This window comes from Pelobates fuscus, chromosome 5 (genome assembly GCF_036172605.1).
Source record: "Pelobates fuscus isolate aPelFus1 chromosome 5, aPelFus1.pri, whole genome shotgun sequence".
NCBI classification, from domain to species: Eukaryota; Metazoa; Chordata; class Amphibia; order Anura; family Pelobatidae; genus Pelobates; species Pelobates fuscus.
In genome coordinates, this window is record NC_086321.1 from 76753439 (window position 1) to 76897617 (window position 144179).

Here is a 144179-nt window from a genome sequence, read left to right on the forward strand (position 1 = left end):
TTTTGGTCAGTGCCCTGTCGTGGTTTCCCTTAGATGGTTATCCGAGAGTGTGTTCCTGATCGTGTTTTTCTGTTTTTTTACTTTGGCTTCGTTTTTACTTCCCTGATTTCTGGTACCCTTGACTTTTGGCTTTTCCTTATCACTGTGTCTCGTTCTGAGTCCCTCACCTCGGCTAGTTTTCTGACTATTCTCAGGTACGTTAAGTCATGTCATTCTAAGGTCTGGTAAGACGTTGCCCTTAGTTATAGGGTGTGCTGGATCAATATAATCCTGACAACTGCCCCTTTAAGAGACCTGGCTGGGTTTGAACTGACAGCTCCAGCTCTGATTCGTCTGCTACCTATTTCCTTTGCATGTATTCCCTGCCACTCTGCAGCGGCGCGCAGATGTTTCCTCGCAAACCTCTCCTGTCCGCCGGTGTGTTTCTCCACTAAGGGACGGATCAGGTGATATGTGTACCATTGATACCGGAGAAACTTACGGAAGCCAAGCACAGAGAGATGGACACAGGTTTCTTCAGGAAGGAAGAGATTCTTTATTCGATTCACCGACCGGGACTCAGAGGGACTAATGTCACCAAAATACAACAAGATCTGAGCCCCGAACAATAGTGTAGGCTCCTTATATAGGCATGTAACTCCTCCCATAATAAGCTCCACCCACACATACTCTTACCCAATCAATGGAACAAGAACTAACTTCCTGTTTGACCACATGGCTTGCCCAGCACAATGGAGGAGGGGAATACTACATCCTGTATTCTCGCACATGCTCCGTACACTACTGATTGTATCTTTGCCTCGTGCAACCAACCGACCGATACACCAGTATATGCACGTACACATGCCACGTGGTAATCTCGGCCTACTAAATTTATTTTTACCGAGATTCCACAACATTCCCCCCTTTGATGCTTCTGATATTTTCACAATTCCAGAGGCATCACTTAACCATAGTTTGCATATACCTCAGGTTGCCATGAACCAGACCAGACTTTGCGACTCCCTAAAGACATGAATCCCTCAACATTCCTCTTCCTGTACTGGTTCTCCCTGATTTAAAGCCTCATATCTATATATAGCCATTATCTGTGCAGCAGCCTTTCTCTCTGCTATATTTTCTATAATGCTCTGCACAGACCTAACTACCAAAGGAATAAGACATGGCAGGAGAAGACGCAGCATTAAGATTAGCATGACTCCACCTACCAATGTCTTAAGTCCTCCAAACTGCTCATACCAGTTACCAAACCAACTACTTGGATTATACCCTTTCCATACCTTAATTATGCACATGCGCTAGTTTAACCATATGGCTAGTAAGCTCAGCTATTGCTTGCCCTTCATCATCTACTTGAAGACAGCAATTGCTTAGGTTAAACTTCCCACATACACCTCCCTCTACTGCCAATAGGTAATCCAAAGCTAATCTATTTTGGTAAACGGCTGTCCTCATCCTAGTATTATGCTTCGCTAGGAGATTGAGCGCTTGCGATGTCTCGTTGGTAATTATCTCAACCACTGCCTGTAACCTTATAATACGATTGAGCATATATATTGGGGTTCTATATCCAAAAGTACCATCCTCTGCCCATGTAGCTGGCCCATAATAATCTATACTACGCTGGGGAGGCCACTCATTATCTTCCCAGGTACCTATCTCTAGGAGTCCTCTTTTCTTCCTATGATTCACATCATATACCTTAACTCCCAAAGTCTCTCCTGTTTCAATAGGCAACAAGAAGAAGGATGGTTTGAGCATACCTAACACACATGCCCCTTCCCAGTCCTGTGGTAACTCCGAATAGGCTTTCTTACCACAGATCCAGTACAAATTTGCTGGGGCTTTCCAACTAAATGTAATAGATCAAACCACACGTCCTTTAAATTGGTATAACTTGCAAACGGGTTAGGTGGTTCTGAGACATTTGAAGCCGACCACCAAGTTGTATTCTTTGTATTATCATCATAAGCTTTTTGCCCTAGACAAGTCAATTCTCCTACAGATGTATTAAACATTATTCCTTTCCTTGCTATGCAAACATAACCTATAATGGAGGTCTTTAATCGCCACTCAGATTTACCTCTAACACTCATTTGATAATCGGCTTGAGAAGATATTATTTGTTCAATTGTCTCAGAACCAGAATACATTACCTCCTTTGCTTCCCAAGGCCATTGGTCTCCCATATTAGTACCTCCATACACATAGCAGTTGGTCACATTAAGACTACCAGCAATACTCTCAGCTAGATCAATAAACAGGTTCTTAGCATTATGGGGGATCTTATTTTCTACACTCATCTCTTCATAAAAAGAATGGAAAACCTGATGAGTTTGGGATGCTACGGTATCGGTCTCTATCCCTATAAATAATATTGTCCCAGGATCCAAACCCGTCCCATATATCTGGAACCCAAATAAGTTTCCAAACCTATCTATAAATTGTTCAGGATTATTAATAAGTATATGGACTGGGTTACACTCCATAGACTTACAATATGGTTTGGTAGGCAACTTAGTAACAATCATATCCTTATCTACTGTCTGTCCCCAAGTTGCCCACCCTACACAAGACCAATATGGACAATAATTATAATCCTTATTTGGGCATTTTGGATTTATGTATTTATTCTTACTACTGGGGCAAATATACTTATCATTAGACCCATACGTTCTTTCCCATTTAAGATCCCCGCATAAATTCCACGGTTTTCTACCACTTGATATCGCCTTACATGCATCAAATAGCAGAACACCCGAAGAATGTACGGTTTCTAATACTGTCTTATTTATTAGGGTCCCCTGTGAGTCTCCATTCCTGAGGGTCAACCAAATTGTATGGGGTTGATACTCCGGATTGAAGCACTTAGGTTCTCCTACTCCTAAATGGCATACACTATAATCTATACCTAAGTATCTACACCTAGATACATATCCTTTACACTCATATTGTGAATGCCAAATAAGGGTCTGGGAAATATGATTACCTGTTTTAGTAGTCTTAATGCAAACCTCACAGCCAGGTGTGTCGGTACCTCTACCTTCCTGAATAATTAAAAACACAAATATATACATTATCAAGTGCATTTCTCTTGACGTCTTCATCCTCATTCTTTGTCCGTGCGATGGCACCTCAGCTTCCAGGATGTAAGGGCTGCAAGGAATGGAGTTCTTCAAGTCCTCTCTTCCCTTCACAGAGGTCCCTTCAAGACACTCTGGCTATGTCACGTGGGTAAGTGGTCAGGCTTTTTTATGGCCGTCAAAACACTTACTTGCTGATCTCTTTAATTACACTTGAAACCCCAATATCTCCTCGTCACTCCGACTGAGTTGTGCGCTTTAACCGGATCTTGCAGGGATTCTCTGGATCTGGTGTAGTTTGCCAAGAATATACTGATGCTTGTTTAACCCTGGAATGATGAATCCACGGAGTCACTTCAGCCACCTTTATAGCTGTAGAGGTAGACAAAAGAACAACATAAGGACCCCTCCACTTAGGCCCCAACGGTACACTGTTCCACTCTTTTATCCATACTTGATCTCCTGGATGATAACTATGAACAGGGGGATAAATATTCACAGGTAATCTATCTTGTACCCATTTCTGTACCTCCTCCATAGTTTTACCCAACTCTACAACCTGCTGCCGGGTAATTCCTTCTCCCAACTGACTCAAATCCCCCCTTAAGTTACCAAGTATAGGAGGTGGACGCCCATACATGATTTCAAAAGGTGAGAGACCCATCCTTCTGGTAGGTGTACTACGAATACGCAACAGAGCTATGGGCAAAAGAACATTCCACTTAAGCTGAGTCTCTTGACACATATTTGCCAATTGGTTCTTAATAGTTCTATTCATCCTTTCTACTTTCCCAGAGCTCTGAGGTCTATATGCCGTATGAAGCTTCCACTTAATACCAAGCATATGAGTCAGTTGTTGTAGGTACTGGTGAACAAAGGCTGGACCATTATCCGATCCTATAGAGCATGGTAGTCCATATCGGAGTATTATTTCTCACAACAGGAATCGCACAACTTCTCCTGCTTTCTCCGTATGAGTAGGACATGCTTCTACCCAACCTGAGTAGGTACACACAACTACTAGTAGGTAGCGATGTCCGCCAGATTTAGCCATCACCGTATAGTCTATTTGAAGATCGGACATAGGGAGTCCCCCCATATACTGGACTCCCGGTGGTTTCACTGGTCCTTGCCTTGCGTTATTCTTGGCACATATTACACATCTTCGTACAATGGCTTGAGTCAAGTTGGACAATCTTGGTATGTAGAAATGTTTCCTGAGAGATTCTTCCATACTATCTCTTCCAGAATGTGTCCCGTTATGATAATTCTGGACAATTTCTACAGCTAGTGATGCTGGAATGACTATTCTTCCATCTTCTAACTGATACCAATTGTTCTCCAGGTACTTCCCAGCTTCAGTCTTTAACCACTCTTCTTCTTGAGCTGTATAAACTGGAGTCCATTGAGACAGTGGGGTCGGTATAAGAGCAGCTATATGTTCCACATACTCCTGTTTTCCTGATTCAGCGACACGCTTAGCTGCATTATCTGCCATCCGATTTCCTTTGGTTACATCACCATCACCTTTCAGATGCGCCCGACAATGTATGATACCAACTTCTTTCGGTTCCCACACGGCTTCCAGTAGTTGCAATATCTCAGCTGCGTACTTCATTTCTTTACCCTCTGAATTCAGTAGTCCTCTTTCTTTATACAAAGCTCCGTGGGCATGAGTGGTTAAAAACGCATACTTGGAGTCCGTGTAGATGTTCACTCTTAAACCTTCAGCCAATTGTAACGCTCGTGTGAGTGCAATTAATTCTGCCTTCTGTGCCGATGTTACTTTTGACAATGGCCGAGCTTCTATCACCTTGTCTATGGTTGTTACTGCATATCCTGCATAGCGAATCCCTTCTTTCACATAACTACTGCCATCCGTATAATACTGGACATCAGGGTTCTGGATGGGGAAATCACGAAGGTCCGGTCTACTTGAGAACACTTCATCCATCACCTCCAGGCAAACATGTTGGCTCTCAGTAGGTTGTGGCAAAAGGGTAGCTGGATTCAAGGTATTAACAGTCTCTAGATGCACTCTTGGGTTTTCACACAACATAGCTTGATACTTAGTCATGCGGCTGTTACTAAACCAATGATTGCCTTTATAGTCTAGCAACGTTTGTACTGCGTGCGGGACTCGCACATAGAGTTCCTGACCCAGAGTGAGTTTATCAGCTTCAGCTACCAGCAGGGCGGCGGCAGCTACGGCTCTTAGACAAGGTGGAAGACCACTGGCCACTGCATCCAGTTGTTTGGACATATATGCAACAGGTTGTTGCCATGATCCCAAGTACTGTGTCAATACTCCCACAGCCATTCTTCTTTGCTCGTGTACATATAAGTAGAATGGGCATGTATGATCAGGTAGACCTAATACTGGGGCACTCATCAAAGCCTTCTTCACATCTTCAAATGCCTTTTGCTGTTCAGGGGTCCACAGGAAGGGATCGTGTTCTGTACCTTTTATAGCTGCATAAAGAGGTTTCGCCAATATCGTGTAACTGGGAATCCATATCCTACAGAAGCCTGCTGCCCCCAAGAATTCCCGCACTTGTCTTCTATTCTTGGGTATTGGTATTTGGCATACAGCTTCTTTTCTCTCTGGCCCCATTATCCTTTGACCTTCAGAGATATGGAATCCCAGATACTTGACAGTTGGCTGACACAACTGAGCTTTCTTCCTGGACACCTTGTATCCTGCCTTCCAAAGAATGTGTAGTAAATCATGTGTTGCTTGCTGACATATTTCTCTTGTAACTGCCGCTATCAACAAATCATCTACGTATTGTAATAGTACACACTCTCCTGGGATGGACTTGAAATCCAGTAAGTCTTGACTTAAAGCTGATCCAAATAGGGTAGGTGAATTTTTAAACCCTTGGGGCAGTCTTGTCCAAGTCATCTGGCGTTTGAGCCCGTTACAGCATTTTCCCATTGGAATGCAAAGATACACTGCTGCTTTCCGCAGCAACTCGAAGGCAAAAGAAGGCATCTTTGAGATCTTGGACAGTAAAATAGGTAGCACCGCCCGGAATTAAAGCAAGCAGGTTATATGGATTGGGCACAACTGGGTGTATACTTACGACCGCATCATTGACTGCTCTCAAGTCCTGCACAGGGCGATACTCATCTGTACCGGGCTTTTGAACAGGCAACAATGGGGTGTTCCAGGGGGAAGTACAGAATTTTAGGATACCATACCTTATGAACTTATCCAAATAGGATTGTATATTTTTCTTGTCCTTTTGTGGGATGTGATATTGTCTTAAGCTCACTGGATAGACCCCAAGTTTTAATTTGATTCGAATTGGTGGAATATTGCGAGCAAGTCCTGGTGGGTTGTTCTCTGCCCACACTCCTTGTATACTGAACAATGAATCATCACTCTTTGGGTTTTGACTAGTCAACGCTGTATAAAGTCGCCACTCTTCTTCCTTTGGTACAGTTATTGTCATTATACCTGAAGGTCCATTGAACTTTAAAGATGTTGTTCCATTAGGTAGAAACGTTATCTGTGCTTGTAATTTTGACAACAAATCACGTCCTAGCAGTTGGACTGGACATTCAGGCATATAAAGGAATTGATGTTTCACCACGTGGCCTCCCAATGTACAGAGTCGACTTTTAAGAACCGGTTTAGCAGCACTCCTTCCAGTTGCTCCTATTACGGTGATAGTTCTTCCAGATGGAGGAGCAACTAGGTTAGTCACCACCGAATGTTCAGCACCAGTGTCTATCATGAAGGCACTCCTTTTTCCCCCTATTGCTACATCGACCATAGGCTCCGCTCGGCCAAGGGGGATGGAGCCTGGTCGGTATCAATAGTCCTCCATGACTGTGTCAGCCAAACACACAAAGTCCCTATCTTCTCTATCGCGGGGTCTCTGCGCTGCTGGATAATACCTATCTCCACTAACACTTCCTCTATTATTCCCACTATTTCCTCCAGGACCTCCTCTGCCTCTATAATTAATATATCCTGCCCTAGGTCTGTCTCTCTCATACTGTTCCCTTTGTGGACACTCACTTCTCCAATGCCCTTCTTCCCTACAGTACGCGCATTGGTTCCTACTCAAAGGTTCCCTATTCCATTTACTCTCGCTTTTATCCGTTCCCCTATAGACTTCCTTTTCCCTTCTATCTACGCCTGCGATATCTACCGCTAGCATATCTGCTTTCCTACGCATCTTACGCTCTTCCTCCTTCTTTGTCTCTGTCTCTCTATTCATGTATACTTTATTGGCTATCTCCATGAGTTGGGTTATAGACATCCCTACGAACCCCTCTAACTTCTGCAGCTTGCGCTTTATATCTCCGTAGGCTTGGCTGACAAAGGCAGAGTTAACCATCCGGGAATTCTCAGGAGCCTCTGGATTAAAGGGGGTATACAACAAACGGTATGCCTCCAATAATCGGTCATAAAAGACACTGGGCGATTCATCACATTTCTGTAATACCTCAGCCGTCTTAGACATATTAATCGCCTTCTTCCCTCCGGCTTTCATGCCAGCAATAATAGCATCCCTGTAAGCTTTTAAATGGACCATGTCTGCGCCATTAACATTCCAATTCGGATCAGTGTTTGGATAATGGGCTGCGGCCCATGCTGCTGGGTTGGCCTGATTTTGTGTACGGGCCACTTCTTTCAGCGCTTTAATTGCCGCTTGATTTATCCTTGTCCTTTCCTCGTTATTAAACAATGTCATCAATAGTTGCTGGCAATCAGCCCAAGTGGGATTATGTGTCTGGACTATGGAGGTAAACTAATCCGTCATGGCTTGAGGCTTTTCGGTGTAAGAGGAGTTATGGGTCTTCCAATTAAATAGATCAGTGGTTGTAAAAGGGACATAGACGAAGACTGGATCAGCATACTGTATCTGGCCATCACCGTTAATGTGTGTCGGGCCAGGAGTCAGTCGAAGAGGCATTTGATAATGTTGGGGTTGTAGGGTACCAGTCATTTGTCGGGTTAGTATGGGGCTTCGTTTAGATACGTCAGTTAGGGGTTCTGGTCGAGGGGTAGTAAGACAAGTGGATGGGGACGCTTTACTAAGGGGGAGGTCGGTGAGTAAAATATTCCGGGCCGGGCTAGGAGGAGCCTGACCGGAAACTAGATATGGCGCCTAATCTGGGTATGTGGAATTAACAGAGGTAGGTATCAGAAGGGGAGGGTTCAGAACAAGAGGACTAAACTATGAACTAGAGGAGCGGGTAGGTGGGGACAACGGGGCAAGAGGAGGAGCGTTTCCAACAGCACCTCCTCTTCCGGTGGAGGAGGAGTAAGGGGACGGCATGGGGATCTCAGACTCAAGAGGCGTGTCCAGAATGGGCGTGATTACGGCCTTAGTGGACAGGCGAGTTCTGGCCACCATGAGGCGACATTGTTCCTCGTGGCATATCCGGATCCATTTTGGCGAGTCATTTACGGCCTGCTTCCAACAATCAATATATGGAAACTGGCCGTAAAGTTCAGGCCTACCTGATACAGCCACGTGTACACGCTGTACCAGATTAGGATCCAAACTGCCACGTGGTGGCCATGCAAAGTAGGCCATTCCCTACTACATAAAGTAGTCAGGCGTGTTGGAGACATCTTTACCCCAAAATCATATACAGTATATCCCTTTTTAAAGTTTTTCAACATACATCCTAAGGGATCTAAAACCGTTGAATCTGACGCACCCATACCAACAATGAAGCGTTGTTTCCAACAGAAACTAAACAAACACTCTTCCAACGGTCACACCCGTTCCCTCGGCAACAGCACCAGTTACTAAGCGAAACGCACACAACAAAACATACAGGGAATTCCCGTACACACACAGCTGTTACACCAGTCACTAAATAACTAATACTGTGCCCTTTGGCGAAACTATACAGTCACCCACGCTATAATTCCCTATATCTGAATTAACATCGTCTTTACAAACAGTAGTTATAGTACGGTTAGCATTGGTTAGAGTACAATTAAAAGTCGCAGTTCAATTAGTAGTGGTTATGGTGTTAAACATACAACATAGACGAGTTATTAGTACTTATTTACAGTATCAGTAATTATACATGGTTATGGTACCGTGCGCTATAATACAGTTACACACTATTCACACTCTCGCTAGACGGCAGAGCTCACGCTATCTAGCAAGATATACACGCTACTACAACAATGTTTAACACATTTACAATTCCCAACTAATCTATTGGCCAGTACCTTGATGGACTACCTAAAACTATCTACATCCGTTTTGGTTAGCCACACTGCCCAAGCACCACATATAGCGAACTAGAGGGCGGAATTTACAACAGAACCCTCTTAGTCTATATACTCTATCAAAAATCTAGTGGGTTCCAAATTTACACGCCTTCCCACTTAGCCAAGATAGGTTGAGATCTAGCAAACCGAATTTACACAGGCGCCGCTTAGTCTCCCGGTCCCTCCGACCTAGCGAACGTAATATACACCCTAGAACGCTAGTCTAGACAAGACACCGGTGTCCGGCTTGGGTTATTTACACCAGAACCCCGCCTGACTCCAAACCAAAATTAAACGGGCTGACTATAGGGCGTTTTAATTGAGCGTTGAGCCTTCGCTCCTTCCCTCCACTGGAGGGGGCAGATTCCAAATAACCCCTTATGGGCCTACCGCACAATCGGTATCCAATACCCCTAGTTGGTCCACCGTCTAAAACAGCGGTCGTCTTACCTCCTCGTTCCTGAACCTGAGTTCACACTCATCGACGGGGACACCCCAGCACTTACTACGTAGAGGCCGATGATCTCCTGGACAACAGACCAGTGGCGCCGAGATGAAGGGAGGTCCACGCAGAAGTTCAGGTGTGCAGCCGTAGAGAGCGTGGGCAAAGATAGACCGTCTCACGCCTCTGCTTCTCAGCTACCGTTGAACGATGAGCTTCCCGGCCAATGCACCAAATGATACCGGAGAAACTGATGGAAGCCAAGCACAGAGAGATGGACACAGGTTTCTTCAGGAAGGAAGAGATTCTTTATTCGATTCACCGACCGGGACTCAGAGGGACTAATGTCACCAAAATACAACAAGATCTGAGCCCCGAACAATAGTGTAGGCTCCTTATATAGGCATGTAACTCCTCCCATAATAAGCTCCACCCACACATACTCTTACCCAATCAATCGAACAAGAACTAACTTCCTGTTTGACCACATGGCTTGCCCAGCACAATGGAGGAGGGGAATACTACATCCTGTATTCTCGCACATGCTCCGTACACTACTGATTGTATCTTTGCCTCGTGCAACCAACCGACCGATACACCAGTATATGCACGTACACATGCCACGTGGTAATCTCGGCCTACTAAATTTATTTTTACTGAGATTCCACCACACCATGACCCCCATGCTGCTCCAAGATTCTATTTAACCTTGCTTCTGTGCTCAGTTGTTTTGTTCATCCCTAGGAGTAAAGAGCCATCTCCTAAGGCATATTGCCTACCTTTGTTTATGGAAAACCCTTGCTGTGTATCCTGTGTTCCTGTTTCCTACTGATTCCTCTTTAACCCCTTAAGGACCAAACCTCTGGAATAAAAGGGAATCATGACATGTCACACATGTCATGTGTCCTTAAGGGGTTAAAAAAACTTTTGCATATTTGACTTTGCATTGGATTAACCCTTGCAACGCTGATTCCACTTTAAAGGATTTTTGCATATTTTTTTTTAATTCTTTATTTTTGAGTGCATAAAGAAAAAGCAGTTACATATGCATTTGACATGCCCCAACAGCATGTACACACGATATAATAATGAACATTGATTTAGTAAGGCATGGCGTGGGAACACAATGCACATTTTTTATATATACTAACATAAAGATTAGTTTTAAACATAAGTAGTTATGAAGTGAGAAATGAAGATGCAAGAAACAACATAATATGATAGTTGGATTTTGGCATATTTGACCTCGCATTGGATTAACCCTTGCTACACTGATTCTCCTTTGGACTGCCTTACCCAGTGAAGTAACTCTGGTAACGGATTCTATTTTCTTTAAATACATTTATTTGCACATTGAAATACTTACTTTACTGTTCCTTTATTTTCTGCATATGATACCTGCATTTAAGTTACAAATAAAAGACCTGTTAATTTGGTGACTGTGCTCGCCTCCATCTCTGCAGCCTGAGCCCATTCACCCAAACCTGTGACACTGGGGGATTTACTGTTAGGCTAGTTAGGGAAAAGGGAAAAAATACTTAGTACAGTACACTTGGCACAGGTTAGTGAAAAAATAATCCCGGGCTAAGGTTCAAAACACCCTGGGGTGTCTTCTTTAAGAAATGGTATGCCTTTGTGGGGTAGTTGGAATAAGCAAGCTGCAAAAAAAACCCCTCTAAAGTGGGACATGGACCCAGCGTAAAAATTCTAAGTTTGAAAAAAAAAATGGAATGGCTGTGTCTCAGGCTAAGGTTACAAATATTCCTTTTGAAATACCCTAGGGTTGCCTATTTAAGTAATGGTATGACTTTGTGGGGTATTTGGAAGAAGCAGCCTGATCAAATAGTCCAAAATAGAACACAGACCCATCAAAACTATGTATGAAAATTCACACTTGAAAATCTGAAATTGTCACGTTTCTTTTACAGCACTATAACTTCACAAAATAGTGTCTGTCATACATTGGGCATATTGTTTTATTCAGAAGATGTAACTGAGCATAATTTGGGGGTTTATATCAGTGGCACATATGTTCGAAATACCTAGCAAAAAAGCAACATGTGTATATAAATTTTTTTTTATTTTAGGCCTTGTATTTTGTGACCTGTAACATTCAAAATAAACTAAAATCCTTAAATGTATGTCCAGGTTCGGAAGCTGTGTCCTTAAGGCATTAAATGTATTCAAAGCTGTTAGGAAATATATATATATATATATATATATATATATATATATATATATATATATATATATATTGTTTGACTTTGCAACAGAACTAACCAAACACGTTTTGGAATCAGACTGGAAACATCCGAGGACACATTACAAAGGATATCTGGTGAAGGGAACATTCTCCACTTAGTACTGAAAGGTATAATTTCTATGTATAATATCCTCAAGTATTTATTTTAGAATGTTCATTTAAAACATGTTCTAGATTATTGGATAGAAGCACTTTGTATGGATTACTTTCAAAGGTCTCTTCAATATCTTGTAGTGAGCTAAAAATACTTAGATTTAGACATACTGGCAATCTGGTTAACACAAATCATTGTTCACTTAAGAGGCCTCCCAAATTAAACAGGCTGTTAAGGAATATGAATAGCAGTATTTATATATCACTACCTCATGACAAGGGTTGGACAGTTGGACACACAAAAAAAAAAAAAGTATTTAGAAGTTAAAGGGCCTACTTTCCATCCATTGCAGGAACATTGTTAACAGTGAGCACACACACAGCATTAGCAATGCTGTATGTGTCTGCACTCCAAGAATCTCTCTGCTAGTGGTCTTCAAGGGGAGGCCTGGAGCTTAGCACAAAGTGACACTTCATTGAAGTGGTCTGGGTGCAGTGTCCAGTTCCCACTTAGCCTTGCAATGTAAACCATTGCAGTTTCTGAGAAACTGAAATAATTAAATTTCAGGACTAAGACCGCCTCTAAGTGACTTTTAATCGCCAAACTGTCGCTGGGCATCCTCACATTTTGCGTGAGGACATCCAGCCTCAGTAAAACCATTATAGAAAAGCATTAAAGAGGGGCTTTCACTCACTGTAAAAATATAGAATATGTAATACTCTACACTCACAGTCCAGAGGCTTTAAAATTAGTTAAAGGGACACTATAGTTACCTGAACAACTTCAGCTTAATGAGGTTGTTCAGGTGAGAACTATAGCTCCCTGCAGCCTTTCTCATGTAAACACTGTATTTCTAAGAAAATACAGTGTTTACATTGAAAGCTAGGAACACCTCCAGTTGCAGTCACTCAGAGTGAACCAGAGGGACCTTTGAGTTGATGGAGGCATAATATGCCTCCATCCACTCAGATCTGCTGTGCACGAGCATCCTGTGATTCAGTATCTCCTCCCACTGCATGCAGACACTGAACTTTCCTCGTAGAGATTCATTGATTCAATTCATCTCTATGAGGAGATGCTGATTGGCCAGGGCTGTGTTTGAATCATGCTGGCTCTGCCCCTGATCTGCCTGCTTGTCAGTCTTAGCCAATCCTATGGGGAAGCACTGTGATTGGATCCGGCTATCACATGTCAGCAGACTGCTTGTTTTTCCTGAGTCTAACAGCATGCAGATTTACAGCTTCTGGCTTGAATACAGTAAGGTTTTTACTATATTTATGGAGGCATGGGGTTCCGGGGGCTAGATGGTCGTGTTAACACTATAAGGTCAGGAATACATGTAGTTGCACTGGTGACTATAGTGTCCCTTTAAACCTGAAATCATTAAGCTATGTATTGTCCAAGGGGGAAATCCATGTCTCTGTTTCATTTACTGCAATTGTAGTGGGAAAAGACTTAAAGATTTAGTATCTATAACTATTGCTTGTAATACCCCAACAACCCCCCTGTTCAAATGTTGTAACCACTGTATTATATAAAGATGATGGGGACCTAAATCTGTCTATCACGTCCAGTGATTATGATAAATGGATTGGTGTGGATGTAGGTATAGTCACTGTCTCAACCCTTAAAAATGTAGCCCTCATATTATTGTATTTTCAAATGGCGGCCTGTTCATCTGGCCCAGCACTATGAGTTCACATTTTAAAATGGTCAGATCGGACGTTTGGCCCTATAATTTTAAAAACCAACTGTCAGAGGTAAGCATTAAGTATATTTCCAGGGATGTTGCTCAGTTCTAAATTCTAATTCATTGAGGGCTTTAACGCATATCAAAATATGGTAACACCTCTTTCAAGGCTGCATTCATGGCCAATGCCATATTTTAACCTCTACATTCCTCACCTCTAATCGCATTCTTTTATCTCCCTTATCCCTGTTTTGACTCTCCACCTCCAATTAAACCCATGTATACTTCTCCCCAACAACCTAAATCGCCTTTTGTTTCTCATTATATCTACGTAAGCCTTACTAGAAATTGTAGTTGTGTAACTTGCTGGAATGTGATATAGCTGTATTGATTAGCTGTCCCCTAGTATAAAATGATAAAAGCACTAGAACCCTGACACTTTAAGAAATCCAGGGACGTAAACTTCATAAATGGTGCACTGGTGAGAGGTACCTTGAAAGCATATGAAAAGGTATGGGAGCTCTGGAAGGCCAGTGACAGAGATAGCTGAGGGAGGAACAGAACAAGGGGCACCACCAACACCCTAACCCCCCCCAACCAAAGCCGAACGCAATCCACATGAAACTCCGATCTTCGTCGGGAGGGGCACCTCCCCTCTCCTCTTTATTCTTCTCTATCCTTAATCCTTTCTCTTACACGCTATTGCAAGAAATAGAGACCACGACTTGATGCCTCCCGCTGCGAGTGGAAGTCATCCAAAATAGAGGAAATACTCTACAATGGTTTCTAACCCTCTAACATGTTAACTGTTTATTCGTTCCAAAAAAGAGTCGACAACAAACAAGTACACTCGATTTTGAGATGATGAACATAATCCTGCAAGAATTGCAATACGTCATATATTTGTACCAAAAGTTATCAATGTACGTACTATGTAATGCTTACCTGACTGCCAAAGTGCAATGTAACGACACGCCAAAAATAAAGAATAAAAAAAAAAAAAACCTCCATAAATGGTACTTCAGGCCCTAAAGCCACTCCTTAACAATGCTTATAAATATTCCTATACAGGGAGGATCCAGATAAACACATTTGTAGAATGTACTGGTGTATAAAGCATCATGTTTCTGTAAGCCGTAGCAAAAATATAATTTTATGTCTGTATAATTGGCAGATCCAAGGGGACACCAGAGCAAGAGCTTCCCTTCAGGGGACTGGTACACTTAATGCATCTAGAGATGCTATAGGGGTTATATAATATTGTGGGCAATCCCATGGCATTGTGCTTAGACACACTGTATTTTAGTGGATATTTGGTGCCTCAAGACTTCATCCGATACTTGTACACATTGCACACTGATAACAGGCCAGCACAGACCAGCTATCTCTAGATATAGAGTAAAAGGCTACCTACTGGGAGGGAAATGCAGTTTTAAGTTCTCCCACGCCTTCAATAGGCTTCCTTACACATTACATCAGTCTGGTTTGTGCAGGTGGGTAAACTGTGTGCAGTGCAGCTCTAAATCTACAGCAGAGTGTGTACATACATTTATAATTTATATAGTGCCAACGTATTCTGCAGCGCTGTGCAAAGGAAACAAGACAAACATTTATTCTAACAAACATGTATGGCATACAGGAAATGTAGGTGAAGAAGAGCCTGCCCAAACAAATACATTTCAAATCCTCAAATCCTTCTTAATAGTACACATAACATGCTTTCGGGCTTTTTGGGTACAATTCTTCAACAAGACGTTTTTAGTTACAATGTATAAGGTATTATAGGTACATATACAGACTGTACTCTGTGTGTCACGATAGGATTAAGTGTCTGGAGAGCATATTTCCGCACCAGTCGTTTGCCTGCACGGGGCGGGTATGAGCGGTAGGTCAGATTTGGCAACTTTTATTTGTCCCCTCTCATATTAGTTATATGCTACACTCGAGTCCTCCCAGTGCGTTATCTCAGTCTGTGGTAGTCAGTAGTGATGTACCGAACTGTCCGCCGGCGAACAGTTCCCGGCGAAATTAGCGTGTTCGCGTTCGCCACGGCGGGCGGACACATGCGCAGTTCGATCCGCCCCCTATTCGTCATCATTGGGCAAACTTTGACCCTGTGCCTCTCGGTCAGCAGACACATTCCAGCCAATCAGCAGCACTCCCTCCCTTCCACACCCTCCAACCTCCCTCCCAGCATCCATTTTCGATTCATTCGGAAGATGCATGCTTAGTGAGAGGAGGGAAAGTTTAGCTGCTGCTGATTAGATAGGGAAATTGATAGCTAGGCTAGGGTATTCAGTGTCCACTACAATCCTGAAGGACTCATCTGATCTCTGCTGTAAGGACAGCACCCCAAAAAGCCCTTTTTAGGGCTATAACATCAGGCTGCTTTTTTTTTTTTTTTTCCTGTGTAATGTAATTGCAGGTGCCTGCCTGCCAGCTTCTGTGTGAGGTTCACATTGGATACTGTGCCTACTTGCCCAGTGCCACCACTCATATCTGTTTTAACAATAGGTTAAGCTTTACATTTAAAATAAATATTTTTTTTCACTGTAATAGAAGAGCAGTTGCCTGCCTGCCAGCTTCTGTGTGAGGTTCACATTGGATACTGTGCCTACTTGCCCAGTGCCACCACTCATATCTGTTTTAACAATTGGTTAAGCTTTACATTTAAAATAAATAATTTGTTTTCACTGTAATAGAAGAGCAGTTGCCTGCCTGCCAGCTTCTGTGTCAGGTTGGATGCCTTGCCCATTTGCACAGTCAGTGCCACCACTCATATCTGTTTTAACAATAGCTTAAGCTTTAGATTTTAAAGAAATCATTTTTTTTCACTGTAATAGAAGATCAGTTAGTTGTCTGCAAGCGTCTGGGTGTCAGGCCTACTTCAGCGTGTGCTCTGTAGACCTGTTCCAGCGTGCTTTGACAGTTGCCAATCATATTTGGTGTCTCTATAGCGTGCTTTTAAAACCAAAATTTGTTTTTCACTGTTATAGATTGAATAGCAGTTACTTGTCTTCAAGTGGGTGTCTCAGGCCTACAGTGTGTGCTCTGCAGAACTGTTCCAGTGCACATTGCCAATCATATCTGGTGTCTCTATAGCGTGCTTTTAAAACCAAAATTTGTTTTTCACTGTTATAGATTGAATAGCAGTTACTTGTCTTCAAGTGGCTCTGTCAGTCCTTCCTTCAGCGTGTGCTCTGCAGAACTGTTCCAGTGCACATTGCCAATCATATCTGGTGTCTCTATAGCGTGCTTTTAAAACCAAAATTTATTTTTCACTGTTATAGATTGAATAGCAGTTACTTGTCTTCAAGCGGGTGTCTCAGGCCTACAGTGTGTGCTCTGCAGAACTGTTACAGTTCACATTGCCAATCATATCTGGTCTCACAGTAGCTTGCACGCATAGTACCACTAATCCCCCAAAAAATGACAGGCAGAGGCAGGCCACCCCGCAGGGGCCGTCGTGGTCGTGGTGCTGTGATTCCCTTTTGCCCTAGAATAATGCCCAGTTTTCAGAAGCCACGTACCCTGAACTTGAAAAGTTCTGAGGACTTAGTTGACTGGCTAACACAGGACACCCAATCTTGTACAGCCTCCGCTCGGAACCTTGACGCACCATCCTCCTCCAGCTTAGCTTCAGGCACCTCTCAAGATAGCACTCACCCGCCTGCCGCCACCACCAAAACTAGCACCACAGCCGCTTTACTTGGTATGTCAGAGGAGTTATTCACACACCCGTTTGAAGAAATGAGTGATGCGCAACCATTATTGCTAGAGGATGTAGATAACAGGGATATGTCTCAGGCAGGCAGCATTAAACACATGGAGGTACGGTGTGATGATGATGATGTTGTACCCGCTGCTGCTTCCTTTTCTGAGTTGTCAGATACAAGCGAAGCGGTTGATGATGACGATGCGTCCATGGATGTCACGTGGGTGCCCGCTCGGCAAGAAGAAGAACAGGGCGAAAGTTCAGATGGGGAGACAGAGAGGAGGAGGAGACGAGTTGGAAGCAGGGGGGGGTCGTCGCAAGGAGCTAGTGGCACAGTCAGACAGCATGCATCGGCACCCGGGGTCAGCCCGACAGCACGCCAATCAACGCATGCTGTGTCCACCACCAGAATGCCGTCATTGCAGAGCTCAGCAGTGTGGCATTTTTTTTGTGTGTCTGCCTCTGACACCAGCGATGCCATTTGCAACCTGTGCCAAAGGAAACTGAGTCGTGGGAGGTCCAACACCCACCTAGGTACAACTGCTTTGCGTAGGCACATGATCTCACATCACAAACGCCTATGGGATCAACACATGAGTACAAGCAGCACGCCTACTCTAAGCCGCCATCCTCCTCCTGGTCCAGCATCTTCAGCCACGTCAACCACTGCTGTCCTTCTTGCCCCCTCTCAACCATCCGCCACTCCGTCTCCCGCCTTGAGCAGTTCCCGCTCATCTGCCCACAGTCATGTGTCTGTCAAGGACATGTTTGAGCGTAAGAAGCCAATGTCACCAAGTCACCCCCTTGCCCAGCGTCTGACAGCTGGCTTGTCCGAACTATTAGCCCGCCAGCTTTTAACATACAATCTGGTTGAGTCTGAGGCGTTCAAAAAATTTGTAGCTATTGGGACACCGCAATGGAAGGTACCCGGCCGGAATTTCTTTTCACAAAAGGCAATCCCCAACTTGTACTCGATTGTTCAAAAGGAAGTCATGGCATGTCTGGCACACAGTGTTGGGGCAAGGGTCCATCTGACCACTGATACCTGGTCTGCAAAGCATGGTCAGGGCAGGTATATCACCTACACTGCGCATTGGGTAAACCAGCTGACGGCTGACAAGCAAGGAATGCGTGGCATTGCAGAGGAGTTGGTGACACCGCCACGAATTGCAGGCAGTCCTGCTGCCACCTCCTCTACTCCTCCTACTCCATCCTCTTCCATAACCTCCTCGGCTGAGTCCTCTTGTGCCGCTGCTTCTTGCTCCACATCAACGGCACCCCCCCAGCTCCCCAGGTACTATTCCACATCCCGGATACGGCAGTGTCACGCCGTCTTGGGTTTGACTTGCTTGAAAGCAGAGAGTCACACCGGACAAGCACTCCTGTCCGCCCTGAACGCACAGGTGGAAAAGTGGCTGACTCCGCAGCAACTGGATATCGGCAAAGTGGTGTGTGACAACGGAAAAAATTTGATAGCGGCATTGAAGTTGGGCAAGTTGACACATGTGCCGTGCATGGCACATGTGTGTAATCTGATCGTACAACGCTTTGTGCATAAGTACACAGGCTTACAGGACGTCCTGAAGCAGGCCAGGAAGGTGTGTGGCCATTTCAGGCGTTCCTACACGGCCATGGCTCACTTTGCCGATATCCAGCGGCGAAACAACATGCCAGTGAGGCGCTTGATTTGCGACAGCCCTACACGTTGGAATTCAACACTCCTAATGTTCGACCGCCTGCTCCAACAAGAAAAAGCTGTTAATGAATATTTGTATGACCGGGGTGCTAGGACAGCCTCTGGGGAGCTGGGAATTTTTTTGCCACGTTACTGGACTAAAAATGGTCCACACGCTGCTGTATTTTAGCTCTGAATGACGTTTGACTTGCGTGACTTATCCGCCACCAACTAGGGTTCAAGCCGCCATGTTTTAGGGCACTTTCTGCCTGTGAAACAAACATCAATTTTTCTGGCCGCTGCTACAGCAGCGGCTGCAACAATACCAAATTTTTCAGGCATGTGTACATGCCTAATTTTTAGGCCCACTGGTGCAGCACTGTGGCTTCAAAAACCAAACCAAAAATTAAAATCCTCCAAGATGGCACCAATATACCAGTGGTCTAAGCATCTTCCCACCTTGGCCTAAAAAGGGGAGGTGATTCAACAATTAAAAATCTCTGCCATTTACACGTCCACTGATAGGAGACGCGGAAGGTATTAAACTGATATGAACAATACTCCACTCCTATCAGTAGGTCCGTCCCATTGTGATTTATGCCCCCCACCCACCGCGCAGGGATGGGGGCCGGGGGGGAGGAAAGTAGGCCCCCCCATTGTGATTTATGCCCCCCACCCACCGCGCAGGGGTGGGGGCCGAGGGGGGGAGGACAGTAGGTCACCCCATTGTGATTTATGGCCCCCACCCACCGCGCAGGGGTTGGGGAGGACAGTAGCTCCCCCCAGTGTGTATCATGGGCTTTGAGGACAGGTGTCAATCCATACCTGCCAAGTGACCCTATGTAGGGGGAGCAGTCTCTATTCTGCTCTGTGTCAGTGTGTATCATAGTCTCTGTGGACGGGGAACAGTCTCTATTCTGCTCTGTGTCAGTGTGTATCATGGTCTCTGTGGACAGGGAACAGTCCCTATTCTGCTCTGTGTCAGTGTGTATCATGGTCTCTGTGGACGGGGAACAGTCTCTATTCTGCTCTGTGTCAGTGTGTATCATGGACTCTGTGGACAGGGAACAGTCCCTATTCTGCTCTCTGTCAGTGTGTATCAGGGGTTTTGAGGACAGGTGTCAATCCATATCTGCCAAGTGACCCTATGTAGGGGGAACAGTCCCTATTCTGCTCTGTGTCAGTGTGTATCAGGGGTTTTGAGGACAGGTGTCAATCCATATCTGCCAAGTGACCCTATGTAGGGGTAACAGTCCCTATTCTGCTCTGTATCAGTGTGTATCATGGTCTCTGTGGACAGGGAACAGTCCCTATTCTGCTCTGTGTCAGTGTGTATCAGGGGTTTTGAGGACAGGTGTCAATCCATATCTGCCAAGTGACCCTATGTAGGGGGAACAGTCTCTATTCTGCTCTGTGTCAGTGTGTATCAGGGCTGGGCTTTGAGGACAGGTGTCAATGTTAGGTGATTTGTGCCCTTTATGGATTAAAAGCAGACTCTGCATCAACTGTGCAATTTTCCATGGGAGTTTTGCCATGGATCCCCCTCTGGCATGCCACAGTCCAGGTGTTAGTCCCCTTGAAACAACTTTTCCATCACTATTGTGGCCAGAAAGAGTCCCTGTTGTTTTTAAAATTCGCCTGCCCATTGAAGTCAATGGCGGTTCGCCGGTTCGCGAACATTTGCGGAAGTTCGCGTTCGCCGTTCGCGAACCGAAAATTTCGGGTTCGCGACAACACTAGTAGTCAGCATTACCATGGATGTCTATCGCTGTCTCATTGGTAGGGATGGGTAAGGTTTTGTTCAGAGGGGTTGGGTATAAGGGGAAGGGTAAGGTAAGAGAGGGGGGGGGAAGGAATGGAAAGGTTACCCCCCTTCTGCTTCGGCACCTGCTGTGGGTGAGTATCATAAGTGTCGACTATGTGCTATTTTGCTGGTTGTTGGGGGGCGAAAGCGTTGTGGTCTTCCAAGTGTGTTTCTCATAGTCTGTGTGCATTCCATGCCGTCGTGAGCAGTCTGGTGTTAGAGGGGTGTCGCCCTTTGTGTGAGTGGGAAGCCGTGCTAAAATCCCCGGTATCGTGCCCGCTAGTCATTGCGTAGTGTGGTTGGGCAGTGCTTGCATTGTCTCTGTCCCGAAATGGGGCCTTCTGGTGTGCTATTGGCATTGCAGTGGGACATGTCCACTAAGCGCCTATTGCTGCTTAAGGTTTTCGCGGGCGATGTCTGTGGTTTTGAGTTATGTATCAGTGTGCGTGTGGTGATGGTGTTCAGTGTGGTTGCCTGACGTGCCATTTAGGCTATCGTGTGCGTGAGAGTTTGTAAGGTGTGGTGGATATGCTGTTGTCAGGTGGTAGATGTCTTTACGTGGGCTGTGTGTGATTGGGGTACATCTCGCCTGAGGATGAGCAATGGAACGAGATCAAGTTGTGATCGGTCGTGGCACCTTCTCCCGCCCCTCCACCCCCCGGAGGCGCCGGAGACATCCGCTTATTGTCTGTTCGCCTGGTACATGAACCATGGTCCCCAAGTCTCCGCGTGCCTGCTCGAACGCCCCGCGAGGGAAGCCTGGAGTGCCTCTGCCGACTGTATGTCCCCTACCTTATGGAGCCATTCCGTGCGCGTTGGGATCTCGTTTTTTTCCAGTATGCGGGTATAAGGGATTTTGCTGCGTTCAGCAAGTGGCGTAGGACAGACTTTTTGTATCTGGAGATGGAGCGTGAGGTTATATGTAGCAGGGCTAGTTCTATCGACCATTCCACATCCTCGCCAAGTATGGATTTAGTTTCGGTGTGAATTTGGACCCAGTACGGTGCAATGAATCGGCAATCCCACCACAGGTGCGTGGTAGTGCCTCTTTCCTCCTGACATCTCCAGCATAATGGAGAAACTGTAGGAAATATCCGATGTAGAGCCACTGGTGTCCTGTACCACATGGAGATCAATTTATAATTGGTAGTACGAGCTGGAGGAACTTTTATGCTGCCAGAGGAGCACTGTGTCCCATTGTGTTGTTTTTTTGTTTTTTTTTAATTCTTTATTTTTGAAGCGCTTGAAAGTTACAGGTATTCTCTCTCTGCCACAACAGCTAAAGCGGTACAGGTTTTGACAATAGACATAACATTAGTGGCATATAGTTGAAACTGCGCACATTTTTGTTTCAGTAGGTATCAAGAAAGGTACACGTATATGACTTAGGTGCGTTGTGTCATAGGGAAACAATAGATCAATTAAGAGAACATCAAGCTCTGACATTTGTTGATTAGCTTGGCAGGATTAAGCTGTGTATGTTCGCTGGTACACAGGAGGAAGTAGTTATTTATGCTTAACCTAAAGACATTACCATTAGTTTTGCCCTTATGAGTGCTTATTGATAAAGGGTAGAGTAACACATTTGGCATCATGCTGGGCGCTGTTAAAGACAGTTGTGGAACATCGAGGGTGAAGTACTGGTGTTCCACATTGAGTGCTTTGCTCGTGGGCATTTAGTATGCCTCCCTTGTATTGTGTGCATATATAACGTCATAATGGCAGTATATGTGAGTATTTTAACCATATGAGGGGAGTACGCTTTTGTTACCCAAGATTATGACCGACTGTTGTCAATTAACTTAAGGAGTAAGGTGTGATGGCTGGTTAGCAAATGAGGGGTTACTTGAGCTGTAGCTACGTGTAGGAGTAGGCAAAACTATATAGAATTTCACCGAAACAAGACATTACATATCACCCCAAGCCTGCCTGTCTCCAGTGCCTGATTAGCGAAAGGTCAGTCAATAGTCACTTGGCATAACCACCCCTGCCGAAGTGTTAATAATGATGTAAGTCACAAAACAAGTACTCAGCATGTGTTGGAGTCAGATGTGATCTTCAGGTACCATGCCAGCGACAGAGTCCCGCTCCTCCTTCATCCGATGCCATGTATGTGTAGAGCAAGATTGCCAGGTTGAGCTTTTCGTTAGGCTGGCAGGATATCTGGGTTCTCTGGGTGTTGCGGCTGATGCCCTTCTGAGTCGACCCGGACCAACCTTTTGCCCCTGCTGTAAGCCTGAGCTGCGATATAGCCGCGAGGGGACCGCATGAGGCATTTGCTGGCTGTATGAGCGTCCACGTGGGTGGTGCTTCAAGTCGGGTTGCCTGCGCCATTCGCCCGGTTTGCTCCCAGGTTTGGGAGCCGCTGCCCGGCATTGGTCTTCTAGTGTCAGTTGCTTTGTGTGCCGAGGCAGTTGAGGCCCCCAGCCTGCTTAGTACTCCGCAGTTCGGTTTCAACGTTCCTGGTCTCCGCCATCTTAGGTCTGGGCCTTGGGCCCGTGTAGTGGTGCCTCCGAGCCTCCGAGTATGGCTATGATGACAGGACCGGGATCACCCCCCCCGGTCCAAGAGGGGGGGGCTAGGACCGGACCCGCAGATGGTCCGAGTTGGTATTGGGCTCCGTCGGGCGGGATAGTGGTGCAGTGGCCGTCCACCCCACTCACTGCCAGGCGCGTCCCCGCCTGGTACAGCAGGGCCCCACCTCCGAGGGACTAAAACTTCAGGAGCAAGCCTCTCCTCAGCTCCGGCAGCCCGTGTACATCAAGGGTCGCAGTGGTTGGTAAGTTATTTTCTCCAAGATCGTGTTTTGTAAGCGTTTCGGGTCGTTTTTTGCAGGAGCTGCATTCTCCTGCGACCGCTCGGCGGTCCGGCCCCGCCCCCCATTGTGTTGTTGAAAGCGGTTTGTTCCACTGAATTTCCCATCGTCGCTTGAAGGTGTTATTGTCCTCGTTGTCTCCTACCAGTAGGTGTTGATAAAGTGTGGATACTGCGTTACCCAGTCGAGTTTATCTATGACAGAGGGTCTCGAACCACGTTAGTTCTCTGTGAAGGAGTTCCTTATGTGGGACTGAGTCATAAAAATGTACTAGTTGTAGGTATCTCATCGTTGTCATGGGCGTCCGTGTTTCGTCTCCCAGCAGGGATTCCAGGGATCTCATCCGTCCCCCCCCAGTGCCTTCCGAATCGGAATATATTCACCCTCACCTATGAATGTCCATGTCCCAGCCGGGAGGCCCCCTCCAATTTTAGGATTGTGCGTGATCGGGGTCAATGGGCTAGGACTCGGGGAGACGAATGACAGCCCCCGGAACTGCTCCCATACTTTTGAAAACACCATAAAACCTGTACATGAGGGGTACTGTTATACTCAGGAGACTTCGCTGAACACAAATATTAGTGTTTCAAAACAGTAAAATATATTACAACGACGATATCGTCAGTGACAGTGAAATTTTTTGCATTTTTCACACACAAATGGCACTTACACTGACGATATAATTGTTGTGATACGTTTTACTGTTTTGAAACACTAATATTTGTGTTCAGCGAAGTCTCCTGAATATAACAGTACCCCTCATGTACAGGTTTTATGGTGTTTTCACAAGTTACAGAGTCAAATATAAGGTTTGCGTTTCAGTTTTTTCACGTTAAAATTCGCCAGGTTGCCTTTGAGACCGTATGGTAGCCCAGGAATGAAAATTATCCCCATGATGGCATACCATTTGCAATAGTAGACAACCCAGGGTATTGCAAATAGGGTATGTTTTTGTTTTTTTTTAGTAGCCACTTAGTCACAAACACTGCCCAAAATTTGCATTCAAATTAGTTTTTTGCATTTTCAAATATTAACACTAACTTTGGCCAGTGTTTGTGACCAAGTGGCTACTAAAAAAGACTGGACATACTCCATTTGCAATACCTTGGGTTGTCTACTTTTGCAAATGGTATGCCATCATGGGGGTAATTCTTATTTCTGGGCTACCATATGGTCTCAAAGGCAACGTAACCAATCTGGCGAATTTCAATGTGAAAAAACTGAAATATGTAACATGCTATATTTGACCCTGTAACTTCCCAAAACACCATAAAACCTGTACATAGGGGGTACTGTGAGACATCGCTGAATACAAATATGTGTATTGTATTGCAGTAAAAGCAAACAGTATTATGACATTCACAGTTAGAATGTCACGTGGAACTAAAAAAATTAAAAAAAATCTTATTTTCTCCCATTTTTTAAATATTTTTTTCATATTAAATTATGTTCCATACCTAAATATTTGATGTTAAACGAAAGCCTTGTTTCCCCTGAATAAAATGATATATAATAAGTGTGGGTGCATTTAATATGAAAGAGGTGAATTACGGTTGGACAGACATGTAGCGCAAATGCCAGGTTTTGTTTACGTTTTTTTTGGATCACAACTTGTACATTTGGCTGCGGTCTTAAGGGGTTAAAATAGGCAGGTGACCTTAACCCCAATAAAAAACCACGACATGCAATAAAATAAAATTATATGGAGCGAGGGCGGGGAACAGCTGCAATCCAAATTTTACAGCTATTTTAAATTCTAATTTACTTCAGCTGTTTTGGAGCTAGCTGCTACCTAAGGGCACCATATATATTGCGGTTTCCTGCCTTACAGTACCCTCGCGGACAAGCACTCCAATCAGAGTACTGTCTGCACTATCTGTCCGCGATGGCATGGCACAGACCTTGGCGATGCCCTCGCGACCTGTCAGCAGCGCACGCGCATTACCCTCCCACTGCTAACCCCGCCGCGCACATGTGTACACGGTCGATTGACCACATACTGTCTCATACAGTACTTGACCCTAATACAAAACAAAACCCTTAATATGAAGTAATGAAATGGTTTTAGTTACTCCTTTATTTTCAGTTTGGAGCTGTCTGATACCACACTCCAGTGATGAAAGGTGGCTTTCGTTTCTGTTATTAACATGTTTAAAAGATACATGTCATTTTCCTTAGAACACTGGGTCACATGCATCGGATTTCACGTCACAGAACACGTGACCTGATTCCCACGCAGAGTTATCTTCCTGGATCCAGCGTGGAACCTTCACCTTGTAACAGGAAGAGCTGCTCAGATACAAAGTATCATTATCAGAACGCAGGGAAACACAATAAACACAGACCAGCCGGGGCTGGTGGAACTGACTGGCAGCTCTGCGATATAAATCAGCACCGCCAGCGCTGCCAAGGATACCAGCACCAGTGTCCGCCCATCTATATATACAGGGATACCAGCACCAGTGTCCGCCCTGCTATTTATACAGCACTGACAGGGATACCAGAGTAGGTGGGGTGCCAGTCCTGACTCCTGCTATTGGATCAGTATACACAGCGCTGCCAGGGATACCAGTGTGGGTGGGTGCCAGTCCTGACTCCTGCTATTGGATCAGTATACACAGCGCTGCCAGGGATACCAGAGTGGGTGGGTGCCAGTCCTGACTCCTGCTATTGGATCAGTATACACAGCGCTGCCAGGGATACCAGTGTGGGTGGGGGTGCCAGTCCTGCTATTGGATCAGTATACACAGCGCTGCCAGGAATACCAGAGTGGGTGGCTGTCTGTCCTGCTATTAGATCAGTATATCCAGCGCTGTCAAGAGTACTCCCTCCAGTGGAAGTGGCTGCCAGTCCTGCTGTTTTACTCATTGATCAACCCAGCGAATCCCTGTCAGTGCCAAGGGTACCAGATCAGGGATTGTCGCCGACAGAAGGCGCTATGGCTGAAGGGGGCACTCAGGCTCCCGGTGAATGGGCTCGCCTGGAGACAGCTATTATGAACGGTTTCAGGCAGATGAGAAGCCGGTACCTGCAGAGTGTGAGGAGTCGGGAAGACCCCCAGGACAAAGAGACACGATATGCCAGGGATAGCTCGGAGCTGGTGGATAGCCCACTGTGTGCCCTGCCGGTAAGTAAAAACAGCACTGGATTCTCATTACTCTCAGGCTATGGGGATGGGATTATATTTGCCTAGTTTCGGGGGTGCTACTTGCATGTATCCCCAGTAGTTGTCCTAGAACTACAGCTCTCTTTGATGCTTTTCTAGCCTTTAGAATGACAATGTATCATGATGTAGGTTTAGTTCTGAGGCCTGGCCCTTCTGTACGTATTCCTTAGATACATACTAGTCCACCCTCATAACAGAGCATCATGGGAATAGTAGTCCGTAACAGCTGCAGTTCCTTAGACCAGTGTTCCCCATCCCAGTCCTCATGGACCACCAACAGTACAGGTTGGACTGGATTGGGGAACACTGCCTTAGACTATCAGTGGCTGCTGACTCCAGTAGCTATATGACTAGATATTACATCAGTATGTGGTTAGGTTTATGTTTACTGAATATTAGAATTGGTCATTTATTCTTCATGTTAATTTGCATTTATCTAACTATATGGATAGTGATTAAGTGGGTAGAACGTTTTGTCTTACATCAGTCAAGGGTTTGTGACATATTACAATGCTCTTTGAGTATTTCTTTAGTATGTCATATTAATTTGTTGGTAAACCTGTTTAGTATATTGTTACTCTAAGCATAAACTCTTTTTATTCTGGTGTTTTAATATTTTGTCAATCTTTTTTTTGTGGGCTTTTCAAACAAGACGTTCAGGAGGGGTATATAAGAAGAACCCATGGTTTTGTATATTTATTAAATTAAAGGAACACTATAGTCACCTAAATTACTTTAGCTAAATAAAGCAGTTTTAGTGTATAGATCATTCCCCTGCAATTTCACTGCTCAATTCACTATCATTTAGGAGTTAAATCACTTTGTTTCTGTTTATGCAGCCCTAGCCACACCTCCCCTGGCTATGATTGACAGAGCCTGCATGAAAAAAAAACTGGTTTCACTTTCAAACAGATGTAATTCACCTTAAATAATTGTATCTCAATCTCTGAATTGAACTTTAATCACATACAGGAGGCTCTTGCAGGGTCTAGCAAGCTATTAACATAGCAGGGGATAAGAAAATCTTAATTAAACAGAACTTGCAATAAAGAAAGCCTAAAAAGGGCTCTCTTTACAGGAAGTGTTTATGGAAGGCTGTGCAAGTCACATGCAGAGAGGTGTGACTAGGGTTCATAAACAAAGGGATTTAACTCCTAAATGGCAGAGGATTGAGCAGTGAGGCTGCAGGGCATGTCCTATACACCAAAACTGCTTCATTAAGCTAAAGTTGTTCAGGTCACTATAGTGTTCCTTTTAAATAAGTGCATGTTATTGCTGAGTAAGTCTTAGAACACAGACCATAAACTAGTTTCCTGTGATATCACATAAAATAAAAAAAAAGTTGCTCCCCTAAACTTTCTCATTTAAAGATCTAAAACAATACTTTTCTGTTGCTTTAGCAATGAATCGGTATTCATCCTCTGAGCGGTCTAACCACATGTCATGATAAGCGATTAGAATTTATCCAGCCCACTTAAAACCAGTTATTTCTGTAAATCGTTTGCATCTTCAAACCTGAGAGGAGTTATATTCCTAAATTGTCCGCATTAATAAAATAATGTATACATGATGTGTGTATATGTATATATACTTTTTAACCATAGTATACATTTAATTCTGATCCTTATCTCAATCAAGTTGTGTCTTTTGACCTTTTCCCTTCCATCAAAACAATCGAGATAAGAAAGCAAGTATCTATGGTTATATATAAAGAGCAAATGTGGGCTGAGCCCCATAGAACCTTCAGATAACACTGGTATTTTACTGATTATTGCTTGACTTACAACATTGAAAGTTCAGCACTGTTGAACTTTGTAAATAAACAGTTGTGTCAAAAGCCCAGTAGGCCCAAAATATATCCCCTATTGGTAAGTAGTCATTTTCCTATTTTTGTTTTAGAAGGTGCAGCCTGAATTTTCTACATATTTACGTTCATTCATGACGTGCTGCTAATCGTATCTGTAAAGAATAAACGTTTTAGGTCAGGATTAAACGATTTTATTTATGGCAATATAAGTATGTATTCCTGTAGATATTATTTATATGGAACTGTGGGACACTTTATATTATTTAATATTCTGGGCTGCTAGAAAAGCAGGTGTCCGAGTGGGAGAAAATGGCATATTTTGGTCTCATATATTTATGCTTTCATATATGTAGATTTTTGTTCTTCTGCAATCTGATTACAATACAAAACATTAAAGGGGGAGGAAATATGCTTGGGAACTATCTCTAGATTGTTAAATTCTGCCATGTTATAATAACTCTGAATCACGCTAAGTTAAATACTTTTAGACCTGAATAGTTATGAAACATGGGGCATGTGAGGGTGTACCAGTGATGTCATTCATGTCACTTGTGTCATTGAATGGTCCATGTCATCCTGGAGCCCATACGGGTCAGGGTGACAAGCAAGCCCTGCAATCCTGTCAATTATGGCTGCCCCATTGCTCCTGAAGAGCTTGGCCAGTGATATCATGGACAAGCCTTGCACCGTGTGACTGTGTTTAGTATTGCGTTTGTCTTTCCCCTTTAGGGAGCTTCTCTAGAGAAAAAAAAAAACCCAGTAAGGTTGGACAGGGGCCCAAAATCATGACTATCCCACCAGGTTCTAGGCTGTTCTAGATAGGAAGATTTAAGCATTAATTAAAAGCATATGGCTTATTTACCAGCACTTCCCAGAATTTTATTAAACGTGTGGTTGACAAGGACATCGGCCATGAATGAAAATGTGATCTTTATATTGTACTAACTAAAAGTTAGCTAAAGGTTGTGCTAAAACAATTTTATTTCTTTATTATTTTATAATTCTTAATAATGTATGTTATAATTTACATTGTTTGGGAGCAAGGATTAACTGATACAACAAGGATAGAGCTGTATACATAAAAAGATACAACAAATACGTTATACGTTACATGTTATGTGTGATACTGTATACCAGTATAAATATTATTGTGATTTGATTGCACTCACAGAAGTGTGTGTGTAATCTACAAACCTCTCCCTGTCCCTCCCCTGGTAGGGACAAGGGCCCGGACTACTTGCGTCCTCCCTCTCTCTCTCGGGAACGGAACCAGAAAGCCAGCATGCAGGTGAAATTAAGTAATTTATTTATTATAGAATTAAGTAATTTATTAACGAATTGCAAATACAAATTAATATAACATTACAAGAAGGCCAGGTCCTACGTGTTTCATTCCAAGTAGGCGGTTCCTCAGAAATCATACAATTAAAATAAACAAAATCAAATACAAAAATGCATGCCAAAATAAAAACATCAGCCTACCCACCCCTTCAAGTTCTTCCCTTTTATATGGCTAATGCTTAATGTCCATACATGATCCAGAGGCATATCTTCCATCAGCCTATCCTTCAGAGACTCCCATTAGATCATTAGCCTCACTGATAATCTAGTAAATTTATGTTCATGGTTTATGACTTTCACCTATCTGATCCTTCCTATCTTTTTATCCCAAATGTTATCTCCTTTTAGTTTTCATCTCTAATTAATTACCTCAATAGCCCCATGTCTCCCCACCCATAATAGTGTGTTTTATTTTTTTTCTTTTTTTTTTCTTTCTAACCTCAGACCTTATATTTCAGACTGGGCCCCTTAAAACAGCATTAACACCCAGCACTCCCAAGCAACCAAGTCCTGCTGAATCTTCAGAGCAGAGGTATCATCTCTGGAAGATTGCCCACCCTACCCTCCCCACACCATCCCACCCCATGGTCGACAACTTACTTATAGATAGTGCACATCAGCTGGTTTTCTTAACACACCATTCAAATCACTAAACCTCTCCTCACCTGAATTTATTTAACAAACTGCATCCTTACATTGGTTTAATCACTCATTGATATTTGTGTGTTTGTATATATGATCTACATATCTACCGTATATACTCGAGTATAAGCCGACCCGAATATAAGCCGAGGCCCCTAATTTTTCCCCAAAAAACTGGGAAAACTTATTGACTCGAGTATAAGACTAGGGTGGGAAATGCAGCAGCTACTGGTAAATTTCTAAATAAAATTAGATCCTAAAAAAAATATATTAATTGAATATTTATTTACAGTGTGTGTATAATGAATGCAGTGTGTGCGTATGAGTGCAGCGTGTGTGCGTATGAGTGCAGCGTGTGTGCGTATGAGTGCAGCGTGTGTGCGTATGAGTGCAGCGTGTGTGCGTATGAGTGCAGCGTGTGTGTGTATGAGTGCAGCGTGTGTGTGTATGAGTGCAGCGTGTGTGTATGAGTGCAGCGTGTGTGTATGAGTGCAGCGTGTGTATGAGTGCAGCGTGTGTGTGTATGAATGCAGCGTGTGTGTGTATGAATGCAGTGTGTGTGTGTATGAGTGCAGTGTGTGTGTATGAGTGCAGTGTGTGTATGAATGCAGTGTGTGCAGGGCCGGTGCAAGGATATTTGCCCCCCCCATATGTCCTGACCTCCCCTCCTCCTCCCTCAGTGGTCCTTACCTCCCCACCCCCGTGTTCCTTCACCCCCCTCCCCCAGTGGTCCTGACTCACCCCTCCCCTAGTGGTCCTTACTTCCCCCTCCCCTCCCCTAGTGGTCCTTACTTCCCCCTCCCCTCCCCTAGTGGTCCTTATCCCCCCCTCCCTCCCCTAGTGGTCCTTATCCCCCCCCTCCCTCCCATAGTGGTCCTTATCCCCCCCTCCCTTCCTCCCATAGTGGTCCTTATCCCCCCCTCCCTCCCATAGTGTTCCTTTTCTCCCCCCCTCCCTCCCATAGTGGTCCTTATCCCACCCCCCTGCCTCCGATAGTGGTCCTTATCCCCCCCTCCCTTCCATAGTGGTATAGTGGTCCTTATCCCCCCCCCTCCCTCCCATAGTGGTCCTTATCCCCCCTTCCCTCCCATAGTGGTCCTTATCCCCCCTTCCCTCCCATAGTGGTCCTTATCCCCCCTCCCTCCCATAGTGGTCCTTATCCCCCCCTCCCTCCCATAGTGGTCCTTATCCCCCCCCCTCCCTCCCATAGTGGTCCTTATCCCCCCCCCTCCCTCCCATAGTGGTCCTTATCCCCCCCCCTCCCTCCCATAGCGGTCCTTATACCCCCCTCCCTCCCATAGTGGTCCTTATCCCACCCCGTCCCTCCAATAGTGGTCCTTATCCCCCCCTCCCTTCCATAGCGGTCCTTATACCCCCCCTCCCTCCCATAGTGGTCCTTATCCCACCCCCTCCCTCCAATAGTGGTCCTTATACCCCCCCCCCCTCCCACAGTGGTCCTTATACCCCCCTTTTTTTTATTATTTTTTTTATTATTATTATTTTTTTTTATTATTATTATTTATTTTATTTTTTTTTTCGTCCCCCCTCCCTGCTTGATACATGGCAGGGAGGGGGGCTCTCCTTCCCTGGTGGTCCAGTGGCAGTTCAGTGGGGGGAGAGGGGGGCTGGCAGAGCTGTACTTACCTGTTCTGCAGCTCCTGTCAGCTCTCTCCTCCTCTGCGCCGTCCGTGCAGCTCCTTCTATCAGCTCACACTGTAAGTCTCGCGAGAGCCGCGGCTCTCGCGAGACTTACACTGGGAGCTGACCGAGGTGCTGAACGGACGGCGCGGAGGAGGAGAGAGCTGACAGGAGCTGCAGAACAGGTAAGTACAGCTCTGCCAGCCCCCCTCTCCCCCGGTCTGTATTATGGCAATGCAAATTGCCATAATACAGACCTTGACTCGAGTATAAGCCGAGTTGGGGTTTTTCAGCCCAAAAAATGGGCTGAAAAACTCGGCTTATACTCGAGTATATACGGTATATAATACACATTTTTTCTAATGTTCTCCCTTCTATTTTTCACTTTAACACTAACTTCTCTCCTCACTAAAATATCCCTATCCTTTCACTCACCTGTTCCTAGCAACACCATAATTATTACTTCCACCTTACTCCCCTCCCCTCTCTATTCATCCCATGCACTCTACACATACCTTTCCAGCCTATCTCCACCAACTCCTCCCAAATCCTCTACATACATACCCTCCTACAAAACTTTCAAATCCTACTCCCACCTTCACTTCCTTTCTATCCTTCTGCTCCTAGCTGCTGGTGATGTCTCTCCTAACCCCGGCCCCCTCGCAACAAACTCAGCACATACTAATCTCATACCCATCTCATGTTCCTCTAAATCCTCCTTCAATACTGCCCTCTGGAACGCACGCTCTGTTTGCAATATAACTAAATCCACTGCTGTCCATGACTTCTTCATCTCTCGTTCTATAGATTTACTAGCCATAACAGAAACCTGGCTCTCCCCCTCTGACACTGCCACCCCTGCATCTTTGTCCTTCGGTGGTCTCCAACTTACCCACAACCCAAGAAACTCTGAATGTAAAGGTGGTGGTGTTGGGTTTCTCCTCTCCCCTTACTGCTCTTTTAAACCTCTTCCCACCCCCCCTTCTCTCTCTTTCCCGTCATTTGAAATACACTCAATTCGCCTTTTCAAACCCTTCTCTGCTAACATTGCTGTTATTTACCGTCCCCCTGGTTCCCCTCTTCTCTTCCTTGACCACTTTGCTGCCTGGCTACCCTATTTCCTCTCTTCTAACATTCCATCCCTAATTCTCGGGGACTTCAATATTCCTATAAACCCACCTTTGACCTCTGCAGCCACTAAACTACTTTCAATTACTTCCTCCCTCGGGCTATCGCAGTGGGCAAATTCTCCCACCCATGTAGCTGGCAATACCCTTGACCTAATCTTCACTTATGCATGTACAGTATCTAATATCTGCAACACTCCATATCCACTCTCTGATCACCACCTCTTATCATTTGCTCTCACATACCCCCTCACCCAAAAACCTCAGCCTAACCCCCCCTCAACTCAGGAGGGAGCTTAATTCTCTTGATCTCCAACAGTTGTCAGCTGACATTGATTCACAACTGCTGTCCATCCCTTCCCTCTCCTGTCCTTCACGGGCCATCTCCATATATAATTCTACTCTTACATCTGCCTTGAACACTGCAGCGCCACTCCAAACAAGCACCTCGAGGAGGACCCGCCCCCAACCATGGCATACTAATTCAACGCGCTACCTGCAAAGATGCTCCCGTTGTGCTGAACGCTCCTGGAGGAAGTCCCGCACCCAGGCAGACTTTCTCCATTATAGATTCATATTGTGTTCATACAGTGCAGCCCTTGCCCTTGCCAAACAGTCCTATTTTTCCGCTCTCATTAGTTCATGTTCCCGCAACCCCAGGCGTCTCTTTCACACCTTTAATTCTCTTCTTCGCCCTGCTGTGGCCACCCCCAAAACTAACCTTACTGCTGATAACTTTGCATGTTACTTCACTGACAAGATTGAACAGCTAAGGAAAGAATTCTCCCCTCCTTGCCTTTCTGTTTCTCAATCACACATAGATCATGCCTTTCCTACCCTTCAGACATTCTCTCCAGCTACTGACCAAGAGGTGGCTGCTCTTCTTTGCTCCTCTTGCCCCACCACTTGCCCGCTCGATCCTGTCCCATCTCACCTTATCAGATCTCTCTCCACTTGTCTCGTGCCTTCTCTAACACACATTTTCAACTGCTCGCTCTCTTCTGGCATCGTCCCTGCTGACCTTAAACATGCCACTGTAGTACCTATACTAAAAAAACCATCCCTCGACCCATCCACCCCCTCTAACTACCGTCCCATATCCCTGCTCCCTTTTTCCTCAAAGCTTCTGGAAAGACTTGTCTTTACCCGTGTGTCTCATTTCCTCAATTCCAACTCTCTCCTTGACCCCCTTCAATCTGGCTTCCGCCCTCTCCACTCTACAGAGACTGCCCTTATCAAAGTTACTAACGACCTAATCGCAGCTAAATCCAAAGGCCACTACTCCATACTAATTCTTCTTGACCTCTCAGCGGCCTTTGACACCGTTGATCATGCTCTCCTTCTTCAAACTCTTCAATCGCTTGGTCTCTGTGACTCTGTCCTCTCATGGTTTTCCTCTTATCTCTCCCAACGCTCATTCAGTGTCTCCTTTTCTAATGATACCTCCTCCCCTTGCCCCGTCTCGGTTGGAGTTCCCCAAGGCTCCGTCCTTGGTCCCCTTCTATTTTCTCTTTATACTGCCTCTCTTGGCAAACTTATTACCTCTTTTGGATTTCACTACCACCTGTACGCTGATGACACCCAGCTATATCTCTCCTCCCCGGACCTCTCCCCTGCCGTCCTGCAACGTGTCACTGCTTGCCTTTCTTCCATCTCTGACTGGATGTCATCCCGCTTTCTGAAACTCAATCTCTCAAAAACTGAGCTCCTTGTCTTTCCTCCTCCTAATACTGATCCTCCTCTTTCGCTCTCCCTTCAAGTTTGTGGTACCAACATCAGTCCATCCTTGCAAGCGCGCTGTCTTGGCGTCATACTTGACTCTGGTTTCACATTTGAGCCTCACATCCAGCATGTTGCCAAATCCTGTAGATTCCATCTTAAAAACATAGCCCGCATCCGCCCCTTTCTTGCACCAGATACTACCAAGGAGCTTGTCCATGCTCTAGTAATTTCCCGCATGGATTATTGTAACCCTCTCCTGATTGGTCTTCCCAATAGCCGTACTGCACCCTTACAGTCTGTAATGAATGCTGCTGCTAGATTGATTTTCCTCTCTAGTCGTTTCTCTCACACCTCACCCCTCTGCCAGTCCTTACATTGGCTTCCTGTATGCTATAGGAGTCAATTCAAGGTACTAACTCACACCTATAAAGCACTGAACAACTCTAGCCCCTCTTATATCTCCTCACAGATCCATAGGTATGTCCCTTCTCGGTCTCTCCGCTCTGCCCGTGACCACCTCCTGTCCGTTGTCCGCACTCGTACGGCCAACTCGCGCTTGCAGGACTTCTCACGGGTGGCTCCCTTCCTATGGAATAGCCTGCCTACCGCCATCAGACTCTCCCCTAGTCTTGCATCTTTTAAGAAGTGCCTTAAAACCCATCTCTTTAGGAAAGCTTATGGCCTCCAAGACTAACCCTTACCTCACATACCTGTCTCTCTTGCCCTCTCCTAAAGGGCAGCCCACCTTATTTGATTGTAAATTCCTGTCCTATTGTGTTTTACACCCTACCTCCTATAGAATGTAAGCTTGTTTGAGCAGGGTCCTCTTCAACCTACTGTTCCTGTAAGTTTATTTGTAATTGTCCTATTTATAGTTAAATCCCCTTTCATAATATTGTAAAGCGCTACGGAATCTGTTGGCGCTATATAAATGGCAATAATAAATAAATAAAATAAAATAGCCAGTTTGTACCTTCCTGTTGATAAATTGAGCATCTCTGCAGCTGGTTGTTGTATCAGTTTATCCTTGTATCTCTGCATGGAAAGGTGGTCTCAGGAGGCTGTATATCAAAGCTACGGTTTCAACTTTTTTTTTTTTTTTTACTCTCTTGTGCACGGGTTTGGTGTGTATAGGGTTATATATTTGTGTATTTCCAAAGAATGAAGATAAGTTAACTTACTCAGTGACATACACCGGGAACATATGTATGTAAGGAACTGGTAAAGATATGCCAAATATGCATGCATGTGGCATTTCTCTATTAGATGCCAGCGTGCACATACCCAGGAATTCACAGCGAAGCTGCATTGTTGATGAAGGGCAATGGAGGTAAGTACATTTTTTTTTTAAAGGAAAACTCAAAGCACCATACCCACTATGCTTACACATGGTTTGACAACTTACCTGGGATCTGCTGGGTCCTTACCACCTCCTCTCATAGAGCTGGAAGGTCCTGCAAAGAGCTTGTGTTAGGTTCCCTTAGCTAAGCGGGCCCCAATTAAATTATCAAACCATTCTTAGACACTTGGACGCACAGGGAACTACAGGCATCTTTGTAACTACTGCGATATGGTGCTTGGAGTGTTCTTTACTTATATCTGCTGCATTATTCACTCAAGTAAACACTTACATAACATTTAGAGGTGTGAAGGAAGGAACAAAGAACAGTCACTTTTCTGGAAGTCCCACTTTAAAGGACCACTATAGGCACCCAGACCACTTCAGCTCAATGAAGTCTGGGTGCCAGGTCCATCTAGGGTTAACCCTGCCTGCTGTAAACATAGCCGTTTCAGAGAAACTGCTATGTTTACCTATGGGTTAATCCAGCCTCTAGTGACTGTCTCATTGACAGTCGCTAGAGGCGCTTCCGCGCTTCTCAATGTGATTTTCACAGTGAGAAGACTCCAGCGTCCATAGGAAAGCATTGAGAATGCTTTCCTATGGACTGGCTGAATGCGCGCGCTGCTCTTGCCGCGCATGCGCATTCAGCCGATGACGTCTGAATGAGGAGGAGAGTCCCCAGCGCCGAGGGAGCCCGACGCTGGAGAAAGGTAAGATTTTAACCCCTTCCTCCCCCTTCAGGGTGGGGGGACCTATTAATACTATAGTGCCAGGAAAACGAGTTTTCCTGGCACTAAAGTGGTCCTTTAATGTTTTAAAAGAAAACGGCATGTTGAAAAAAGGTAACCAGAAATATAGATGACGGTTAATGTTTTATTTAGTACTATACACTGATAAGCCTTAACATCTATTATATTAACAATTATTTCATTATGTGACAGAATTTACTTTGAATCCAAGGTTCAAGATTATAGGTGTCATATAAGCTATATTAAAATTGGCTAACTTGGACTCAGGAAATGCTTAATGCTTAAAACAACACTTAAGACCTAGCCTGCTTCATTCCCCCTGACCCCCTCCCCCCAGCTGTAAATGCCTTTTAAGTAACTGTTTTATCTCTCTTCCTTAGCCCCAAGTCACCATACATCCCTGCAAGAAGGCCTTTTAATTTTTCATGGCTCTACCCACCCACCCACGTTCCTTCTAACCATAGACATAGAATACCTGAGCGGCGAGGAATGCGGGCGCCATCTTGGACCGGTCGCCGCTCTACTGAAGCTATTGAAGAACCCTTGGAAAGTCCATCTCACAAAAGGTAAGTGAAGGACTTGGGGCACTTATAGTCCTTAATTCCCCTACCCACATAGTGTTAATACCCCTACCCCTACCCACATAGTGTTAATACCCCTACCCCCAGCCTATCCCAGCACACCTAGTGTTAATACCCCTACCCCTATCCCAGCACACATAGTCCTTAATACCCCTGCCCCAGCACGCACAGTCCTTAATACTTTACCCCAGCACACATAGTGTTAATACACATACACATACACATTAAGGACTATGTGTGCTGGTGTAGGGGTATTGACACTGTAGGAGTAGGGGTATTAAGGACTATAAGTGCCCCAAGTACTTCACTTACATTTTGTGAGATGGACTTTCCAGGGGTTCTTCGATAGCTTCAGTAGAGCGGGACCGGTCCAAGATGGCGCCCACATTCCTCGCCGCTCAGCACGCAATGCGGCGTCTAGGTATTCTATTAACTCTCTCTGCTATCACATACAAATCCCTCTGTTACCTCTTGTCTCATCTCCCCAGCTTAACCTTTAGATTGTAAGCTCACGGGCAGGGTCCTCTACCTGTTGTATCGGTCTGTTATTATTCTGTTTGTCTTTTTCCCAATTGTACAGCGCTGCAGAATTTGTTGGTGCTTTATAAATGCCAGTAATAATAATAATAATATGTCTATTTCCGGGAGCAGATAGCCCCCACCTGAGCTGTCTCTCCTAAATCAGTCTGCTCCTTTTCTTTCCCGGAACTTATGTTATATGTACATGACGTTCATCCCTAGGTCTTATCTGTACTCCATTAACCCTTTCACTCCCTCCCTACTACTGTTCTATGAGTATTTGCACGTAAGCACTTGTTAATGTATAAAAACACAACTGACAAATTAAAGGTCAGAGGCTTATTTTGATAACCAACACGTGTCTGAATTCACGCTTTTCCAAGTGCACTTGAAACTATTTGGGTTACCCTGAATATAACAAAGATCAAATTGGATCTAAATCAATAACAATGGCACATGTCAAGGCATGGAATGTATTGGGCAGTATGTGAACAGTTATTTCATGAATGTCATGTGTTTGAAGCAGGAAAAATGGGCAAGCAATCTGAATGGCTTTGATAAGGGGCAAATAGTGATTGCTAGATGACTCGGTCAGAGCAGCTTCAAAATGGGAAGTCTGGTAGGGTGTTCCCAGTATGCAGTGGTACGTATATACCAAATGTGGTGCAAAGAAGGACAATCAGCATCAGGGTTAATGAGCACACAAGGATCATTGATGGATTTGGAGAGCGAAGGCTAGCCATCTGTGCTTATCGCATAAAAGTGCGACTGTAGCTTAAATTGCTGAAAAACATAATGCTGGCCATCAGTGTCAGAACACAGTGCATCGCAGTTTGCTGTGTATGGAGCTACGTAGCTGCAGACCAGTCAGAGTGCCCATGATGACCTCACTCCATTGATGAAAGCACCTTCAGTGAGGACGTGAGGGTCATAACTGGACCATGGAGCATTGAAAGAAGGATGCCTGGTCTAATGAATAACATTTTCTTTAAAATCAGGTGGATAGCCAAATGCATGTGCTTCATTTACCTGGGGAAGTGATGGCAGCAGGATGCACTGTGGGAAGAAGGCATGCCGTTTTATGCTCTGGCCAGTGATCTGCTGGGATAACCTGGGTCCTTACATTCGTGTGGATGTTATTTTGACACGTACTACCTACCTAGAGATTGTTGCAGACCACGTACACCCCTTCATGGCATTAGTGTTCCCTGATGGCAGTGGCTTCTTTCAGCAGGAGAATACACCCTGCCTCACTGCAAAGATTGAAATGGCTTGAGGAACATGACAAAGAGTTCAAGGTATAGCTTTGGCCTCATCTGTGGGATGTGCTGGAACAACAAATCTGATCCATGGAATCCCCATCCACAACTTGCAGGACTTAAAGGGTCTGCTGCTAATGTCTTGGTGCCAGATACCACAGGACACATTCAGAGGTCTTTTGGAGTCCGTGCCTTGACTCACCAGAGCTGTTTTGGCAGCACAAGTAGGTATTTGGCAGGTTATAATACTTGCTTGTTCTGCCTCTTCCATGATGCCTGCCACTGAAGATAATGTAGGATTGTGTGACGAAATGGATGTGTGTGCTACTTTACAGCCATTTGTGTGGATATTTTAAACCTCAATAGGAGGGTTACATTTAAATCCACATTGTATATCTAAAAATCAAGTAGAACTGGTTTTATTTTGTAGAATGTACGTAACAGATCTCTCCCACATGCTAAAGGAATTTCTACTACTCCTTTAAACTGTGAGTTCGCTGGTTCAGTTCAGGACCTTATCACATTAACTTATTTTCTCAAAGAATATAATATATTTAGAATTGGGATTAAAAAAACAACAACTATATATACTGTGTGACAGAACGCCATCAGTGAGTGCCATATCCCCATGCGCCTGCAGTCTATTTCTATGGGGGGAGATATGTGACGGATGGCCTGATTTGTTTGGCGCAGGCCACAAATTTGCGGTGCCATTTTTGGGATTGTTTTACATGTGCCTGTATATGCAGCTGTGGGTCAACAAAGGGTTGGGGAGTTGGGAGGGGGAGGTGAGCAGCTCTGTAAAGTATAGTTAAGTGAAATAAATTGCTTGTTTGTGCCTTTCCCCTTCTCCATCCCCCCTCCCGCCCCTCTCCTCCCCCACAATCCCCCTTCCTTTTCCTGTCACAGCAGGACACTGCCAGCCCTAATTTGAACTGGCTGCTTTATCCCTCTTCCATCACCCATCCGCTTCTTGGGATTGAAACACTTGTTGGTTTGTGTTGGAGACCCCATATAAGGGTCTGTGCATGTAAAGCCATGTTTGACAAAATAAACAGAGCCAGTCAGTGTTGTACCTCCAGAGCAGTGCTGTACCTCAAGTGCTGTGTGTTAACTTCTACCACTTCATGCAGGCTTCCGATGCTCTGCCTGTACTGAGTACCTTGAGGGGTTGAGGCACTCAGTAATAGTAAAAAAAAATAATAAAAAATAAATTTAAATTAAAAAACTAACCCTCTACCCTCCCTCCCCATTTACTTGCCGATTGCCGCCGTTCCCACGCCGGCGATCATCGTCTTCTGAGGGGGAATGTCTGGGCTGAGCCCAGACAGTGCCCCCTCTACTCTGTAGGAACTTCAGGGGACATATGACCGCAGTAGGTGTCCACAGTGCTGCAAGCAGGGGGAATGCCTGAACAGACAGGCAGTCCCCCTGCTGGTGAAAAAGTTAAAAAAAAAGTTAATAAAAGTAAAATAAATTAAATTAATCAATTAAAAAATATGTATACAATATATATCTATCAAAAAGATAAAGATAGCCAGCACTCTAGGTCTTGTGTAAAAAGAAGATTTTCTTTATTGATGATCCCACAGAAGGTCAACGTTTCAGTTCACCTAGGAACTTTCATCAGGACATATAATTAGTTCAACTGGGGGAGTGTCTCCGGGTGTCATGTAGATTAGCGATTGGTCCAAATTGGTTGCTTGCTGATCGTAGATTACGTCACCTAGTCTTTGGTGTTGGATGTGTGAGAGCATTTCTACATTCAAATAATGTCTTAATCAATAGGAATATTTTTTTTGGGTTGATGTGAGAACTTGTTCGGTATATTAAAAATACTTGGCATTTACAGTCTGATGAGAAACAACTGGAAGTGGTATGGAAACTTAAAGGGACTCTCCAGGGAGGACATTTTACTCACCTCGTTCCAGCGCCGGGAGCCTCGTGAAGCCGCGCCACCCTATCTCGTCAAAATGACGAAATAGGCGGGCGCGAGCAGGGAGCAATCAGACGCTTCCATTTGGAAGCGTCATTGCTCCCTTGTGCGCATGCGCGGCTTCGCCGCACATGCGCACATACTTCAGAGGGCGGCATTCATGCCGCCCTCTGAAGTCCTGAGCGCACTACAGCGTATGCGCGCGGCCGCGAGTTGAGCTGAGTGACAGCTCAGCTCGCGGTCTTTGCCCGCCCCCCTCCTCCGCTGACAGGCTGGAGAGAGAAGGCGCGCACACAGTGCCTTCTCTCTCCTGAACACGTCAGACGTATTTTAATACGTCTGACGTGTACAGGGCCTTTTTAGGGCCCTGCGTGATAGGAAGTCCCTCTAGTGGCCGTCTGAGTGACGGCCACTGGAGGTATTCCTATTAATCAATGTAAACACTGTATTTTCTCTGAAAATACAGTGTTTACATTAGATTGCCTGCAGGGAGCTATAGATAATACCTGAACAAATACATGAAGCTGTAGTTGTTCAGGTGACTATAGTGTCCCTTTAATTCAACTTTAGTTGTCAGATATAAATTTGAAAAGTGTACTTATGTTTAAATATCATCAATAATTACCAAATGATATAAGCATTTCACTGCATAAATACTTACCTTAAATTATTATAGACACATAGAATGTGCCGGCAGATAAGAACCATTCGGCCCATCTAGTCTGCCCAATTTTCTAAATACTTTCATTAGTCCCTGGCCTTATCTTATAGCTAGGATAGCCTTATGCCTATCCCACGCATGCTTAAACTCCCTCACTGTGTTAACCTCTACCACTTCAGCTGGAAGGCTACTCCATGCATCCACTACCCTCTCAGTAAAGTAATACTTCCTGATATTATTTTTAAACCTTTGCCCCTCTATTTCAAGACTGTCTTCTTGATGTGGTAGTCTTTATTTTTTTAAATATAGTCTCCTCCTTTACTGTCTTGATTCTCTTTATGTATTTAAATGTTTCTATCATATCCCCCCATCATTCCAGTCAGCTAAGGCGTTTCTGATTTAGTTAAATATATTTGACTTTAAAAACGTAAATATTAAATCTTGTGCAAGATAATGTAGCACGCAAAAAAGAATAGCTTCCATTGTAAGAAGTATACACTTTTTTTTTTTATAATAGACTCTGGGTGGGATGCAAAAGTGACATCCAGAGGGTTTATGTGCGTTCCAAAAATATTTGCAAACATAGGTTTATCTGAAAAAAAGACAAATGTGTGACAGGTTCACTTTTTAATGAAATTACGCCAATGAATGCACGCACAAACATGCAATTGCTAAATACAGTCTAATAAACATAAGAGATATCATCAGCAAAAACAGGGCACATGGCAGACTTTTATCTCAATAGCAGCTAATTGATCTGTACCTTTTTTTATAAAGTCACTGATTGCGGGTACAAAAACCATAAAATTTGAAGGTCACAATGAAGGAGAGGTGGTAAGACCTAGAGTCAGCATATGTGTGTGATCTGATTGGATTTAATATTGCGCAAGTCTGTTGCGTCCACGGAAAATACATCCTGTTCGCAGAAGTAATAAACCGTTTTTTATTGCATCTAGCAAACTAGGCCACACGATAGCTTTTTACTAAAAGTAATTTCTAACTGTATGGATTTTGTAAAACATACAAAGTTTTGGATTAAACTGTTTAAAAAAAAAAAAAAAAAAAAAAAAAGTTTTTTGATTTCATGTTTTTTGACGGATAATTTTTGTTGTATTTTAGGTTGATATGCAACTCTACATTTTGTCATTTCTGTCACCACAAGATCTCTGCATGCTTGGATCAACTAATCATTATTGGCACCTGCTGGTCCAGGATCGCGTGCTTTGGAAATATTTCCTATTACGAGATCTTCCATCTTGGCCTTTCATCGAATGGCACAGTCTACCGGACCAAAATATACTGCACTCGTGCTTTTCTGAATCACAGGAGGGGAAAGCTCCTAATTATATGTCTATGTAAGTTATAAAGGCTGCCGAGTTACCAAACCATACTTCCTGACATCATATCTAGAGAAAAACTGAACGTGGTTCCTTTTCGGATGCTTTTGCAAATTCCTTGGAGTTTATTGCCCTTAAAATATTCAGTTATTTCATCTTACTGTGAAATTAGCACAGTACAATTTATTATTTTCTTCACATTTGTTTAAATATGCCCAAGAGTTTAACAAAGTATGCGTGCATTCTGATACAGATCACTCTGTTTTATTACAATCTGCAGAACTTTTATTTAGATCACATTTTCCGATACTGATAATAATCACGTTAATATCATGTGTCTAGATATTTAAAATGCTGCCCTAGAAACCGAAAAACTTTGCGGCCAAGACACCCTGTTTATGGTGCAGTAAGCAACTTTCTCCAGTCGCTGGTGATGCATGGAGAGCCTCGATTTGCTATGTTTGGCCCTGGAATAGAACAGATGGATGATTCTTTGGTTGCCCGAATGATGACCTCTCCCGATCTTGTTCCAGTTATGTGCATACTTCAGAAACAAATTCATGGTGAGTTTTAAGAACGAAAAAAAATCCACTAAAACAAAATGTTAATATTAAACATAGATCTTTGTTTTGGAAGAGAAGAAATTATTTGTTAGAGGACTCTTCCACTTCTTCAGTAAAATATTCCAAACATTTCTTTATTTTATATTGTTGTAGCTTTATATAGATACTGCATTACAGGAAGCACCTCTAGTGGCTGTTTAAGTGACTGCCACTGGAGGTATTATTAGGCAGTAATGTAAACATTGCCTTTTCTATGAACACTCAATGTTTACTTTAAAATACCTACAGTGAAAGAATATAGTGTCCCTTTAAAGACAAAGTAGCTGAACCGGAAGCATGGTTGACTTGGAGAATGTTTACAGTTTGACTATATTGGCCATAACTGATAATCCCTTTGAATTCCTGCCCATTCTAACTTTATACTACTTTAGTAAGAAACCCTGCCTATGTTTACACTCTCGTTCCAGGCGGGCCAGTGACAGCAATGTGCTATATCTTACTGATATGCTGCACATACAGTCTCCGTGGCCACGTCAAATCATTGAAGTGTTTATGGTGCTTGGATTAACCTTTTACATCAAAAAGTGAAATCGTTTCACTCTCTTATTTTGTTTTCCTTCTGTCTTGAATTTAGCAATCCTACTGCTTTAACTGGTTTATTTGTCTAGTCCTAATATGTTGATGTGTAATTTTAAATCTGTGTTCATTCATGTTTGGATGATCTTATCAGAATGCACCTGTTGTGAGTGCATTAAAACCCAAGCAAGCATTAAAAAAAACAAATAAAAGCAAAAACGCAGTTTTGCCGTGGAAACAGTTCTATGTACTATGTATGTAACATCTTGACTAACCTATTTCCTATAGTGGGAAAATCGTCAACCAAAGTAACTCTGTCACCGTACACTCCATTCAAAATGATATAGACTACTTTGTCTTAGTATTTTTACTAATCTTGACAAGAGGCTGAGCTACTTTTTTGTCACGCTTATCAAGCCCTCAGTTGTCACTAGTGATGGCTGAGGGGAAAACGGCTCTGTCAATGGATGATCCTGCAAAGATCCCATAGTAGGGCAGAGCCTCTTTAAACGACTAAAACAATTCATTTATTCATTTTAACTAGAGACTTATACTACAGTACCTACCAAGGCTGGTGCAAGCAGGGCCGGTACAAGGATTTTTGCAGACCTAGACAAAAAAAATGTCGCCGCCCAAATCGCTCCACAGTGGCCATGTAGGTTTAATACCACAAGATAAAGCATTGCCTTACCTTGAAGTGTTAGTCAAGACTCTAGTGGCTGTCACGCTGAAAGCCACTAGAAATACCTCTGCTACAATGTCATGTAACTATGAGAAGCATTGGAAGTGCATAGCGATTTCCTCTTATGCGCTTCAGGCCCCTAAAACTCCTGTATGACGAACATTGGACTGGGCCAGCATTGCTCTATTAGTGACAGTGAGCGAGGTAAGAAGGCAAAGGAGTGCAGAGGGAGTCTTGATAAATGTAAGTAACCCCCACCTTTGTATATCATTTATTTTTTTATAAACCAATTTTTATTGTGTGTGGGGGACTTGAATCTATGTAGGGACAGAGACACTATAGTATTTGGAATACAGGTTTAGATTCCTAACACTGTAGTGTTCCGTTAATAGTATTGTATCTTTTTTAAATTAAAATTCAATCACCGGTAGATGCATACATACACACACACACACACACACACATTTACTTTTTCATACACATTGGTCCACACAATTACAATCATTGACCAATGCACACACACATTCACTGACTCACCCAGAGTGACACACACACACTGACTCAAGCAGACATACACTAACTAATGCAGATACAGTCCCAAGCAGACACACACACTTTACTCAAGCAGACACATACAATTTACGCAAGCAGACACCCACACTGATGCAGATACACACACTGACCCAAGCACGCACACACACATACACACTGATCCAGACACACACACACTGACCCAAGCAGACACAAAAAGAACACACTGATCTAGACACACACACTGACCCAATGAGAAAATAAATAGTTGCGGCGCACTCAGACTACAAAAAATAATATAATACAAAGAAGGCTACTAAAATGCCTATCTAAGAATAAATATGGGGATTTGGTTCCACCATATGGCCATATGTTGTAAAGCCCACCACTACTTTCAAAGTACCCCAATATTGGTGGGTCCTACGCTAAAATGTGGGGGACAAATTAAATAGTACTAATGTTAAAAATAAAAGGTGTTAAATTAAATCCTGGTAAGAGCATAGTGAGTATACAAAAATAAGTGATGAAAGCAATTAAAAACAGTGTTAAAACTAAACAATTAATGTGTTAGTGCTAAAATGAGTATACTCACTATTGCAGATGATATCTGTGCTGACTGGAGAAAATAATAAGTGACCTGACTATTGAAAAACTCCTCCTATATATACACACACCTGTGGCCACCTCTAAAGGAGCCTCTGAAGCTGGGGGGCTTGGGCGGGGTGCTTAACCCCAAAGGAATCTGGTCATCTGGTCTGGGCGCACTCAGACTACAAAAAATAATATAATACAAAGAAGGCTACTAAAATGCCTATCTAAGAATAAATATTTATTCTTAGATAGGCATTTTAGTAGCCTTCTTTGTATTATAATATTTTTGGTAGTCTGAGTGCGCCGCAACTATTTATTTTCTCATTATGAAGTTTAGTCACTGTGGCAGCACCTTTCATGCAAAATGCAGGTCTTGGGTGTGCTACCAATCCTTTCTCTGTACACACATCGACCCAAGCACATGCGCGCACACACACTGACTCAAGCAGACACGCACACTGATCCAAGCAGACACACACACTGATCCAAGCAGACACACACACACACACACACACACTGATTCAAGCATACACACACTGACTGAACCAAGCTGACACACACACACACACACACACCATGAAGTCCCTCACTTGTCTTTATTTAATATGGTCTCTCTGTGGGTCCCAGTCCAGGCCTGGCTGCCTTCATTCTCTTTAAGCACCGTCCCTGCTGTACTCCCGCCCACTTGACCCTGAGTACAGGGGAACAGGAGGAGCGATTGAAGTGCCCGTGCACTGCGGCATAGGTGGTGTGTAGGGGGACGGCTCTGTGATACTGGCTGGCTGAGGATGATGGCACCTGGCGCTAGTCTGAAGCCATGTATGTGCTCCCTAGCACCTGGTGCCATCACCTGCGGCATGCCAAACACAATTTGACCCATATAGAGGGGAGGCCAAAACCAGCAGTAAAACTGCTACTGGTGCCCCCCTTGATTAGCGCCCTAGGCGGCTGCCTAAACGGCCTGTAGGACGCGCTGGCCCTGGGTGCAAGGATGGACAACCGGTGAATTGGCATCATGGTAATGGGACCCAAGGCTCATTGATGCATGTAAGGCTAGCCTGTCTGTTCCAATCACACGGAGAAGCTACTGTAGCTCAAGTTGTGGAAAAACATAATGATGGCCAGCTAATGCCAATGCTCGGTAAGATATGTCAGCAAGATACAATTTGGGAAGAAGGCAGTCAGGTGGAGGGGATGCTATGCTCTGGGCAATTTTCTGTGGGATACCTTGGATCCTGGCATTCATACGGATGTTAGTGTGACACATACCACCTACTTAGAGATTGTTGCAGACCACAGACACCCCTTCATGGCAATGGTGTTCCCTGATGGAAGTGGATAAGGCACCCTGCAATACTGCAAAAATTGTTCAGGAATGGCTTGAGGGACTTGACAAAGAGTCCAATGTGGTCTTGTCCTTCAAATTCCCCAGATCTCAATCCGATTAACCATCTGTGGCATGTGCTGGAACAACAAATCCGATCCATGGAGGCCCCGCCTCACAACTGGCAGGACTTAAAGGGTCTGCTGCTAATGTCTTGGTACCAGATACTACAGGACACATTCAGAGGTCTCGTGGCGTCTGAGCTCTTTTGGCAACATGAGGTGAACTAACATGAAATTAGGCAGGCGGTTTTAAAATGTGGCTGATCAGTGTGTGTGTGTGTGTGTGTGTGTGTGCGCACACACATACAAACAACAGAAAGTTGATTGCATCATCTACATATCTCAAGTGCGACCTCAAGAAAAGTCTGCCTTGGGCACAACAATTCTGAGAACTCAGGTTTCCCCAGTTTTCCAGAGTTCACAGCTCCACATGAAACCGGGTGAACGAATGGGTCTGCCAGCATTTAGCAAGTGTCAATGGGGAGTTATGTTTTGTTCTAACCACACTCTTCAAGGTCAATTTAGTGTTAACCTTTACACCACATTACTACTAACACTAACCCCTACATTACCTTAACACTATCTCTAAAATTAAGAATAGAGAATGCCTAATGACAAAGCCTATATTATGGAAAATAATGCCACCTCTAGGTTCATTAAATGAAGCTGGGTAATTGCTGGACTCTTGCAAGCTGCAAAAGTATTTATTCCATCACAATTGATCGCATTTTCAAAAATAATGCTGAGTTTTTTGAAGCTGAAACGTTTAAAACACACTATAGCTATCAGAATACAAACCTGTGCTGAGTCTCTATTTAGATTCAATACCTCCTCTTTGGCAAAGTAAAAAATAGGACAAAAAAAAGCTTTTAGCTTGATGAGATTCTCTCAGTGCAGCTGCCTTCGCCACCTAAGACAGCCATTATAGATGTGTTTAACTCTGCAATGTTAAACAAAACTGCAATGTTTTACATTACCAGGTTACAACTACAGGGCCACTGCACCCAGACCACTTCATTGAGCTGAAGTGGTCTAGGTGCATTTAGTGGTTCTTTAAAACTGTACACTATTTTGATGGAATAAACACATTTATTACTTTTGCGAAAGTCCTGAGTGCCCCATCTTCATTTATTTTGAGTTGTTAGCAGTTACTTTGGAGCATCCAAGCAACTCCTCTTTCTAAAACTGTAAAACTCTAAAAAGGTTTTGCAGAGTCACTTGATTCTCAGTTACTTATCTTTGACTGCATTTTACTGACAATCATGTGATTTCTGTAACCGAGAATCACATGGAAATAATTACTTTGATGTCACAGTCAGTAATTACATTAACAAAACATCACAATTCATCTTTTACAACCTGTTGGCTGGAATATTACTTAATACAATTCATTTTAACTCCTCGATCCCCATACCTTTCAGCGATCATGTTGAACGACTCAGTGATTCAGATTACTGTTTCTCTATGTATTCCTCGATTTGATATAATTATGGTTTAAGTTTAAGTACTTTGAGCTCGTTATAGTGGGACTTTATGTTGTAATCAGTCTACAGTTTAAAATAAAAAACTGCTACTAAAAATGACTTTGCTAATATATGTAGTATTTTATTTGGGTACATTATTCTGTAGGTAGAGCTTGAGAATGGTGGTGGTGATATGAGTTTCTTTAGAGGTTTAGTATTCAGGATTTTCCCATTCCCCTCTGTTTGGAGCTATTGAGCAAGCTAGCATGTGATCTCATAAACATGTGCCTGCTCATCACCAAAATGAATTGGAGACCAGGGATTGGTTGTGAATTTACATTCAGTTGAGGGGAATATAGGATCCTATGGATTTGCTGAAAAATAGACATTTGGAGTTGACTAGTTCTTCTATATTTTTTAATGCATTGTCTACAGCAGTAGTTTCAAAGTCAACTTACCTAGAACTAATGAATAAGTTGTCTTCTCCTATGGGTGCAAAAAGTCTGTATTCACAGACACGCATGTACACGCACACGTACACTCCCAGCACCTATACCATTGCCAAGCTGTTTGTGGAGTTTCCTTTCCTGGGGTCTGCTTTGTGTACAAGTGAGTGTCATAACTGACGTTCCAGCAGACGACTGCAGAATGACTGAACTTTAGTAATGAGACTGGTCAGAGCATATAATGCAGGCAATCACTGCTACCCAGCCAGCCTCTTCTAGTTGATTATTTAAAGGCCCTGTTATAGCTTTGATATGGCTCCCTTGATAAAGGCATTTTGACGAAACGTTGGGGGTGTATTGGTTGACTCTTGTCCTTCTTCTCACTAGGTCTGGTATGTTTTCTTTATTTTTTTTGTTATTTATCATTATTTTGGGGTTATTGAATTTGGCATCTCATATAGCTGTATTGTATACTTATATATAACTTTTTATGCATTATGCAGTTTGCTTGTATGCAAACTTAAGAACTGATAGACATTGCATTGTATTCTTTATTGGACATTTATTGTCCTTTTTATGCATTGATACTGTTTATGAGAGCCTATTATTTTGACCCATTTAATAAACATTTTTTTCTATATGCTTTTGTGGTTGTGCTCCTTGTTTAAGTTATTAATGTCACTCTTTTGGCCTGTTTGGAATACGGCCTTATACGAGTGAGCACCATAGTTTAGTTGTTACGTTCTGTTCTTTATTAACTTATTTAGTGTGCCTACCTGTTCTAATTGTTACTATATAGCTTTGATATGGACCAGGCAACCAGCAATCCTGGACATAGAGAGGCATGCCAGGATTTAGACAGACTGTCCCAGTCAATGTGGGACATGTGGCTACAGGCTGCATGAAGTATTTTTAGGGGACTAAATACTAAAACACAATTGTTTCATTCAAAACCTGTAGCTGAATGAGGCTATTGTCTCACTCTGTATGCTGAAAAAGCAGATAAATATTTTTTTCCATAGTATAACACAAATAAAATGTAACAGTGAAAAAGTGCTAATACAGTGCAATAAATTACACACACACACAAATGTGTCACTCCAAGTAGACCAAAAACACAAAGTGAATAAAAAACAGTGTGTGTGTGCGTAATATACAAATAAACAAGTCCCATAGATTAGTATGTTTACCATATATAGAAAATAAATACCTGAAATCTAAAACTGATGATATAAAATGATATGCAATGGCGCACTCACATACTACAGAGTCACTAAAAGCTGACTCAGACTATGAAGGCTCTGGCTTGAGTATTCTTTAGTGGAATCTGCTTTTCGATCTTAATATGAAGAAACTGGAACTGCTCTTCCTAAATGAAAAGATCTTTATTCCACAAACCAGTAAAAACAACTAAAGAGTCGGTAAAATAAATACATTTCTGACCTTTTCCTGCTTCCAAAACAAGAAATTCAAGAAGTGACTGTTCACTTGCTGCCTAATATATCCCAGTCCTTGATAGGTTCCATTGTAACAATATAATCAATGTTATTCTCTTCACCTGTCAGTGGTTTTAATGCTGTGGCTGATCACACATACTTTTCAAAGTTTTTCTCAAGTGATGCATGTCCTTTGAAAATTTAGAAATTATACAAAAGCCACACTTTTGTATTTCTTCATGGCAAATATGGTCAAACCACAGGCCACTAATAGAACATTGTTTATAAGCTGTTTAACTGTAGGTTTGACACTTTGTTGCACCTTGTTGCTTATGTTACAATGCTTTAAATAGCCAAGTGAAAATGAACCAGGGGGGAATTTTATTTAAAGAGGAATTGTCTTTTCCAGAGAAGTTACAGTTCCGTGTTCCGTCACCCCAGTGAATGCTATTGAGGTTAACCAAGGTGAATAAAGCTTGGTTAATTATTCGGTTGTGCTAACATTGAGGAAGTGACCGTTCCGCTTTAAACTGCTCTGTTTACTTTACAATATAAGAATGGATAATAGTTATTATAGTATCATGTGAACTTCATTAGACTTATTTTGCTTCTTTGTGTTTAACTGTTTGTTTTTTAAGCAATAAGATGAATTACGTAACAAGCAGACAAGGGTGACGTTATAAGATCCACTGTTTTCATGAGAGAACACAGGGTTAGTCAGTAAAGCGATAATTCAAAGAGAGTTTCAAATTTAAGGTCAAAATAGCTGAATTTCAAAATTCAAAAGTCAACTATGCCGTAAGTTCAGCTCTGGCTGCCTTAAATTACAATTCACCTTGAAATATCATTTTACTAAATAACCCTCCTGAATAGTTTTTTAGCGACTAATTTGTTTTCCCTGGCTTTCTAAAACCAGCATATCACTATAAAATACCAGGAGATAATGCAAAATTGAACATAAATTTAAACTGACTTTTCTCTTTTTTGAACTTCATGTTGTCTGAGGGATTAGTAAATTGATCCAATGTTTTAATGACAATAGTGTTATGTACTGTGTATTTTTCATACATTATTGAATATATGAAGTAATATGGGTGTTTCCTGGTTAGATATGTTGATAGGATTCTACAAAGACACCATATAAAGAGTGAGAACACTCGTAGGTCCTGAAGAGTTTGGTACTTTGCAAATAATGAAAGTAATATAGCAATTATGGCACCTCATATATATGTATTTAATTATCCTCTTATTTATATAATTATTTTATTTTTTGTGTTTATACAGGAATTGGCTCGGGTGTTACTTTTCAACTCGACAATCAACATAAATTTAACATTTTAACTTTATATACCAGAACAAGGTAAGTCTTTTAAGAATGAAAAAAAAACAAAACTTGCAAAATAATAATTAAAAGTACCAAAGTACTAGAGTAGAATAGACACTGTCCATAAGAGAAAACAGAAAACATAATTATAAGTCCTCTTCGGTATAATAGAAAAGATAATCACAGCATTCATAAAACAATGGGATCCTTCAAGTAATTTCACGAAATTGCATCACTAACTACGTCACGTGTGGAGGCTGAACTAACAGCCTATTGGAAGATTCAAATCTAACTGCCACCAATCAACTTTCACTATTACTTTTATAAACCGGGAAAATCATGTCTCCGGCTCCCCTCTGATGAGCTTATGAGCGAAACGCGTGTCAGGGCAACCAGGGCTGAATTATTTTGACCACTAATTTACCTAGACTTTACAGCAGAATGCCTTATCATATTGCGATCCAGCTTTGGTATTAATTTAACTTTTCAACCATTGGACTCATCGAGTCCTCTTCACTTCTACCGACTATTATTTTCTCTATACTTACCCCCTGCTGATTTTCTAATCTGTGTATATCATTAACGTGGAGGGTGGTTCTCTCTTATGTATATCAGTGAGGGAAAGTGTTTTTATAAGGGGTGCCCTCGAAGGCACAGTAGGGAGAGTAATTCTACCGCAGATATATTATTCGTTTTCTCCCTACCTCTATACTTTGTAATTTTAGCCAACTAATATCTAATAGGCTTCTTCACCTTCTGCCAGCAGCAATAATAACTATCTTTCTATGCAATAACTTGAGGTTTCACAGGAACACACTCTATCCTGTTATAGGCTGTTCTACATAGGGGCGAAACTAGTATACCTTTATACCTACAAATTATATCTTTATAGCTATACTTACCCTCGGGCAACTCTATTTTCTCCACTTTGCCACATTATAAGTGGAGGAGGGGGAAGTGTATTAAACATTAGGTAGGGAAAGTGTTCCCGCAAGAGGAATAGGGAGATTCTATAAACTACATCGATCGAATTGTTCTCTCCCTTTGACACTGTATTGGTTCTATTTACGCTCCTCGACATTTCTTGGAGCGATCTATTTGGGGAAAACATTATGGGTTAATATATCTAATGCTGCACATAGCGGTCCAAATTCCCCCCTTTTTACTGTTAATTTATTTTCTATTTTCATCTCATTATTTTTCTCTAACAGTCAGAAAGCCCCACAGTCTGCCACTATTCTAATTTATAACGCAGTTTATTACTTCTCCATTGATACATATAGTTGTTTAACAACTAGCTACTCTACTTCTTGTAGTGGCATTTGTATACAATTTTGTAGATACTTTGTGCCTCAAATACATCGAGGCACTTAGTAAACTGACAATCATAATTGGCAGACTGTCTTAGGGCTAACATTTAAATAGCTGGTACTTGATAGTTAAAACTGCAAATGTCGAAAAACCCGCTTCTTGAATCCGAAAACGCCACTATTTGGACCCTGGAAACACTATCAGCTAGCCCAGGAGCCATGGGTCGCAAATCTAAAAAGCCCAAGCCCGATAGACCAAGCATGGGGATGAATATCGGCGACTTGTGGAGGCAAGCGCAGGGCGCGTGCGGACCTAAAATGGCCGCCCTATCGGGTGGTTGCTCGGATTTCTCCGACGAGCTGTCCATGGACGGGGAAGAAGTGGTCTTACCGGCCCCAACGAAGCCAAAGCCGGCTCCATCAGCTCCGGATTCAGCACCTGTTACCACCGCTGTGCTTAAAGAGCTCCTGGCGGACCTGAAAGCCACCCTTCAGGCGGACATAGCCACGATCAGCGGAGGCCTACAGGGCCTGACAGGCCGCATCGTAGTGCTGGAAGAAGCTTCCCAGACAGGCACACGCCGCATGGACTCCATGCAGCAGGAGATCCGAGAACTGCAGAAGCAGAACCAATTGTACGAACGCCGCCTCGCGGCACAGGAAGATATCCGATGACTGAACAACTTAAAAGTCAGAGGGATCTCGGAGGATGTCCCAGACGCAGAGTTACCGCACTTTTTGAGGAGACTCATGGCCGTCACGCCAGGCTAATGCTATAGTCCTGGATGGCCTATTCCGACTCCCTAAACCGGCTAAGGCACCTGCCGCTGCCCCGAGAGACTTGGTGGTCCACTTCAGATCTGGGGCCGACAAAGCAACAGTCCTTGCGGCCCTTAAGGGGATATCCCTATATCAATTTGAGAACGTCACTAGCTTTCTACCAAGATCTCTCCAACAGCACACTGGCCTGGCGGAGGTCCCTCAAACCACTTACCTCGCTCCTCCAGCAAAGAAATATACGCTACCGCTGGCGTCTATCTCGCACCCTCCTTGTCATGCACGGAGACTCCACGTACCCGCTTCAAGACCTTCAAGACGCAACAGGACTATTAAGTGACCTGGGGCTGCCGCAAGACAGTTTGAGCAATATGGGCCAAACCACCGCTCGCAGAGCTCCACACACATGGAATCTGGCAGCAGTTATCCCGTTCACCCCAAGGAACCCCATGAGAGACTTGTATGCTGCAACAACTACCTGAGGGGGGTCACACATGCAGCCTTGCCTTACAGACTTCTGCTTAGTTTTATAGCACATTACCTAAAACTCGCTATGCTTTGTGATCATATAGGTCCTCTATTATGCTAAATATGAGGTCCACCTCGAAAGACTGAATACATGTATTCACTATTTCCCTACACAGTGCCCCACTCCTCACCGACACCACTTTACTAATAACAAGGGGTAACATGGGCTCATTCATATTTCTTTGCTGGTACGTTCACCGGCTCAAGCTTACTGGCCCTCACTTCCGTACCACATGGCACTGCAAAGCGCAACCTGCCCTTACATACACCCACCTGTAACCTGACATTACTATGTCTTATCTATATCACAGGCGCAACCTAAACACTCCCGATTCATATAGTGGCTCTAGCCCTGCACCAGTCTGCATTATGTTCTAGCTCACTACGTTGTCTGATATTAAGGGGCTAATCTAAATGGAGCTTCCAAGCATGTCATATAGCCCTTGGAAGCTTGAGCAATTTTGTCCCAACTCTTACACGACTCAGTCGCAAAGTACTCATCCACCCTTCTTGCTACAACAGACAACGTACTTACATTCTCTTATTATTATTGCTTTTATTGTTACTTGTCTATGTTACTATACTTATAAAAATGTACATTGGTCTGGACTGCCATAGAAATATGCATACACACCTTGAAAGACCCACCTTGGCTAAGCAGTCACATGCGGTCAGCTGGCCTGGACTGTTGTCTCATCATTTACCGACCAGAGTTTAATGTATCTAGCCTAGCTGTTTTGTGCCCTCATTTTTAATGTACACTACACAGCTATTCTTTGATAAATAACAATAGACACGTCGTTTTAATCGTTGTTGAAACTACTTTATAATATAAAATGTGCAATGACCAGATATGCCAAACACTTGTGTTCTACATATTGTCCTAATAAGCTGGCAATAGCTGTTGTGGCATTGCTTGACTCCTTGCAACTTTCGTGCACGACAAAATAAAGAATTAAAAAAAACAAAAAAAAAACTGCAAATGTCAGTTATAAAGTCGGCAATCATGGGGACAGTAAAGCCTCAGTGATTTAGGCTATTGTGCTGCAACCATACTTAGCGGAAGTTCCAGCATTTTGCTACTAACATTAGGAATTGTTCCACACGGCTCCTTAGCAAGTATTGTGTGGAGTAATACCAACGTGAAGCTCATATGAAATATTTAGTCAATGTGGTCAATTTATTTAACATTATCAATCAGCCGTGTCATATTTCCAGTTACACCTAGTAGCATTAAACTGCAGTTTAAATCGATTAAACTTTACTGTAGAATAATACTGGAAATTACAATCTACACATTGTTAATTTTATACTATTCACTTTGTTCGTTTTCTCTTTTTCTATTATATATGTGTGTCAGTGTGTTTATCCCTGAATACAATAGCTAGTTTTAATTAAAAGTGACGTTTTATTTTAATTCTTTATTTTTTGACCTAACTTTATTCTGGTTGTACAATAAATGTGTAACTGCTACCTCCAATTTCTCTCCTTTTTATTCTATTCATAATAGGGGTTACCCCCCATATGGAGGTACCAGTTAGTCAAGGCTCTTTCTCCTTTTTTTCTTTGTCTATATGAAAACAAAAATAAAACCAGACTGGCTGCGCAAGCTGATGCTGGTTTAAGATTATTTGATTATTTGATTGCCCCTTTGTGATACATATGGCCTGTGGAAGGTGGTATTGGTAGTGCTCTCTTCGAATGGAACTCCACCTGTGAAGGATCCCTCCAGCACCTACCTCTGCGTGGAGTATATTTGGAGACTTCCAATGGTTAATTTTTCTGTTGTGTAAACGTAAACTCTGGTTTCTTGTTAGTTTGATAAACCACTACGTGAGATATACAAATATATTTTTAACAACACTGTTTATGTTCCAACTTTAACGCTTTGACAGTGGGGTATTTCCTCAGTCTCTGGCAGGTTTGGGGAGGGGAACTACAAAATCTTCATTATTTTTAAAAAGAGAGACATAATTAAACTGCTTTTCCAAAGTCAAATTCCCTGGCTGATATGTTTTAGTATTATATGTTGTTCTGGAGTTCTATTACTATAAACTGTAGCAAATGAGGGCAAGTTTAGAAACTTGCAGTGTGTACTCTCCCTTTTGTGTCCTGTATTGTGTAAAATATTCGTTGAGGCTGGGATATATTTCTCCAACCAGGAAGTGCAGATTAAATGTTGGGGTTCCAACCTGCAGTTGCTCTTTTATGAGCACAAAAATAAATAAAAACCAATGTAGCTTCTAATAATGTAGCTGCTAATAAATAAATAAATACAAAGTACCATACAAAAAATAAAAATACAAATAAAATCCTCTGTTCTCTACTTTTGTAATAATATATATTATAGCTGTGGAATTTCTTATTAATATTAGATAATGCCAAATTTGAAACCTAATGTACATATTCAATGTTAGCCTTTTAACTTAAAGAAGATTGTGATCTGATTAGTCTTCCTCATACCATGGTATAGATAAGAACAGACAAAGTAGTTGAATAATTTGTATTTTTATTACTTGTCTTTAATAAAAGCTTAAATACTGCTTTGTGCCTATAAAACAGGGGTGGTGGCCAAAAAAACTGCAGGCTTTTGTGCATGCACCCCTGTCTGGTTACCATTCCCCCTATTTTAAATGGCCAATTTCACCGTCCTGGTTGTGCTTTCACCACTTCCAATATTGGGCCCTATGTTAACTGGTTATCATATGGCGGTTTTATTCATTTTCCCATCTGGTGACATATATAATCATTCTCCATAACAGAAAGTTTATCCTATGGAACATGTGTACCATTATTCACTTTTTTTGATTAATACAAATATTAATCATTATCAGATAGAGCCAATGTTTTTGTACTTTTTTTGTATGTAGCGTAACATATTTCTTTTATTTGCCCATTATTAGTTCTGGCTGTTTATGGTCAGATCATTCTGTAGTTATATTTTTAAATTCTAGTTATTTAAAAAACAAAAACAAAAAAAAAACAATTTTACATTTTTATTATAAACATGAACTACAAACCGTGACATTGACAATTCACAACATTTTGGCATGAATGATGATGATATGCATAAGGTGAAATTGTTTTTATAAATCCTAAAAATCATTGTCTATTTTACTTTATGGAAAATCTTGTAAAAAAAGTAGGAAGGAAGGTAAAAAGTAGGAAGGAAGGTAATCGAGGGATAAGGAATAGCTAAGATATGAAATTGTAAAAACATTGTTAAATTGACAGAAAAAAGGAGGGTAGTCAATACAATGGATATCGAATAAGGCAAGATCAGCTAGGATGTAAAGACTGTTCAAATTAATTTATTGGGACAAAATATAGGGTGAGAAACGGTTTGGAAAATAAGAGTTTCTTTACATGTAAGCTTTATTAATCCCTTTGTCTACCTTTTTGCTTTTCCCATTTAACTCATTCCCCATTAAGGTCCCCAATTCTTTAAATGTTGTGTAATGTTTGTAGACTTATTTTTGTCATCTGTTTTGTAGGTCCGAGAGAGATCGAGCACGTGTGGATCAGAGCCCAGCAGGAAATAAAATATTTGTGTCTCAAAATTCCGTACCAAACACAAAAGGAACACCATACACTTTAATACCACAAGTGAAGGAGGTATGCAAAGTTGTGGATGGATTCATCTATGTGGCAAATGCCGAAACTAACCGAGGTACGTGCTTACTTAGTTTATCCAGTCCTATAACTCGTATTACCTTTTTTTTTACATTGCAGTGCCAAGTATTTGGGGGGGTTTTGGCAGAGATACATTGTGTTTCAATTGTGAGTAAATGAGTAACCAGACATAGCATGTGGCATATATTTAGGTTTTATTTTCTTACACATTTTATTTTTAAAGTGATACCATTATGAAAAGCAAAATCTTTGCTCATGTTTATTCCAGAGCTTCTTTAATTATATAAATATAGAAATGTTTGAATTCAGAACCAATAGAATGCATGTTCTGATTATGTTTCTTAATGTAATGTTTTCAAATAAATAATTGAATTGACAAATATATTTGGAGACTGTTTTAGAAACTGTTCAGAACTTTTTGTTTTATTATTATTATTATTATTATTATTTACATCCGGGCAATTGTGCCCTAAAGGTTTCCAATTTCATTTTAGTTTATCTAACATTTGGATTCAACTCTTTCATATTTTCAATATTCAAGAAGACTGTTCGTTAGCTGTAGCAAAGATGCATTTACAATATCACAATTAGCCAACTTGCTCACCTCAGCAACATTACGAATGGACTCAGGAACACTGTACCACTTGAGCTACACGTTAAAATGTCACAAGGGTTTATTTATTATATAAGGAAGTATGAAACATTGAGTACAGAATAGCCAAACAGCCAAATTTAAAGGACAGCATTATATCAATGAAGTTGTCTGGTTGCAGTGGCCCTGCAGTTTTGACCCTGCAATGTAAAGCATTGCAGTTTTGTAGACACCCCTCTAGTGGCTTCCTATACAATGACAGAGTGAACTCAATCAATGACAGAGTGAACTCAATCATGCGACCAAATGCAGCCTAAAGGAAAGCATTGAATTAACAAGGAGCCATGGATTAAACCATCACAGAGAGCAACACCAGATGATGTTGTGGGAGGCATAGCTGACAGCAGCACTGAGGGAGTGTTGGCACTGGAAATTAGGTAAGTAATTTTTTTATTTTTTTTAAATGCAGTTACAGGTGAGGCACTATTCTAAATATACAGTAAGGAAATAGGCTGCGCCAGAAATAAATAAATAAAAAATAAGAAATAAAAAAATTAATAAAAAATATAAATGAAAATAGGTAAGTTCCAATAAATATCAGAAGGTAAAATGGATAAAGTCACTAGTTCCGCTGTAGGGGTATCTTCTCTTGTTATAGTAGTTCACACCGTCTCGTGATATGGAAGACAAGGTAAGGTCGCTGCCTATCCACTATATTATTAGCACTAACCTACCCTTTTTTATTTGTACACTATTCTAAATATGGCCTAGGGCACTGTAACGTTAGACAGCTTTGTATTCCTAATGCTATGGTGTATCTTTAAATAAAATTGAAAAAAAATATATGTGGCTGTACCAGTGTCAGGGACCAGGAACCAGACAGAGACGGAACTAGATGCAAACACACCTTTATTGATAACTAACAAATAAATAACAAAACCAAAGTCCAGGAATCAAGCAGGGGTCAGTCACCAGAGCGGGTAGTCAGACAAGCCAGGGATCAGGAGCATGGAGAGCAGCGGAGTCAGGAACAAGGCCGGAGTCAGGAACCAGGAACAAACAGGAAACACAGGAACAAGGAGACTTCTGGGAAACAGGAAACCACGCAAGGGCAAGGAGGTTCTGGGCTTAGCTGCTTAAATAGGCAGAACTGATTAGCAGCAGGGTTGATTACTACTCACAGGTGAGTAACCGTGGCAACAAGCAGAAGGAGCTCATAGTAATTGCAGCTGAAAACTCAATCACTGAAACAGAAAAGGGTTGCTGTTTAAAACAGAAAAGAAACCCTGACAGTACCTCCCCCTCAACGACTCCCCCCATCTCTGTTGGTGGGTCCGGGCTTCATGGGGAAGCAGGCGTGATAGGAACGAAGGAGGGATGGTGCATGGACATCAGAAGCTGGAACCCAGGAGCGTTCCTCTGGACCGTATCCTTTCCAGTGCACCAAGTATTGTATCTGTCCTCTGAAGACCCGTGAGTCAATGATGCTGCGTATTTCATATTCCTCATGATTGTTGTAACGGATTGCCTGGCACCCCGACTGGGTACCTCCGTTAATGGATGCTCCTAGCGCTTCCTGAGGACTCCAAGCACTCTGGCAGACACCACAATCACCGAATCAGAGAAGCATATGAATCCTCTCAAGCCTCTGAATGCTGTAGACAGTTGAATAGGAACCATACGAATAGGTTTGCACTCCTAGCAGTCAAACTGGAACAGCATGCAATAAATCCTCCCCCAATAATGAGACGACACTTCACTTTGAGGGTTAAAACAGGAGCTCTGGACTGGCTCATCCAGCCTGGCTTTTATTACACTTGTACACTTACAGGCCACACCCAGGGGGAGGCATAAAATAACCCACACATCCCCTCCCCTCAGATAACAGTAAACCCAATTATACGGTACACATTTTTAGCCAAGTTCTGGATGTACCCCAAAAACCTTTAAAGGCCCTTATTCAGGGGGACAACATATCCAAAAATCAGGGCATTCGGATAAACGGTTCGGGAGATATAGGGTTCCAAAGATTTGACCGACCGCATGGGTAAAGTATCCGAAAACAGTTCCATGCATTTTGGCCCTGCGGTCGGTCACAGACAAGGGAATGAAAACAGACGAATTGCCTGGGTTATGGAGCCTAAGGGGGATTCGAATGAATCCCCTAGTTCGTGGGGTTCTTTCTACCGAACGGCGGGCCTTCGGTAGTTCCCATACGAACTTCTGGAAGTATGGAGGTCTCAGCGGTGTTTGCCTAGTCGAGTGTCCGATTTTAGTTCCAGACACTCGACGGCAAAACACCGCTGTTCGGGAGTTTAAGATGGCCGCCGCCACGTGTTCGTTTCCCGAATGGCGGCCACCCAGAGGACAAAGAATACATTACACTGATTGCCAATTACCCATTTGCAACATTGTTGCAAACGGTAATTGGAGGCATACTTATTCCTGGGTGGTCTGGTTGTTCGGTAGTTTCACTCAGTATAATGAATGGAGTGATTCTATCGAACAATCAGATGAATGCTGCATACATATAACCCAGGTTAACTGAACACATTATAACATGTAATATTAAAGGCAGTATACTGTAATATGCTCCACAGTCTTAAAGGGACAGTAGTCCCAAAAGTCCCAATATGTCCACAGATGATTTTAAAAGGGCCAGCAGCAGCAATATAAAGTACAATATGCCCAAATATAGTTCTTTAAACGTACCAATTTTCCAGGGGCCATAGTCAGCCGGTAGGAGGCAGGCAGCCAGGCCCCTCCAATGTCCAGTGGCGAGGCGGGTTCAGCCACAATTGTCAATCAGAACAGGACGTGGACGTGGCACTGAGGTGGTGTAGCGATTACAAACCAACGGTTTCAAGAGGGAAACATGGAAAACATTTGAGATGCGCATGTTAGCAGGAAGGTCAAGTGCGTAAGCTACAGGGTTAACCCTTCGAAGTATACGAAATGGCCCAACGTATCGGGGTGCCAGTTTTTGTGAGGGAACACGGAGGCGTAGGTTGCGAGAAGACAGCCAGACCCTCTCTCCGACCTGATAGGTAGGTGCAGGAAGGCGTCTGCGGTCGGCCTGGAGTTTGTAGTTCTGCATTGCGCGTTGCAAAGAATTCTGAACCTGCACCCAAGTGGAACGGAGTTCCCTGAGATGTTCCTCCAATGCCGGTATCCCCTGTGGCAAGAACGTATCAGGCAACATGGACGGTTGAAACCCATAGTTTGCCAAGAATGGGGATAGCCGGGAGGAGGCATTAATCGCACTATTGTGGGCAAACTCCGCCCAGGGTAGCAGATCAGACCAGTTGTTCTGGTGGTCAGAAATGTAGCAACGCAGAAACTGTTCCAGTGTTTGGTTAGCTCGTTCCGCTGCACCATTGGATTGCGGGTGGTAGGCCGAGGAGAAGGAAAACTGAACTCCCATTTGCGTACAAAAAGCTCTCCAAAATCTGGACACGAACTGGCTACCCCTATCTGAGACTATCACTTTGGGTAACCCATGCAAACGAAAGACCTCCCGAGCAAAAATTGTTGCAAGTTCCTGGGAAGTTGGTAGTTTTTTCAAGGGAATGCAATGTGACATCTTCGAGAATCGGTCAACAACCATGAGAACAACTGTATTGCCACGGGAGACCGGAAGATCTACGATAAAATCCATGGACAAGTGGGTCCAGGGTCGTTCACCATTAGGTATGGTTTGCAGGAGATCCACTGGAGGGCGTCGTGGGGTTTTATTTTGAGTGCACACAGGACAGGCAGCTACAAAAGCGGTGACATCCGAACGGAGACTAGGCCACCAAAATTGCCGGGATACGGACCAGATTAACTGGTTTTTGCCTGGATGTCCAGCTGCTATGGGGTCGTGGTATGTACTCAATAGTTTCGTACGGAGGTTAATAGGTACAAAACAACGGCCATAAGGTTTCTCTGGAGGAGCATTACTTTGTGCAGCCAGAATCTCCTCGCCTAGGGGTGAGGTGAGGTTAGTACGGATGGTTGCCAGTATATGGTCCAGAGGAATCACAGGAGTAGGGGTTATCTCCTCTCTAGATGGAGGGGAGAACTGTCGAGACAAGGCATCAGCCCGAATGTTTTTAGTACCGGGCAAGTAAGAAACCACATAATTGAATCTTGATAGGAATAGAGCCCATCTAGCTTGCCGGGGGGAAAGCCGCTTAGCTTCGGAAAGATATGTAAGATTCTTGTGGTCTGTGAGGATGAGGATTGGCACTGAAGTACCCTCAAGAAGGTGCCTCCATTCTTTGAGAGCTAGAATTATGGCTAGAAGTTCTCTATCACCAATCTGGTAATTGCATTCCGCCAGGTTCAATTTCCTCGAGAAATACCCGCACGGATGCCTGGGGCTCTAAGGGTTAGGACGTTGAGACAGGAGGGCGCCTACTCCTGTCTCAGATGCATCGACTTCGAGAATGAATGGTAAGGCAGGGTTAGGGTGTGCCAGTATAGGAGCAGCAGCAAAGGCGACTTTGAGAGACTCAAAGGCAGTAATGGCTTCTTGTGACCAATGCTGTGGATCAGCATCTCTCCTGGTCATGTCCGTGAGAGGTTTAACCAAGGAAGAAAAGTTGCGTATGAACGTCCGATAATAATTGGCGAAGCCCAGAAAACGTTGTATAGAGCGAAGACCCGTAGGTCGAGGCCATTTTAGTACAGCCGAAAGTTTCTCCGGATCCATAGAGAATCCAGCATCTGAGATAACATATCCCAAGAATGTGACCTGTTTGCAGTGAAACTCACATTTCTCCAATTTGCAGAACAGATTATTTTCTCTAAGTCTCTGTAGAACACGAGAAACGTCTGCGTGATGGTTCTCGAGAGATGTGGAATGGATAAGAATATCATCAAGATAAACCACCACACATTGCTGCAGCATATCTCGCAGGACGTCATTTATAAATTCTTGGAAAACCGCCGGAGCATTGCAAAGACCAAAGGGCATTACTAGGTATTCATAATGGCCGCTCCTGGTGTTTTCCATTCGTGGTCCTCTTTTATCCGGACGAGATTATATGCCCCTCTCAGATAAAGTTTGGTGAAGACCGTTGCTCCCTTGAGGCGGTCAAATAACTCAGTGATTAATGGAATGGGGTAGGCATTCTTAATAGTAATGCGATTGAGACCTCTATAGTCGATACAGGGTCTCAACTCGCCATCTTTTTTTTTTTACAAAGAAAAAGCCGGCCCCGGCAGGAGAAGATGACTTCCGAATAAAACCTTTAGACAGTGCATTGGTAACATACTCCTCCATGGCTCGATTCTCTACTACAGACAGTGGGTAAATCCGGCCACGGGGAGGATTGGCACCAGGTTGGAGTTCGATACCACAGTCATACGGACGGTGTGGTGGCAGAACGCTGGCTTGACCTTTGTCGAATACATCTTGGAATTCTTGGTACTCAGCGGGTAAGGAAGAGGCAGAACATGCGCCCAAAACTTTGACCGGTTTCTGGAGACAGGAAAATGTGCATTGCTGGGACCATGATAATATCTCAGCTTTGCGCCAATCAATTGTGGGGTTATGCTTCTGTAACCAAGGGTATCCCAAAACAACCTGGTAATATGGAGAGGAAATGACCTGGAATTGGATCGTCTCATGATGTAGAGCCCCTACAGCCAGAGATATGGGCACGGTTTCTTGGGTCACGTGGGTTGGCTGTATTGGTCTGCCATCGATGGCTTCGAAGGCTAGTGGAAAGTTGCGAGACTGTAAGGGTATAGAGTGCTTTGATGCAAATGCACAATCTATAAACAAGCCTGCGGCCCCAGAATCAAGAAATGCCCGGGTTTTAATGGATGAATCAGGCCAGGAGAGGATAATAGGCACAGAGGGTTTGCCCACACATATCTCTGGGTCTGCAGAAAGACCACCCAAGATCTGCCCCTGACAGTATCTTGGGTGCGGGCCCTTTGCCGGACGAATCGGGCAAAACTTTAACATGTGACCATGGTGTCCGCAGTATAGGCACAGACCCTCCCTCTTCCTAAAGGCTCTCTCCTCGACCGAGAGGCGTGAGAAGCCTAACCGCCTTGGCTCCACACAGACAGAGGACTCAGGACCAGGAGGCATGGGAGGTGAGGGAGGTTTGGGTGGGTTAGAAAAGCCAAAATCTACAAGAGGCCTCCGCAGGCACTCCCTGGATGAGGATCTCTCTCGGAGTCTGATGTCAATGAGGGTGACAAATGATATCAGTTCCTCGAGATCTTAAGGTAATTCTCTGGCTGCAATCTCATTTTTAAACACATCGGAGAGACCCTGTGCAAAGGCAGCCACGAGAGTCTCGTTGTTCCAGCCACCCTCTGCTGCCATGGTACGGAATTCACTGGCATACTCGACAATAGTTTTTGTGCCCTGAGCATTAGACAAGAGTAGTTCGGCAGTAGGGGTGGCGCGAGCTGGAATATCAAAAACCCTTTTGAAGGACGCAACAAATTCAGGGTAATTGTAAATAATAGGCTTCTCTGCCTCCCAGAGAGGTTTTGCCCAAGCTAGGGCCTTTTCAGACCGCAAAGAAATCATGAAGTGAACTTTGTCACTGTCTGTAGGAAATGCCTGGGGCAGGATTTCAAGGTATCCTTTAACCTGATTTATAAATTCTCTGCAGTGAGCTGGGTTGCCCCCAAAATACTGACCCAGTCATTTCTCTAGCCGCTACAGGTTTGGAGGCTACAACCGGTGCTAGAACAGGAAGTGAGGCAGAGGCGGCCGCAATCGCAGGCTGGCCGGGTACTGGATCCAGATGGGCATACTGGTCCAAATGGTGGTTCTGCTGGTCCCACCAGGTTAGGTATAGGTGTCTTGCCTGTACCATCTGTATTCATGGCCCTTGCGTAATGTCAGGGACCAGGAACCAGACAGAGACGGAACTAGATGCAAACACACCTTTATTGATAAATAACAAATAAATAACAAAAGCAAAGTCCAGGAATCAAGCAGGGGTCAGTCACCAGAGCGGGTAGTCAGACAAGCCAGGGATCAGGAGCACGGAGAGCAGCGGAGTCAGGAACAAGGCCGGAGTCAGGAACCAGGAACAAACAGGAAACACGGGAACAAGGAGACTTCTGGGAAACAGGAAACCACGCAAGGGCAAGGAGGTTCTGGGCTTAGCTGCTTAAATAGGCAGAACTGATTAGCAGCAGGGTTGATTACTTCTCACAGGTGAGTAACCGTGGCAACAAGCAGAAGGAGCTCATAGTAATTGCAGCTGAAAACTCAATCACTGAAACAGAAAAGGGTTGCTGTTTAAAACAGCAAAGAAACCCTGACAACCAGTTCCACTGTTTTGACCTGCTGACTTCATCACAATTCCTGATTTAATTAATAGGCCCTCAAGTGTTGTTATATGAATTTTATATTTTTGTCATTGGATTAACTATGGTTGGTATATATATATATATATATATATATATAATGGTTAATTGATATTTAACCAATATTTGCATGGTCAACTTTAGTTTGTTTACTTGGCATGCCCACAAGGCTTAGTTCTTTACGGGCTGCTAGTATGAACACTGATGACATTCTCTTTAATTAAACGTATTAAAGGAAAATGTGCATTAACTATTAGTGAACAGCATTCATTATTTAATATTTTTCATAACTGATGGGCAGTTATGCAGGCTCTTGGAATTGTTCATGTGCTTATGTGATAGCTCATCAGGATTCCGCAAAGCAGTATGATTTAATATCTTCTTATAGCTCATCAAAATCTCATAAAAGTGTATGATGGTATATCTGCAGGGCCGGACTGGGAACTAAAAGCAGCCCTGAAAAAATTCTATACCAGCCTAAATAATAAGTCGCGCCAGCATAGTGTGCTGATTTCAAGGTGGAAAAGATAACTTAAAATTGAAAACTTTTAATGCAACAAAAGAAAGCACTCATAAACAAAAGAGTGGCTTTATTTTAAGGAGACGTGCGTTTGCATATAAACAATGTTTCAATCCACCTACCTTCACATATTAAGGAAAGTTTGGTAATGGGAATGAAACGGTGAATATAGGCATTTGCAGAACTTTAAAAAATGATCTTGTTTATTTTTAAGTCCTTTGAGTGTGCTTTTCACTTTGAATGTATATTAAAATAAGTAAATATGATAGGCATAATTATATATGTGTTACTAATACACACATTAATATACATGCATATGTGTGTGTGTGTATTACTGTCAGAATCCCATCAGTTACGTCTATCTGTACATTGTTAGCAAGATTGCTAGCACAATGTATATATTGGGAGGAAAATCTTTAATAAGAGATCTTTCTCTCACCTGTCAATTAGCTCTTCGGCATAAACTCCTACGCTGAAGAGCTGAGTTACAGGGAGAGTGTGAGACACAGGCGAAAATGCATCCCCTCCCTTCTCCCCCCCCTCCCCTCCGACACACACACACCAAAAATAACGGTATCTTCTCTTGTGTTTCTATTAACCCCCTTTTGAATTTCTTGCTGTATTTTTTTGTATTTCTTATTTCCTCCTTTGACATTTTTTGTTTTTTACCTTGTTTAGTGTATCTTGTCTCCAATTTTTCTCCTTTGTTTCTCTTACAACCCCCCGTGTGTCTCTTTCAACTCCCCTTGTGTATCTTTTACTTCATCCCAGACTCTGTGTTTCTCTTTTTACTCTTCTCCAGCCCTCTGTATGTCTCTTTCCCCCAGCCCCTTTTGCATTTCTCCCCTTCTTAATGCCCTCTGTGTGTCTTTCTAACTCCAGTCCCTCTGTGTGCCTCTTTCTCTCCTCCCAGCCACTCCGTGTGTCTTTTTCTCCCCCGGCCCAGCTCTGCTCCCCACAAACCTTCTGTGTCACTTTGTCCCCCTTCCCTTCTGCATGTCTCTCTTTGTTTCCCCCAACAAACCTTCAGTGTGTCTCACGGTTCCCACAATTCCCAGCATGGACACATCATAGAGTAGTAGCATGATAGTCAGATCTGCCACCCGTCCTGGCGGCACCACCATGATATGCGGCCGGCCCCCTCTGTCTGCCACCGGACCGGCGGCACCGACATGCGCACGGCTCACTCAATCCCTCTCTATGTGAGGGCAGAATTAGAGCGCCGCGCAGCCCCAGGTGCCGCGTCCCACCGGGAAATTTCCAGGTATCCTGGTGGGCCAGTCCGACCCTGTATATCTGATAGCTCATCAAGATCTCACAGTACAATATAATGGCATATGTGATAGTCCATCAGGATCTAATGTGTGTAGCTTATCAAGGTTTAGGGAAACTGCTATTAACTATTAACCTCTAAAAAAAAAGAGTAAAATGGCATATCTGATAGCTCATAAATCTAGTAAAACTGCACTATGGTAATCTAATACAAAATGCATTTGTGTATTATTTTATTTAGAAAATGCTTTTTCTAGGATAAATGGTTGAGAAGTGGAATTTTCAAATATCCTGAAACATAAATTGTGCGGTTAAACGTTACCTGTTTAAACACACATGACTAACCGTTAAATATTTACAGATTTTAAGGTATGCTTGGAAATCAGATAAATAAACACAATCTTTTCCTGGAATACAAATAGGACTTGGAAGAATTTGTACTCTAGAAGGTGATTCCCTAGTTGCGAAGCTTTCTATGAGAAGACTGCTTGTTATCTTTTCTTAAGTTTGTTTGGAATGGGACACTGTAGGCTTCATAACTACTTAACTCACTGTCAACTGAGCGCTCTCAGACGATCACTGCCTCCTATCACTAGCTACAGTAAATTTTGCCAAAAAAATTTCAGGTCAGTTTTCAATTCATTACCATTCAGTGCAAAGTGAAAGGTGTGGTTTCTTGTTGTAAATTGTCAACTTGTGGGATACCCCTCATGTAACTAACTGAGGAGAAAATATAGGTGGAAATCCACATAAATTAGATTATGTTTAATAAGTGCAAATATGCATTCCAAACAAACATTATATTAGGAGATAGAAATATATTGTTAATATTAATATTAGTCATAAAATCCAGGAGGTATTAATATGCTGTTGGCACTTTTGACCAGTAAGGATGTCATAAACATAAAGTTAATTATTACAATGATTCCCCTTATTACACTAGAATTAATTTTTTTAATTTTTTTTTATTTCATCCTTGCACAAAACCAAAGATGTGCAAGGGATGGGGGCCAAGGTGGAGGGCAATAGGGCCCCCCCCCTCCATTTTCGTTTAGGGCCCCCACCCACCACCTTTCCTTGAATAGCCCTCCCTTGCGGGGCTCGGGGGGGACACTATGTTCCCCCCAGGCTAGTTAAAAGATGCCCCACCATGGGCCCATTTAATGGGGGGGTTATTTATTTAAAAACATTTTTTACAACCGTGAGCAGCCACATTCTGCTCACTATTTACTAGACATGCCCCTACTCGCGATATAGCGAGTAAGGGCAGATTAATTACTAATCAAGTAATTGTCACTTGGTATTGGTAAAGTTGGCTAAAAGGCCAATCTTGGTCTTTCAGCCTTTTGGTATATAGCTTCCTGATACCGTGGGAATTAGGGAGCTATCTACTAAGCGGCTTCAAGATGCAGCCAAGATCGGATCGGAATTTCATTCATTCAAATGAAATTTCAAACCGAACTAAGGTCCAGAATTTCGTCCTAACACGAAAGGACAAACTGCTCTCATTCAGTGAGGACAAAATTCGGTAGTTTTGCCGGCGTTCGGGAATACGGAAAGGAGGCATCACGAGAACACAGAGGAAAGGTGAGAATTGTGGGAAAATTGCTTTGACCACAGGAAACAGAGCACAGTTTGTTTTTCCGCTAGTCAAAACTGGTCAAGCGGGGGCGTGGTCTGCAGCCGGAGCAAGATGGACGTGTCCAAGTGAAGCTCCGCTAGGACCACAAGGCCAAAAGCAAACTACAGCGGAAAAACACTGACTTGAACGAGGCAACGCACGGGGGAGTCGATATGGACAAACGGGCCCCGAAAAAGCAGCCCAAAAAGCCAGCGGAACAGGGAGCCACGGTGTCTGATATTTTAGTGGCCTCCCGCTCCATGCGATCAAGCACCCAAGATGGCGGACGGGAGAGCCCGATGGCACCACGCTCACCTCCTAGCCCAGGCGCAGCGGCGGCCTCGGAAGTCTCGGAGGCTAACACTGCACAGATCCTGGCAAAATTAGTGGAGGTCCGAAGTTATTTAGCTGCCGAAATTACCAGGAACACCCATGAAGTTAAGGCTGAGATCCAGGCCTTGGGCGTGAGGACGGCGGTGCTCGAGCAGCGAGTGTAGTCCACGGCCGTGGCCCACAATGCCGCTACAGCCCAGATTAACCGGCTGTCCTTCAGACTAACTACTGTGGAGTCTGCTCTGGATGACCTAGGGAACAGATCCCAGCGGAATAATATCAGGCTTCAAGGTTTACCTGAACAGGAAGGAGAAGGACCGCTGATGGAAGTGGTAACCAAGATCCTCAAGCCACTGCTACCCGAAGTGCCGGATCACCAATGGCACATAGAGAGAACGCACAGAGCTCTCAGGGCGAAATGGGCAAATGATACCCACCCGAGAGACGTTCTCATCAAGTTCCTGTTTTACCGGACGAAGGAAGCCCTCATGAAGCATAGCAGGGAAGGCCCGATTAGGTATGGCGGAGAGGAACTTACCCTATTTCACGGCCTGACACCTGCTACCCTCCAAAAGCGGAGGCTGTGGCGTCCGGTGACTGGACTCTTGCAGAAACATGGCGTGAAGTACACCTGGGGCTTTCCGTTCCGGTTGCTGGTGTTCAAAGATGGACGCACTAAAATCCTCTACGCTGATGGAGACCCTGTGGAATTCCTGAGGAGTCCGGGCATACAGGACCCGGGCGCGATGGCGGAGCTCCCCCCGGCTGTGGAGGAGCTTTTGTCCCCTCCCTCGCGAGTGGTATGTGGCGGGAGAATGAGGCCCATAGAGGTTGGCTGACCCGGATCCATTAGAGGACGGCGGGTAGGAGATCTCGGTGGCTGTCACTCCTGGGGAAGGTACATGGATGCGGATGGGATGGCTGGTTTTGAAGCCTGGCTCCCACCAGGGAGCACCTAATGGGGTGTTCAGATTGGGAGCAGCCGTTGGAGCTGCACGGAAAGCTCCTGGGTCCTAGCGGGAATGGGGGGGGGGTCTTCACCCCTTGTTAGGGGTTAGGGCTGTTTTTGCTGATATTTTCCTTTTTTTTTTTCTCTCTCTCTTCCTTTTGGGTGCAGCGGGATAGGGTGGTATTGTCCTTTTTTTGGGTTGCAGGGTTTTAGGAATGTAGGGGGATCGAGGCCTGTGGTCACTTCTTCACCCCACTGACGCTACGAAGTGGGGTATGGGGATCCCTTGCCTTGAGGCATCGACCCCCCTTAGGGAACTGTTTGTTTGGACTCCACATTTACAGGGAGGGGAGGGGTGGCTGCCCATGACTACTCGTATGCATCACACTGTATATATATTTGTGTCGCGTTAGTGCTTCAATTTTTGTTTGCATAGGTGAAAGTTGGGATCGGGGGGGAGCCTGAGAGGTAGTGTTGTAACTGTCGTTAGGAAGGGGGAACCTTTAAGCTCGCAATGACGGTTCGGCCCTGAGCTGAGCTCCTCACCAAGCCAGCTAGATACCCGGGGAGGGAGGGCTACATAGCGGAATCCTTTATAGTCGGATCCATGATCGAGGCAGGAGGGGGGGTGGACGCGGCGGCGGGCCCGGTAGCTAGGGATCGCTCTTTCGTCCGCCCGTGGGAGGGGGTGAGGGGAACCGGAACCGAACAATAGTAATTAGGATCCCTTCGGTAGGATAGCATAGTGTGTCCCCTCCCCCTCCTGCCCCTCGGCTCTCATATAACCAGCTTAGGACTGGAGAATAGCCCCAGTGGACGCCCCTCCACACCGGTGGTCGTCAAACCCCATTTCTATACGTTGCCTAGATCTTTATATGTTTGCTTATTATGTACATGTGTATTCGGGACTGGTTTTCTCTTTCCTGTTCCTAGACTCGTGTTTTTTTTTTTTACAAAAAATAAAAAAATTTGAGACATATATAGTGAACTGTACATGACAATCTGTCCCCAGCTATTAAGATTCATGCCTCGTTAAATCTTATATGGCTGCCCTTAATACCCTGCGTAGATGCACAGGTTACAATGTGTTTTTTTCTTATTAAGATCCAGTTGGCACTCAAGTAGTGCCTTTATTGGCTGGTCCATGTCCCTAACATCCCAGGGCTCTTTTGACATTCTGGGGGTGACGGGACATTTACCCGAAAAGGCATTTGACAGAGTCAAATGGCCTTATTTATTTGAAGTATTGCACCACTTCGGCATGCCGGCCAAGTTCGTAACGACTGTTCAGGCTATGTACTCAAACGTCAGGGCGCAGATTCAGATTTCATGAGCGCGAATCATACCGTTCCATCTGAGTAATGGTACGAGACAAAGTTGCCCTCTTTCACCGCTGCTGTTTGTCCTTTCGCTGGAACCCCTCATGCAAGCTATACGGGATGCCCCAGATGTCAAGGGAATTACTGTGGGGGACACGCAATATGTTATCTCGGGTTTCGCCGACGACGTATTGCTGACATTAACAGACCCGAGGGCCTCTATGGCAGCTCTGACTGGGATTCTGACGAAATACGGCAAGGTGGCTGGCTATAAAGTTAATTTACACAAATCAAGCGCAATTCCCATAGGTATGACGGAAGACGATGCAGCGAATATAGGGAGGACTTATCACATATGAATAGCGAAAGACCAGATCAAATACTTAGGCATTTGGTTGACGGCGGACCCCTCTCAACTATATCAGCAAAATTATGTCCCACTGATTAGACATTTAATAAACGACATGGAGAAATGGGTTGACAAACCGATCTCGTGGATCGAAAGAATACATTCAGTGAAAATGAATGTGCTGCCTAGGATACTATTCTTGTTCCAAGCTCTTCCGGTCCACTTGACTAAGTCTAACTTGGGTCCGCTTCAACAGGCTATAGGCAAGTTTATGTGGCAGAATAAAAGGCATAGGATCTCCCGTAATGTCATTTAATAGAGCTAAGGATAGGGGGGGCCTTGGCCTTCCAAACCTTTACTATTATTACGTGGCGGCTCAATTGGCCCAAATCGCACTATGGCACTCTCCCCCAGAAGAGAGGAGGTGGGTGGATCTAGAGTCCTCCATGATGGGCCCAGACATGCCCCAGTTCCTTATGTGGACTCCTAAGGAACAAAGACCAATTGATCAAGTGGTATGCCCAGCGATACGCAACTCCCTTAAAGTTTGGGATGCCGCTGCCATTAAATACGGACTGACCTCCGACCCGTCACCCATGACCCCATTCTTAAGAAACAAGGCATTTCTGCCGGGCATGTGTCCCTGAGATTTCAAAGGTATTGAGAACACGGGGTTGCAGAGACTGTGCGAAATGTTTGAAAATGGCTCCTTTATCACGTTTGATGCACTAAAAAGCAGGGCTCCACTACGTCCCTTTGATTACTTCCGGTATCTCCAACTTAGAGATTTTCCCGAGACCCCCGGATCAAAATGGCCGCACTGACACAATTGACGTTTTTTGAAAGGATGTGCAAGAGGGAACAATTCCCAAATGGCCTAATTTCCTGTTTGTATTCTCTAGAGCACACACACTAGAATGGGGAGATATCACATATACAAATCAGTGGGAAGCTGATCTTAATGAGGTTTTGGAGGGTATAGAATGGCAAGATATTTGGGAGGCTGCTGCAAAATCTTCAGTGTGCGTCTCCTTGCAGGAACAATCCTAAAAGACATTATTTAGGTGGTACACCACCCCAGTGAAGCTGTACCGAATGCGTAAAAACCCGACGGACCTGTGTACATATATACACATGTGGTGGGAATGTCTGGAGGCACAAACCTATTGGAAACGGATTGCTGCTTTGCAGCGAAAAGTTTTTGATAGAGAGGTGAAACTAGACCCATGGGTGTTTCTGTTGTCCAGATCCATGGATGGTTGGACAAAAACGGAACAAACCCTTGTCCAAAAAATAAATCTGGCGGCTAGAAGAGCCCTAGCGCAGGTGTGGCTGCAGAGAGAGACCCCTACAATAGCGATGGTAAAACAGAAAATAAAAGATACTTTCCTGATGGATAAGCTGACGGCACAGGTCAGGGGGACAGTGAAGAAATTCGATAAAATCTGGAGCCCCTGGACAAATAGCACTGCAAGCGACTGAGACAGGCAGGATGAGTTAGGGCATCCAAACTCACCTCTAGGGACATTTGAGAAAGGTGGTGTATTATATTACCTTGACCTGGCCGCAGGGAGAGATATTACAGACTCCTATGGGGGAAAGCGGCGAAAGGGTAGCACACTCCCCAAGACGCCTTTTTATCGGTCAACACTCCTCGGACTCACTCCCCTTCTCCCTCTACCCCCTTCTCTGAGACCTCGGACTATCGAGGCACTTCCTCTATTTTTTATTTCTCTTTCATCTCTTAGCTCCTTATTTTTATGGCCCGATCGCACATATTGGAAATACAAGTGTGTAACGATAGAGTCATGGGAAAGATGATACGCTCGTGTACTAAGCACTGTTGTTTTATCCCTTTTATTCTCTCTGTAACACGTGTGCGGTCGTCATTTATCATATGTTATCTGTTTACTGTTTTATATACCATTAAAAACCAGGCGGGATATCCAAGCTTACATAGAGTTGCGACTTACCTTGAAAATTAGAGACGTAAATCCAACTTGCGGTCTCTGGTTACGGGATTTGGGTGACCTTGCCTGTTAACTCATTTTGCTACTGTAACATGTCATGATCACAGTGTACATGCTTGTTTATTCAGAATCCAATGTTGCTGTACGTGTAGTGCTTGCGATGTCTTGTACTGGAATAAATAAAGAATTAAAAAAAAAAAAAACTGGTCAAGCGTAGGAAACCTCCCTAAGACAAAGTAGTCCCTACTTTGTCTTATGTTTTAAAGAAACCTTGAGCAGACAGGAAGAAATGAAGAACAGATCCTGACAGAGCAAGAGAAGAGAACACGATTAAAGAAAGGTAAGTTCAGCATGACAGTGCCGTTCTAAGAGTATACAAGCAAAACACTGCTAATACCCAAACGTTATGCTTACAATTTATTTGGCTCTGTGCAGGAATAATTAGAAAACATTACATGGAAAGTACAGCTAACATGACCTTCGGGATCGTTTTTGTTTTGTTGCAGATTATCATGCAATATGGTAATGAAAATGTTGACTGTGCGTGATGTTTCCTAATGGTCAATTCTGCATCTGTACACAACTATAATAAATTGATCTGCTAATAGCAAAATAAATGAAATGTTGTTTTTGTTTTTCATTTTTTTCTTTCTTTCTAGAACACAATCGACAAGATGAAGTTGCGCAGATTCTGGCCATGACAGACCCAGAGTTTGGACCACAGAAGAGACCGTTTTTGGTTCTAGCTTGTGTATCTCACCCAGGGGACAAGCGTATTCCATGTGTTTATTTGGCTCATGAATTGTGTCTCACCGAGTTAAATCGTCCTTGGATGGTATGCTATACTTTTCATTTCATTTTTCATTTAAACAAAACATTGTAATCTTTCTAATGACATATGTGGTGATGCTTGACTTTCTACCCCTAAATTTAAATGATTTCTTAAAGGAAAATGATAAAAAGACACGCATAACCTTTTAGAAGAACAAACTATAGAGAATAAAATGTTTCGAAGACCCCCATAATGCTTACCTACTATATTCTTTGTGGTGTGAGTTTGACACAATAGCATTCTGAAACAGACTCTTTGAATAAAGTCTGACTGCAATTTGTATTTTTCTTTCTTTTTTTTTTTCTCAGGTGCAAAACACAGAAGTTTCCACTCTTTCTGGCTTACTTGATGGTGTTGAATGGCTTCTTAGTGAAGTGGGATGGAAGCTGTAACATTGAAGAATGTAGTGCCCACGGCTCTATAAAAAAGTTAAAATTATTTTAAGCATAGATAACTTTTTAAAATATTGTATAATGCGGATATATTTCCTGTTGAGTCATTTATTTTATTTTTTTAATGATGCTCCTGTAAACATGCATTATTTGCACATAAACAGTCTTAAATATAGATTATTTTTATCATTACGTTATCATTTATTTATTTATCATTATGTTTTGAAGCGACATCTAGATCATATGTGTTTATCATGTATAATTGAAAGTACTTTTGGGTACCACCAACAGACCTGGATTTAGCAGGGGTCCTGATTTTGAGCTATTGTCCCTCTTCCCCATTTTTTGGTTTGTATTTATTTTCCTCTAGGGTATCGCTCTTCTGTGCAAACCATAGAAACATCCTCATACATTGAGCAACTTGAGCATTTGATAAGATGTACTTTGTGAACCAAAATAGGGGTTTTCTGCCTTCAAAGCTCACTTCAAGAGCACTCTGCACATCTGCAGTTCCTGACTGACCAGCCTGATGTGTAGGCTGACATGCCCCATTTACAGCAGGATCTGCACCACTACCAGCTCCCTTACTAGATAGAATTCCACCCTGTTCCACTTTAAAATTTACTAGTCAGCGTTGGCCTGGCAAGAGAGGTGGTTGGGCATTTGCACCCCTGGTCACTCACAGAGGCCTCCATTTAATACATTTTCAAAATTATATAATTTTGTTAGAAAACATTCCAAATGATTTATTTACAAAAGTCACTATTAATGTCTATGGGAATTTTTGTAGATAAATAATTTGGAAAGTTTTTCCTATATTGTATAATTTGGAAATATTATTAAATTGAGGCCATAGATTGTTTTGTGGGCAGAGTACTAAATATATGATGCAACAATATTCTAGTTTATGCTATGTTTTATCTATAGTTTTGGTGGTAGGTATCATTTTGGGTTAAATGTTAATATATTGTGTACATGGATGCTGTTTTGGTATAAGTTGTCTGGGTTACATTGCTGGATTTACCAGTTGGGAGAGCTGGACATCATGTTCTCTAGCTCAAACAGATATCTAATATGAATGATATTACTGCTCCACGTCAACACATTTCCAATCTTGGAGGAAACTGATGGAGGGACAAATGTTTGTAGGGTATACATATTTATTTAAAAGAAATGCACACAAAAATCTCACATTAAAATATTGTCGCTGTTTTCAACCTCTATGAAAAACCTCTGTCTGTAGAAACAAACACTTGGTCTTCTGCGGTTCCACAGTTGAATGACATGTTCCATGTTAATGGTCTGACTTTGTGTCCTCTCTGTGCATATTTTGACCAAAATCGGTCCCTACCATGACAATAATTCAAATATGCTGAACCACTATACTATTCATACCCTGTTTGAATATTATATATGTGCTCACAATCCATTTATAAAGAAACAGTTAGTGTGTTAACCATATTACATATACAGCCCTGGCACTGATTGCATGTAAAGACCCCTGTCCACTATTCATAAAGAGCTTCATCTTTTAATTTTCATCTCATTGATCAACAGTGTTTTACAACTTTGTACTACTCATAAAGTAATATGAGGATTTTGTTTGTGAAATTTCTTAGTTCCTTGTCTTTTAATAGAAATTTTAAATGTCCATCAACAATCAGTTTTGTATAGTTATTCCTTTCATTAACGTCAAATTCTATTGGTATCGAAGTATAAATCTCACATGGCATCTGTTTTAAGTCTCTGTTAATTCTCCATGTGTGAAATCTACTTTAATTTTATTAGATACTTCCTTATTTGTTTTTTACATTACAGTATTGTTTGGACAGGCTTTCTCTTTAAACCAATCAGACCATCGCCTTTTTTTTTCCCATGAAGTTTTTTGAACCGAGATGTATAATTACTTCTACTTTATATCAGTTGCTCGTAGAATCCATATGTTTACAACTTTTAATTATGCCATCCTCTACATGAATCTCCAAATAAAGATAAACTATACATCTGGAATCGAACTGACTTGTAAGTCTAGTGCTTTGTTCATAAGAGGGATTTTGTCTGTTACTATATGACAGCTTTAAATGTTCGTCGGTACACCCCTTACTTACACTGTGTGTAAACCTCAAACCTCGTTCTCCTCTTTGCCAAGTGTTGTCAGCCATTGTGAGTGAACTTGGGTCGGAATCAGCCTTTATCCAGCCCAAGATCATTTTCACTAACCAAGTTTTGCATGTAGGATAATTTTAAACATGTCATATCTATCATTTTATAAAGATAATGCATATTCCTCTGTGATATGTGCCCCCTCCCTTCTTTTATTGGTACATATCCAAATGTATGTTTGTTTTTATTTGAATAACTCTCATATCATCATCTGTGAATCTTCCTATTGCCTAGCTTTGTTGCAGGCCTATTTAACCCTCTTACCTATCTCTCCCACAGTCTAAATTTAAAACTTCCCTGCCTCACATCAGAACAGCACTTAGTCAACCAGCAATATAAAATCAACAGCCATACATGACCTCTTCATCTCTAATTCTTTCACACTTCTTGCACTCACTGAGACCTGGCTGTGCCCCTCTGATACTGCTACTCCTGCTTCCTTACGTTATGGTGGGCTACAATTCTCCCATACTCCCACACTCCCAGACCAAACCACTGTAGGCATCCTTCTCTCCCCTAAATGTACCTTTCAACCTATCCTCCCTTCCCTATCCTTTACTTCATTTGAAGTTCACATTGTCCGTCTATTTAAACCCACTTCTCTAAGAATTGCCAGATTTAATCCGCTTTAATCTGGATTCCATTCCAGTGCTGTGACCAAAGTATGCAATGATCTTATGGCTGCTAAATCCTAATGGCCACTACTCTATCCCAATTCTCTTTGACCTTTCTGCTGCTTTTGACACTGTTGATCATCAACAGCTTCTTCTCATCCTCCGTAATCTCTGTCTATGAAATACCGCTCTCTCCTGAATCTCTTCCTACCTCCCCCAGCGCTCATTCAGTGTTTCTTTCTCTGGCTCTGCCTCTTCTCCCCAATCCCTCTCTGTTGGTGTGCCCCAAGGGTCTGTCCTTGGTCTCCTATTGTTCTCAATCTACACTTCCTCCCTTGGTAAACTCATCAGCGCCTTTGGCTTCCAGTATCATTTCTATGCGGATGACACGAAAATGTACCTGCCCTTCCCTGATTTCTCACCACCCCTCTTGACTCGTGTCTCTGACTGCCTCTCTACTATTTCCAGCTGGATGGCTGCTCATTTCCTTAAACTTAACCTGTCCAAAACAGAACTTCTGTATCACTCCAAGTCAATGGCGCTACCATGTGCTCTACCTCTAAGGCTCGCTGTCTGTTCTCTTTGACTCCGACCTCTCCTTCACCCCTCATGTCCAATCAATCGCCAAATCCTGCCGCTTCAATCTAAAAAACATTGCGCGCATCCGACCCTATTTAACGCCGTATACGGCAAAGTTGCTTGTCCATGCCGCTGTCCTCTCTCTCCTTGACTACTGTAATCTGCTCCTTTGTGGTCTTACGTGTTTCCAACTTGCCCCATTACAGTCTATAATTAATGCGGTGGCGAGGCTCATCTTCCTGTCCTCCCACACCTCTTATGTCCCCCACCCCTTTGTTAGTCCCTACATTGGCTTTTCGGAAGATATAGGACTCCGTTTAAGATCCTGATACTTGCTTATAGGTCTGTAAACAATGGTGCTCCAACCTGTCTATCCTCACTAATCCACAAATATGTCCCATCTTGGCCCCTACGCTCTGTTGGAGACCTACGTCTAGCCTCTGTTCGTACTCCTTCCTCTGATGCTCACCTTAAAGACTTCTCTAGGGCTGCACCGTTCCTATGGAACGCCCTTCCCCTCTCTGTTGGACTCTCACCCAATCTCCACTCCTTCATTAAATCTTTGAAAACATACTTCTTTAGGAAAGCATATCAATTACATTTAAAGCACTGAACAATTCCAGCCCCTCTTATATCTCTTCACTGATCCAGAGGTATGCCCCTCCTCGTACCCTCCGCTCTGCCTGCGACCACCTCCTGACCGCTGCTCGCACCCGTACGGCTAACTCACGCTTGCAGGACCTCTCACGGGCGGCTCCTCTCCTATGGAATAACTTGCCTACTGCCATCAGACTCTCCCCTAGTCTTCAATCATTTAAGAAGGGCCTCAAAACCCATCTCTTCAGGAAAGCGTATGGCCTCCCAGAGTAATCTCTCCCTTACATACCTGTCTCTTGCTCTCCTATGGGATAGTGCTTTGCTCTCTCCTCCAGCTCTGCTTCACTCCTACTTGATATTTCCTATCCTAATGTTTCTAATACCCCACCTCCTATAGACTGTAAGCTCATTTGAGCAGGGTCCTCTTCAACCTATTATTCCTGTAAGTTTTCTTGTAATTGTCTTATTTATTGTTACATCCCCCCCTCTCAAAATATTGTAAAGTGCCACGGAATCTGTTGGCGCTATATAAATGGCAATAATAATAATAATAAATGGCAATAATAATAATAATTAAACAGCTTTCCCTCCCCGCACCCTGATTCCTCTACTGTAACTGTCATCAAAACAAACCTCTAAGCCCTCAATGAATACTATCCTAGCAACCTACTTTTCTACCCTACCCTTACCTTTTGTGTCACTATACCCCACTCCCTCTAGCACGTAAGCTCATTGAGCAGGGCCCTCAATCACTCTGTTCCTATGCGTCCAACTTGTCTGGTTACAAATTCGTGTCTGTTAGTCCACCCATTGTACAGCGCTACAGAACTTGTTGGCGCTTTATAAATAATATTGTCTGCAGTTAATGCCAAAACTATTCAGTGATCTTGGAAGGGAGATAGAATATCCAATGGTAAGCAAAAGCTACTGATACTTTTGCCAGTGTATCAAGAGATTGTGCAGAGAGAATCATGATGGTATTATATATTTCATATACAGGATGATTTACATTTACAGGGACACTATAGTCACCAGAACAACTACAGCTTATTGTATTTGTACTGGTAAGAAGAATCATTCCCTTTGGTCTTTTTGCAGTAAACACTGTATTTTCAGAGAAATGCAGTGTTTACATTACAACCTAGTGATAACTCCACTGGCCACTCCTCAGATGGCTACTAGAGGTGCCTCCCTGGGTAGTACTGTACACTGTGCAGCACTGTCATTCAGTGTATCCACCCTCTGCATTGAGACACTGCACTTTCCTCCTAGAGATGCATTGATTCAATTCAATGAGGAGATGCTCATTGACCAGGGCTGTGTTTGACTTGTGCTGGCATTGCCCCTGATCTACCTCCTTGATAGTCTCAGCATATCCTATGGGGAAGCATTGTGATTGACTCAGACCACCACTTCTGATGATGTCATCCATGCAGGAAGATCAGAGGCAGCACTGCAGACTTGAACACAAGTAAGATTGTACTATATTTAGAGATGCAAGGGACTCCAGGGGAGATAGATGGTGGTTTTAACACTATTAGGTCAGGAATACATGTTTTAGTTCCTTACCCTATAGTTAGCCAAACTGGAAATAAATTAGTTCAGCTAATCTGGTCATAGATTTAAATGTTCACTTGAGTGAAAAATTTTAACAGTGTGAAATTGGAAGATATCAGAAATTGATCCCTTCCACTGCAAGAGATCTTTTGGATTCTAACAATTATTTGGACAAAGAGTATTATATGCACTAAAGCTTTAGTAATGGAATCCACAGACTAAAGGAGAGGAATTGTGCTGAAATTAAAGCATTGTGTATTAAGATTTACTAGCTGCATTATTGTATACTCTTTAATAGATATATTTGTTGTATGCTCTTGAACCCTGTATCAATGCTTTGGATTACTGCTCATATGTCCAAATTTGTTATTTAGCCTGAACGGCACTTTGAGGATTCAGACTCAACTTACCAACTGTCCATCATATTTTAAGTACAGACCAACAAACACTAGATGGCAGGCTTGTAATAGAAAAAAAAAGACAACATGACTAAATGTGAAGTACAGTCTGCACTGTAAAAAAAATCTGAGTAAAATGTTTTTCTGGACAGCCTGAATATCTGTCATCTGTTGTCAGGATTTCATACAAATAAAATTTTGGAAAACAAATCTGATGAACCAAAAGAGCAAGACAATGGGCCAGTCAGTGTTCCACAAAATATATACAAAGAATAAAGATGTAAATATTTTGCAGTGCATTGCTGCCATCTGGTTCACAGATCCAGTGAGATAAACATTAAACAATAGAGCTAAAAAGAGGAGGAACAGTAAAACATGTATTTATTATATTTTTCTTAAATATATATTAGAAATATAGATTTTTTTACTGCTCCTATATATATATATATATGTGTGTAATATATCTAAAAAAAATCTCTGCTTGTGTATTCTATATTTAATAAATATATAATACATGTTCTACTGCTCCTCTTTCTCCCTTTATTAGTCCCTTCTTTCTCCCTTTATTAGTCCCTTCTTTCTCACGTTATCTTTGAATAAAGTCAACATTTAAAACCTGTTTTTTTTTTTTTAAATTAAATTAAATTAGTGCTATTGACGGAATTCAGAATCCCGAACCACAAGGAATATGTTTTTCCATTGTGTGTTTCATTTAGTTTCTGATTCGCCTACATTTTTGACTTGGAGTTCGGGAATATGTATGATCATCCGATCGGCCCAAATTCAGACAACTTGTAGTTCAGAACAAAACGGATTCCAAATCTAATGTAAAGCCAGATAATAACAAAAGTGATTTTAAATGTAGAAGGATGTTAGATTGGGTATCTGGTTACATTTTATAACATGGTAACTATATATAGCGAAAAATAAACTGTGGGTTATGTAAAACTTCACCCAGAGGCTCCACGGTAGGGGGTCACGCTTAACGTAGCGATAGACAAACAAGAACACCTTATTAAACCACAATGGCCCAAAGGTCACTGAGGTTTAGGATCTATGAAAGGGTGGGGGGATGTGTCCATAACAAAACAAGATATAAATGGTCTTTATTACACATAGACTAATCAGATATGTGCTTGTGACAATACATACAGATATAAATGGCATGTTTCACTCCTAGCAAGGTGGACTAAAAAGTTGTATATGCTGAAGTCTCCAAGGAAATCTATATGTCTAATGAATAGCATGCATACAGCATTGCACATCAAATACGAGATACCATAAGAGAAGTAATAAGAGACCGCTATCTATGTTATAGACCAGTGTTTCTCAACCCAGTCCTCAAGTACCTCCTAACAGTCCAGGATTTAGGGATTACCTAGTTATGTCTAAGGTGTTTGTAGAAAGAAAAAAATACTATAAATACAACCAGGTAATCCCTGAATTCTGGACTGGCAGGGGGTACTTGAGGACTGGGTTGGGAACCCCTGGTATAGACAACCCAAATATAAAATAGGATGAACAAAGGAGTAGCAGGAATAAAGGTGGATACAAGTAAGAAAAACTTCACTAAACATCTCACTGTCCCTATGTTAGCAGAATTACCAGAGAGACCGATAACTGCCAATCTCTATGCACACCTAAGATCTGGGTGCCTAGGAAAACATATGAATCCTCTATAAACAAATCCGTGGCGAGTTCCTCCCCCAGAACGCCTTCCTGCACCCCGGAATCCTAGATATGTAACACAATTATTATACATCTATACGTGGGATCACCAGACAGCAGTTGACGTTCTGCCTTCTTGACACAGGAATCCGCAATAAGGACTACAACAGCACCACCCTTGTCAGATTTCTATATTACAGTGAATTAAACACTTTCTAAAGATGTTTTTGCTGCTCTTTCCTCATTAAATTGTCACCTCTTAGGTCTTAGGATCCTGTATACTATTATAGAACTTCATGACATGGCTATTCACCTTCTTCTGGAACCTGTCAATGTAGGGACCTCTTGACTGCAGAGCATAGAAATACAACCTCTTATTGATTTTAAAATTGACTACAGGATTATCACCCTCTACATCAACCATCTCATCTCTTTCATTCAGAGAGGTTAAATCCATTACTGAAAAGAGATCCTTACAGTTCAAATCTTCAAAGTCCATATTTTCTGTTCTGATACTCTTTGCAAAAACATAAACTGAGCTATGTATCCAATTTAAAACAAAAATCACTTGTATATAATTTTATCTTGTTTCTTCTAGGTGAAAAATAAAAAAACAACAACTAGATTTAAAGCAGTACAGCATAAGTCAGTCACTTACAGAAAAAAATAGGAGGCAACACACTAAGAAAATGAAAATTAATTAGTAAGAACATCTGACCTATTCACAGCCCATTCAGTATTTGCTAAGATATCACCTAATACCCATCATTTGACCTTCATCTTTCCATTCTCTGTTATTCTGGTGTTTAAATCTCCATTATCCCCTTACAATCACAGTATTAAATTTATAAGTTGGGTTATCCGAGTATAAACTTCTGTTCCTGTCTTATATGAAGATAGGGAGTTTATTTTATTATGTCTATACAATGTACTTTGTGACTGCTACTTTTAAGAGGAATTTTAAATCGCAAAAACAACCTTGCATTGACATGTGCAAAATGATGTCCATCGTAACCATTCTCTATGATGGAAAATTAATCCCATTAAAGTTCATGTTTTCTGTATTTAGCCCAAATACATAGAATAAAGGGAGAAAAATATACCTGCCCACTGTCCCAAATCCCTATGTATTTTAAATAACTGGAAGCTTTTAATATCACCCATTAAAGTATACGATCAACTGCCCATTTAAGGCAAACCTGTTAGATGATTCCTACACTAACAATTGTTGGTGTAGGACTTAATTAAGCGGTGTTCCTTGACTGGGCAGATGAGCTTACACTTTAATTGCTACTGGAGTTGTACTGTTACCTCTGGTTATTTAAATGTGCATAGGGATTTGGTATAATGTGCATGTGACTTTTTTCCCTTTTGTTTATTTATTTATTTTTTCTAGCCTGTCAAAATGCTCCTTTGCCATTGGCTAGGGATCTAGATCAGCTATGTTTTGGACATTTTTGGGGTTAAGGGATGTTAATTTAAAACATAATGGTTGTTAGAGTTCTATTTTTTGGGTACTTGGTGTCACTGTCCTCAACCTAAGTAGTGTCCAAAAGGGTTAAAAGTACAAGTCTGTACCTTACTAAGCAAGGATTTTTGTGATGTTGTCTATTATAAATGGCACTGCAATGACACATGACTATAATTGCACTTGTCATTTTTAAAAGGAATGCAATTATTCAATGAGTTTTGCAAGGTCTGTGTAGTGTCAATTAATGTCAGGACATATTATTTACTTTTTTTATTGCACGCTACATGTAAATCCTGCTTTTTACTTGAACAGATGAATAAAATACACATTGGAAAGTAATATTTTGATTGAGTGAGAATAATGTGTGTTATCTCAAGTTTTCATCTTATGTTGCACTTTTAGTAAATGTTCAATACCCCTGTGATTTATTTATACAGCAACAACATCATCACATTTAGATACAGTAAACAATGGGTATACAAAGAGTTAATATGCCAGTCAGAAACAAATGAGGCAAACAAATGGATACATTAGTATTTGAGATGCTTCTAATGTAAAGAGCAATTGGACATATGTAGCTATTTACATAAAAGAAAGCAGGAGACCTATTTTTAGCTGTGTGTAATATTAATTGATGTTTTGTGTTAAAGGGACGCTATAGTCACCAGAACCACTACAGCTTAATGTAGTGGTTCTGGTATCTATAGTATGTCCCTGCATAGTTAGAGTCCCTGCATCGTTTTTCAGAGAAACGCCAGTGTTTACATTGCTGGTTAGTAACACCTCTAGTGGCAGTCACGACCACTAAAGGTGCTTCCTGTGTCAGTGCTGCACGGTGAACAGCACTGGCTTTCAGCGTGTCCATTCTCTGTATGGAGGCACTGAACATTGCCCATAGAGAAGCATTGACTTAATGCATCTAGATGAGGAGATGCTGATTGGCCAGCAGGGCATTTTATTTCCCTATGGCAGGGATTCCCAATTAATTTTTCCCGTGAAACCCTTTGACATAGTGTATCAACATCGGCCCCCCTCTTCACCCCCCCTGGCTGGCATGGAGTGGCTAGGGTCCAGTGGGGCTGCTGGGCGGCTGGCATGGAGTCCCTGGGGTCCAGTGGGGCTGCTGGGCAGCTGGCATGGAGTCCCTGGGGTCCGGTGGGGCTGCTGGGTGGCTGGCATGGAGTCCCTGGGGTCCAGTGGGGCTGCTGGGCGGCTGGCATGGAGTCCCAGGGGTCCAGTGGGGCTGCTGGCATGGAGTCCCTTGGGTCCAGTGGGGCTGCTGGTATGGAATCCCTGGGGTCCAGTGGGGCTGCTAGGTGACTGACACAGAGTCTCTGGGGTCCAGTGGGGCTGCTGGGGTGGCTGGCGTGCTCAGCTCCCTCACACGTCTCTTAGTGGAGCCGAAGTGACATCATATTCTGGCTCCAGCATCATAGGGCCATTTTATTTTTGAACATTTTGGCGGAACCCGAATTAGGGTTTCCGTGGAACTCTAGGCTTCTGCGGAACACCAATTGGGAAACGCTGCCCTATGGGAAAGAATTGGATTGGCTGAGATAATCAAAATTTATGGGGTACCAGAGATCTAATGCTGCATCCTAGCACTATGATGTCAGGAATACATGTTTGTCGTGTTCCTTTAAGGTAAGTGCACATATCTCTAATGCATTTTTTTTAACCTTGAGCTACCTAATTACGCTAAACGTGGAGACCACTCAGCAGTTCGTGGAAACGATCATGTATAGAAGAGACATGGCTACTCCTGTGGATTAGATAATGCATTCATACATTGAAGAGGTTTTAAAATACAGTTAAAGAGTTAGCGTGGGTGGGCCACTGGATTTTAGTACACAGCTATTATCTGTGACATATATACTTTGAATGGAAACCACTACATACTATGAAAAAAACATGAGCATGTTTTCCTATTTTACTAGATCAATATTTCTGTATGTCTTTATGGTACTTTAACCCATTCACTACCAAGTTATTTCTGGCAAAAAGAAAAAACAAGAGTAAAATTATATTAATTAATTAATAATTAAAAAAAACAAAAAAAACACAAGTAGATTTATGCGAATTATGATGCATATATAAACCTCCAGTACTCAACAAATAATAGAAATAATCTGCAATATGCCCAGGTGCTAACTCATGCATACATGATTAAACATTAGAACTGACAGCACTCAAAGAACTTTGAGTCTTCACTGATACATGCCCAATAAATAAATAAATAAATAAATAAAAATCAATGTTTCGACCCTGTAGGTTCATTATCAATGGTCTTGGTAATGACCCTATAGGGTGGGAATGGTGACAACATTGATTTTAAATTGTCTAGTGGTAAGGGAGAGGGAAGATAAGGCATTAGTTGGAAAAAAATAAGATGAGGACATTAGGATAACTCAATATGCGTTGGTTAGTGCAGTTCTCGATGCCTTAAGTGTTGGCCAGATTATATATAGAGAGATTTGATTAGGAAAACACCTTTATAATTGTGCAAAAAGCAGGATACAAGTGCCTCTACAACTATCAAACAACTTTTAAATTACTCACAGTAAGTGTACCAAGTAGGTATTTTGATATAACTAACTGGAGGATAATTTTTGTAGAGGTCAAAAAAGGACACTGAGCTTCAAGCAAATATTCATGGACTTTGAGTGTTACAGTGTTGAAGACCGACTGATACCTAGAGGCCAACTGTTTAAATGGAGTCTCATTTTGGGTTCCTCATCCCCTGCAGCACTGTACCAAACATTAGTATACATTGTATTTAAATTGCTACTTAACAGAGTAGCAGGCAGAATTGATCAATCACAAGGAAATAAACCAAATCTTAGGTGACATGAACTCTTATGTACACAGAATATTTTTTTTCTCATTTTTTAATTAAAAAAACTTTCTTCCTTCTATCTCCTAAAATAATTATGCATCTTCAAGCTCACATCTTAGCCAAGGGTGCTGGAAAGACTGTACTATGTAAGTAACTGCCAATCCCTGCATGTAGCATTCACTGACTGCATCTTTTCCCCGCTGCATTTAATGCCAGAGCCCTGTCACCATTTCCATTAAAGTTAAATTGTGTGTAATCAATGAATTGTGCCTTGTCTCTGTATTACACTCTAGTTTACACACACTAACCTTAGTTAGGGCTCTCAAGAACACTCAGAGCACCATACCCAATACAACGCACTGTAGTAGTTATGGTGCCAAGAGTGCCTTGGTACCCCCATTGTACATAGTCAAACTAAAATAGAAAGGCTACTCTTCGCCTCCTTTCTGCAGTCAAGACTTGTCTGGAGCTGCGGTACGGGGTTATCTCATTGTTTTTTAGAGTGTCAGCTTATCACTCAGCCAATAAACTAAGCCATCAGCTTAGCCCAGACAGTGAGCTTCCAGCTCTTTAAAGACTGTTGTGGAGATGGTAAGCAGCACTTGGTGGACCTCAGGTACAAAGACAAACCATTCTAAAATGGTTTGTCTGTGTACAAAGGAAGGGTTAATGAGTGCTGTAGTGATTATAGTGCTTGGAGTGTTCCTTTAAGTAATGATTTGTAGAGGCTGTAGAGATATATATCCCACAAAAAAAACATAGCTTTCAATTGATACGTACCTAATATAAATTGTTATTTTTCACCCCAAGTGAAGAACCAAATGTATAACAATATGTCTTAAAGGGCCGAATGAAGCCACATGGGTTTTGATGCTCTCTAATGTGCAGTATACAAAGATCAGCCACCACATTAAAACCACTGACAGGTGAAGTGAATAACATTGATTATATCGTTACAATGATACCTGTCAAGGGGTGGGATATATTAGGCTGCAAGTGAACAGTCAGTTCTTGAATTTCATGTGTAGGAAACAGGAAAAATGTGCAAACACAAAGATCTGTGTGACTCTGACAAGGGGCTAAATAGGCTAGAAGATTGGGTCAGAGCATCTCCAAAGTCTTGTGGGTTGTTCTCTGTATGCAGTGGTTAGTACCTATCAAGAATGGTTCAGGGAAGGATAACCAGTAAACCAACGTCAGGGTCATGGGTGCTCAAGGCTCCCTGAAGAACATGTGGAGCGAAGGCTAGCCTATCTGGTCTGATCAAACAGAATGACTACTGTAGTTAATAATAATGATAAAAAGGTCTGAGAACACACAGTGAATAGTAGTTTGCAGAGTATGGGGCTGCGTAGCTGCAGACCGGTCAGAGTGTCCATGATGACCCCTGTCCTCACTGAAAGCTCATGTAATGGAGACTTGAGACTTGTATGCGGCTGCGTAGCTGCAGACCGATCAGAGTGTCCATGATGACCCCTGTCCTCACTGAAAGCTCATGTAATGGAGACTTGAGCGTCAAATTTGGGCCATGGGGAAATGGAATCACATTTGGTGAATTATGAATCACATTTTCTTTTAGATCAGATGAATGGCCAGGTGCATGTTGAGTTGTTTACCTGGGCAAGAGATGACAGCATGATGCACTATGGGAAGAAAAAAAGTAGAAATCCACAGGCGTCCCTTGTATGATGAAATTCAAGGTATTTGATTGAAAATCAAAAGGTAAAAAGATGTTTTGGCCTTTAGGCCTTAATCAGATCCAAAATATATATTTTTGTATCAAATACCTCGACTTTCATCTGACATGTGACGCCTGTGGATTTCTTTTATACTATTCCTGGTGGATGGTGGACCACTCTCCACAGGGCTCCAAAGTACTTTTAACATGTGTGCAATACGCATTGGACTTTATACACTATGGGAAGAAGGCACGCCAGTGGAGGCAGTGCTGTGCTGGGAAACCCTGGGTTCTGGCCTTCATGTGGATGTTACTTTGACATGTGCCATCTACCTAGAGAGTATTGCAGTACACCCCTTCATGGCAATGGTGTTCCCTAAAGGGCAGTGACTTCTTTCGGCAGGGTAATGTACCTCAACACACTGCAAAATTTGTTCAGGAATGGTTTGAGGAACATGAGAAAGAGTTCAAGGTGCTGGTCTCCAAATTCCCCATATCTCAATCCAATTGAGCATCTGTGGGATGTGCTTGAATGCCAAATCCGATCTATGGATGCCTTACCACACAACTTGCAGGACTTAAATGTTATGCTACTAATATCTTGATGGCAGTTACCACAGGAAACGTTCAGAGATCTTGTGGACTCCATGTCTCGATGCATCAGAGCTATTTTGGCAGCACAAGTGGGACCTACACGATATTAGGCAGGTGGTTTTATTGTTGCAACTGCTCAGTGTATACCTGCTGACCTGAAAAGTTACATTTACACAGCTTCTGTTTCCCCAACCATTTCACATCATGTTTGTCCTAATAAAGATCACATAACGTTTAATAGTTGTAATTTATATTTTTAGTAATGTTTTTATTTGTCAATAGCATGCCATGTTATCTGATGTATACTTTCTTTGCACGAAGTCAAACACTAAACTGATAGATAAAATATTAAATCATTTTTTGTCAAGTGCAAGTGAAGTGGGTTAATATAGTCTTAATGAGTTATTATTTTTCCTTTCGTAATTCTGATACTACAAGTATAAATAATTATTTCCTAAATGCAATTCATTATTTTGTGGAATTGTGTTTGATTTCTTTAAGATGGCACTTTAACATTGAGGCACTAGCTTTGTACATGGAACTATTTAATTAGCCTATTAACCCAGTGACTGTGCCCTTGACAGAGTTATGAATATTGAGTGGAGATCGGAGATGGAGTTGAGCAAAATGAAGTATGTCACTTCCACGTTTTCATCCGACTGGGCTCGATCATGTAGAAAGCATTTCAAAGAAAATATTGAAAAATATAATAAGTACACAAATAAGTGCATTTTCACACCATTTTGTTTTGTCTGAATTAATTTTTCCTAAAACGATTGCATGATGAAATTAGTCCAAACTAAAACGCCACATGGATAAATGCCAATGCACCCAAAACAAAAATTTCAGACAAACCGAATATTTTCTCCACGCACAAGTCTATTATTTATCACCAACAAGAAGACTTCACAGGACCTCTAAAATATGATTTCTCTTTGATGGAAAAAAAATCATAAAAAGTGTTGTGGCATCCCTCCCAGGTGTCATTCACATACCGAGGGCTCTCCCTCTGCACTCCCATGACACCGGCTCTTGGGCAGTTTGTCGACCTGGGTCCTGACTGCAGGGGCCTTCAATCCACATCCTGGGCAGTCGGGGGTTTGTCCCGTCAATTTCATCACCCACTCCCACATTACACAATGCTGTGGGAGGGTGGTCATGTTGAAAGAGACTCTGGACCTGGTTAAGCGGGATACCAAATAATTTTTTAGCAGCGTCCCAGTTGCTAGGCAACCACTATACCAGGTAATAAGTATTTAAACCCCAACTGATTATAACACTTCACTTCATTGTTCCCCCCACTTCAGACACTTGGAGTTTGTTTTTATTAATATCTTCAGCTTTATTCGTTGCGGCCCAGAAGGATTAAATCTTAACAAATCAAAAAGTTGATTTCTAAACTTCTTTAGCCATGGATCACGTTCATGAGACAGCATACAAAATGAAGAACCTTGGTAATGCTTTCACTGCAGAAAGCAAGGCTATTAGAAAAGGGTATATCTCTGGAAAGCAGAGAGGAAAGAGTCATCATAATGCAAAAAAAGATAAAACATCTACAAAGAAAATCATGTACATCTCATGTAGTGGATGATTTCATAATACTGAAAAGAGTGCACACATGAAAATAAAACATTAATTTGGGACAATAATCCATATGACAAGTGACAAGGCATTCTTTACAGAAATTGATTTTCGAGTGAATGAAAAAGTATTCCCAGCTGAGGAGAAGAATGTCAGTCACAGCTAACAGAAAGCACTGTGGATTCCTGAGCCACATAGCACCTTAAGGCAGTATTGGACATGTGCAATTAGTTTTGTTCTGAATGCAAACTCGGATGAAATTCGGACATCGGATGCTTCCGAATGTACGAAGTGCCGAATTTCTGAAGTGCTGAATTTCAGAATGCCGAACCGAATCAAATTTACTGAAGTGCCGAATTGCCGAATTTCTGAAGTGCCGAAGTGCTGAGTTTCGGAAGTGCTGAAGTGCATTGGATTTCTGAAAAGTGGCAAAACAGGAGAGGGTTGGGGTTAGGGGTTGGGGTAGGGTTAGGGTAACCCTACCCTACCCCTAACCCTACCTTAACCCTAAACTTTCCCCTAACCCTAACCCTACCATAACCCTACTCCTACCCCTAACCTTGCTCGTAACCCAACCCTACCCCTAACCCTACTATAACCCTACCCCTAACCCTACCATAACCCTGCCCCTGTCAGGGTACCTGTGGTCTCTCCCTCCGAAAGAGGTAGAGACTTAGCTGTTCCTCCATCCAGACGGTCTGATGGCTCCCTTCCCCGCGGTCTATCCGGTCATGCTAGGCCGGCCGCGAGGGAGTGACTGCCTTTTACAGCATCTAGGCAGGAAGTAGTCATCAGGACACTCCCCCGGAACAACCTGTCAGTCAATGGCTGCAGGACCAATCAGGACGCCTTGGAGGCGTGGTTACTGCTCTGAACAGGGTATTTAACAGAGCTTCTTTCATTAGCTCATTGCCCTGTCGTGGTTCTAGCTTGTTCTAGTCACTCAGTGCTTGTGTATTCTATTATCCCTTTTGGTTTTGACCCGGCTTGTTTACCTTACTCTGCTTATCTCTGTTACCCTTGATTCGGCTTGTCTCTCGCTTACCTGTCTTCTGTTACCCTCGACCTCGGCTTGTCTTTGACCATTCTATACTGTACTACTTACGTTAGTCCGGACATTCTAAGGTCCGGTATACGTATCTGGCTACTGTTTGTACTCTGCGTGTTGGATCCCTGTCCCGATCCTGACATTACGACAGGGCCAATGGATCCTGCAAGTACAAACAGTCAGCTGGCTGCTCCTGATCCTAGGTTTGAAGCCATGGATCACAGAATGGATCAGATGGCGCTTGCGCTACAGGCTCTATTAGCTTGTGCCAATAACCCACCAGAGGAGATACGTAATACCCCTGTTTCTCCTGTCGGTTCAGGTCTAGAGGTAGCCACAGTGGGTGCTTCTTCTCACATTACCCCCCCAGTACGCTATGGTGGGGCTCCTGAGAAGTGTCGTGGTTTTTTAAACCAAATTAGTATCCACTTTGAATTGCAACCTCGCTCTTATCCTACAGATAGGGCAAAAGTAGGATTTATTATCACCCTACTCATTGAGAAAGCACTGAGATGGGCCAACCCACTATGGGAGAACGATAATCCATTAGTTTATAACTATAACGCATTTGTAGCTGCTTTTAGAAGAACATTTGACCCTCCAGGTAGAAAGGTTAATGCAGCCAGATTACTGTTGCGCCTGAGACAGGAGAACCAAACACTGGTGGATTATGCACTAGAGTTCAGGTCTCTGGCGGCAGAAATCAAGTGGAATGAGCAGGCGTATATGGATGTATTTTTGAATGGCCTATCTGATGTAATCCTTGATGAGGTTGCTACCAGAGAACTCCCTGAGAATTTAGAGGATTTAATTTCGTTCATATCTCGTATAGATGAACGTCTAAGAGAGAGACAGAACACTCGAGAGAGGAACCAGAGACCTTCTTTTAGGTTTGCTCCCGCTGTTCCAAGTCCTGACTCCACAATATCTTTGCTTACTGAACCTATGCAGATAGGGTATACCCGCCTCTCTGAGGAGGAAAGACAGCACAGGAGAAGAGAGGGTTTGTGTATGTATTGTTGTCAGGGTACCTGAGGCCTCTACCTCTAAGGGAGGTAGAGACTTGGTGGTGTATCCGTCCAGGCGAGCTGTTTCCTCCGTTCCTCGCGGTTCATCCAGTCACTTAAACACCGGCCGCGAGGAATCCACGTCCTTTTCTAGCAGGACGCTCAATACGTGACGTCATGACGCTAGCACGAGCTATCTGTCACTCAAGTGTCCGATATCCAATCGGTACTTGTCAGAGGCGTGATTTCCATCCAGAGCCAGGGTATTTAAGCTTACTCCTTTCTTCAGCTCATTGCCCTGTCGTGGTTCTAGCTTGTCTAGTCACTCAGTGCTCTGGTATTCTAGTTTGCTCCTTTGGTTTTGACTCGGCTCGTTGTACTACCCTGTTTCTCTGTTATCCCTTGACCCGGCTTGTCTCTCGCTTATCTGTCTTCTCGTTCCCTCGACCTCGGCTTGCCTCTGACTATTCTTTACTCTCGGTACGTTAGTCCGGCCATTCTAAGGCCCGGTATACGTACCTTTCCACTCTTTGTACTCTGCGTGTTGGATCCCTGTCCCGATCCTGACATTACGACAGGGCCAATGGATCCTGCAGGTACAAACAGTCAGCTTGGTTCTTCGGATCCCAGGTTTGACGCCATGGAACATAGGATGGATCAGATGGCTTTGGCACTACAGGCACTTTTGTCTCGTGCTAGTAATCCACCTGAGGAGACACGTACTCCTTCTATCTCTCCTGCAGTCTCAGGTCTAGAGGTAGCCACTGTAGGTGCTTCTTCCCGTATTACCCCACCAGTACGTTATGGCGGGTCACCGGAGAAGTGTCGTGGCTTTCTAAACCAGATTAGCATCCATTTCGAACTACAACCCCGCTCTTATCCTACAGATAGAGCAAAGGTTGGATTTATTATTACTCTGCTCATTGAAAAGGCTTTGAGATGGGCCAATCCTTTATGGGAGAATGATAATCCACTCGTCTATAATTATAATGCCTTTGTAGCTGCGTTTAGAAGAACTTTTGACCCTCCTGGCAGAAAGGTCAATGCAGCTAGATTAATGTTGCGCCTTAAACAGGACAATCGAACACTTGTGGATTATGCACTAGAGTTCAGATCCTTGGCGGCAGAAGTTAAGTGGAACGAACAGGCTTATATAGATGTATTTCTGAATGGGTTATCAGATGTAATTCTTGACGAGGTCGCTACTAGAGAACTCCCTGAAAATTTGGAAGATTTAATTTCTTTTATATCTCGTATTGATGAACGCTTAAGAGAGAGGCAGAACACTCGAGATAGGACCCGTAGACCCTCCTTTAAACTAGCGCCTACCTTTCAAATCTCTGAGTTCGAAGACTTACGTATTCCTGAACCTATGCAGATAGGCAGTACTCATCTCACTGAAAGGGAGAGACAGTACAGGAGAAGGGAGGGTTTATGTATGTATTGTGGAGTCAGGGGTCATTTACGCCTAAATTGTCCCAATCGTTCGGGAAACGCTCGCACCTAAGTTCCTCTAGAGGACAGGCCTTGGGTGTTTCTACGTTGTCCTCTATTCACAACTACAAGGAGCTCAGGCTTGTGTTACCCGTTTCTTTAAAGTGGGAGAAGGGAGTAGTTAAGACTATGGCACTAATCGATTCTGGAGCTGCTGAGAGCTTTATAGATCAGGGTTTTGCTGCCAAGCATGCTATTCCATCCCAGTTAAAAGAGACACCTCTGGCTGTTGAGGCCATCGATGGTAGACCGTTACTTGAGCCTGTTATTTTTCATGAGACCATACCGATTAACTTGACTGTTGGCATCCTGCATAAAGAGGATATATCCTTGATGCTCATTTCTTCTCCGTCTATTCCCATAGTTCTGGGGTACTCCTGGCTGAGGAGACACAACCCTATTATTAATTGGGAATCAGGGGAGATAGTTTCGTGGGGAGAGAATTGTCAAGAAAAATGCTTGCGGAAGGTCTTACCTCTTGGATTAACTAATACATCGAATACCTCTGACAATCCTACAGAGACACAAATTCCGCCTCAGTATCTAGATTTAAAGGCAGTATTTGACAAAAAGAAAGCCGATACCTTACCCCCACACAGGTCCTTTGATTGCAAAATTAACCTACTCCCTGGTACCATGCCTCCCAGAGGTCATGTATACCCATTATCTATAAAGGAGAACTCAGTCCTAGAGGAATATATTCACGAGAATTTAGACAAGGGATTCATCAGGAGGTCCTCCTCTCCTGCCGGGGCTGGATTTTTTTTTGTTAAAAAGAAAGATGGTTCTTTGAGACCTTGTATTGATTATCGAGGTTTGAATAAGATAACCATTAAAAATGCCTACCCGATTCCCTTGATCACCGAACTCTTCGATCGTTTGAAGGGCTCTACAATTTTCACCAAGTTAGACCTCAGAGGGGCATATAACTTGGTGAGAATCCAGCAGGGACATGAGTGGATGACGGCATTCAATACTCGATATGGCCACTATGAATATACTGTCATGCCTTTTGGGTTATGCAATGCGCCGGCAGTATTCCAAGATCTGATTAATGAGGTTCTTAGGGAATTTCAGCAAGAGTGCGTCATTGTATACCTAGATGATATACTCATTCATTCTAGTGACATTGAGATTCATCACAAACAAGTCAGGAGGGTTTTGCACAAGCTTCTCCAGCATGGCTTGTACTGCAAGTTGGAGAAATGTAGCTTTGATCAAACCCAGGTAACCTTTCTCGGCTATGTGATCTCTGGGGAGGGATTTAAGATGGATCCGGATAAGCTCCAATCCATTCTAGAGTGGCCTTTACCCACAGGTCTTAAAGCCATACAGAGATTTATTGGTTTTTCCAATTATTATAGGCGCTTTATTAAGGGCTATTCTTCCATTATTGCACCTATCACTAACATGACCAAACAGGGGGCTGACACTAAGAATTGGACTACTGAAGCTCTCCTTGCGTTCAAGACTCTCAAGGAGCTTTTCGCTTCCGCTCCAATTTTAGTTCACCCTGACACTTCTCTGCCATTTTTGCTCGAGGTAGACGCATCAGAGACTGGTTTAGGTGCTGTTCTATCTCAAAGGTTGGGTGTTGATAAACCATTACATCCATGTGGATTTTTCTCTAAAAAATTGACCGGTACTGAAAGCAGGTATGACATTGGTGACAGAGAATTACTAGCGGTTATCAAGGTTTTGAAAGAATGGAGACATTTATTGGAAGGTACATTACATCCTGTTACCATCCTGACAGACCACAAAAACTTGTCCTATATCGGAGAGGCCAAGCGTCTGTCCTCCAGGCAGGCTCGTTGGTCGTTGTTTCTTACCCATTTCAATTACGTTCTGACTTACAGACCTGGGTCAAAGAATTCTAAAGCCGATGCGCTATCTCGCCAATATGAACCCTCTGCTTCAGTTGAACCACTTTTGTCTTCCATTGTACCCAAATGCAATATTATTGCTAATACCAGTCTCAAAATTCATTCCCCGCTACTTGACCAGATCTTGAAGTCACAACATCTAGCTCCCGGAAACACTCCTGAGGGAAGAAACTTTGTTCCCCCTGAACTTCAACTGGAGCTCTTACAATGTTTTCATGAAAGTAAAATAGCTGGTCATCCTGGTATTCGCAAGACGTACTCTCTGATATCCAAGGATTTCTGGTGGCCTTCTCTTCGTAAGGATATTGAGGAGTTCGTCGCAGCTTGTGAGACTTGTGCCAAGACTAAACTATCTCATGCATCCCCATGTGGCCTGTTACACCCCTTGGACATTCCTGAGAAACCTTGGTCCTGTTTGTCCATTGACTTTATCGTTGATTTGCCTGCTTCCAAAAAACAGACTGTTATTCTCACGGTGGTGGATAGATTTACCAAGATGGCCCATTTCGTGCCATTACCTAAACTTCCGACTTCTCCTGAATTGGCGGAGATTTTTGCGAGAGAAGTTTTTCGTCTACATGGGATCCCTTCAGAGATTGTTTCTGATAGAGGTTCTCAATTTGTCTCACGTTTCTGGAGATCCTTTTGTTCTCAAATGGGCATCAAATTGAACTTTTCCTCTGCCTATCACCCTCAGTCTAACGGAGCTGCTGAACGTACTAATCAAAAGATCGAACAGTATCTGCGTTGCTTTGTTTCCGAACACCAGGACGATTGGGTCGGTCTGATTCCTTGGGCGGAGTTCGCACACAATAACCTTGTTTGCGATTCAACTCGCTCTAGCCCTTTCTTCATGAACTATGGCTTTCATCCTTCGATTTTTCCTTCGGTTTCCTCTTCTCAGGGGATACCGTCGGTTGATGATCATGTCGCCAACCTGAAGAAATTATGGGATCAGACTCGACAAATTCTATTACATAGTTCCTCGCTGTTCAAGAAACACGCTGACAAACATAGAAGAGCGGCTCCTGTTTTTGTTCCTGGGGATAGGGTATGGTTGAGTACTAAGAATATTCGCCTAAAAGTTCCGTCCATGAAATTTGCTCCTCGTTACATAGGCCCTTACAGGGTTCTCACTCGTATCAATCCGGTTGCGTATCGCCTTGCTCTGCCACCTGCCTTACGCATTCCTAACTCTTTTCATGTCTCCTTGTTGAAACCCCTCATTTGCAACAAATTCTCCTCTAAGGTCTCCTCGCCTCGCCCTGTTCAGGTGGAGGGTCGGGAGGAGTACGAGGTCAGCTCCATCATTGATTCCAGAATTTCAAGGGGAAAATTGCAATATCTGGTCAACTGGAGGGGATATGGTCCTGAGGAGAGGAGTTGGGTACCTCAGGAGGACGTCCATGCTTCTCGCCTTCGCAGAGCATTTCACCTTCGCTTCCCATCTCGCCCCGGTTCATTCCGCCCGGTGGGCGTATCTGAGAGGGGGGGTACTGTCAGGGTACCTGAGGCCTCTACCTCTAAGGGAGGTAGAGACTTGGTGGTGTATCCGTCCAGGCGAGCTGTTTCCTCCGTTCCTCGCGGTTCATCCAGTCACTTAAACACCGGCCGCGAGGAATCCACGTCCTTTTCTAGCAGGACGCTCAATACGTGACGTCATGACGCTAGCACGAGCTATCTGTCACTCAAGTGTCCGATATCCAATCGGTACTTGTCAGAGGCGTGATTTCCATCCAGAGCCAGGGTATTTAAGCTTACTCCTTTCTTCAGCTCATTGCCCTGTCGTGGTTCTAGCTTGTCTAGTCACTCAGTGCTCTGGTATTCTAGTTTGCTCCTTTGGTTTTGACTCGGCTCGTTGTACTACCCTGTTTCTCTGTTATCCCTTGACCCGGCTTGTCTCTCGCTTATCTGTCTTCTCGTTCCCTCGACCTCGGCTTGCCTCTGACTATTCTTTACTCTCGGTACGTTAGTCCGGCCATTCTAAGGCCCGGTATACGTACCTTTCCACTCTTTGTACTCTGCGTGTTGGATCCCTGTCCCGATCCTGACAATTGTGGAGCCAAGGGTCATTTACTCTCGAACTGTTCTAACCGCCCGGGAAACGCTCGCACCTAAGTCTCTCTAGAGGACAGGCCTTGGGTGTTTCTATTTTGTCCTCTACTCCTGATTATAAAGATCACAGGCTTCTGCTACCAGTTTCCTTAACTTGGGGGAAGGAAGTAGTAAGGGCTATGGCATTGATAGATTCCGGTGCTGCTGAGAATTTTATCGACCAAGCCTTTGCTAGTAAGAACAATTTCCCATCCCAGCTAAGGGAGACACCTTTGGCCGTTGAGGCCATAGATGGTAGACCACTACTAGACCCTGTTATCTTTCGTGAGACCATACCCATTAATTTAAATGTGGGTATCCTACACGTGGAGAATTTATCTCTTCTGCTCATTTCGTCTCCTTCCGTTCCCATAGTTCTGGGGTACCCATGGTTGAAAAAACATAACCCTATTATCGATTGGGAGTTAGGAGAGATACTCTCGTGGGGCCAGGGCTGCCAGGATCGGTGTTTGTGCAAGGTTTCTCCATTAGCTAATATTAACATACCGGAGAATCCTACTCAGTCCACAGAAAGACAAATACCAGACCTTTACCTAGACTTAAGGGCAGTGTTTGACAAGAAGAATGCCGATTCTTTGCCTCCACACAGGTCATTTGACTGTAAGATTAAGCTTCTACCCGGCACTATGCCTCCGAGGGGCCATGTATATCCTTTGTCTGTTCAGGAAAACTCGGTTCTAGAGGAGTATATTCGGGAGAATTTAGAAAAGGGATTCATCAGGAGGTCTTCTTCTCCGGCCGGGGCTGGGTTCTTTTTCATTAAGAAGAAGGATGGCACGCTGAGACCTTGTATCGATTACCGAGGCTTGAATAAAATAACTGTCAGAAATGCCTATCCTATCCCACTGATTACCGAGTTATTTGATCGTCTTAAGGGCTCCAAAATCTTCACCAAGTTAGATCTCAGAGGGGCTTACAATTTGGTGAGAATCCAGCAAGGTCACGAGTGGATGACGGCATTCAATACCCGGTATGGCCATTACGAATACACTGTTATGCCATTTGGACTATGCAATGCTCCTGCAGTATTTCAAGATTTGATTAATGAGGTACTTAGGGAGTTTCAGCATGATTGTGTTATTGTTTACCTGGACGACATACTAATACACTCTAAGGAGATTGAGACTCACCATAGACAGGTCAGAAAGGTATTACACAAGCTGCTGCAACATGGTCTATATTGCAAATTGGAGAAGTGCAGTTTTGATCAGTCTCAGGTAGACTTTCTTGGATACGTGATTTCTGGGGAGGGTTTTAAAATGGATCCTGTAAAACTTCAATCTATTTTAGACTGGCCCTTGCCCAAAGGACTCAAGGCTATCCAAAGGTTTATTGGTTTTTCCAACTACTATAGGCGCTTCATTAAAGGATACTCCTCTATCATTGCGCCTATTACCAATATGACCAAACAAGGGGCTGATACTAAGTTCTGGTCTAAGGAAGCTCTGGGTGCTTTCAAGACTCTCAAGGAACTTTTTGCCTCGGCTCCCATTCTAGTTCATCCTGATACGACTCTGCCTTTCTTGCTCGAGGTCGATGCCTCTGAGACAGCAGTTGGGGCTGTTCTGTCTCAAAGGTTAGGGGTGGATAAACCGTTACACCCTTGTGGTTTCTTCTCTAAGAAATTTTCTGGGCCTGAGAGCAGATATGACATCGGGGAAAGGGAACTGTTAGCAGTCATTAAAGCCTTAAAGGAGTGGAGACATTTGTTGGAGGGGACCCTACACCCTATTACGATTTTGACGGACCACAAAAACTTGTCCTATATTGGGGAGGCTAAGCGCTTATCCTCTAGACAAGCTCGTTGGTCCTTATTCCTGACTCACTTCAATTATGTACTGACTTACAGACCTGGTTCTAAAAACTCTAAAGCCGATGCATTATCTCGCCAATATGAACCTTCTACTGTACCTGAACCAGTTCTTTCTTCTATAGTTCCGAAATGCAATATCATTGCTAATACGAATCTCAGAATTCATTCTCCATTACTGGCCGAGATCATTAAGTTGCAACATCTAGCACCTAAACAGACTCCTGCGGGCCGTCATTTCGTTCCTCCTGCTCTTCAACTGGAACTTTTACAGTGTTTACATAATAGCAAGATGGCGGGACATCCTGGTATTCGCAAAACTTACGCGTTGATTTCTAAGGACTTCTGGTGGCCTGCTTTACGGAGGGATATTGAGGAGTTCATCACTGCATGTGAAGTTTGTACTAAAACCAAACAACCCCATACGCTTCCATGTGGATTCCTGCAACCCTTGGAGGTTCCAGAAAAACCATGGTCCTGTTTGGCCATGGACTTTATTGTCGATCTACCCATCTCTAAAAGACAGACTGTTATCCTCACCGTGGTTGACAGGTTTACTAAGATGGCACACTTCATTCCCCTGCCTAAACTCCCGTCTTCTCCCGAATTGGCAGAGATATTCGCTAAGGAGATTTTTCGCCTACATGGGATACCCTCTCAAATTGTATCGGACAGAGGCTCCCAATTTGTTTCCCGCTTTTGGAGGTCCTTCTGCTCTCAACTTGGTATTAAATTAAACTTTTCTTCTGCCTATCATCCTCAGTCTAACGGAGCTGCTGAACGTACCAACCAGAAAATTGAACAATATTTACGATGCTTTGTTTCTGAACACCAGGATGATTGGGTCGGTTTGATTCCTTGGGCGGAGTTTGCACACAACAATCTCGTTTGCGATTCTACTCATTCAAGCCCCTTCTTCATGAATTATGGTTTTCATCCATCTATTCTTCCTTCGGATTCCCCTTCCCAGGGGGTGCCGTCGGTTGATGTTCATGTTGCCAATTTGAGGAAGTTGTGGGATCAAACTCGACAAATCCTTGTGCACAACTCTATGTTGGTCAAGAAACACGCTGATAAACGTAGAAGGGCGGCTCCGGTCTTTGTTCCAGGTGATAGGGTATGGCTGAGCACGAGGAACATCCGTTTAAAAGTGCCCTCCATGAAGTTCGCTCCTCGTTATATTGGACCCTACAGGGTGCTGACCCGTATCAATCCAGTTGCGTATCGTTTAGCTCTTCCTAATACCTTACGCATCCCGAACTCGTTTCACGTTTCATTGCTGAAACCACTCATATGTAACAGATTTTCCTCCACAATAGCCCCTCCTCGCCCCGTTCAGGTGGAGGGTCAGGAGGAGTATGAGGTTAACTCTATTATTGATTCTCGAATCTCCCGGGGGAGAGTACAATATCTGGTTGATTGGAAGGGATATGGTCCTGAGGAGAGGAGTTGGGTACCTCAGGAGGATGTTCATGCTCCCCGTCTCCGCAGGGCGTATCACTCTCGCTTCCCATCTCGTCCCGGTTCATTCCGCCCGGTGGGCGTATCTGAGAGGGGGGTTACTGTCAGGGTACCTGTGGTCTCTCCCTCCGAAAGAGGTAGAGACTTAGCTGTTCCTCCATCCAGACGGTCTGATGGCTCCCTTCCCCGCGGTCTATCCGGTCATGCTAGGCCGGCCGCGAGGGAGTGACTGCCTTTTACAGCATCTAGGCAGGAAGTAGTCATCAGGACACTCCCCCGGAACAACCTGTCAGTCAATGGCTGCAGGACCAATCAGGACGCCTTGGAGGCGTGGTTACTGCTCTGAACAGGGTATTTAACAGAGCTTCTTTCATTAGCTCATTGCCCTGTCGTGGTTCTAGCTTGTTCTAGTCACTCAGTGCTTGTGTATTCTATTATCCCTTTTGGTTTTGACCCGGCTTGTTTACCTTACTCTGCTTATCTCTGTTACCCTTGATTCGGCTTGTCTCTCGCTTACCTGTCTTCTGTTACCCTCGACCTCGGCTTGTCTTTGACCATTCTATACTGTACTACTTACGTTAGTCCGGCCATTCTAAGGTCCGGTATACGTATCTGGCTACTGTTTGTACTCTGCGTGTTGGATCCCTGTCCCGATCCTGACAGCCCCTAACCTTACCCTTTCCCTACCCTAAACCTAACCCTACCTCTAACCTTACCCTAACCCTACCCCTACTCCTAAACTAACCCTACCCTTAACCCTACCCCTAACCCTATCCTAACCCTACTCCTAACCCTACCCCTTACCCTACCCTGACCCTACCCATAACGCTAAACCAGCCCTAACCCTACACTTACCCAAAGTCCTGAGGTCCTTAAGTTCCGAAGTGTAGAAGTTCCGATGTTCTGAAGTGTCAAAGTGCCGAAGTTCCGAAAGTAACAAACCGAACCGAAGTGCCGAAGTTCTGAAGTGACGAAGTCCCGAAGCCCAGAAGTCCCGAATTTCGGGATGCCGAACCGAATATTTTTCCCATGCACATCTCTAGGCTGTATATATTGAATATGATCCAAGGGAGCATATTGTCTGTAAAAATCTGGCAGAGCCATTCACCAAAGTTTGAATTGTTCCTTCATGGGCATTAAATTTGGAGAGTTACAGACTTGGTACCTAAATGCCAAGCTTTCAGATGCAGAGGGACTTGAAAAGTTTAGTACAGTTGGCAAGTTCTGAAGAAGCAGTCCATTATATGATGAAGGATATATGTTGATAAGAGGTGTTGGATCAGGCATCACCTATAATAAATTTGTTTCACAGACACCAACAGGGGCTGGATTTTCCATTAGACAGAGCAGGAATCTGTTTACAGGCTCATATCCTATATGAATCTATTGTCATCACTTAGAATGTAACTGTGCTCCTATAATGAAATCAATTATCAAACACCCAAAATAAAATGTAACCTTCTTTAACCGTAAACCATATATTCCTAAACACACAAATAATACTGCAGCCATAAGCTTGAGCGGCATATTTTATTAGGGTGTGCACCCGGAAATATTTTTTTAAAAGGCTGTGTGCAAGAAGTTACTTTGTTTCGTGTAGGTGTGGGGCGGCTGTAAGTGTTGTATCTGTTTGTGTGCCATATGTGTGGCTGTGTGTGATGTGTGAGGCTATGTGAGCATGTAAGAGTGATGTGTTTGGGTAACATTTAGCGATGTGTGTGATGTGTGAGGCTATGTGATATGTGAGAGTGATGTGTTTGGGTAACATTTAGTGATGTGTGTGGCTGTGTGTGATTTGTGAGGCTATGTGATATGTGAGTGATATGCTTGGGTAACATTTAGTGATGTGTGAGGCTGTGTGTGATGTGTGAGTCTACGGGAGCATGTTAGAGTGAAATGTTTAGATAACATTTAGCGATATGTATGGCCAGGCCCGGACTGGCCATCGGGCACACCGGGCAAATGCCCGGTGGGCCACGGTGGCCATGGGCCGAGGCCGGCAGGGAGATCACAGGATCTCTCCCCTGCCGGTCTTTGCAGGGCCAGCACTATCTGAGCGCCGGCCCTGCAGTAGTCCATGGCGGGCCGGTGGGGAGATCAGAGATCTCCCTCACCGGCCTACATGCAGGATATTGCGGCCGCCGGTGGGGAGAGAGGGAGGGAGCCAGCCTTCCAGCAGAGGAACCTGGCAGAGCTCTAACTTGCAGCTCCGCCGGGTTCCTCTCGTGAGATTCAGAGCGTTCACAGGCTAGAGTTCACTCACCACTAAGACCACCAGGGATGGATGGCGGCAGCAGTAGGATCCCCCCTTCCAGGCTGAAGGTAAGCAGGGAGGGGGGAAATAATCACCCAAGTCACATCAGCCTCACAGACACCCCTGACACTCACAGCGCACACACACACTCACACACACTGCACCCCTGACACTCACAGCACACACACTCACACACACTGCACCCCTGACACTCATAGCACACACACTCACACACACTGCACTCCTGACACTCACAGCACACACACACTCACACACACTGCACCCCTGACACTCACAGCACACACACTCACACACACTGCACCCCTGGCACTCACAGCACACACACTCACACACACTGCACCCCTGACACTCACAGCACACACACACTCACACGCACTGCACCCCTGACACTCACAGCACACACACACTCACACACACTGCACCCCTGACACTCACAGCACACACACTCACACACACTGCACCCCTGACACTCACAGCACCCTCAAATCACACACTCACACACACTGCACCCCTGACACTCACAGCACACACACACACACTGCACCCCTGAAACTCACAGCACCCCCACTCACACACACTGCACCCTGACACTCACAGCACCCTCACACACACACTGCACCACATAGCTTCCTCACACGCACATAGCACCCTCACGCAAACACAGCACCCACTCACACACAGAACACAAACACAGCACCCTTACCCACATAGCACCCTCACGCAAACACAGCACCCATCACTCACACACACACACACACTACACCCCTCCCACACACACACACACACTGCACCCCTCTCGCACGCACACTACACCCCTTACACACACACACTCACAGCACCCTCACACACACTGCACCCCTCTCGCACGCACACTACACCCCTTACACACACACACACACACACACACACACATCGCACCCTCACACACACTGCACAATATGCTTTCCTAGCATATTTGTCTCCTGGTATCCCAACTATGGAGACACCAGAGACAAATTTCAAGCAAACACAGTGCAAGCATGTTATTGAATTTGCGTGCGCTGTGCAGCACAAATACAGGGTCTTTTTTTCATGCCAGAGCTCTTCAGCAAAGCTCTGCGCATGGTCTACCCTGGAAGAGCATTGAACCAACATGCTCACTTTGTGATGGGGCGTGCTTGTCATTGGTGATGACAAAACACACCCTACCTGGCCCCGCCCACTTTTAGTGGGCCGCTGTAATTAAAAGATGCCCGGGCCGGATTTTCTTCCCAGTCCGGCCCTGTGTGTGGCTGTGTGTGATGTGTGAGGCTATGTGATATGTGAGAGTGATGTGTTTGCGTAACATTTAGTGATGTGTGTGGCTGTGTGTGATGTGTGAGGCTATGTGATATGTGAGTGATATAACATATAAAATGTTTGGGTAACATTTAGTGATGTTTGTGGGTGTGTGTGATGTGTGAGTCTATTTGAGCATGTGAAAGTAATATGTTTGGGTAACATTTAGCGATGTGTGGGGCTGTGTGTGATGTGTGAGGCTATGTGATATGTGAGAGTGATGTGTTTGGGTAACATTTAGTGATGTGTGTGGCTGTGTGTGATTTGTGAGGCTATGTGATATGTGAGTGATATGCTTGGGTAACATTTAGTGATGTGTGAGGCTGTGTGTGATGTGTGAGTCTACGTGAGCATATTAGAGTGATATGTTTGGATAACATTTAGCGATATGTGTGGCTGTGTGTGTTGTGTGAGGCTATGTGATATGTGAGAGTGATGTGTTTGCATAACATTTAGCGATGTGTGTGATGTGTGAGGCTATGTGATATGTGAGAGTGATGTGTTTGCGTAACATTTAGTGATGTGTGTGGCTGTGTGTGATGTGTGAGGCTATGTGATATGTGAGTGATATAACATATAAAATGTTTGGGTAACATTTAGTGATGTTTGCGGGTGTGTGTGATGTGTGAGTCTATTTGAGCATGTGAAAGTAATATGTTTGGGTAACATTTAGGGATGTGTGTGGCTGTGTGTGATGTGTGAGGCTATGTGAGCATGTTAAAGTGATATGTTTGGGTAACATTTAGCGCTGTGTGTGGCTGTGTGTAATGTGTAGTGTGCCAGGAGAGCCGATCAATTGGCATCATGTGAAAATAAATAAATGTGGTGCAGGGCATTTCCTGTTTGCTGGGTCCTCAGGTACTTCAGGAACTTGAGACATACTGAAAATATATACATACACTGTAATTACCATGAGTGAGACAATGTGACCAGGTACTGGCTGGCTAGCTAGATGCCAAGCCGCAAAGAATTATACTACCACAAAGTGACAGATGAGTCCCTACTAGTTGCCAAGCGGCATGAAAGGCTCTAGTTATGCGTTGGCCCAAGGGGAGTTTGAGTCCACCGAAATGGTGTGGCGGGGTTTTGGCATTTCAGTGATAACTGAAGCATAAGATAGTATGGGAGTGACATGGGAGGCCCTCTCTATGTGACCATGCGAGGCGAATAAGTATGTTTTGGGCCAATGGGCGTATACCTCCGAGTATGAGGATGGGTGTTGGCCTTGCGGGACCACTAGCCTATGGATTAAGACCAGAAAACAGAACCTAGTTGGATACCTAAAATTCCTGATAGCCAGTACTATCTGCTAACAGGAGAAAGGTATAGGAGAAAGATGATTCTTTGCAGAAATTAGGGAAAAGAGGGTTGCACTAGGTACGTACTGCGACCTATAGATAGAATGTGATAAGTATCTGAGCATATTGATATATGTGAGTGGGCCAGATCGTGAGCCCGAGTAATTATATAGGAATCTACCACAAAACCTAGATGCGAGGGGTGAAATTTGACAGAAGCTGATATGGAATAGAAGGACCTGGATACATACTACAGTCTGGTCTGACCAAGGCACCTATAGGAATTCGAGATGTAATGCAATATCAGAAGGAGTTATTTCATTAAGCCAACCTTGAAACAAATTACCAACCTAAAAGGGCAAATTTGTCAAAGCGGGCACAATTCTTATGACTAATCTTCCTGCAATGCACCTGTGGGAAGAACATCATGATGACAAATGTCAGCTCAAATAGCATGATGATATATCATAAGTTAACAAATCTAAATAGCAACAATTATATACCAAGTATTTGTAGACGTGTAATAACATGTGTAACCAATAGGGGGCATCGTGAAGCAAAATTGACTATTTGTCTTAATTTGTGAAATAGAGGAATTTAGTAACATCTGTCAATGGGGAGAATCATGGGAACAGTATATGCCTTTACCAAATCGTTCGCCTGTTTCACAACCAAACATACTGGAAAGGTACGTATGAAACTTGGTGAGTGATTATAACGTACGAACGTAGTGAAAGGAACTGAAACGATGGTTGCGTTCATGCGTTTAGAAAGAACCAAAACCCATATCTATACAAGTAAAACAAATTGTACGAACAGTGCCGAAACGCCTACAACCATACGGATGCAATAACACATGAATAGACCCAAACTGCGATGACGTTGAATGAATGGAACCGCGGCCTTACGGTAAGGGTCTGACTTACGGTTGAACAATGAGCCACAGCGAGACTGGTCTCCGGGGAAGCCGGAGGAGGCAGCGGGCTTGTAGCGTTTGGTGAGCTGTCAGGTAAGTAGGACAAAACATGAGCCAGGAACCAGGACCACGAGGGAAAACAGGTAAGAAACAGCAAGGTGGCGACTTGACCGAAGGTAACCCTTTCAATTCGCCAGACCAACAACGGTAAAGTGGGAGAGGATTGGCAGCCCTTTTCAAGGGGATTCAAGCCCCTCCCACAACTACAGGCCCAGCCTTAAAAAAATAATAATATATATATATATATATTTTATATGTGGTGTTTTTAAAAATGTTTTTATTTATTTTCAGTTATTTTTTACTGGTCCAAAAGCTAAAAAAAAAAAAAAAAGTTTAACATATTTTGTAATGTAAGTAATACCTTCCATACCCATATTAATTTACTATTGCAGGTGCATAGTATATTCCCCCTAAACATTAAATCTACCCTTGGATTACCAAAACTGCATTATTTGCTGAGACAAAATATGTGAAAAAGTTACACGATTTAAAGTGTGCGGATGAACATTCGTTGCCCCCTCTTCTTTCCTGCCATCAAGATTCAGATACATCTAGCAAGTATTATAATGGGCAGCAGTATGTTTTCCACTTTCCAGAATCCGTTTCACAAGAGACATTGAGTGTCAGCTTTAGTTTGACTATAATTATATTGATGAGAACCCCAGTTAACAATAGACTTTTGCATGAATCCTTTTCACCTGTGATAAACGAACCAAATTCCTGTTAATTTACGCGCATTTGATTGGAGATTTTCTATTGCAGCTGATATTTCGTAATTCTTTGTCAACACCCTACTAATAATTGTTTAGTAAAAACTTACCAAGTAATGTAATTGTCTGTGAAGAGGAGCAGGTGTGGTTGGAAGTGTATAAATGATTTTGCAATTATTTATTTTTAACCTCCTCACTATCAGGTTATTTTACAGGCTTTTGTGATAGTAATGAGCTTCATTCTTATAAATCCCATCAAAATATAAAAAAAAAACAATGTCTGTGATTATAATATTCACAAATAATAAGCATTTTTACAGAGAGCAATGCAAATTGCTATTGCATCCTAAAGAGCGCACACACCTTTTCGGGGAGCACTTATGTGGTGCGGATTTGCACACAGCTCCTCACAGCTCCTCGCAGTTGGAGGCGTTGCGAGGAACGGGCCGCTGACCTGTCACAGGGGGCACAGAGGGGGACTGGTGGTCACCTTAGGGCACCCCAAATTTAGCAAGGCAGAATAGGCACCTGCTTACCGCACAAGCAGGGGCCTACTCACCCCACCAGCAGGGGCCTACTCTGCCAATATTTACCAGGCCGAAGGGGAGAAGGCAGGCAGCGAGGGAGGCTTGTTTGTCTGAATGGCTGACATTACTGTAATTCTGTTGTGCAACTACTAATACTACATTATCACGTACAGGGCCAGATTAACATAGGGGCTGCTGGAGCTGCAGTTCCAGGCCCATGCTCATGGAATAGGCCCATTGATTTTTTTTATTACTCTTCACATGCTCTTGCTTAAGTTTGGAAATTTAAGAGTGATGTAGGAGAACAAAACTGGTGTGGACTGGCTGACAATGATATTAGTTAAGCTTAAGGCTCTTTTTGCTTCAGTTTTTGTTTTCTGTCGATAAGATTCGGTAATTAGGCCAATCATAATTGTCAGCACCAGGCGCAATGGGCTCTTAATAAGGCCCTGGATCAGGAAACATTTTTGCACAACAGGAAATTTCTACACACACCAACTAAGAACAATAAGAGGAAACATTACCTTTAGGGTCCATTCCCACTGAAGAATGCAGTCACTGTGTCTCTACTTATAAATTGGTACCTACAAAGCATTCTGTACTTTATGTGCATGTAAGCAGTATTTATCTTTCTCCTGCAGAGACGAAGAGGGACTCAGAGAAGAAAATCTAGTAAATGTCTGAACTTTGTAGATTTTTTTTTTGGAAGGAAGGGGTTAAAAGCATATAAAAAATTATAATATTTATTGAAGCTGTACAAAATTCCCGTGTAAGGATTTATAATAAAAAATTATATACTTAATGCAAAATAAAACCTCTAGTTTATTCTCACATGTATATATATATATATATATATATATATATATATATATATATACTTGTTTTGCACGGTAATAAGATAATAAATAAAACACATACATTGTGAAAACTCAGGAGAACAAATAACCCCCTGAAGGGAACATTTTTCTGTAATCACATCAATTTTTTAGTTCCTCTTTTGATTGCTTTTTCTAGCTGTGCTATGAGATGATATGTTATATTCTAGAACTAGAGGCTAATTTTATTGGAGACAGCATGTTCTAACCTCAAGCAAATCAACATCTATTAGTTTAAAATGGCTGAAAAGGAAGTCGATTCATTATTGTAATAGAACAAAAAATTGCTGACGCGAAATCTAAGCTTTTATTCACCAAACAGTGAGTGGTGATTAATTGGTAAATTGGAATCTGAATTGCAAAATTAGAGCTGAATTAAGCCACAATATAATTTATTAGAAGACAGAAAAAACCCTTTGATTAGTCTTAACTCAATGCTCATGCAAGTTTAATGTCACTTGTGCCATTACCAAGATAAAGTATACTATTTGCACATCACACAGGTCCTGCTCACAGAGGCAGTAAAGACCCAACTATCTGTAAGTCCCCTATGCATGAGAGATACAAAAGAATGAGACATTCATTTTTTTCCTTCATTGGGCCTCGTCAGCGAGCTATTTCTGAAAGAGTTAGCAAAGGATCCACATCTCCACAACTGGACATTTTTGACATAGAGAGAACGTAGTCACATAGGTAAAAACCCTATTAAATATGTATGATTAAGGGGGCGGGGCCGTGCCGCCGAGCAGAGCGGTCGCAAGACAGATCGGCTCCCGCACAATATAACCCGTTAAGCCTATGAATGGAGTTTCTTGGGGGAATAAACGGTTACCATCCGCGACCCTCGATGCATACAGGCTACCGGAGCTGAGGAGAGGCTTGCTCCTTGAGCTCTAGTCCCTCGAAGGAGAGGCCCCTGCTGTACCAGGCGGAAGGCCTACCTGGCGGTGAGTGGAGTGGACGGCCGCCGCTCCACTATCCTGCCTAACGGAGCCTGACTCGAGCATGGAACGCGGCGGACCCGGCCCCGGTCCCCCCCCCTCTGGGCCGGGGGGGTGATCCCGGTCCATGCCCCAGAGTCACACCCGGAGACTCCACCGGACCATCGGGCCCAAACCCAAGATGGCGGATGTCAGGTACGCGGGAACTGCACCGCAGAGCCCATGGCAATCTCCGGACACCATCTGACCCGACGGCAACACGAGGCAAGCGACTCATGCCTTGCGGCAACACCCGAGTAAGGAGACACTCCAGAGGCATGGCGCTGGTAACCCGGCACGAAGCACCACCCACGTGGACGGCGCGGCGGAAGAGACCGCTCATCCTTCTTCTGAGCTGGGAGCTCACCGGGAGGTTCCCCTCCACAGCGCGCCATACCCCCCGGGGGAAAGCCGGCAACCGACGGAACCCTGGGCCCACGGTCCTGTTGATGGGACCAATGGCGATCGCACACGAGCCCCCACCAAGGCCTCAGGCCGAAGAACGGCGGCCCCGGACGCAGAGTCGCCACGACACCGGGAGGATCAGGTGCATGGTGCTGGTCGACAACCCGGCTAAACATCAAGCGACACTCACCCCGAGGTACAGCGCAACACCCGGCGGAGTGAGATGAGTGCAGACTTGGACAGTAACGGACTCACTGGCTATTGCCATATAACTTAGCATGGCTGGGACTTAGGCCTTAGAATCGTAACTGTTACCAGCTGGGACATCCCTAGTTGCATGCATTACTTTAATCACTATGCTGGCCTCAAAACCTCTGGGTTCGGCGGGCAGGGACAGTATTGGCTGGGGCAAAGCATGCTCTATACGTTTATTGCTGGCTGTCTCCGCACCCTTAACTAACACCCTGCTGCACTCTCCTCTCAGTACTCTATCAGTCCTAATACTGTTAACAGCTTCAGCTCCATCCTCCAATCTTTTCCCCATGCTATTAACCTGATGGTGTTGAGCCTTGTACAGATGTCTAAATTACTGATGCAGATGCTCCATGGGTGTAACAAACAGAGCCTGTTCTTACTAAGACTATCAGGGTCGATGCTTTACTACCTTGTTGATCTCAATGCAAGCATGTTTCATTTCCTTTGGTAGACAATCCCTAATGATCAATGCCAGATACGTAAGCCATGCAATGTTCATCTCACACAGCTGAGCCCCGTGCCTTTACTGTCCACACTGCTAATATTACTCATATTTTAAGCCTCAGTCTATACCTGGCGTAAACCCTGCGTGTTTTACACATTTCTACCTTATAAGCTCCACATGAGACCTGCACATACCGCCTTCAGCAAACATGAGCTTATATATTATATTAGGTATATGCATACTTATACTGCTAATGCGTCCACGCTGTTCTTGTCTCTAGCTTCAGTTGATAACAACAATTCCTAGCATGTATTTTCAAACTAAAGCTTAACAACCAAAAAAAAACAAAAAAAAAAGGCATTGCGATACTGGAAATGTAATATACTCTTGCTGACTAATGTATCAACCCTATACTGTGAAACAACCGTACATTTCCCCCAATATCTCTTCTGTACCCCATCTTGTATGCCTTTAATAAAATAAAGATTGACAAAAAAAAAAATATGTATGATTAAAAAAATAAAAATAGAAATGGGCCATATATGCAAAATATATGTAAAAATTACAGATTTGTGCGAGAGAACCATAATGTGAACAGACACGTACAGTGTGAGCTCAAACTAGAGAATTACCATTTTTTTTCCAAATATCATCACTGTATAGTGACTTTAGTAGGTGAGGTAGAATGGTAGAGATGTTTTAAAAAAATAAGAAACTATGTACGACTTCAGGATCCCAATATATTGGCTACAATGATGGCTTCAGTGGATTCCAAGAGGCATAATGTCACATGAGCTTGATGATTTATCGTCCTCAGAAAAACAGGCTTAGACTGTCATAAGAGGAATGTCTTTCATCAGACGACAATACCATGCCGCCAATAAAACCCAACGTTAAGGTTCTATTATAAGATATTAATTTTATCTTCTGTGCAGACCTGGAAGAGACAGTGAGGCATTTGTATAAATCAAAGCAAAATTACAGCACTTGAATATGCTGATATGGCAGTGGCTGTGAGAAATCTATAGATAAATATAGAGGAGCAAAAAAGTCCATAAAAGATAGAAATAGACCATCGAATACACAAATCAGAGTAGTCTCAGAATCGGTAAGCCCAGACAAGCTTCCACGTCTCTTGCCTTATTAGCTTTGCCGATTTCCCCCACACAAGTATAGTCTATAAAAATAGATGCTGTTTTCCAGGTGGTTATTTCTGTCAGTACACTGTCAAAGGTGGATAATGACATCCTTATCAGGTTTCAGAGGGAGCTGGACAAGCTGCACTCAGGTGGTAAGACAGTTTGGGGACTACTCATTAGAAAATATAATGCACGCTCTTTATAATAAGATCTCCTAAGCAACTGTGCGATAGAACTAATCTCTACAACAGGGATCTCTCATAGAGTTGAAGAATGGAGTGCCTCACACACTGCGAGAACCCTTAAGGCGCATCTTTCTTTTTATGGACATTTTATATGTCATTGGAAACAGCAAGGACTGCAACACAATGTATAGACACCACCACTCAACTCCGGGATGTAGAAAAGTTCAACATATGTATGCCGATGTCTCACGCCACACAAGGTTTAAGTTTCTGCCAGACATGATGATGGAATGTATATGTTTAATAGCTATTGTGGCTGCATGGGACTCAAATTGCAATATTCCGCATATAATGTGCTATTGACATTGGTATCTCTTGGCAAGGCAAACTTCTTAGCTTTCTTTGTTGTGTAATTGGAAGAAGACAATTGGGTTTATATTCAGTACCTTTTCAGGGGGCTTATATTAAGACTTCCTGTCACTAAGAAGTGCCAAGAGTATTCATGCACCGAAGGTTGTTTGGCAGTACATCTATATTTTGCAGCTGTATGATTCTTACTTACCCTATTTGCAGAAAATGAATAGCAGACTTCCAGCAGAAACATTCTTAATCAGGTTCTATATCCTGCAATTTTCTTTCTTAACTGAATGGATCTCTGAATTATTCTCGTAAATGTGGTTAATTCATGCTCTTTGAATCCATCGAGTTTAGCATTTCTCAAATCGATTTCTACTATTGATCCAAAAGAAGGCAAAAAACCCAGTTTGAAGCATTGTCCAATTTTGCAACAAACTAGGGAAATAATCCTTCGTAACCCTGCAATGCAGTCAGATCTCTCCTTGGATCAGGAAGCTGTTACCCTAGGTGTTATATGCCTAATTAATATGTTATCCAGCTGTTGTTTATACATTGGTACAAACACTGTTAAAACCACCTCTTCAGGCAGAGAATTCCACATATTTATTGTTTTTACACCTTTGGCGTAATCTTCTTTCTTGCAGTCTAAATAAGTAACCTTGTGCCCTATGTATATTCTTAAATGTGAATATATATATATATATATATATATATATATATATATATATATCCAGACAATGGTTTGTACTGGCTCTGAAATTATTTGTATACTCTTATCATATCTTCTCTGAGGCATTGGTTTAGACTATCATCATAATTAAAATTGTTCACTTCCTATTTAAAATTGTCCATTCCCTATTTAATATAATAAGTGCCCAAATTTGCACGGCATATTCACATTGTAATCTATAAAGTGGTAACATGCTCTTTTTTATGCATGACGATACCTTACTGGCCTTAACAACTGCTGATTGACTGTGGACATTGTTATCTAATTTGTTGTCTATAACGATGCCCAAATCCTTCTCATATATGTTATTTTTCCAAACTCACTACCATTTGGGGTGTAAATTACTTGTTCATTTTTTATCCCAAAGTGCATAACATTGCATTTATAAAAAATTACATCTGCCATTTGAGTGCCCAGCCTCCCAAGCTACCTTAATCCCGCTGCAGCAAAGTAATATCCTCACATTGTATTATCTTGTAGAGTTTTGTGCCATCTGTAAGCACTGACACATGATTTCAATGTCTATTCAAGATAATTTATAAATAGATTGAATAGAAGTGGTTCCAGAACAGATTCGCGAAAGGACTGTCAGGATCAGTCAGAGGACCCTCAGCAAAATGAGAGGCAGCAATCTTCACAAAGCAAAACATGAAATACAAAATAGATGTATTACAGGACCTTAAAGTATCCTTAGATAAATACTTCAGGCAGAAATATAGAAAACAAACAAAACTGTGCATGACAACAAAATACCAGCTGGTGCAGGAACAGCAAAACGTAGTCAAATAGACCAAGGTCAGGATTACTGACTGGAACAGGTCAATGAACAAGCTGGGTCTGATATACAAACAGTAGTCATGCAAGCCAGGTCTGATACACAAATATAGGGGATCAAGAATAAGCAAAGGATAAGCCAAGTAATTTACAGGACAAACACACTAAAGGCTCTGAAACTACAAAAGGGCCAGAGCAGTCTTTAAATAGGGAAGTCTTGTATCTGATTGGCTCTGCTTTCTGAAAGAATCTGCACAAAAAGGTAGCACCTGTGTTAACCATAGGTGCCGTACAAAAATCATAATTAATGTGGTTCAGGTAAGTGAGAAGCAAGCAGGGAATCTTCTCCTGGAATCTTCACAGGTGAACATGTTTCATAGTGGCTCAAAGAGCAGTATGCACAGGCAGAAACTAGGAAAAAAGGTTTTAAGTCCCACCAGAGTCAGTAGGCTTCCTGCCATTACCACCCCTAAAGTAACACTCACAGGGTGTTTCCTGCCAGGTTTGACTAAGAAGTGGGGGCATGGACATCCTGTCTGAGATCTATCCTGTCGTCCATACCTTTTCCATAGGACCAGGTACTGTACCTTGCCTCTAGATAACCAGGAGTCTATGATTTTCTGAACTTTGTATTCTACACAGTCATCGACTGGAAGCGGAGCAGGAACAGGCACAGAAGTGGTGAACCTATTACACAACAACTGTTTAAAGGGACACTCCACTGCCTAAATACAAAATAAATACATAGTCTAATCACAGACTTCCCAATTCAGCTCAACAAGAAGTCTTTGCAAGACAGGTGGTCTGGGCAATTGCTGCCTCTTGAGTTTAGCTCCACTTGTCTGCTTGAGAGCTGGTGGAGGTGTTTCCAAGTTAATTGACACTTTTAGCAAAATGAAAAAAATACTTAAAACTTTTCAGCAAGCAGAAGAGCTTTAGGGGTCTGGAGTGTTTCTTTAAGTAACGAGACGTGAAAGGTGTTAGGCATACATAGGTTCTCGGGCAAAGCTATGGTGTAGGCCACTGGGTTGACCCTCCTGATAATGCAATATGGACCAATATACCTGGATGTGGCAACATGGAATTTAATGTTCCAATTGGATAACCAGACCTAATCTCCAACCTGGAATGAAGATGCCACCCTGCACCTATGGTCAGAGTTCCTCTTTTGGAGCAGTACAGAGCATTCCAAGATGTCCTTAACTTGTGCCCAAAGGGACCAAAGTTAAACAAGGTGACCAACACAGATACCCAAAGTGGGTTTCCAAACACAGATAATCCCGTGGGAAGTATTGTAGTACAAAACCCATGATAGCACATGAAAGGGCTGTGCACAAAGGCATCATGAATGGCATTGTTCCTGGTGAACACGGCCCATAGCAGCAAGTTGGACTAGTTGTCCTTGTTGAAACAGTGGAGGTACTGCTACAGAGACTGAAAGGTATGTTTTTGCTGGAGACCCCATGCTGGGGTCTGTGTATATAAGCTGACAACTTGGCCATAATAAAACATTCCTTTTGTACCCTTCATCAAGTCTTGACTGATGTTTGGGTTTGCGATAGAGAGAGCGCTATATTCACATGAACCTTACTGGAATTCGCGAACCTTCAGACAAATGTACCACTCCGGGTACAGTGGGTTCGTTACAATTTGATTTACAATTTTAACACTAACCTTTTGTGTGGCACCCTATCAAATGCCTTTTGTCAAAATCAGTAGATCACATCCATTGCAACTCCCTGATTTAACGTTACTACTTTGTACAATGCAATTACTTTAGTTTGACATGATTTATGTTTCATAAAACCATGCTGCTTTCTGCTAATGACATTGTTGTTTCCAATTAATTCCTTAATATTGTCTCTTAACAAACTTTTTAAATACTTTCCCAGCTACAGAAATAAAAACCTCTTGTTACATATGCAATTGACTCAACAGCAAAAGATTGCCAAAAAGAGGAGTAATTCTCAAACTAGGCATAGCTTGGCTATTTTCGCCTACACTTTACAGCTCAGTTTCCAGTTTGCTAAAATTCTGTGTTTAGTGAATAAATATCTTGCTATTTAGTGATTCATTCTCAATGTGTGTATAATGATAAGAAGTAAAGAAGCAGGGCATTTTAACCAAAACAAACCTCCCCCCCTTTCTCTTTCTCTCTGTCTATTTTATTCTTTGATTCTGAAAACCTTTATTTGCAGACACAGACCAGTTTGTTGTTTGAAGATGAGTACCTACACTGCTTTTTTTTAATCTCCATTCTATTTCAAATTCCCATTACTCTGACTTTTCTATATTTATATTTGAAAAGTCAACACATAATAATTTACTACTGAACCAGAAAATAAACTTCTTTAAAAGAGGCAACTTCAGTAACTGCAGTAAAACTGTCATATATCTGACAGTGACGATATTTCATTCCCCCACTCCGAGAAATGCTATTGAAGTGCTTACTGGTGTGAATAGTGCTTTGGAAGAAAGTGAAAACATACTTTCACTTTTATGCCCAGGACAATAATTCCACTGATGCTCTGGAGATAATCATGTGGCAAAAATGCTGTACGTGTCCCTGTGTACGGGAACTATTTCACAAGCACTGTCTGAAATGTTTACATAATGCTTAGACCGGGGATGCCCAAAAGGTAGATCCCCAGATGTTTCAAAACTGCAGTTTCCATGATGTGTTGTCATTGTAAAGGCATGCAAAGCATCAATGGAGTGGTAGTTATACAACTTCTGGGGATCTACGTTTGTGGCACTACTGGCTTAGACTATCATTTCTTTTTCTTACTTTCAATTTTATTTATTTATTTTTTGAATATTTTTTTTTCATGAAAAACACAGACAATTGTTATTTCTGCTACAATGCTAGCTTTTGCTTTTATCTCTAATTTTGTAGAAAGTACATTTTGTGCTTTTATGTAAAACAACGTACATACCGAGTGTCATCTACAAACAGCCGTGAAAGCTTTTTGTACCTACTTTCATTTGTCAGATACAAGTACTTGACTGACCTATCATGTACAATGTTTTCCTGTAATCCTTGCAATTACCTTGTAAACCATTTTTTGCAGAGCATGGTAAATTGTTTTTCTTTTTTGGAATGCCATTGATCATTATTCAAGGTAATAAGATAGATACACAAGCACTCCAATTGTGAAAGCCGCAGGCAGATTTATTGTCACAAAATGAGCAGCAACGTTTCAACCTAACAATAGGTCTTTGTCAAGCTGACACCACACAGTGAATAAAGTGCATATATAGCCAACAGGGCTAAGGAGGAAATCACTCAACCATTCACTTAATTGATTAACAAGAAATTAAATTTTTTGCACTAATTAATGTTTCTTGTTAATCAATTAAGTGAATGATTGACTGATTTCCTCCTTAGCCCTGTTGGCTATATATGCACTTTATTCACTGTGTGGTGTCAGCTTGACAAAGACCTATTGTTAGGTCGAAACGTTGCTGCTCATTTTGTGACAATAAATCTGCCTGCGGCTTTCACAATTGGAGTGCCTGTGAATCTATCTTATTGCCTTGTCGTATTGGGATTGCTGGTTCCAGAGCACCTGTGGCCGCTGGGAGAGATTGCGGTTCCTACAACCCACCTTTGCTATTGATCATTATTCATTGACAGTGATTTTTTTCCACAGTTTTGCAATAAAATGCATTGATCTATTAAATTAAGTTCCCATCTCATTTAAACAATTTTCTTTACCTAATACAAAGCAAGGAAAAAATACTAACGTAAAGACTCAAAAAGGTTATACAGTTACTCCAACTCTTTTGGGGGAGAGGGGGTAGTTACTATGTAATATGCCTTATTGTGCATTATGGTGAAGGTTCCCTCTTCGATTTGCAGTAAAACAGGCAATATAAAACTTTACTTTACCCACCTTGAATCTAGGACGTCAGCACCCCCACCTACGTCACGGAGGCCTTGTTCAATCCAAAAACTGTTTTTTCACAGCAAAACAGCAAAACCTGTGATTGGACAGCTTCGCCAGCTCAGAGCGCATGTGCGTGCTCTGGACCGGCAATGAGAGGGAAGGGTTGGGAGAGTTTTTTAAAAAAAATAAAAAAAATAACTGTGTGGGACAGAGGGAGGAAGCTCATAGTGCGTGGGATGGGAGAGGACAAGGAGAAGATGATCATGTCTGTCGCCAGCATGATGTGTGCGTTAAAGACAAATACAAAATATGCACATAATTGACACTGGCAGCAAGAGTACAGAGTTCTGTTCAACTGTAATGTGTTACGTTAAAATGGCAAATAATTGACCACATACACACACAAACCTTGGGGTGACAAACAAAAGTTCCTCAAGAAAAAGAAAGCTTTTTTCAATTTACACATATGACTGTTTGGACCCCAAATGTATAAATATTGATCTTACATTGTTTTTATGATTTAATGTTTCCATTAGGTTATGTGATCATTCATTACATCTTTGTTTCTTTCTCTTTTTCTAGACTCAAAGAATATTTGAAGTGATGCCTGGTTTCTTATATATTATTTTTCCTTGGTATTTTTAACTTGGCGTGTTTCTTTGTATTTTTTTGTACATCGTTTTTATTGCTTTATATAATGCTGGGAACTGTATTAGCATAGACTCTTTTTCTTGTTCTCTAATTTTTATTCATGTAAGTGGCGGTCTGTTGAAGAATCACCCCCACCCTTTTCCCATAATAACACACCAATGAGCCACAAGATATAATATCGCCAGTATCCAGGGCTGGATTAACATAGGGGCTGATGGAGCTGCAGCTCCAGGCCCATGCCCATGGAATAGGCCCGTTGATTTGAAAAAAAACCAAAAAGCACTTTTTTTTTTTTTACACATTACTCTTAGGGTTGCCACCTGGATGGTATTTTATGGTATTTGAGGCTGTCTGGCCGGTGCCAGTATTGCATTAAAACCAGCAATAAAAATGCCAGTATATTTCTTAGTATTAACGGAGATTACTCTGCAATACCAGCGCCGGCCAGTAGGGGTCACTGTGTGTGGAGAGAGGCAGAGATAGGAAGTTACAGCATATCCCTACCTCTCTCTACTCACTGATCTGCGGGGGAGCAGCTACACAGCACAATATGTCCAGACAGCAGCTCACAGCTTGCAGAGACAGCCTAAAGGTCAGGTAAGTGAGGGATGGGGGGAAAGGCTGCAGGGAGACATAGGGACACTTGGACACACTAGGGGACACTGAGTGACTTGGGGACACTGAGGGACCTGGGGACACTGAGAGACTAGGTGACGCTGTGATGCACTTAGGGATGCTGTAAGACACTTAGGGACACTGAGACACTGTGTCCCTAGTGTTTGTGTCTCCATGTCTCCCAATGCATCAGTGGCACACCGTGTTACCCCGTCCATTGACTGCCTGCTTCACTGGACACTGCTGTTAGAGGTATGGATTTACTTGAAAAATAAAGCATAAATTAGTGAGAGATTGGCATAGAGTATGTGTTTTTTCTTACAGCTGCATCCTATAAGTTTCCCTCCAGCACCACATCCGCCAGATACATGACGCTTGGGAGGTATGACTGTTTCAGTGTTTTTGGTCGATAAGATTCTGTAATTAGGCCAATCATAATTGTCAGCACCAGGCCCACTGGACTCTTAATCTGCACCTGCCGGTATCACATAACCCCCCAAACATGAAGCAAGGCTTAATGCTGTGAGAAAACTGTTTCTTGGCAGTACAGACATCAAATTTTTACAGTCAGTAAACTCCTCCTCTGTGCCTGTGAGATAATTGAGTCAGGAACTGTACTGTACTAAACTCAATTATCTCCAGGCACAGAAAAACAAACAATATTACAACACCCCAAAAGTGCCCCAAAAGTACATGGGAACCCCACAAAGTCACATCACTGGATAGCCTGGATCTGGGTAAACAATATATCCAAAAAACACCCAGATCCAGTCAGTAGTTTTCGATTGCCATTGCAGGGAAGTTCTGATCGATCTGCCACAAGGTAGAAGCCCCAAATAGTTCCATGGAAATTGTGGCAAGAGCCAGTCTACGTTCATGGGGTTTTGTACGCAAACCACATAAGGTATTGTAAAGCTGGTTCCTGTAGAATGCTCCCTGTGTTCGGTATTCTGTAACTCCTGAATGTCGTTTGTTTAAGTGAACGGGAACTTGAATGGGCCGCAGATCCATGGTGACCGGTGTTCACGGGAATGCCCGGCCGCAATGAGTTCCAGGCACTCGACGACCAGGTCCCGCTGCCAGCGTTCGGAAGACAAGATGGCCGCCATATATTGTTCCAACCACGTGCGTTCCCATGTAAGAAATAGTGGTCACCCAGTGGAGCATTCTATTAATTATTTCCTTTTTGGTTTTCGTACTCTGGGGTGGTCTCTGGGACATGAATCAAAACGAACAGAAATAGAATGTGATGGCGTATTCCTTCACATTTTAGTTTAATTTTGATGAGTTGTTTTCACTCCATATTTAGTAAAATGGGAGGTTTGTTCTTTCGATTAAGCAATGCTCTGTGTATTTAAATTGTTTGTGGTGGGGTGTGAGCTTAGGCTTGACAAAGACCATGTGATTTGGTCAAAACGTTGTCTTGTGGAATACATTTCTTCATTGTAACTTTTGGTGTTGCAGTTCCATCATTCATCATTCTATGCAACTTTGGGGGTCCACCGAGGGTGCTTCCGAGACCTGCACTCATTTATACATTTGCCAGTAGAGCTCGTCTCCCCAGGGGTCAAGTCCTGGGGAAAAAAGTGTGGGAACTCTCCCCCACCAAAAAAAAACCCCACTTGTATGCATATATAAACGCGTGCACACACATGCACTCAGACACTCACAGACGCACACACATACTCAGACACTCACACAGTGGTGTATTTTAATTTTGTGCTGCCCTAGGCATGACTATACTGGAGCACCCCCTAATCTAAATTTACCACCCCTTCCTGTCAAGGGCGCACCGCTTCCTGATTAAGAACCCACCCCTTCCTCTTTAGACTCCACCTTTTCCTGCTCCTTTTAAAGAAATACTATAGTGCCAGGAAAACAAAGCTGTTTTCCTGGCACTATAATTCCCTGTAGTGCCCCCCCTCCCTCATTCGACACTGATGGGGTTAAAATCCTATGGGTATTTAGCAGATGCTGGATGTCCTCATGCACAGGGGTGAGGACGTCCAGCATCAGTTAGGCGACTTTTGGTCACCTAACCACCCGAAAGTCCCTCTAGTGTCTGATAGACAGCCACTAGAGGTGGAGTTACCCCTCAAGGTAATTATTGCAGTTTCTGAGAAACCGCAATAATTACACTTGCAGGTTTAAGGGGACTGGGACACTGCACCCAGACCACTTCAATAAGCTGAAATTGTCTGGGTGCCTATAGTGTCCCTCTAAGCACACTCTCTGACAGACACCCACACTGGCAGATACACACTGACAGTAACACACACACTACGTGACAAACACACAGACGTCACTGATTTGACACACACACACATTCACTGACACACACTCATTCATTGACAGAGAGACACACACAAACACACACTAATAGTCACACACACACTAAATGACAAACAGACTCTCACTGATTTGACAGACACTTACAAACATACACTAACAGAAGCACATACAGGCAAACATGTGCATACACTAACAGAAGCACATACACTCATACGCACACACACATGCATACACTAACAGAAGCACATACACGCAAACATGCATACACTAACAGAAGCACATACACTCATACGCACACACACATGCATACACTAACAGAAGCACATACATGCAAACATGCATACACTAACAGAAGCACATACACTCACACACACGTACATATGATAACAGACGTAAATACACACATACACACACACACACACTGACACAAACACACACATACATACACCAACAGACATGAACTAACGTACACACACATAGACTAACAGACATACACACACACACACACACAAACAGACATACACACACACACACAAACAGACATAGACACACACACGCACACACTAACAGACATACACACATACACAAACAGACATACACACACACACGCACACACTAACAGACATACACACATACACTAACAGACATACACACATACACACACAGATACATACACATACACTAACAGACATACACACAGACATACATACACATACACTAACAGACATACACACAGACATACATACACATACACTAACAGACATACATACACATACACTAACAGACATACACACAGGCATACATACACATACACTAACAGACATACAAACAGACATACACACAGGCATACATACACATACACTAACAGACATACACACAGGCATACATACACATACACTAACAGACATATACACATACACTAACAGACATACACACAGACATACATACACATACACTAACAGACATACATACACTAACAGACATACATATATTCAAATTATTCAAATAAACATTGCCCACCCAGCCTCCCTACATTTCAGGAAAGCTGGCATGGATGGGTCCCTGGGGTCCAGTGGGGCTGCAGTGAGGCTGGCATGGGGGGGCCACCTGATTGCCCCCCTCCTCCCCCCCGGCGGGCGGCTCTCTCCCTGTCACACGCAGCGAGGGAGCTGTGTCCTCTCTGCTCCCTCTCGCCGCGCGCCGTTTTCTGATGCAGGGAGCCGGAATATGACGTCATATTCCGGCTCCCGGCATCAGCAGACAACCCACGCGGCGAGAGGGAGCAGAGAGGACACAGCTCCCTCGCCGCGTGTGACAGGGAGAGAGCCGCCCGCCGGGGGGGAGGAGGGGGGGCAATCAGGTGCCCCCCCCATGACAGGGGGAACAGAGGGCATTTGGGGGCGGCATTTTTTGCCGCCCCCTGAGTGCCTGCAGGGGGAACGGCGTTCCTGCTGTGAAAAAAGTGCAGGAACGCCGTTCCCACCCGTTCCTGCAGGACTCGAGCCCTGCGTCTCCCTCTATCTCAATTCAGAACAAAGTTCTGGGCTGCCAATGTGCAACTAGCCCCATCACACAAATATCTCAGTATGTGCAGAGTTTCAAATAGAAACACTGCACATATAAACTCTTATCACCAAGACCACTTCAAATCAGTGAAAATGGAATTTATATATTTATTTTTATTAATAATTGTCTGAAAAGATTGTCATGGTTTTTCGATTTTTTTCGAATGGGAATTGTAGAGAATTGAACGTGCAATTGCACAATAAAATAATTTTTCAGTCCAGCTTTCCGTTAACAACGCTGTGTTTAGTGAATAAACACAAACGTGAATTCCTTGAATTAACAGTTTTATGCGAAAATACCCAAATCGGAAAAATTATTGGGTTTGACCTAATATTTATAATTAGTTTTGAATTCACTTTCAATTCCAGGCAATTCACACTGTAATGAAAAAAAACCTGTGTATTTCACTGCATTTCTTAACCGTTATTTTATCTATTGACTGGGATGTGTTGAGGAGGCACGTTGTACTCTGTTATCTCTTTATTCTTATTATGATACTCTATCATGTGTTAATTGTCAGAACACAAACGTCATTCAAAGTGAAAAATGCCCTAGGAAGCTATGTTCCTAGTTTTTCTATTTCTAATTTAATGTGAATTCCTGAGGATTTACGTCTTAGTGAATAACCCTGAGTAATGTTTTATCCACTTTCTCTAGAACTGATTTGATGTCTTTTCCTGTTTTCAGTTGCTTTATTCTATTAATAAACACCTTAAAGCTTCTACACATTAAAACATAGAAATATCTTTCTTGAGAATAATCTCAGTTGCCATGCACACATCATGCATACAATGTTTTTCACTGGCAATCCACTTCATCGTCCACATCCATCATTTCATTGGCAATCCACTTAATCATCTCCCCACAAAGACGCTCTTCTCATTTGAATGGATTTGACCTCTTGTCAAGAAGTATCAACTCCATTAAATTAATTCGCTGAAGACATGAAAGGGGAAGAAACATGAGCACAAACAAGTGAGAGTCTATGTAATCTATGGGCACTATATGTTTTTATAGATAACTGTGTGATGTTTCATTTTTGAACACTGACATCTTTAAGTGATAAACCCTCTAAAGATCATTATTAAGTTGTTCTAAGTATAAGACCTTTAATAATATGTCTTCACTGGTTTATTTTTTTGGATTGCTTTTTTAGGTAGAATTGAGGACCACTTTGAAAGATTGGCAATGATAATATATAAAATAGTAATAATAAAACCCCATATAAAGAAATACCGTACCAGCCTGGGGAACAGCACATTTTCTGTTCCATTGATGATGGGGAGTGGGCAGTCCTGGGCTACAGGAACACGTCTTGTCTTGGCCAAGAAACTGAGCAAGGACAGCCACACCAGTGGTATACCAGCTACAAAGCTGGTAGAACTGCCCCAGTATGGGCAAACATCTATGACTCAGATTTGCAACCAAGAGTGGATTTAAAGCAACTAATATTTTATACTTTTCTGGACTAGAGATTACTGAAGTATGTCAGAAACTTTGCTGTTAGCTGCCAAAAGTAGGGCACACCTAGCAATACCTCTCTATATAATAAATGTATTTACATAATTCTCAGACTGGCATGAAAGGAGGTTGGGAAGAGGGAAATTAAAGGCAAAATATATGCCATCCTGAAGTTATATTAATTATTTATTTTGCAGAACTACTGCACATCTACAGCCTTCCTCTATAAAGCCATTTTCTTGCCCGTTTATGAGATACCATTTCATGTTTTCTGGAACTGTGAAATTTAAATATATTTAAAAAAAAACAACCTAAATTAATCACTACTTCCCAATACTTCAATGGGTTAACGCTAGATACTTTCATTTTAGGACATGTGACAGGAGGTATGTGTGGCGAAACCGACCTCGCCACGTGTCCTTGGAGGGGGCTGATTGCCCGCCTCTTGCCTTTGGACTATGGACCAGACTTTATGGGAATGTGATACCCCAGATAGCCATACCATGGAGCCTATTCATATAATGAAAGACTATGGGAAAGACTTTAGCTCCATGTTAATTGTACTGTGGGAGTAGGATCTGCGCGCTATTCGGTAGTTTTGTGCGTGCAGATCCCAGCTATCTGGGGATAGGTGAAATGTCTGTGTGTTATGTGTAAATGTGACTTTATGTATTTGAAAGTGTTTTATGTCGTTTTGCAACCATGTGGTTAATGGAGTCTGCCTTTAGTCCTGGGTAATTGGATTACTTCTCCAATTAACTCCAGGGCAGAAGGGAGGAAACCAGGGTGCATTGTGGGGATGTTTTTCTGCCAGCCAGAAAGGAACAAAAGATACTTTTAGTAACTTTTGAACCCCTGGTTGCATTCATGCCATTTTTTAATATGTTGTTCCCCTGAATGGATTGATTGTGGATATGTATTTTTATGTGAATGTGATGTATGGTTTTAAAGTTATGAAAGTTGTGTAAAAGTATATTTTACACTGTATGCATAATGGGATTATGTGTCACACTAAGGGGAGGGGATGTGTGGGAGGTAACATCTATGTCATTGGTTCTTTTATGCCTCCCCCTGGGTGTGGCCTGTATGTGTGAGTTGGAAATAAAAGCCAGGCTGGATGAGCCAGTCCAGAGTTCCTGTTTTACCCTCAAAATGATGTGTCGTCTCATTATTGGGGGGAAGGATTTATTGCATGCTGTTCCAGTTGACTGCTAGGAGTACAAGCCTATTCGTATGGTTCCTATTCAATGGTCTACAGCATTCATATGCTTGGGAGAATTTAAAAGGTTTCTCGGATTCGGTGATTGTGGTGTCTGCCAGAGTGCTTGGAGTCCTCAGGAAGCACTAGGAGCATCCATTAACGGAGGTACTCAGTCGGGGTGCCAGGCGATCCGTTACATTGGTGGCAAGCGGTGGGATGGCATCCTAGTGCGAGGAGAAGCAGCTCAGAGACACTGGTAACGTTTGGAATTACAAATTGAGGGCAACGCTAGTATCCGTACAGCGCCCCTGGCTACAGCAGGATGGAATCAGCTAGTTTTTGGACAGCGTTCCATGATGAGGAGGAGGAGGCGGCCGCGGACTACAGGGATGCAGACAGAAAGGAAGTCTGGTATGATGCCCTGGAAGACGCCCAGTGGCGGCGAGGTGAGAGTCTCCCCAGTGATGAGCAGCGGCTACAGAAGCGTGTGGCGATGCGCATGTATCTATTGGGAGAGCAGCCCCTGGATGAGTGGGTGACAAGACTAGAGACCCTGGTATGGCGAGAGATCTGGCTAGACAACGCATACCAGGCCCTCTGTTGGCATACCATTCGACTTACCCCCTGGACGGCCGAGCACGACTTACCGGAGGGGGATGATTATGATGGCCCGGGTTTATTATGGGATGCCTTGGAGGACGACATTGATCTTGGCAGCACGGAGGGGTCTAGGTTTTGGGACATCTACGACTACCGGATGGGCATGTATGTCTGGGCTGACGAATGCGAGGTGAGCAAAGACATGACCCACCTGGTAACAAGGGAGTGGGAGCTGGAGCAGGACTACCAACACCTGCTCAGCTTCGTGCAGCTCCAACCTACCCGACAAGCAGAACCAGACCTCATAGACTGGTCCTGGAGAGACCCACAGATGGCAGGTGGAGATGGGATCGAGGTCTCTCTACTGGCCCTACAAGGATGCTGGGCAGTCGGCCCAGATCCCCAGCGGCAGGTTACAGTTCAGAGAGAGGAGCTTGTTACACCCTCTCTCCAGCGGCAGCCTAACCCACCAAGGGGAGACCGTAAGCCCCACACCAGCGCAGATGGGACCGTGGTCTCTGCGCCCAAGTTACAGGGAGCTGAAGGAGCCGTCCTCCCTCCCCAGCGGCAGTGTGATTTGTTGGGAATTGGGAGCCCAGTCTCCATTCCCCAGCGGCAGAGTATCCAGCAGGGAATAGAGAGCCCAGCCCCCTTTCCCCCACAGCAGGACTCTGTGCTGGGAGGAGAGACAGTCGGTCTCCCTCCGCAGAGACGGGAAGTATGCATGGGAGAGGAGATTGTTACCACCTCTCCCCAGCGGCGGATCATTAATGTACAGGGAATAGAGAGCCCAGTCTCCATTCCCCAGCGGCAGAGTGTTCTAATGGGAGAGGAGCTGGTTACCACCTCTCCCCAGCGGCAGCTTAATGTACCAGGGGGAGACTGTAAGCCCCACACCTGTGCAGATGGGACCGTGGTCTCTGCACTTCCAGCACAGGGGGTAGGGACGGTCGGTCCTGCCCCCCCACAACAGGGCTGTTTAGCCAAAGGGGAGACAGTCTGTCCCCAGCAGCAGAGCTGTGTAACTAAAGGGGAGACAGTCGGTCTCCAGCAGCAGAGTTGTGTAACTCAAGGGGAGACAGTCGGTCTCCAGCAGCAGAGCGGTGTATTTAAAGGGGAGACAGTCTGTCTCCAGCAGCAGAGCTGTGTAACTAAAGGGGAGACAGTCGGTCTCCAGCAGCAGAGCTGTGTAACTCAAGGGGAGACAGTCGGTCTCCAGCAGCAGAGCGGTGTAACTCAAGGGGAGACAGTCGGTCTCCAGCAGCAGAGCGGTGTATTTAAAGGGGAGACAGTCGGTCTCCAGCAACCAGGCTCCAACCAGACTACTCCCGTGGTAGTGCTGGCAACAGGACAGAGTACCGCTGGTCTCTGCCCCCTCAGCAACCTACCAAGGCAGCCTACCAGTCCCCCACACAGCCGTGGTGAGGCACCTGAACCTGGACAAGATTCTCCCTCACCCAGGTGTAGTAACTGTTTATTGTGGGTGGGCTGCTCTGCTGTTTCTGTCTTGTGGGTGGGCTGCTGGACTAACAAGGGCACTGACCGGCAGGAGGTCAAGTACCCTGTTAGTCTGGGGGGTAAAGGGGAGAAGTGTGGCGAAACCGACCTCGCCACGTGTCCTTGGAGGGGGCTGATTGCCCGCCTCTTGCCTTTGGACTATGGACCAGACTTTATGGGAATGTGATACCCCAGATAGCCATACCATGGAGCCTATTCATATAATGAAAGACTATGGGAAAGACTTTAGCTCCATGGCAATTGTACTGTGGGAGTAGGATCTGCGCGCTATTCGGTAGTTTTGTGCGTGCAGATCCCAGCTATCTGGGGATAGGTGAAATGTCTGTGTGTTATGTGTAAATGTGACTTTATGTATTTTAAAGTGTTTTATGTCGTTTTGCAACCATGTGGTTAATGGAGTCTGCCTTTAGTCCTGGGTAATTGGATTACTTCTCCAATTAACTCCAGGGCAGAAGGGAGGAAACCAGGGTGCATTGTGGGGATGTTTTTCTGCCAGCCAGAAAGGAACAAAAGATACTTTTAGTAACTTTTGAACCCCTGGTTGCATTCATGCCATTTTTTAATATGTTGTTCCCCTGAATGGATTGATTGTGGATATGTATTTTTATGTGAATGTGATGTATGGTTTTAAAGTTATGAAAGTTGTGTAAAAGTATATTTTACACTGTATGCATAATGGGATTATGTGTCACACTAAGGGGAGGGGATGTGTGGGAGGTAACATCTATGTCATTGGTTCTTTTATGCCTCCCCCTGGGTGTGGCCTGTATGTGTGAGTTGGAAATAAAAGCCAGGCTGGATGAGCCAGTCCAGAGTTCCTGTTTTACCCTCAAAATGATGTGTCGTCTCATTATTGGGGGGAAGGATTTATTGCATGCTGTTCCAGTTGACTGCTAGGAGTACAAGCCTATTCGTATGGTTCCTATTCAATGGTCTACAGCATTCATATGCTTGGGAGAATTTAAAAGGTTTCTCGGATTCGGTGATTGTGGTGTCTGCCAGAGTGCTTGGAGTCCTCAGGAAGCACTAGGAGCATCCATTAACGGAGGTACTCAGTCGGGGTGCCAGGCGATCCGTTACAGTATGGTCAGGGGTTGACTTCATGACATACTGATTTCCTGTTAAAAGGCAACTTTTTTATCTTCTCATTTTATCTTATTTACATAGATCCATGTCTAAAACATTGGCAATATTGCTTTCAGTGTCACTAAATAATGGCCCTATTCTAACACTCAAAAATATGCAGCTGCAAAAATAGTGGTCCATTAGGATAGAAAAGAGAGACAGATGGGTTTTAACTAGAAATAGGGATTGTACCTCCTAAATAGGGATACTTGAAAGGTATTGGAAGGTATGAAAGTAGGAATGTATCATATGCACCATGAAAATGGGAAGCTTACCAGAAATATATGCTCACACATGAGCGATAATAGAAGCAGCTGAAGCACCAGGACCATCAGGAAGAAGATGGAGGAGGCCGCGATGGACAAGTTCTAGTTAGTATAGGACAAGTTCTAGTTAGCTCACCTTCTCCTGCACGGCTCAGCCACCACACTGCCAATAAAGCAGTCTCTGTCAGTGGGTCTTTAACCCCTTAAGGACTGGACTTTTTTTGCGATGTTGTACATTTGCGACCAGGCATCTTTTTGACACTTTTGTGGTGTTTGTGTTTAGCTGTAATTTTCCGCTCTCTCATTTACTGTTCCCATACAAATTATATATTGTTTTTTTCAGGACAAAAGGGGCTTTCTTTACATACCATTATTTATATAATCTCATCTAATTTAATTTAAAAAAAATGAAAAAATATGATGAAAAATTGAAAAAAATACACGTTTTTTGAATTTTATGTGAAAAATCTTTTACTCATCTACAAAAGCGAATGAAAAAAACTGCTAAATAGATTCAAAATGTTGTCCTGAGTTCAAAAATACCCAGTGTTTACATGCTTTTTGCTTTTTTTTTGCATGTTATAGGGCTATAAGTACAAGTAGGATATTGCGGTTTCAAAACATACATTTTTAAAATGTATCAATAGTGACATTGTAACACTGTTATCTGTCATAAATTGCTAAATAACACCCCACATGTACATATTTTTTTAAAAGTAGACAACCCAGGGTATTCAATATGGGGTATGTCCAGACTTTTTTAGTAGCCACTTAGTCGCAAACACTGGCCAAAGTTAGCGTTCATATTTGTTTGTGTGTAAAAAACTAAATTGAACGCTAATTTTGGCCAGTGTTTGTGACTAAGTGGTTACTAAAAACGACTGGACTTACCCCATTTGCAATACCTTGGGTTGTCTTCTTTTGCAAATGGTATGCCATCATGGGGGTAATTCTCATTCCTGGGCTACCATACGCTCTCAAAGGCAACGTAACCAACCTGGCCATTTTCAATGTAAAAATATTTGACCTATATATTTGACCCTGTAACTTTCAAAAAGGCTATAAAACCTGTACATGGGGGGTCCTGTTCTACTCAGGAGACTTTGCTGAACACAAATATTAGTGTTTCAAAACTGGAAAATGTATCACAACAATTATATCATCAGTAAAAGTGCTGTTTGTGTGTGAAAAATGCAAAAAAAGTCACTTTCACTGACAATATCATCGCTGTGATATGTTTTACTGTTTTGAATCACTAATATTTGTGTTCAGCGAAGTCTCCCGAGTAAAACAGTACCCCCCATGTACATGTTTTAGGGTGTCGTAGAACGTTACAGGGTAAAATACAGTGATAGCAAATTAAATTCTCTGGTCTTTCGGCCTGGGTTGGCAGGCAGGTCCCTTAAATTGCAATCAATAAAATAACTTAATTATGTAAAAATATTACCTAAATACGCACGTAGAATTTAAATATATATGCATATTTATATATTTGAAGTCTACGTGTATATTTATATAATTATTTATGTAATTTTGTATATCGACATATGAATAGTTCGCATTCTTTTTATTTATTTAAATATACATAGATATATATACAATTTCATTCTAAGTGTATTTTGATATAAATATATATATATTAATATCAAAAAACAGTTAGAATAAAATTTCGTATAGATATATAATTTTTTTTCAATTTTTTATTATTATTTTTAATTTTTTTAATTTAATTTAAATTATTTATTATTCGTATTTTATAATAATATATATATACAATATATATAGTTATTATATATATTATATATATACGTGTGCAAATTAATTATAAGTGTATTTTTATATTAATATATGTACATATTAATATAAAAATACACTTAGCATGACATTATATATATGATATATAGACATATATTATATAGGTATAATATATGTCTATATATCATATATATATACACATATATAATAATATTTTTTTTTTATTACCTTTCACTTTAATTTTTTTTATGATTTTACAGCAGCAGGGAGACTGCCTGTCAGCACAGACAGTCCCCCTGCAGGCAGAGTCTAGGACACCTATTGTGACCATGTGGTCGCCCTGTTGGGCGATCACATGGCCCCAGGGGTCCTAAACCGCCATGGGGAGACTGTCTGGGCTGCAGGCAGTCTCCCCACACCGGGAGCACCGCCGATCGCCGCCGGGGGAACGACGGCGATCGGGTAAGTACATTTTAAATTTAGGACGGTTCAGGACCGTCGTCGGTCGGCAACGCAAAAATGCCGATGACGGTCCTGAACCGTCCTGCGTCCTCAAGGGGTTAAAACAACTATACTGAAAGTTGAAGTTGTTTTGGGGGAACAAAGTCACTTTAAAGCATTGGCATTTCAACAAAGACATGACGAATATATTTTTAATAACTGGAATATTTAGCCTCCTCTTTGCGTATTTTAAAATTCCTAAATATCCTCTCATTTCTAGTGAAATGCAATTCCTATGCACCAGGTATAAATGTTATAGTCCCACAGAGACCTGGCACCTAGAATTTAAAAATTCCTGTTACATTTAATTATTTATGTAATATATAGACAAGAGTTCCTAAACATTTCCAGTGGATTTAAATGTATATATTTATAATGTTGTCTGAAAAGCCCAAGGCATTATTTAAACATTTCATCACATGAGCATTCATTATAGGAATATCTATCATTGATCACTTTGAGCATGTCAGATTATGGGTTTAAGCGATCCCAGGACTTTATATCACAGGATTTTCAATAACAGGACTGTTCAAACCATGAACTATCCTGTGATGAATATTCCTCCAATAAAAGTCCATGTGACACTCCAAATGTTGTATTTGTTACTATAAAAACTGTATTAACTGTAATAAAAGCTGGATGTTAGATACTAATATAAAAAAATACATGCATTACATTTGCTGATACAGCGTGATATCTTATCCAAGGTGGAAATGTGGCTGTAGATATAAAAGATATCTTATATCTGTGTGTATGTGCATGCAACTGTTTGTCAGGGTGTGCATCTGTGTTTGTGTGTATATATGCTGTTACGCTTACCTCCAAGCTAGCTGAGGGCTGGACTGCTTGGATGTCATGGATCCCGTGTGTGGAGAGAGAGAAGCGCCATCCCGTTCAGCATACCACAATAATTCTGCGAATATAAAGCAATCCCACTCGCTATGGTACAGCTAGGATACCCTTGTTCCCACAAAACGAGTCGAAGCTGCGATTTGATGGTCAAAACGAACTGGGTTTAATGGCAAACAGGCATCGCTATTTATGCAAAACCCCAGGTCCAGGGACAGCCCCCTCTGGACCTGATGGGATACAGGGACAATACAAACAGTTGACCAATGGCATTACAGTGTATCGTTTGAAATGGTCACCGCCCTGCTTGGAGATAATGACTCTAACGGTTATGGCAATTTAATTATCTCCAAGAACCAAAATCAAATGTTTTATTGTAACATGTAAAACAGTATAAAAATACATAACTATAACATTTTAATAGACACATACTATATTCCACCATTCGTTGGATAGCCCAGATCTGAGCGTAGCAGATAGGCGAATAGCGTTCAGATCTCACGAACGGTATAGCCAGTCTCTTCAATACAAAGTCCTTTTGTGTCTTTTTGTCCCGAACACAAGATGGCGGCCATGATTTTAGGCTGGTGAATAGAAAGCGGGACCTGGCCCTAAAACCCCTGGAGAGAGTAGAGGCTGAACAATTGCGCGAACACCGCTCAGAGGATGGTTGTCCCAGCCCTTCGTGAGCCTAACAGAGACCGCCATGAAGGGGGGTACTTAACTTGCGGTTAACCGCAGATCCAACATTCTAACTGGGGCTACACGCCAGGATGTAGGTGGTCCTCGTTCGGGAGTCTTTCGTGAGTTTCAGTTCGGTGAATTATTACCCGAATGAGGCCGCAGACCGCAGCTTCCCGGTGGTTACTTGGAAGCACACTCCGCTTGTAGGGTGGTTGGTCGTTCGGTTGTTTTAAAGGTGAAAAAGGTTAAGTGGTAGCACACGCCAAGGGCCGGGTGATCCTTTGTTCGTATGCACGAATACATAGTCCTGATTGTTCGTGTAAGGCGTTTTATACATTATAACTACCGAAACAAAGTAATCCCGTAACGATCTGTAGAGCGCCGTAACATATGTGTCAGGAACCAGGAACCAGACAGAGACAGAAGTACATGCAAACACACCTTTATTAATAAATAACTAATAAATAACAAAAGCAAAGTCCAGGAATCAAGCAGGGGTCAGTCACCAGAGCGGGTAGTCAGACAAGCCAGGATCAGGAGCACGGAGAGCAGCGGAGTCAGGAACAAGGCCGGAGTCAGGAACCAGGAACAAACAGGAAACACAGGAACAAGGAGACTTCTGGGAAACAGGAAACCACGCAAGGGCAAGGAGGTTCTGGGCTTAGCTGCTTAAATAGGCAGAACTGATTAGCAGCAGGGTTGATTACTACTCACAGGTGAGTAACCGTGGCAACAAGCAGAAGCAGCTCATAGTAATTGCAGCTGAAAACTCAATCACTGAAACAGAAAGGGTTGCTGTTTAAAACAGCAAAGAAACCCTGACAGTACCTCCCCCTCAACGACTCCCCCCATCTCTGTTGGTGGGTCCGGGCTTCATGGGGAAGCGGGCGTGATAGGAACGAAGGAGGGATGGTGCATGGACATCAGAGGCTGGAACCCAGGAGCGTTCCTCTGGACCGTATCCTTTCCAGTGCACCAAGTATTGGATCTGTCCTCTGAAGACCCGTGAGTCAATGATGCTGCGTATTTCATATTCCTCATGATTGTCAATCAGAACAGGACGTGGACGTGGCACTGAGGTGGTGTAGCGATTACAAACCAACGGTTTGAAGAGGGAAACATGGAAAACATTTGAGATGCGCATGTTAGCAGGAAGGTCAAGTGCGTAAGCTACAGGGTTAACCCTTCGAAGTATACGAAATGGCCCAACGTATCGGGGTGCCAGTTTTTGTGAGGGAACACGGAGGCGTAGGTTGCGGGAAGACAGCCAGACCCTCTCTCCGACCTGATAGGTAGGTGCAGGAAGGCGTCTGCGGTCGGCCTGGAGTTTGTAGTTCTGCATTGCGCGTTGCAAAGAACTCTGAACCTGCACCCAAGTGGAACGGAGTTCCCTGAGATGTTCCTCCAATGCCGGTATCTCCTGTGGCAAGAACGTATCAGGCAACATGGACGGTTGAAACCCATAGTTTGCCAGGAACGGGGATAGCCGGGAGGAGGCATTAATCGCACTATTGTGGGCAAACTCCGCCCAGGGTAGCAGATCAGACCAGTTGTTTTGGTGGTCAGAAATGTAGCAACGCAGAAACTGTTCCAGTGTTTGGTTGGCTCGTTCCGCTGCACCATTGGATTGCGGGTGGTAGGCCGAGGAGAAGGAAAGCTGAATTCCCATTTGCGTACAAAAAGCTCTCCAAAATCTGGACACGAACTGGCTACCCCTATCTGAGACTATCACTTTGGGTAACCCATGCAAACGAAAGATCTCCCGACCAAAAATTGTTGCAAGTTCCTGGGAAGTTGGTAGTTTTTTCAAGGGAATGCAATGCGACATCTTCGAGAATCGGTCAACAACCATGAGAACGACTGTATTGCCACGGGAGACCGGAAGATCTACGACAAAATCCATGGACAAGTGGGTCCAGGGTCGTTCACCATTAGGTATGGTTTGCAGGAGACCCACTGGAGGGCGTCGTGGGGTTTTGTTTTGAGCGCACACAGGACAGGCAGCTACAAAAGCGGTGACATCCGAACGGAGACTAGGCCACCAAAATTGCCGGGATACGGACCAGATTAACTGGTTTTTGCCTGGATGTCCAGCTGCTTTGGGGTCGTGGTATGTACTCAATAGTTTCGTACGGAGGTTAATAGGTACAAAACAACGGCCATTAGGTTTCTCTGGAGGAGCATTACTTTGTGCAGCCAGAATCTCCTCGCCTAGGGGTGAGGTGAGGTTAGTACGGATGGTTGCCAGTATATGGTCCGGAGGAATCACAGGAGTAGGGGTTATCTCCTCTCTAGATGGAGGGGAGAACTGTCGAGACAAGGCATCAGCCCGAATGTTTTTTGTACCGGGCAAGTAAGAAACCACATAATTGAATCTTGATAGGAAGAGAGCCCATCTAGCTTGCCGGGGGGAAAGTCGCTTAGCTTCAGAAAGATATGTTAGATTCTTGTGGTCTGTGAGTATGAGGATTGGCACTGAAGTACCCTCAAGAAGGTGCCTCCATTCTTTGAGAGCTAAAATTATGGCTAGAAGTTCTCTATCACCAATCTGGTAATTGCATTCCGCCGGGTTCAATTTCCTCGAGAAATACCCGCACGGATGCCTGGAGCTCTCTGGGTTAGGACGTTGAGACAGGAGGGCGCCCACTCCTGTCTCAGACGCATCGACCTCAAGAATGAATGGTAAGGCAGGGTTAGGGTGTGCCAGTATAGGAGCAGCAGCAAAGGCGACTTTGAGAGACTCAAAGGCAGTAATGGCTTCCTGTGACCAATGCTGTGGATCAGCATCTCTCCTGGTCATGTCCGTGAGAGGTTTAACCAAGGAAGAAAAGTTGCGTATGAACTTTCGATAATAATTGGCGAAGCCCAGAAACCGTTGTATAGAGCGAAGACCCGTAGGTCGAGGCCATTTTAGTACAGCTGAAAGTTTCTCCGGATCCATAGAGAATCCAGTATCTGAGATAACATATCCCAAGAATGTAACCTGTTTGCAGTGAAACTCACATTTCTCCAATTTGCAGAACAGACTATTTTCTCTAAGTCTCTGTAGAACACGAGAAACGTCTGCGTGATGGTTCTCGAGAGATGTGGAATGGATCAGAATATCATCAAGATAAACCACCACACATTGCTGCAGCATATCTCGCAGGACGTCATTTATAAATTCTTGGAAAACCGCCGGAGCATTGCAAAGACCAAAGGGCATTACTAGGTATTCGTAATGGCCGCTCCTGGTGTTAAATGTGGTTTTCCATTCGTGGTCCTCTTTTATCCGGACGAGATTATATGCCCCTCTCAGATCAAGTTTGGTGAAGACCGTTGCTCCCTTGAGGCGGTCAAATAATTCCGTGATTAATGGAATGGGGTAGGCATTCTTAATAGTAATGCGATTGAGACCCCTATAGTCGATACAGGGTCTCAACTCGCCATCTTTTTTCTTTACAAAGAAAAAGCCGGCCCCGGCAGGAGAAGATGACTTCCGAATAAAACCCTTAGACAGTGCATCGGTAACATACTCCTCCATGGCTCGATTCTCTGCTACAGACAGTGGGTAAATCCGGCCCCGGGGAGGATTGGTCCCCGGTTGGAGTTCGATACCACAGTCATACGGACGGTGTGGTGGCAGAACGCTGGCTTGACCCTTGTCAAATACATCTTGGAATTCTTGGTACTCAGCGGGTAAGGAAGAGGCAGAACATGCGCCCAAAACTTTGACCGGTTTCTGGAGACAGGACAATGTGCATTGCTGGGACCATGATAATATCTCAGCTTTGCGCCAATCAATTGTGGGGTTATGCTTCTGTAACCAAGGGTATCCCAAAACAACCTGGTAATATGGAGAGGAAATGACCTGGAATTGGGTCGTCTCATGATGTAGAGCCCCTACAGCCAGAGATATGGGCACGGTTTCTTGGGTCACGTGGGTTGGCTGTATTGGTCTGCCATCGATGGCTTCGAAGGCTAGTGGGGAGTTGCGAGACTGTAAGGGTATAGAGTGCTTTGCTGCAAATGCACAATCTATAAACAAGCCTGCGGCCCCAGAATCAAGTAACGCCCGGGTTTCAATGGATGAATCAGGCCAGGAGAGGATAACAGGCACCAAGGGTTTGCGCACACATATCTCTGGGTCTGCAGAAAGACCACCCAAGATCTGCCCCTGACAGTATCTTGGGTGCGGGCCCTTTGCCAAACGAATCGGGCAAAATTTTAACAAGTGACCGTGGTGTCCGCAGTATAGGCACAGACCCTCCCTCCTCCTAAAGGCTCTCTCCTCGACCGAGAGGCGTGAGAAGCCTAACTGCTTTGGCTCCACACAGACAGAGGACTCAGGACCAGGAGGCATGGGAGGTGAGGGAGGTTCGGGTGGGCAAGAAAAGCTCGGTGCCAAATTTACAAGAGGCCTCCGCAGGCGCTCCTTGGATGAGGATCTCTCTCGGAGTCTGATGTCAATGAGGGTGACAAATGATATCAGTTCCTCGAGATCTTTAGGTAATTCTCTGGCTGCAATCTCATTTTTAAACACATCGGAGAGACCTTGTGCAAAGGCAGCCACGAGAGTCTCGTTGTTCCAGCCACCCTCTGCTGCCATGGTACGGAATTCACTGGCATACTCGACAATAGTTTTTGTGCCCTGAGCATTAGACATGAGTAGTTCGGCAGTAGGGGTGGAGCGAGCTGGAATATCAAAAACCCTATTGAAGGATGCAACAAATTCAGGGTAATTGTAAATAATAGGCTTCTCTGCCTCCCAGAGAGGTTTTGCCCAAGCTAGGGCCTTTTCAGACAGCAAAGAAATCATAAAGTGAACTTTGTCACTGTCTGTAGGAAATGCCTGGGGCAGGGTTTCAAGGTATCCTTTAACCTGATTTATAAATTCTCTGCACTGTGCTGGGTCGCCCCCAAAATACTGAGGGAGCGGGACAGACCCAGTCATTTCTCTAGCCGCTACAGGTTTGGAGGCTACAACCGGTGCTAGAACAGGAAGTGAGGCAGAGGCGGCCGCAATCGCAGGCTGGCCGGGTACTGGATCCAGATGGGCATACTGGTCCAAAAGGTGGTTCTGCTGGTCCCACCGGGTAAATAGGTTAGGTATAGGTGTCTTGCCTGTACCATCTGTATTCATGGCCCTTGCGTAATGTCAGGAACCAGGAACCAGACAGAGACAGAAGTAGATGCAAACACACCTTTATTAATAAATAACTAATAAATAACAAAAGCAAAGTCCAGGAATCAAGCAGGGGTCAGTCACCAGAGCGGGTAGTCAGACAAGCCAGGATCAGGAGCACGGAGAGCAGCGGAGTCAGGAACAAGGCCGGAGTCAGGAACCAGGAACAAACAGGAAACACAGGAACAAGGCGACTTCTGGGAAACAGGAAACCACGCAAGGGCAAGGAGGTTCTGGGCTTAGCTGCTTAAATAGGCAGAACTGATTAGCAGCAGGGTTGATTACTACTCACAGGTGAGTAACCGTGGCAACAAGCAGAAGCAGCTCATAGTAATTGCAGCTGAAAACTCAATCACTGAAACAGAAAGGGTTGCTGTTTAAAACAGCAAAGAAACCCTGACAATATGCCAATGTGCTTCTGTGTGTCTGTATGTGTGCACACATCAGTGTGTCAGGATATACATCTGTGTATGTACATCTGTGTGTCAGGGTGTGTATCAATTTGTCAGGATGTGTGTGTTTCTATTTCTGTGTGTATCTGTGTCATGGTGTGTGCTTCGGTCAGTGTTTGCGTGTGTCAGAGTGCATGTATCGGTGTGTCAACGTGTCGGTGTGTATCTATGTGTGTGTATTTATCGGTGTCTATATGAATTTATGTGTATGAGTCAGTGTACTTACATTTATTTATGTAGTAATGTGTATGTATACCTACATATGCATCTATGTGGTAATGTATGTGCATACATCCGAGCAGTCAAACACCAGCACAACATACAAACACACTCCTGCCATCAAACGCAAACATTATATACAAACAAATCCCTGCATTAAAGCACTAAAATTATACACAAGCAGCCTACCAATCTAACACCAACACTAAACATTATACTAAAGCGCCAATATGTGCCACAGTGCTGTACAGATATATAACCTAGACATTTTTTTGACTTGGAGTGCCTTGGAAAAATATTGAAATATTAAGTGCCCCTTGAACCTAAAACGTTTGTAACCACTGCTATTTCATAAGGAATACAAAAGTGTGTTCCTAATGCTATAGTATCTTAGCCACCATTTAAGTGGTTAAAGGGGCACTATAGGCACCCACTTAATGTCTTCTCATTGAAGTGGTCTGGGTGCACTGTTGCTATCCTCTTAACCCTGCAACTGAAAACATTGCAGTTTTAGAGAAACTTCCTTTAACTGCATTTTGTATGGATTTTGATCTTTACGGCAGCACCACTACTTAGAAATGCATGTTCTGGATATGCCCCCAATTTCCATTTTTCCAGTTTTAGAGAAACTGCAATGTTTACATTGAAGGGTTAAAACTGCCTCTAGTTGCTGTCTACTAGACAGCCGCGAGTGGTGCTTCCTGCTGTTTCATGGAATTTGACTCTGTAAAAACAACACTGGACGTCCTCATGCTGCGTACATCGTCAAAATCCACCATGGGAAAGCATTGATTCAAATCTTTCCTATGGTAAATGCCTAATGTGCTTGTGATGCTCGTTGCACACAATCATTAGGTTCCCCCTCTGCGCTAAAATCGGAGGAGGCAGAGAATTAACCGGTACCGAGCAACCACGGCAATGGGAAAAGGTGGGAGAATTTAAGAGTTATTGTTATTGTACAGCTTTGTATTCTTAACCCTAAAGTATTCCTTTAGAATGTAGATTACTTACCTTTTATCTCACACCGTGCTTCTCTCTCCATGGCTGGCCTGCCTCCTTGGCTGAAATCTTCAATCTTGATGATTTCAGCCAATCCAGTCCTTTCTCATAGAAAAGCATTGGGAGGCTAGTATGTGTGCTCTGTAAAACGCTGGCTGCGACAATCAAATAGTCTTTTTGAGTGACAGCCACTAGAGGCATTTAAAGGACCACTATAGTCACCCAGACCCCTTCAGCTCAATGAAGTGGTCTGGGTGCCAGAAGTGGTCTGGGTGCCAGGTCCCCCAGGTTTTAACCCTGCAGCTGTATACATAGCATTGAGTAATGCTTTCCTATGGGCGGTTTGAATGCGCACGCGGCTCTGGCCGCGCATGCGCATTCGGCTCCACTCGGAGCTCACGTTGGAGGATGAGGAGAGGTCACCAGCGCCGAGGGAGCCCGGCGCTGGATTAAGGTAAGTGGCTGAATGGGTTTTAACCCCTTCAGCCCAGCGGGGAGGGCCCTGAGGGTGGGGGGGACCTAAGGACTATAAAGTGCCAGGAAAACGAGTTTATTTTCCTGGCACTATAGTGGTCCTTTAAATTGGAGATACAGGGGAACTCTGGGGCATTCTCACCTAAAAGGGAGCATGGCAAGAACTCTCTAGAGGCAGTAGAAAAAACATGTTAGTATAGATACTCCAAATACTAGGTGCCTCCATGTAATTAACTTCTCCATAGCCAATGTTACACTTTTTCCCTCTGAGCGCTGAATACAGCTCATCTGTCAGTCTCTGGCCATTAAATATAACCCCAGCTGACAGAGTACTACCTGAGTCTCCCTGGTGTGAGTAGGGATTTAATCTTCCTCGCACCGGGTTCCAGCTGTTTGTTTTTGAAAGTTTCGGATCAACCTGTAACAGTAGCCTAATGTATCAACCAAATTTCAATGTAAAATGGCAGATTTATCTATTACATTATTGAGCTACCACTAGGAATGTGTTTTCCTGACTCCTAATAAATGAGAAGAAGGAAAAGCTTTTAGTGACCGCTCAACATTTTTGTCAGTGCAACACATTTATTTTGTTCACAGATTTGTTACAGCTCTAAACATATCATTTGTTGTCACTAATCGAGCACTACACATTATGATTTTTTTTTTTTTAATTAATGTTCCTAAACGAAAACAAAATTTAAGTGTGGAACAATATAATGTCGCAAATGGCATAGACTATTAACTACACAAATTGTTTTTGTTGCAGATGAAGTAATCTCATTCTATCAGGAAGCCAAGTTTGTGTACAAAAAAAAATAGAAAATGACATATTCTTAACAAGACTAATACATTGACTAGACAGTGCATATTGTTTTTTTTTTTTAAGTGACATTGCAAGCATTATAACCACTGCAGTGTATTGTTTATATTTTAGTTGGCTTCAAACTTATTTATTTGTGTTTATTTCACTTTTGTAATAAATTATAACTTTGAACATATGTAGTTATATAAGGAATTAGTGTAGAGGGGCAGAAGGACTGTTGTAAAGAGAGTAACTATCTTCACAAGATATATTTTTTAAGAGACTTTTTAAAGAAACTCTGAGGTGGGGTGTTTGTTTAGGCCGCAGGCTTCCCCAAACTCCGGCTCTCCAGATGTTGCTGAACGACAACTCTCATGATTCTCAGCCTATCTATCAGTTGTAACCACATAAAAAGAGATTACCCCTTCTCTAGTAGTAGATCAAAAACTGACCTTACTTGCACACTCAAAGTTAAGTATAAAACAATTTATTGTAAAATTCAGACAAAATATAAAAGAAAGTAATTACTTATACATAAAATATGTCTTGTTCAAATAATTTAAATGAAAGCCATAACAAAGTCCAGACCTTATTCAGATGCTCGGCGTCCCGGTCAGTTTTTGATCTACTACTAGAGAAGGGGTAATCTCTTTTTATGTGTTTGTATTGTATTTTGATAGGTAGTTAGGTATCCTATTTTTTAACCCCTCTCACATTTATTTAATCAGCGCTCCACTTAATATATTTTTCTGCATATCTATCAGTTGTAGTTTGGGGAAGCCTGGTTTAGGGCTTAAAATGTTACTGTTAGCAGTTTAAATTAGACTCTGATTTACATTAAAACCTATGTGTTAAATTTCTGTTCAAACTGAATAAAACTATTTTTTGTTTTTGTTTTGTTTGTT

General features: G+C 43.1%; 1 protein-coding gene across 2 annotated transcripts; it reads left to right on the forward strand.

The window, feature by feature from the left end:
* The first annotated feature begins 26072 nt into the window (after window positions 1-26072).
* Window positions 26073-76560, forward strand: FBXO4 (F-box protein 4). 2 transcript variants are annotated; one of them, XM_063454009.1, is made up of 8 exons: window positions 26208-26421; window positions 26636-26961; window positions 43444-43679; window positions 44004-44224; window positions 52620-52695; window positions 58769-58944; window positions 75821-75996; window positions 76302-76560. In XM_063454009.1, exons 2-8 carry the CDS (start codon window positions 26773-26775, stop codon window positions 76383-76385), a joined length of 1158 nt encoding a protein of 385 aa, XP_063310079.1. In that variant the 5' UTR covers window positions 26208-26421; window positions 26636-26772; the 3' UTR covers window positions 76386-76560. The 2 variants fall into 2 exon arrangements, with proteins under 2 accessions (XP_063310078.1, XP_063310079.1); XM_063454008.1 differs by having other exon boundaries at window positions 26073-26961.
* The last annotated feature ends 67619 nt before the right edge of the window (window positions 76561-144179 follow it).

Coding starts and splice junctions, on each gene's coding strand:
- FBXO4 (XM_063454008.1), top strand. CDS start 26,773: ATGGCTGAAGGGGGCACTCAGGCTCCCGGTGAATGGGCTCGCCTGGAG. Junction 43,680..44,003: donor GCTCCTAATTATATGTCTAT/GTAAGTTATAAA, acceptor TCATGTGTCTAG/ATATTTAAAATGCTGCCCTA. Junction 58,945..75,820: donor AAATGCCGAAACTAACCGAG/GTACGTGCTTAC, acceptor CTTTCTTTCTAG/AACACAATCGACAAGATGAA.